The 143510-nt window shown below is 39.4% G+C and overlaps 10 protein-coding genes across 11 annotated transcripts in view; 5 read left to right on the forward strand and 5 right to left on the reverse strand.

Moving 5' to 3' along the window:
• ptprc (protein tyrosine phosphatase receptor type C) overlaps positions 1 to 2497 on the forward strand; it is an 11792-nt gene extending 9295 nt beyond the window's left edge. Inside the window, exons 25-27 of the mRNA XM_079245529.1 lie at positions 19 to 176; positions 964 to 1099; positions 1726 to 2497. Coding sequence (XP_079101655.1) covers positions 19 to 176; positions 964 to 1099; positions 1726 to 2049 — 618 coding nt within the window. The 3' untranslated portion in view covers positions 2050 to 2497. The remainder of the gene's footprint in view (positions 1 to 18; positions 177 to 963; positions 1100 to 1725) is intronic.
• A 3119-nt stretch (positions 2498 to 5616) lies between these two features.
• Positions 5617 to 9158, reverse strand: abhd8b (abhydrolase domain containing 8b; the record flags this gene model as incomplete). The annotated part of the gene is made up of 4 exons (XM_079244954.1): positions 8365 to 9158; positions 7894 to 8064; positions 7432 to 7648; positions 5617 to 5853 (listed from the first exon to the last, which is right to left on the reverse strand). Exons 1-4 carry the CDS (start codon positions 9150 to 9152, stop codon positions 5617 to 5619), a joined length of 1413 nt encoding a protein of 470 aa, XP_079101080.1. The 5' UTR covers positions 9153 to 9158.
• Positions 9159 to 15102: 5944 nt separating this feature from the next.
• Positions 15103 to 20637, forward strand: dda1 (DET1 and DDB1 associated 1). The gene is made up of 5 exons (XM_079245460.1): positions 15103 to 15422; positions 15862 to 15942; positions 16881 to 16932; positions 18494 to 18555; positions 18758 to 20637. Exons 1-5 carry the CDS (start codon positions 15414 to 15416, stop codon positions 18860 to 18862), a joined length of 309 nt encoding a protein of 102 aa, XP_079101586.1. The 5' UTR covers positions 15103 to 15413; the 3' UTR covers positions 18863 to 20637.
• A 350-nt stretch (positions 20638 to 20987) lies between these two features.
• ano8b (anoctamin 8b) lies at positions 20988 to 64252 on the reverse strand. Of its 2 annotated transcripts, XM_079244799.1 has the most exons (19): positions 63905 to 64252; positions 41489 to 41599; positions 40002 to 40134; positions 35497 to 35635; positions 35312 to 35408; positions 35062 to 35178; positions 33675 to 33802; positions 33410 to 33571; positions 33163 to 33315; positions 32256 to 32382; positions 32064 to 32119; positions 31888 to 31962; positions 29693 to 29940; positions 29216 to 29375; positions 28743 to 29138; positions 27238 to 27429; positions 26925 to 27056; positions 25339 to 25449; positions 20988 to 25003 (listed from the first exon to the last, which is right to left on the reverse strand). In XM_079244799.1, the coding sequence occupies exons 1-19, from the start codon at positions 64080 to 64082 to the stop codon at positions 24266 to 24268; spliced, it is 3453 nt and encodes a 1150-aa protein (XP_079100925.1). In that variant the 5' UTR covers positions 64083 to 64252; the 3' UTR covers positions 20988 to 24265. The 2 variants fall into 2 exon arrangements, with proteins under 2 accessions (XP_079100925.1, XP_079100926.1); XM_079244800.1 differs by lacking the exon at positions 28743 to 29138.
• Positions 64253 to 66787: 2535 nt separating this feature from the next.
• gtpbp3 (GTP binding protein 3, mitochondrial) lies at positions 66788 to 81691 on the forward strand. The gene is made up of 11 exons (XM_079244458.1): positions 66788 to 67058; positions 67427 to 67698; positions 68002 to 68088; positions 68787 to 68869; positions 69548 to 69667; positions 73461 to 73533; positions 74386 to 74529; positions 76975 to 77140; positions 79429 to 79559; positions 79891 to 80065; positions 80328 to 81691. Exons 1-11 carry the CDS (start codon positions 66994 to 66996, stop codon positions 80557 to 80559), a joined length of 1548 nt encoding a protein of 515 aa, XP_079100584.1. The 5' UTR covers positions 66788 to 66993; the 3' UTR covers positions 80560 to 81691.
• Positions 81692 to 87394: 5703 nt separating this feature from the next.
• Positions 87395 to 92355, reverse strand: plvapb (plasmalemma vesicle associated protein b). Its single transcript, XM_079244889.1, has 9 exons — positions 92002 to 92355; positions 91471 to 91647; positions 91144 to 91240; positions 90573 to 90774; positions 90246 to 90465; positions 88783 to 88932; positions 88561 to 88644; positions 88072 to 88179; positions 87395 to 87517 (listed from the first exon to the last, which is right to left on the reverse strand). The coding sequence occupies exons 1-8, from the start codon at positions 92203 to 92205 to the stop codon at positions 88126 to 88128; spliced, it is 1188 nt and encodes a 395-aa protein (XP_079101015.1). The 5' UTR covers positions 92206 to 92355; the 3' UTR covers positions 87395 to 87517; positions 88072 to 88125.
• A 2185-nt stretch (positions 92356 to 94540) lies between these two features.
• babam1 (BRISC and BRCA1 A complex member 1) lies at positions 94541 to 98589 on the reverse strand. Its single transcript, XM_079244461.1, has 9 exons — positions 98538 to 98589; positions 96937 to 97385; positions 96787 to 96845; positions 96593 to 96713; positions 96272 to 96350; positions 96154 to 96178; positions 95911 to 96040; positions 95648 to 95734; positions 94541 to 95352 (listed from the first exon to the last, which is right to left on the reverse strand). Exons 2-9 carry the CDS (start codon positions 97369 to 97371, stop codon positions 95152 to 95154), a joined length of 1137 nt encoding a protein of 378 aa, XP_079100587.1. The 5' UTR covers positions 97372 to 97385; positions 98538 to 98589; the 3' UTR covers positions 94541 to 95151.
• Positions 98590 to 100731: 2142 nt separating this feature from the next.
• On the forward strand, positions 100732 to 112176 carry ushbp1 (Usher syndrome 1C binding protein 1). The gene is made up of 14 exons (XM_079244630.1): positions 100732 to 100862; positions 101658 to 101881; positions 102050 to 102186; positions 102287 to 102450; positions 102730 to 102918; positions 103051 to 103286; positions 108255 to 108395; positions 108558 to 108646; positions 108756 to 108891; positions 109003 to 109237; positions 109671 to 109829; positions 110844 to 110935; positions 111459 to 111581; positions 111679 to 112176. The coding sequence occupies exons 1-14, from the start codon at positions 100857 to 100859 to the stop codon at positions 111842 to 111844; spliced, it is 2097 nt and encodes a 698-aa protein (XP_079100756.1). The 5' UTR covers positions 100732 to 100856; the 3' UTR covers positions 111845 to 112176.
• Positions 112177 to 129357: 17181 nt separating this feature from the next.
• nr2f6b (nuclear receptor subfamily 2, group F, member 6b) lies at positions 129358 to 140544 on the forward strand. The gene is made up of 5 exons (XM_079245124.1): positions 129358 to 131138; positions 132005 to 132099; positions 134370 to 134704; positions 136810 to 137056; positions 138755 to 140544. Exons 1-5 carry the CDS (start codon positions 130870 to 130872, stop codon positions 139027 to 139029), a joined length of 1221 nt encoding a protein of 406 aa, XP_079101250.1. The 5' UTR covers positions 129358 to 130869; the 3' UTR covers positions 139030 to 140544.
• Positions 140545 to 142467: 1923 nt separating this feature from the next.
• Positions 142468 to 143510, reverse strand: part of LOC306759049 (occludin) — a 24447-nt gene continuing 23404 nt past the window's right edge. The window contains exon 9 of the mRNA XM_079244539.1: positions 142468 to 143510. This exon is cut by the window's right edge and continues 159 nt beyond it. The gene's annotated coding sequence lies outside the window, so the exon portion shown is untranslated.

The raw sequence follows: 143510 nt of genomic DNA on the forward strand, positions 1-143510 counted from the left end.
CATTTTTCCTGTAAACAGAGGAAAGAGAATCGGACGGTGAAGCATTTTCAGTTCCTGAAGTGGGAGAACACAGACCTGCCGGAGAAACCCCAGGAGCTCACAGATATGATTAAGGACATGAAGCGCAACCATGGAGGCAAATCAGAGAGAGGCATTCCCATCGTGGTCCACTGCATGTAAGACAACCTCACAGAACACATACTCGATTCTATGATGAGATTTTACAGGGATGTTGTGCAATCAGAGAGAACAAATGCATTTAAGAAAAGAATGGCTCCCTTTCAGAGCTATTAGGGCCTGTCTTACGTGGAGGAAATACATCCTTCCCACCTTCCCCAGTCTCAGGCACAACTAAGCTGCAGTTCCTTGATGAAGATCGTGGATTATTTCCTGGTGCTTGAAGCTTTGCAGGAACTTTGCTTTGAAATATTTTCACATTTTAACGCCTGGAGTTTAACAGAACAAACCGAGGGACACATGAGGATATGAATCAGTTAATCATTTTACAATCACACTGGAAATAAACAGCAAGTATTTGAAATAGAAATGTAATGAATAAATCGGAGAAGCGCTTGGCGGGTAGAAAACACTGACTCTCCTAAGATAAAATGTTTTTCTGATTGTGAGCTGTCACATGCAATGTTTTCATCAATCTAGTTTTCTTTGAAGAGCCTTAAAGAGCATTTTTAGCTCTTAACAGACTTAATGACATTTGAGAGGAAACGTCAAATCAGTGGCTCTTATCTGTTTTAGGAAAAGTTTGTATCTTTACAACTTAGTGAAACACATGTAGTAGATGAGAAAAGAAATTCATTTATAAATTTACAATATTTGTGCAAAATTCTGAACATTTTCATGGCAATCTGGGAATCGGGAATGTCACTGGGCAGGTTGGTTTACTAAGTAATGTGACATAGATTACACATGGTGAGCTTTTTATGTCTATGTGCTTTGTTTCCTCAGTAATGGTTCGTCGCGTTCAGGGATTTTCTGTGCACTCTGGAACCTGCTGGACAGCGCTGAGACAGAAAGGCTGGTAGATGTTTTCCAAGTGGTCAAAACGCTACGCAGAGAGAGACAGGGCATGTTCTCCCGCCTGGTAATAGACTTTACTATCTAAGCTCCAAAAGTCTTTTAAGACTCATTCAAAGATTAGTTTTTTATTTTCTGTCCTTCATTTTCAGTTTACTAATGTTTGTATTATTATGTTGTACCAGAAGATGCAGATTTTACACCATTAGCACCTTATTTGAATTCATGTCGAATCACACACACAAATTTGTCTACCAGTAACTCTGACTTATATTATTGTCTCCCCGACTGTTATTGACTTCCTAATGAAGATGTAAATATGAACGCAGTTTAAAAACACCCTAAACCTGCTGTTCTAACACACACACACACACATTGTACATTGTGGAAAATCCTTTCAGATCTGTGTTAAGTGAGCCTTTACAAGAGCCAAATTATAACCTACAGAGGTCATGACTTTTGTAGTGAGAACACATCGAGGAGGAAATGAAATGACTAAATCTCTACAGCTGTCAAAGAAATGTAAAACTGAGATTGTCAGTGTTTAGCTCTATAGACATACAGTAACAGAACTGATTCAGCTAAATGTTGATTTCTGAATGAAAATGTTCAAGAATTTCTCTCATCAGAGTGCAAGTAGCATCGTAATATGTTGTATTTCCTCATAAATCTTTTTTTTTGTGTTTCTTCCAGGAGCATTACAAGTTCTTATACAGTGCTCTGGAGAGCGCTTTCCCAGTCCAGAATGGGGATGTGAAACCAGTACAGGCTGTTGCAGCTGACAACGTTCAGATTGTCAATGAAACCAAAGCAGAGGAGCAGCCAGCTGAGGTGAAGGCTGAGCAGCCAGCCAGCACTACCAGCACAAACCAGCAGGAGGCAGCAGAGAGTACTCCTCTGGTGGATGATGGAGGGGAGAAGGAGAAAAAAGAGGAGGCTAAAACAGAGTCCAGCACTCCCTCTGACACAGCACCACTGGACACCAGCAATGGTCCTGTTGTCACTGTGGAGATCTGAGACAGACATTCATTCCTGTTGTTTCATTGTATTGATATATTGACTTTAGTTTCATGAGCATCCATCTATAAATTACCTTATGAATGTACAGCCTAAACACTGCAAAACTTTCAAGTAGTGGAGGCTTTGTGGAAGATTAGTTGAAGTTTTTTCTTTCTCATATTTTATTTTGTCACAAAGTATAAGAATTAAAAAATAAGTTATAAACGTTTTACTTTGCATTGTGTAAAGGTGTTAAATGTTAGTGAAGTTTATCACGATTGCTGTTTTCAAACTCAAGGCAGTGAATTTACAGTACAGCCATTGACATCAAAGAGAAAAGTTTGGAGCATTTTTACAGTTTTTACATCTTTAACTTCATGTTTGCCTGGATTTAGTCCATGTGTTGTTTTCTTTCTACTACACACAAGCTAAAGTGTACATACCATCAAGCTGGGATTATGGAGAAGTTCGCTGTCAAGTTCAAAATATGGGATGTGACATATTGTATCTTTCCAATAAAATTAAATAACAGAGTTGTCAACATGCAGAGTAATTTGTTCTTATCATATAAATTACAGTTTGTCAAACACATAAATAAAAAAGAAAACAGAAGTGTTCAAGCCATTGGAAATATTTCACATAAAATATGAATAGATTATAGATGAAACAAGTTGGGCAAAAAACATTTTTATCATCAATGAGAAGGAACCAACATTTCATCTAGATCCCGTAATGTTTGTGTGGTTGTCATAAACATACTTTACTTCTGTGATAAAAATAAATAAAAAATAAAAAATACAAGTAATTGCATGGAAAAATACTGAAAAAATGTTTTACAACAATAACTTCAGCAGAGCTTGTTTCTTTATGAGTAACTTACAGGCATGAAATTTCTCAAGATCTATAACCAAACTTTAAAAAAAATTAGGGAAGAACGTCTGATTCTGTGCATATGTGGCAGTCCCACACCACCTGTGCAGCGCCGGCTCTGTTTTCTGGGTACTGTCAATGAGGTTGGTCATTAAAAACACAGCTGAGTGGGGGGGAAAAGGAAGGCAATTTTACTAAAAAAAAATTCACAACATAAAATCTTTTACTTTGATAAAACAACACTTTAAAGTCAGCAGTTTGTCAGTGTCAAAGGCAAACAAATACAAAATGTAAGACACACGATATAAAACGGCTTCCTTCAGTTCAGTACGAGTCACACACAGGCAGCTGGATTTCTCTTATCAGAGCTGCAGCTTCATAAAATCATCACATTTTCTGCTACAATTCATTTTAAAACTTTAAACAACCATCAAAAATTCAAAAATATAAAAAGTGTATTCTATGTAGAAAACCATCAAATACTGAGTGAAATCACAAAAACAAGGACTGCTGCACAACCACAAGGATGTAAATACATACACAATATTTAATATCCTACTACACCTGGCTACCTGTGTGGCCAAGTTGGAGCACACAGCTTCACAACATGCTCATGGAAGCTTGAGCCGATACCGAATTATAAACAGATGGATGGATGCAGTCAGATCATTGCATAAAGAGGCTTAATCTAACTTAAACTCTGCCTCTTTGGCAAATAGATCTAATTAAATATGAGGGGATAAGATGGAAATTTAATGTTTTTCTTTAGCAAATAGCACAAGACATATAGAAAGAGATGAAAGAAGAGCTCGCATGAGAGCTGTTACATTCAGTCATGTGTCACAGTAATAGCATATGAGGATTGATGAAGTCATGATTAACGCCACAGTTGATTATTTACTGTGCGTGGGAACAACTGCTTTGCAAATATTCCAAAAAAGTTTTTTTTTAAAATATGCAAAAATACTGTTGCACTTAGCGTGTACTGATACTACATGCATTCAACCCTTTAAAGTCCTTTCTAATAAAATGTGATGATGGAACAACATGCCAGCTTTTAACATTTCACGCATAAACCATGAGACAGACGTGGCTCACGCAGGCTTTTACATTCACAATTATTTCAAATAAGATACCATAAACTCAAAGAAAAATGCGATGAGTAATAAGAGCAGGACATTAAAGGGTTTGGACTAAAGTCTGAAGTGGAAATATTCACATAATTTAATAAGTAATCACTAAGTCCAATTTAAAAACATGTCATTAAAATAAATCATAAAAAAATCCCAGTTTGGTAGCTTATAGTAAGGCTTTTTTGTTTTTAAAAATAAATACAATTAAATATTCATTCATGTAAATGCTCTCCAACATTTTATAAATGTTTTTTCAAAAATAACTTAGAAATATACCAATAGCATCATATACACTGACCATTTGTTTTCTTCATTCATTCATTATCCTAACAGCTTAGTCCGATGAAGGGTTGCAGGGAAGCTGGAGCCTATCCCAGCAGTCTGTGGGTGAAAGGCAGGGTACACCCCGGACAGTCCATCGCAGGGTCACACAGGGACTAACAACCACTCACACTCACCCCTACGGGCAATTTAGAGTAACCAATTAACCTAACATACATGTCTTTGGACGGCGGGAGGAAGCTAGAGTACCTAGAGAGATGCATATACGGTGAGAACATGCAAACTCCACACAGAAAGACCACCATCCGAGCCTCCCCCCAGCCGAGGATCTATGCCACCATGCATATTCATATTGTAGCAGCTTGGGCACCATTTGAATTGTAACACATAGTAAATCCCACCTTTGTAATTCCCTGATGTATCGCAACACATGGAGTCATTTTATCGAATGAATACCTCAGTTTTTATACATATGTGACGTGTGTGTTCTTCAGATCGAGTTAGGGTTCAGTGCTGAACTTCACTGAACACTCCTTTTTATGAATTTGCAGCTTTATAAGCCACAACAGAGTCAATGCATTTCCTTTGAATACCAGGATCGACCACTTCTCCTAAAACTACAGAAGTGTTTGTGAATTCTGCAGCAAAGTGAAAAAATTATCCATTTTAAATGAAAAAAAGTCTTCAAAGTTGTTGTCAGTCTTGTCGTTTAGTTCATGGCATCTTAAACTGCTATTTTGAATCTTTAACTTTTACAAAAAGTGTAGATGGAGCAGCAGGAAACCATCTCCAGCATCTGTCCAGTTTGTTCATAATGTCATTACCAGTCTCATTTAATAGCCAGCCGGTTTCCACGGTGATAGCTTCTGCCATTGCCTGAAGTCCCATTTTATTAACCACTTGTTTTGTTTTGCTTTTTTACTTCCCCTAATGGGCAAATTCACACCAAAATTGGTCACTTTTGCCACTTTCCTGCGGTGGATTGTGAGCATTGTCCCTGTGTTTGTAAGTCGCTGCAGCTTGTTTTCTCAGAGCACCAATAGAAGCTGTGACCACATCACCACCCTGCTGTTTGGTGCTGACAGCCATGCTGAGGACTGACCCGTCCTTGTCTCTTCAAAACAGTTTGTTTTACTTCTGCTCTGCGGCCGACGCAGTAACTGAAACCAAACCTGAACTACTACCTGCAAAAGCAGCTTCCAGCCAGACGAGCTCAGTTCCTGGCCAACCACCGTCTCAGCCTCACTCTGGATCAGCTTTAATCTTCACTTATTCTCCTTATCGCTTGCCGTCTCTTCCTTTAGGTTTGCCTGGCCGTTGCAGGCCGGATCTTGGCAGACTCAGACGTGGCCTTGGTGTTGTCAGTTTGAGCTTTTGCTGTCTCTGGACGGGTTTTGGACTCTTTCTTCGGAGGTATTGGAGTGGCCGGTTCCCAAAGGAAGAACTCATGCAAGAGTGTGTTGACGGCCTCGGGACACTCCATCATGACCATGTGACTACCGTCCTCTAAGACCTTCAGGAACGCCATTAGGAGGATCTAAAAAAAGAAATAATCGATATATTTATAAAAGGCACATTTAAAAAACACACACACATACAGAGTGTGTTGTGGGGTTTAATGTTAACCTGGTCAGACAACTGCAGGACACGTTGGTTTTTTCATTGAAATGATAATTCCAAAGAGCACCAAAGTATCAAGGTGGAACACATTTCTGGATGATGTTCTTTTTTTTATTGAAAAATTACTTAGACATAATATTGAAAATACAATACAGTCATCTTTTTAAATATATAACTCCCCAGAACAAACCCACCCTGTTGCACCATAAAAAAAAATTTAAAATTCCAGAAACAACAATTTAGAGATTAAGTTACTCATGTAAGATAAGTGAGGGATCCACCTCTTTAATCTGATCCAAAATAGGTTGCCAGATATTGAAAAACTTACTGACGCAGCCTCTCAGAGAGTACCTTATTTTCTCCAGTGTTAAATGACGGAAAAGATCAATAAACCATAATTTAAAAGATGGAGGATGCTTTTCTTTCCACTTAAGCAGTACAAGCCTGCGAGCATTAAGTGTGGCAAAGGCAATTACTACTTTATATTTTTGACTGCTGAAAATTTGTGGTGCAACACCAAATATTACAGTCTTGACCTCAGCTACGATATTAATCCCAATTGCATCAGATAGAAATTTGAAAATGGATTGCCAAAATTGGGCCAGTTTTGAACAGGACCAAAACATATGAGATAGTGTTGCAGGTTCAATGTCACAATGATCACAGTTAAGATCCAAACCTGGTTTAAATTTGGATGATTTTCTTTTAATGGCTTGTTTCCACTTTACATTTTTTTGTTCTGGTCAGATACAAGTCGAGCTCCCGCAGTCCAAAGTTCCAGCAGATAACATATTTACAGCCTGAACTCCGGATTTGTGACACTACATTTCTTAAACCACTTGGGTGCAGCAGAAACACATCGTACACACTCAGTGATTATTAAAATGTTTTCTTAGTTTTGTTTTTTGGGTTTTTTTTTTTTGGCAAACCGACGCTTACTAATACATCCAGTAGATAAAGCAAAACTTTGTTTTACTCATGGTGAGAAATCATGTTTCTCTTATTTTATTACAGTCATGGTGCAGACCAACTCCTGAGGGAAACATCTGGCTCCTCGCTGTCACTTTTTGACCTCCAGCAGGTAAAAGATGCTGAAATATTCGGTGCGGATTAAGAAGAACTGTGACTGTTACTACAGTGATGTGTTCAGTAATAGATGTGGTGAATAAAATGTTGTTTCTCAGAGAAAAACTGATGTTGACTTAATTTCTTTTCTTGCTTCCAGACAGTTGCTTTCCTTCATTTCATTTCCTTAATATGTTTGAAAAACAAGATTTGGCCCAAGATCATCTCACATTACAGCAAATATATTATAATATCGGGCTATAGCTTGTTATTGTATTGATTCCTGTAAAAACTGATTGATTTTGTCATCTTGTGCACAACATGAGTCACTTGGAACGCAGTACAGCATCATTTAGGATCCTGGTAAAATGAATCTACAGTATAATGATGCTTTGGACTCTGAACACAGGCTTTTAAAAGGCCTGTTTACCTCTGCCATGCGCTGGTCCTCTTCAACAGGGACAAACTTGTCATGCATGCCATGAACTAGCAAGACGGGCACTGTGAGCTCAGCGTGGTAAACTTCATCTCCCTCAGGCCAGTACTGCCCGCTCATCATGGCACGCAACACAAATGACGACACATTGAAGGCATTGTTCTCTTTCAGCAACTGTTTCTCCTTTGCACCCTGCCGAGCGAAGCCGGCCCTGCAGAAGCAGAGCAGAGATAATGCATGCTGGAAGTTGCACAGTATTCTCATAAGCCGTATTTGTAGAAATTCAAACAACATGTGCACGTTAAATCTTTCCATCTGAACTTAAGATGTTGTAATTCTGACCTTTTGGGTTCGGACTTGTGGGTAAAATAGATTAATGTCTTTTAAAAGGCTTCAGCGAGATTCCTTTATATGAATTTTATTTGATGACAGAACAGCAGAGAACATTTCTCTTACTTGAGGAAGCTCCAGGCCAGCAGCGGGGAGAGGCAGTGAAGCACACAGGTGGGCAGGTTGAAGATGGAGCAGAGGCTGGGCTCCAGAGCTGTAGGACCACCACCGTTGATCATCACCATCTTGTGAATCTGATCTGGAAACTCATGGGCCAGGAACGTACAGAACGACACGCTGGGCAAGTTAAACAGAAGGCAGATTAGAAAGTAGACCAGATAATCATGCAGCCATGAATAACTGGCTAATAAATAGAATTTATTCATGCATGTATCTAAGGCAGGGAACTAAACAGAGATGTACACAAACCAATCTCATGTTTCTCTACAGTAAAATATGTTTCTCAGTTTAAAAATAAACTGATCTTTTTAAAATATTTAATAAATGTCTGTTTTCTAATAACTGATTCCCTGAACCCTCCTGGATTGTCTCGGAGTTGCACTGCATTCTGTGTGAATGTTGTGATCTTAAATTTACCCATAAGAATGTCCGATGAGGATATTCCTCTTCCGTGCATATCTTTTGAAGATTATTCTCATATCCTCAGCCAATGCGTAGAAAGTATACGCTGCTGCGATCTGTGGAGCTGAGCTGGCTCCATGGCCTGCCAGGTCTGGTGCGATCACTTCGTAACCAAGCCGGGAAAAGAAGTCAAGCTGACTGCCCCAGATGTCCAGAGAGCCTCCCACTCCGTGGATGAAGAACAGAGCTAAGTCTGAATGTGTCCCTTTACAGGCTGATATCTTCCTCTCACAATCAATCACCACCGTGCGCTTGGGTTTCCGCCTGCGCTTCCTGAGTTGCTGGGACTGGTCCGCCTGCCCAGCGGCAGGTGCTTCTCCTGCTGTTTCAGATGCTCCGTTGTTTCCAGCTGAGACAGAATCGGACCGGGCCTCAGGGATGCTGACAGGTGGTGAGGAGTTATGGCAGTCGGTCAGTTCAACCTCCACAGTGCTGTTTTGTTCTGTGTCTCCGTTTTGGCAGGTTTTCAGCTCTGCACTTGCCCTCTCGCCCAGGTTCTCAATAAACAGCTGTCCATTACGGTAAACGGTGATCTTTCTTTTGCAGCTAACGCTTCCACCATGATTGGGTTCCTCCGTCATCGGCCGGTCAGGGATGATGTGTCGAACACGCAGAACTCGGCCTGGTTTCACCTCCACAAACTCGTAGCCATCTGCGGGTTCTGAGGTCTCAACGGGAACCACAATGTTGGTGGACTTTGAGGTGAGGCAGCAGAGGAGACCTTCAATAAAGCTGGTCAGCATGGCTGCCAGTCTGGGGGAAATACAGAACATAAAAACACATAAATCACCATGAAACAAGAACAAAGGTCAAAACGTTTTTCATCTTGTCTTGATTCATAAAAATTCATATTATTTATCATCAATATTTCAAATTTCCCAGAAACGTGTGGCAGCAACATGTGTAAAAGACTGTTGGGACAGGTCCATGCTTAAACTGCAGCATCCAGTCCTCTTTCCAAGCTTTAACTCTGTATGTCTGAACTGTTTTGATGTCACACTGACATTCATTACGCACATTGTTGGAGTTGTTGTTGCTTTGCGGTGTCCCAAGGCAGCGAAACAGCCTGTCACAACACATTTTTCTCACTTGAGCATCATGTTACATCTTAGTTTTGCTTTCTGGCAGGAGTGGGCAACTCCAGTTCTCAAGAGCTGGAAACCTGCAATTACTGGGAGTTTCCCTGCTGCAACACACCTGACTCAAAGCAACGGTTTATTTTCAGACTCTTGCAGAGTTTATGTCAAGCTCTGCACAAGTTTGCTAATAAAGTGTGAGGTGTGTCAGATGTGTTGCAGCGGGGAAACTCCCAACACTCACAGGACTCTTGAGGACCAGAGTTGCCCACCCCTGCGGTAAGGCACTGCATCCTACACCAGCAACTGGATCGCAACACACTGGCCATTTTTTTTAAACACACCATGGCTGATTCAGCAAAGAAACACACGTGGACATTATTGGAGGGAGAAAAAAGAAATGTCAGACCAAGAAAAAAAACAAGAGGACATTGGACTGACTTTTACTGTCTGGGGAGACCTCAAAGTTGAGATAGGATGCAAAACAGATGTGGCATTGGTTTTGGTAAGGGGTGAGAAAATCTGCCAAAGTTCTGTGTTGCTGATTTAACAACAGTCTGTAAATGTCTGCAAACTGAGGAGACCAGCTGCTGGACCTTCATGTTCAGTTTTGTATTGTTTGGCTCAAATTGGTCAGGTATTGTCTAAAAAAGATGTCATTTTGATGGGAGAATATACTTTTCAACATAGATGGTGTCTTACCAGATGTACAAGCTGCCAGTTCCACAGTCAGTAATACATCCCCATGCAATCTGAGATAAAGGCTGTTTAAACTAAAAACTGCTAATCAGCCAGATGGTCTCTCTCATCTGCAGTCCATTGGACATACATACATTATTTTCAAAAGGAAATTATAGGTTTTTTTTTTTTCTGTTTTTCATTTTACATTGGTCACAAAAGCTTTGTCACAGAGAAGATCATGTTCACATCTGGCTTTTTCTTTACATGATAAAGGTTTAACCAGCATTTGTGGACACATGTATCCACAGACAATAAATCCTGGAAGTGTTCCCGAGTTCATCGAATGATTTTCATGAAGGAATCATGAATATATTTAATGTAGTGCAGCCTGAGGACCTTAAAGATCAAGAACATGAAATACTGATTCTTGGTCGTCGTTCCCCCGATGTTTTTCACATCGCTCTGAAAATTGCTCTTTAACTTGTCAACATGTTGAACCTCTAAACATCTTAACTACTGAGAAACTTCCTGCACTCATTCGTGTTACTAACCTGTTGCCAAATAAATTAATGAATGAATAATGCCTTTGTTGTCATGGCACAGAATCACGTGCTGCTCCCTGTAACGGGTTTAAAAGTTGTAAAAGCTTATAACTTGCTATTTCCAGCTATTCCTCTCTTGTGCCACTTACTTTTTTGGAGTTGGGCATCTAATATACATGTACAACTTAAAAATAAATGTAGACAAGCCTTGAAGCTGTGCAGTCTGGCAACTACTTCCAACACAAACTCTTACAATTTTCTCTACATGGTTTTCAGCAAGGCCCTCAGAGGTATTAATAGCCTTGAACAGTAATAGCTGCTGTCCACCATGTGATCTGCAGCAGCACACACTGTTACACGACCAGTCACAACAGGACAACCAAGCAATAACTAATGGTACTTTTCACCAAGTATGTCTATATAAGTATACTTATATGGATTATATGTTAAAAAAAAAAAAAAAAAATCATATTTAACTTTAACTTAACCCTTTGCTTGAAATTGCCTTATTTTGGAAAAATGACTATCTCTGCAATCACACGGTGAATTTGAATACTTTTGATGTCATATTAAGGGGAACACTTATACGATTTGACTAAATAAGTAAAATACAGTAAATATGGTGAAAATAAGTTCCAAATTTGGGGTCTTTGTGGCTCTAGAGGTTAACTACGTATTAAAGCTCAGATATTTTACTTGCCATTTTCTTTATGTAATACCTAAGTTTAAATTTATTTTATCAATACATCCAATCACTAAGTTAAACTCTAAACTGCTTCTTTAAAAAATATTTTCCACAGTTTAGTCAGAAATGTAGACATAAGTCGTCATACTGGTGTCATAGCAAACACAGATGGTCATAGCATATATTTTCAGTTGGTTACCAGCCATAGCAAAAAGACAGTAGCCAGGTATGGTCTCTCTGCTGGTGGTATTATCTTACCCTCCTCCCTCCCTACAAGAGGGGATTAAACTTTCAGTCACTCTAAGTCCACACAACAAATCTCTCTCTACTGTCTTGACAAAAGCAGCAGCACTGTGCTGCAACAGTTTTATCCACGGTGTGAGTTGGTGCATCTTTCTCTAAACTTGCAAGCCATCAGCTTCTGTTTTCATCTGGGGGATTATGAATACAATGTAATGCAGCATTCCTGCTTTGCTGGCTGTATTCATGCCCTTTTCTGCTTATACTTGCACATCCTCTCTTCACGCAGCAGCGTTGTGCTGTGTGTGCTATCAGGAGGATGCAGGATATCAGGAAGGCTGACACATTTATCTCTAACAGTAGTCTCGCTTTTAGAGGCAGACTTTTACCAGACAGATCCATGTTATGCCTGTCTGTCCTTCAAGCTCTTTTGTAAAGAGTGAATTTGTTTGTCAAACAAACACAGAGCATATATTAGGAAGTACAATATTGCCCCATTTCTTTTTATTCTCTTGTCATCGTAACATTGACTAAAAACAATACGATTCACAACACTTTTTGTATGTTTTTCATAAAAAAAAAAAACCACACACAATCATAGAAAATTTGGGGAATTCAATTTCAATTCAATTCAACTTTAATTATATAGCGTCAAATCACGGCAATGCCATCTCAAGACGCTTTACAGACAGGAAAAAAACATCATGAAAGCCAATTCATGATAGCCTATATAAGGAAACCAACAGATCCAACTCAATCCCCCATCCTGAGCAAGCACACTGGCAACAGTGGTAAGGAAAAAGAAAACACACTGGTAGCTGGCACAATGACCAAGCTAAGACTAACATAACCTGTCCCACCTGTCAACCAACACCTCAATAAAGCCGGTCAGGAAAGCATGCTATTAAGCAATTATTTGCTTTGCATATTATAGATCAACTGTTTGACCATATGAACTCATTTCTACTGCAATAATTAACTTTCCCACAAAAATCAGACCAGAGTTGATGCAGATCACTCAGGAGCTCTCTGGAGCAGTTGTCTGCCTAATGTAATGGCCTCAAACTACAATAGAAAGGTTGTATTTAACTAATCTATAGGACTTCAATCTATAAAATTTCTAAAGAAAGTCATTAAAAGAACTTTTTCTTTTTTTATCCTCAAACATCCTGATGTCATTTAAAACAGTGGAGCTTCATTTCTGCCATGATGTTCATTTAGACATAATTTAACCAATCACTGTTGTTTCCGCTGTTTGTTTCCTGTTCTAGTTTCTTCATGGTTTCTGTTGTCAGTGCCTGCATGACGCTGTTACATAACACTATCACAGTGGGGACTGGTGCCCAGAAAAGAAGCAGAAGCTGTAAGGGAGGATTAAACCAGCGACAGTAGGTTCCTTATTGATGGAGGACCTGTCTTGTTAAAGTGTCCTCCTTATATCTTTTTTTTTTTGTTTTCTTTTACTATTATATTTCCTTAAGGTGTAGCACATACTGTTGTGTGACATAATGTCATATAAATAGTGTTGTGGTGGTTAATATTCCCCAAGTGGTTAAACACGTTAATTCACATGGTATTATGATAAAAAAGTGAACTGAGTATTCTTTTAAAGTTCTTCTCATTAAACTGTGGCTATGAATATTCAAAAATGGTACTTGTTTACATTTGAACAAATATGATTCATGTAGTTGTTCTGTCATTGCTTGGACAGACCTAATAGCTAATATATGTCAATTCAGCATAAACTTTATGACCTAGCTAATCTATTTAAGTCTAAATGATTGTTAAAACAAAGGAATATGAGAGTATTTTAAGGTAATCTGGGTGTTTATTTATGTACAACAAAACCTATTCTAACCTCAGGCCCCATCTATTTACTTGTCACAACAAAAACAGACTTGAATAGACTGATGAGTGAATGGCGTCTAAAGCAGTCATGAAGCAGGTAGAAGGTTTTCCTCTTTTAGTTTACACCAAAGTTTGATCCAAATAAAAAAATAAACAAACAGACGGTAAATACCTGTACACTTATACTTTTACACTTAACATTAAATATTTCTATTTAGATGGCTGCAACTCTGCTTGATGAGCAGCGATCTCTCTCCTGTGCCAAAAAGCCTTTAAACTTTATGAATAACACTGCAAAAACAAAACAAAACATAATAGAGTAAGCGATGGTGATGCTAAATAATTACCTTTATGAAGGCTTTGTTTCCGAAAACTTGATCAGATTGATGAGGTTTCCTTTTGCTGCATCGAAGAAGAGCGAGAGAGCTATAATCTGTTCAGCCAATCCAATAATCTAATTCATCTGGATTTCGTTGTCCTGTCGGTAGCCGCCACATGGCGGCCTGCCAGCATCTCCCGGCTGCCAGCGTGTCTCTCTGCAGGTCACAGGTATGTCAGCATGCAGCTTCCACGCTGGGAGAGTGGGTACAGCGTTTGGAGAAACATCAGAGTTCTCCGGATGTCAGGATGCTTTAATCCAACAATGCTGTGATAAACTGCTGCCTCCTAATTCCGTCATGGACGTGAGGAGCTGCCCCCTGCTGCTGTTTGGCTGCACTGAGAAGGTTCATGGCAAGAAACCTGTCGACTTAGTGAAAAAGTACTATAATTTGAATCTAGAGGGGTGTTTAAAAAAAAGAGATTCATATTTAAAAAAAAAAAAAAAAAAAAAAAGTGAAATTAAAAAAATAATTATAAAATTTTCTCCATTTTCCCACTCCTTGGGTAACTCTTATTCACGAATGTTTAAAAGGTTAAAAATGACATAAATGCACTCATTTATTTTTAACCTTAATATTCAAATCATGCCACAATAACCTCACAGTCTTTTTTTTTTCTATTTTTATAAGTAATTCATCTCCTGCATCATTGTGCTGTGGCAGTTGCCATGGTTTTTGTTGCTGCGTAACTGTTCGCAAGGCTGGTGCTGTGAGGCGAAAGAGAAATCAAGTCAACAAGTGCTCAGATTCAAGTCTCTCCATTGAAACTCGAATTTTATTCAAGTTGGTAATGCGAAGCTTTCATTGATGTACTTTGGCATTAATAGTTGTGCATATTGTATGAGTATTACGCTGACGAAAAATTGAATTATTTATTTATTTATGTCGAATTTTTAACAGTGGGTGATTATTTTTTCCCCAATGTAAAATGTTTATTTACCCCAACTTCCTACAAATGTATAGTTTCCCCTTTTAGCTGTATACTGTTTTCTGGTGGGAAAAAAATAGATAAGGTGGACAGTTCCCTACTGTCTTGTATGTGAAGATCAGTAAATGGAGAATATATATATTTTGCATGCAGGTAAATTGGCATGTTTTTCAGACCGGAGCACATCATGTGGCCAAGCGGGGGGACAATAAATAAGGCACGGGCTAAATCGTGTTCTGTTTGCTGATTGGCTGCTCGATAAAGCAAACACCCACGTGGGTGCTCGCTTTATCCAATAGCAGATAAACGGGCGTGGTCTAGTCAACATCGCTACCATCTAGCCATCATGCTAGCCGAAGAAGTGTTGTGTAAATAACTTTACGAGCTAGTGGAATGACAGTTTTGATTATTTTTTGGTGTTATGATGTTATTATTTTAGCTGGAATATAATATGGACTAACAACTTGTTTGTGAAGGCTGCTGTTTTCTTTGTTGAGAGAACCTGTTAGGTTAGCTGTCTCAGTGAACTAGCTTGTAAGCTAGCGCGGCCATCACGAGCAGCGCAACAAAACACCGATTCAAGCCTACAAGTCGCTTCGACGTTGGACATCTCTGCCATATATCATGGAGAAGGTACTACTTCGGTTGCTACTCCACAACAGTTTTTACAACACAGTCGGTAAAAACGTGAAAGCTAACTGGCTACTAGCCTGTAGCCACACCTGCTCCTCTGTTCGGGCCAAGCCGGTGAAACACCGGCATCCTTTCAGTTCCTCTACTCTACCCACATAATGTGGATTTGTGACTGTATTGTTCCATGTCACACATCTAGTTGACTGGTTTTAGGAAGAGTTGCGCGGTGTTTAGCGTATCAGATAAGTACGTAAGATAAGACAACGCCTGGCATTGACATTGTAGCTATTCGGTTATTTTAGGAAACCTTTGACTCGTAAATTTCTGTTGAGCAATCATTGTGACCATTGATAAAAAGGAGTAAAGGTATTACCTACGGATGTACTTGCGTTAGTAAGAGGTTTGTGATGCCTAATATAATGATGATGTTTTCTCTCAGGCTGACTTTTTGAAAGGACTTCCAGTCTACAATAAGAGCAACTTCAGCAGGTTCCACGCAGACTCTGTTTGTAAAGCATCTGTAAGTACTTTATGAACTAGGTATACATTCTGTAAGTACTTTATTAACCTGATAAACATTAAACACATTGAATGCATAAGAACAAGAAATAACCTTATACTTATGTAAAAGTCATTTAAAAAGTATCTTTGGTAGTATTTCAGTTAAGTATGTATGTGGTGTGTGTGTGTGTGTCTGTGTATGTGTGTATATATATATATATATATATATATATATATATATATATATATATATACACATACACATATATATATATATATATATATATATATATATATATATATATATATATATATATATACACACACACACACACACACACACATACATATATATATATATATATATATATATATATATATATATATATATATATATATATATATATACACACATATATTGTTATGAAACAGAACATAAACAGCTGGATCAATCCTGCAGTTAATTCTGTAAGTCTACAAGGATGTCCTGCTTGTGCTGATAAAAGGAAATGCAGCAAACCTGGCTGCATATTTAAGCTTTTTTTTTTTTTTTTTTTTTAATCATTCCTCAAATTTTGATGCAGATATTCAAACATAAAACAAGAGACTGTACTTGAAGCTCATGTGTCATACATAACTTTGAACAACTACATACAGTTATTGCTTAACTTATTAAATACAGTAACTACTCCACTCCATACACTACATTAAATATATTGAACTTGGTTTGTTATATCCCAGGCTCCAGCTTCCCCGCAACCCTGAATTGGATTAAGCGGTTCAGAAAATGAATGATGAATGAATGAATGATTTGTTATAGTTTAGCAACCAGTTAAAAAAAAAAAAAACCACAATATTTTTTTAAATCAAATATTTGAAAGCCTTAGCATATAAACATTAGCATGCACAAGAAAAAAATATCCAACATTAATTTCTTATCTGTGATTTGTTGTACAGAATCGAAGGCCTTCTGTGTACCTGCCTACACGAGAATACCCTTCTGAACAGAGTGAGTACAGCAGGCCTGTGAGAACAGCTTACACCATAAATGAACTGTAAAGGCATATTAAAAAATTTTTTGATGCTTACAAGGTTTTTTACTACATGAGCAAAGATCACAAAATCAAGAAGGTGCACACAGTTGATATGTGTTGATGAGAAATGTTAGAAAAGCTTGCTGGACTTCAGCAGTTTTTGTCATTTCATTTATATTTTTTATATTTTTTTATATTTTGTATTTATTTTTATTTATCCATTAGGTTTTTTTTTTGTTATTTATTTGTTCATGAAAATCGTATTTGCGTAAATGGTCAGGAGTTATCTCTTCATCAGTTGTGAATACTAAAGAAAAAATTTCAGTATTTCCTTACTGAAGGAAACATAAGATGGAATAGAAATAATGCAAATAAATCTGAAGGACAGTTCTTGCAATACAAACATTCAAAGTGATGGATGAATAATTTTATAGTCATATGAGCTGGTATTTATGTGGATAGATCTGAGGACATGAGTGCATATGTGAGTAGCTTGTGACTTTAACTTTCAATTCTTATGGTCTTTTCTGTTGTCTTTTAAGATAACAAACTAGAATATGAAGTTTGGTTATATGTTTAGTTTCATTATACTTATTTATATGTTACAGCGTCAGTAAAACTACACCAGCTTCATGCATTAATCTATATTTAATGTGCTTTTTGGAAATATGTAATATAAACACTGTAAGCTCAAATTTGAACTAAAAAGTGTCTGGATTCTCACTGCAGACCAGTTGTCTGACAAATATCACCAGTATGCTCTCAGTATAAAGTAATGAGGATTATGCAGATGTTAGTGAATGTTAGCAAATAATTTCAGAGTTTCTTTGTTAATCAAGCTTTGTCATCATCCCTGAAAAGAGATCAAGTTTGTAAATGTGTAATAAACCAATCCAGTCTCACCCATCTTAAAATTCATCTGCTCCCCTTTAGGAGCCTGCAGGTGTGGAAGGACAGGAAGCCATCTGTGCTCTGATTGGACAGTTTGATTAGTTGCCTCCAGTCAGATAGAGTTATAAAGACAGAGACAAAACTCACAGCTGTGACTTCAGAGTCTTGTACACAGGTTTGAGATTCACATCTGTCGACAGGATGTTCGCAAAAGTGCTTCCGCTTTTATCCCACCAATACAATTTTTTTTTTTTTTTTTTTTACGGCCACGCAGATCATTTTCTGCACATTCACAAACAAAATATTCTGGATTTTTTTTTTTTTTAAATGATGACAAAACTAAATTTACAAATACAAACATTGAAATTATTCTAAACTATTTTAAATCTTTGCATTGATATTGAGCCCAAATACCAGCTTGTCTTTTTATCCCCTCAAGTGTGTGGACTTTAGAAGGAACTTTGTGGTTTTATCAAATGTGCAGGAAGTGTGCAGAGCAGGTAGCGTTTGACAAATGACAGGAATGAGACTATTTCAGATGTGACCTTGCACCTGACCATCATCTAAAAACTACATAGCTCCCTTTACAATTACCATTAGACATGATTTAATAACACGTTGTATTTTTCTTTTGTCTTATCATAGTTATTGTAACAGAGAAAACCAATATTCTCCTGCGTTACCTCCATCAGCAGTGGGACAAAAAGGTGAGCATGTGCTTTTCTTAAGACTTTACCTTCTAGCTCTAGTTAGGAATTTATTATACACATTTATTAGTTTATATCAGGCCTGAATGAATCATAATAATCATTCAATAATGAATAGCCACAAGTATCATCACTAGTAGTTGCATTTTGACCGAAAGAAACTGAATTCTCACTGACAGCTGCTAAATCTTCTGTCCAACAGAATGCAGCAAAGAAAAGGGAACAGGAACAGGGTGAGGGTGACAGTCCAGCACCCCCAAGGAAGATCGCCAGGACAGATAGCCAAGAGATGAATGAGGATTCATAAAAATGTGTGTTTGTGTGTGTGTGTATGAGGGATTGAATACATGTGTATTTGCATGTACAGGGTGTAGTCAATATAAGCAAACACAAAGAAAAATTTCACCTGAATGAAAACTTGTGGCTGCTCTGTGCAACGGCTGGATGCAATTTGTGAATGGAAAAGTCACACAGAGGTTTGGGGAAATTCATTTCACAAACTATTTCTGGTGAAAACATGCATTGAAGATAATTGAAGCAGCTATATGGGAACTTCATACTGGTTTTGTAGTCATGTTGACTATTCCCTGTTGGTCAACATACACATATGTGCTTGTGTGCATGCTGAGCCGTGAGTGTGTGTTGTATTGTGCTGTATGTATGTATGAGGTGAGCGAATAGTCGAAAAATGATAAGATAAAGAACGAAGCAGACTTGACACAGTCAGACGCTACTTTTTGAAGCTAACTTGTGTAGTTTTCTGTCATTTGGAGAGTCTGCTCTGATCTGTGTGAATTTTTTGTTACTGTTTTAATTTTATCATAACCTGTTTATGTATGGCAATGAGCTTCCTGCCAGCCACAGTGCCCACCCTCTCAGTTTCACTGCCCACTGCATCCACATGGGGGCATTGCAACATTTACCACTGTTTGTGTCTCAAAAAAAAACAAAACAAGAATGCACTGTGACGAAGAGCACAAAGTAAAGCAAACTCTTCCAGAGTCTCCCCAGAAATGTGTGTTTATGGTGAATATTCAGAACCGCTTTCTGTTCTCGGGCTTGTGCTCATAGAATAAATGGTGACATGGCTGATAGATAGATGTACATCTGGCACCATCTTCTGGCTGATCGAAAAGTAGGATTTTTTTTTTTTTTTTTTTTAAGAGATGTTTTTTTTTTTTAGCAATATATGCAAATGGAAAAAAGAGAAATGTTAAACATAAATAAAATGTAAGTGTACATTTCAGTTGCACAACCTGGGAGCAGGACAGACAGAAAAGAAAAATCTGTATGAGGAAAAGGGAAACAAGTTCTTTATGTGGCGTGTAAATAGTTACCAGAACTAGAATTGTTTTATCCAATTGAGTATGTTTGCGGCTGCCTTTTATTTTGAGTGAAACATGCCCATGGATACAATGGAAGATCCTTAAAATAATGACGATGATGATGATGAAGAGAAGCAGTCCTATGCCTAGTAGACATTATCTTGCCTTGCATGTTGACCTTTTCACAGCTGGATGTTTTGTTCCAGGACCAGTTAAAAAAAAATGAAAGGGGTGTCAAGCTTGTGTGAGTGTGGAAGCTGTCAGCCTAGAGGCCTTACAACTTGTTATGATTTGGACCCCAGCTCAGGGCCCTGTTAGCTGTTCACTCTGTCCTGGAGGGGTTATGTCAGAGAACTGGTTTAGATTACCACAGGGGGCTTAAAAGGTGTTACATGTTCCCGCCATAGAATACACAATAAGCATGCACAGGAAAGTGCGGTCGCCATCCTGCCTTGTTCCCCGGATCCTGTTTGTACTGGCGTCATAAACTGCAACACCGACTAAAACTTGTTTTTGTTAAATGTTCTTATCACTGCCCAGCAGTCACATTGAAGCCTCCTGCCCTTTTTTCCAGTCAATGCTGCCGTGTGGGTTGACAGTGTGGTTCCTACCTACGGTGTAAATACCCCGTTTTTTGAGCATAAAACCATGTTATGCTTCTGCTCTGATAGACTGTTCATCCGCACCCTAAGCCTTGCCCCATCTCGTGTGTTAGATCAGACATTCTTTTTAGCTTTGCTCAAATAAAACTGGACTGAATCTGGGCTTTTGTTGCGTGGTATTTGAAATGCATCTCTTTGCCAAGGCCAGATCTGACAAACTCAGTGTTGTCTTTGAAGATTTAGCCAAAATGACCACGCTGAGTTTCATTAAATATAGAGACAACGTGCTAAATTATGTTGCAGAATTGGATCATTTGACTTAAAATAGCTGAATAATTTGCTGCTTTTGGAATATGCTGAAGTTATATAACAAAACATCCTTGTCTTTTATGAGTGAATAATATTGTAACTTCTGAGGATGTGGGGGAAAGAAAAGAATTTTAAAGAACAAACTAGTCCAACCATTCATTGCATTTAAAAGAGTTTTATTAACTATTTTCCAGATTTTACAAAAATATGACAAAATAAATTAAAAGAAATAAATAATCCCATTTCCCAGTATTTTTCTTTAAAAGATATTTTTTGTACACTTGTACATTGGAAGAGCATGTGATGTTCTGTCAGTGAGGCTTCCATGAAAATGTCTTAATTTTGAGGTTAGGTTCAGATTGCGACGTTGCCGTGGTGAGAATGTCACCTGTTCACATCCAACCCAAAAACCCACAACACGATACATTTACTAAACCCTTCTGTTCCTCTTGCGCTGCTTTCACATTAGACTGATAACACAGTAAACATGAAGATCCAACTTCTTTCATTTAACTACAGTTTCATTGATGGTGAATTAGTGTGTGGATGATTTCTGATGTTTATTGGAGGGATGCCTGTGTTGTGTCCAATTAATCTCATGATGCTCAGACAGGATGAAGTTTGTTGCTTTAATTACATTTATTAAATGATCTTTAGTATTCCATGTCCTGCAGCTGCTGTTAGTAGAAGGACAAAAACAGAGTAATCCTTTTTCACTCCTAATGTGTGTAGATCATTTTACCTGCACTAGCTGGAACTTCACAAAGAAAGGCAAGATTAAACTGCAGGTCACTGTGATGCATCAGCAACATCCTCTCTTCAGATTCTCTTTATTCATCGTCTGAACACATTTACACATAACTGGACTCTATTGCACCACAATGACAATCATCCCTGAAGTCCCAAATGTTGGAAACACAGAAAATGAAATGAGACTCGGCTACAAGGTAACATTTACATCTTTATGAATGTGTTGTCTCAGTTCTGTGTGAGCCTGTGTGAAGGTTACAGACACAAGGATAGGAAATTTCTCAGCCTTGTAATTCTCATTTTACACTGAACAATGAGCTTCAAATCTAACAAAAGTAACAACTCAAGACTGACAGAAAAATGATATCACACTGAATAATGTCATGTCCCGTTTCTGTATTGCATTAGATCTTTTTGCCTGTCTGAAAGTCAGTTTTCTGCCTCTTTAGGTAGGCGTTTGTGAAATGGACTCAACATATAAAGCTTAAACATGAAATAAAAAGAGTTTCAAGCTTGTTAACTGTTCAAAGACAAATAAGCCACTGAATGACATTATTGTAATTATGGGTTATTATAGATGCTTTACATCAAAAGATGATGTAGGAACTGAAAATTGAGTGGACATTAAAAAGAAAATGCATAGAGACTGTCTGGGAGCGATGCAGGTATGGCTGTCAGTCTAGAGTTACTGTAAATCAACTACAACTCAGTTTTATTGCCAAAAAGTTCTTGCCAGAAGTAAAAGTGGAAATGCATAGTTAAATGTTTCTGTCGGCCCACAGCGCCGTGCAGCGGCCTCCTCTCAACGCGTTCCATCCAACAGCGGTGATGTCATTTCCCTTTAAAAGCTGCACCTACACTGCAGCCAGATAACCAAACGTTGCTGCGTGTGTGTTCAGATGACAAGCGACTAATGTTATGGGTAAGTAGTCAATCCTCACCTTAAACGTGGTTTACAAACCCTTTTACAGGCAGACAAACTGGTACCTTCTGGAGATCCTGCAGAAGTGAAATACTGGTTGATGGTGGATGATGGGCTTGAGGGCTTACATCTTTTTAACAAAAAGAGAGCTGACTTACCAAATATAAGGACTATACAATACACTGCTTTGCAAAAGCTTTAGGCACTTTAACATATCTGGGTTTGAAGTCACACATCTAGTCATGGAGACGATGTGGAACATGAGCAGATAAAACGCCCAGTTTGAAACCTCAAAGGAAACGTAGCAACTTCAGAAGTCTGGGTTCTGCCTGACTATCAGGCAACTTTCCCTACATTTTAGCAGCTGGCAGAGTTGAACATCCAGTGCTGCCCTCACTGCAGTTGGAATACTGACATCACTTAGTTTCTGTCATCAATACCCCCCCCCCCCTTTCTACCATCAACAGTAAATGAGCTTTTCCGATCGAGTGCCTAAATCTTTTGTATAATACTGTGCATCGTGGTTCAGCAGTGACTGTTTTGGTTAAAACCATTTGAACAAAAGGTGGTTGAATAAAAAAAGAGAATAAATCCAACTACTGTAAAAATAAAACAAATAAGCCCATCTGAACAAAGTCATATTATTAAATAACTGCAGGGATGGTTGAAAAGATACTTTTTGCTTGTAAAAAGAGGAAGAAAGAAAAAAGAAATGTAGGTTTTGCATAATGTAATGAGGCAGGCTGGTTCCAGACCTCTCCGCTGAACAGAGATACATCGTTGGGGTTTAGTGCATTTCACTGCTTTAACTTTATACTCATTTGCCAACTTTGACTGGAGTGTGTGGAATGAAGCCCCATCTGTGTTTACAAGGCGCTGTAAGGGCTTGGATGGAGAACAGCACGCAACAGGCATCCATGCTCTACTTTCTCAAAATCACCTCCATCTCCTTTTTTTTTTTTCTATCTTTTCTTTAGCTACTTTTTTTTTTTTTTTGCCTTTTCTGGTGTGTTTCCACCTCCTCTCGGGGAAAAATACTGCCTGTGACAGCTCGACTTACCGAGCACTTTACTTCCTTTTCCCAACTCCTCTGCCACGGGAAAAGCTCATACGTCACCTCTGCTTTCCAAACGAAGCTGGTGATCTATCAGGGATGATTATTAATGGAGGGTTTTGATGATGACAAGAATTATTAAAACACCGATCGATATTGCTTTTCTATTTTTCAGCTTCATTACAAAAGTGAAGGGCCCAAAATTTTCCTTGCCGTTAAAAATGAGACAAATCTAATGATCAATTGTTTAAAAAAAAAAAAAAAAACTCACTCAGTAGTTATTTGATATACAATCGGTAATTATTTCATTCCACCATGAACATTTATTAATATATTTCCTCCACAATAGGTTGTTGCTTCCTGGTGCGAGGCCACTGAGATGCTTACAACTTCTGACTAGAAGAAATCAAGAAAACAAAGCTTTCTGCTTTAAAGGCTTAAAATAGTGGAAACGCAGCTCATGCATTTCTTCATGTATTGCAGACGAGGAAGAATTTGTGTGCGGGGGTGTGTGTATGTGTGTGTTTTCGGTCATGATAGGAGGACTTACGTCTGTCATACAAAGCTTGGTTTTTGTCTCTGGGCAAAAAAAAAAAGAGCAACCCAAAGCAGCAGTCATCTCTCATCGGTTTCATCTTTTCTTTTCTGCTTCACATGCGCAGAAGGTAGGTCAGACCTTGTCTCACACCACGCACGTCAACTCTTCAGTTTAGCTGCACCCAGGACCGTTTTTCTCTCTCTTCAGCCTCTAGATTTTAGAAGCAGCTGGATCCAAGTCTGTGTTGTGTCCGTTCTCAGAGCCTTCGCCTCCGGGTGAAGGGATCTCATCCGGAACGCCGTTCAGATCCGACCGGGAGGGTTGTCTTTCTGATGCTAGTGATGATGCACCTTCTCCAGACCTGGGAAGCGGAGCCCCGTTCACACATGCTCCTCCTTCAGACTTCCCAAAGTTAAAGAGCTTCCCAGGGAAGGCTTTACTGGGTGACTGAGAACGCTCCTGAGAGCTGCTACCTGATGAGGAAGATGATGATGATGCTGCTGGCGCTGTGGCGTAAGTGGCTGCAGCTCCAGCAGAAGAAGCTGCAGCACCTTCCTTCTTATTCTCAGGTGACTTGAGGAATTTGAAGCTTAGGAAGCCAGGTAGTTTGGGCTCGCTGCCGGTGGGGGACTGAGGGGAGCGGGCACCGCTGGAGGAAAATTTATTCTGCAGCGGGATGATCTGCTTCAGCTTCATCACATTATTATTGGCCAACAGTGAGCTGGGCCTCTTCGGTTTGTCCGACGCGCTGGCCCCTCCCCCACCCGCTGAACGAGATTTGCTGCCGTGATTCTTTTCATGGTGGTGATCCCCAGCGGAGTCACTTTTGCTGTCGTCCCGCTCCCTTTCTCTGCGGGCCATATGCTCCGCCTGCCTCTGCCTCTCTTCCTCCTCCCTCTTCCTCCTCTGAAGCTGCTGGTAGTGCTGCTGCGCCTGCCGCTCATGCTTCTGCAGAGGAACAGAAATGTTCGCATGATGCGTTCACTAGAATCAGCACCAACTTAGCAAACCAATCCAATACTGCGCCGCTCCCCATCTAATAAACAGAACTCTGCAGTGGAGCTTCAGGGGCCGCTGCAAACACATTTCTTCCCCTTATCATGCAGTTTATAGCTGATTGCTGATTTCATGCTGTAACAAACAGTTTTGAAAAATCTCAGGTGGTGTGATGTAGTGAAACATTTGTGCAAGCATAAAGGTAAATTAGCAGTCTATTAAACTAAAACTTCTTTTACTTCCAACTTCTCAGGGACTAATTTGTCTCCAGTTGATTCATCCAGTACCTTAAATGCTTCCCTGCGCTGATAATCTAGTTTAGCCATCTCTTCTCTGACCCAGGTGGGTATGTCGGGAATCGCCACGTGGATGACGTACTTCAGGAGGATTGCAAAATGCTGAAGCAGAAAGGCAGGTAGAGAAAAATGCATGAGTGTAGCAAATATCAATCAAATATCAGAAACACAGGGCTTTAAAATGTTACTGGGAGTCATTTCTGAACAGAGATACTTGGGCTGTGAAATTGTCCTTCTGGTATGCCTGATGTGTTTATCAGGCCAATGCAGAGCTGCAAGCTGTTTGCTTCCTGCTGAATGCAGTCAGCCATGGATCAGACGGATATCTGAAGATACTACAGGTTGTAGGAGCAGCATAGATTTATTTAGCTATTTATTTACTGATACTTTTTCAAAAGATCTTTTAAGAAACCTTTTGTTTGGGGTGTCTTGTCATCATTTCATTCCAGCTTCAGTTTAACATTTTGGGAGATATATTGGTAGACAAGCTATTCTATTCTATTCTACAGTCATGTATCAGATGCTTTTATTCAAAGCAACTTACATATGAGTGAGAACAACACAAGCCTAAAATCAAACAGTGGAGGGCATCGTAGGAAGGTGCTGGTGGACTGTCCACTTGGACGCAGATCCTTCCATGAAGTGCTACAGGCTTTTTTTTGTTGTTGTTGTTGTTGTTGTTTACTCCCTTCCTACCCCATAATATCACATATCTTATAATACAAATAATTAATACAATAAAGTTGGTTGCAGAGAACTGGGCTAAGTTCTCCGACTTTCCAATAAATACAGCTATACTAAGTGTTGAAGTGCTCCTTGAAGAGCTGAGTCTTCAGCTTGGTCTTAAAAGCAGACAGGGACTCTGCAGAGCGGACAGAGTTTGGGAGATCATTCCACCATTGTGGCACAACAGAAGAAAAAGAGTCTGCCTAGTGATTTAGTCCAACGTATTGGTGGTAACATGAGGCGTCTTTCACTGGCGGAACGTAGCTGTGGAGAGGGAGTGTAGGTCTGAATTAGGAAGTGAAGGTTGACAGGAGCCGTTTGAGTTGTTGTTTTGTATGCAAGAAGCAAAGCTTTAAATTTGATGCCTGGTGTGACCGGAAGCCAGTGAAGAGCAATTAGCAGCGGAGTGACATGAGCTTGTTTGGGTTGGTTGAAAACCAGACGCGCTGCGGCATTCTGGATCATCTGCAGAGGTTTAATAGAGCATCCAGGCAGACCTGCCAGTAGGGAATTGCAGTAATCGATGCGTGAGATAACCAGAGCCTGAACCAACGGCTGAGTCGCGTGTTCTGTCAGGTACGGTCTGATTCTCTTGATGTTGTAGAGAGCATATTGGCAGGTACGGGCAAACGAGGCAACATGGACCTTAAAGGTCAACTGATCATCCACCATGACACCGCGATTCCAGGCAGCAGGCGTAAAGCAGCAGGTGGTATAGTAACATGTGAGAAGCACCCACAAGCCATTACCAAACTTGTCCTCTTGGCTTTTTCTCATCTCTTCACCACACATATTAGTATTAGTACTACTCTGATTACTTCAGACTGACATATAGGAGAAAGCTGTGGTACCTCAAGAATGACAATGGAGATGATGGCCATCTCAGGGCTGAGCCATGGAAAGAGGCGTTGTAGCTGACCACACTGACCAATCAGGTAACAGTTCACTATGATGGCGATCAGGCCCATGGCTTCCATCGCAGTCTGCCAGAGAGGAAAAAACATGTGTACCACAGCTGATGTTACCACAGTTTAGGAAGTTCAAAAATATATTCAGTTTTCAAACCTTGTGCTTTTACACCATATGGCAATATCACTACAATATTCTAAACATCCTTTTAATCAAGTAAATAACCTGATAAAAAGTAAAAGTAAAGCGTCTTACCTGCCACTGGCCGATGCTCTCTACGCGGGCTCCAAATGGCCTCTGTAGCCCAGTGCACAACTTGAAAGCATCACTGCGGATCTCAATGATGTTGTTTATGAGAGCACACATGGCAGCCAGAGGAAAGGCGGAGGAGAAGAGCACCACGTAGCCGAACTGGACAAACATCTCTTGATAGTCCTGGAAGGTGTCCTGAGTGGGGACATGGAGGAGCATTAAGTCAGTTTTGTTTTGTTTTTTTTAACCTTTTTATGAGCAGAGGTACATTGTTTACATTGAAAAGAACAAAGAGCACACTACAAAGTGAAAATAATGGAAAATGAAACTCTGTCGCCAATATTAACAATATGAAGTTGTTCTTGTCAAAATATCTTAATAAGAATCTGATAAAACACAAAAACGATCGTTCATATTTCTACTCCCTCGGTGTGAAACACACAGCTGTGTTTTAAACCAATCAGGTGATGTTGGATCAATTACTGTGGCACACCTGACGATCTCTCAAGTTCAAGTTCAGATTTATTTATATAGCACATTTTTACAGCAGCAGCTGCCCAAAGTGCTGAACAATAAAACAACAAACAACATCACTCCACAGTTCAAACCTGGAATTAAAAACATAAAAAGTAAAAGTAAAAATTAAAAAACACAAAGGACATACTCAGGTTTGATTAAAAGCCAGTGCTTTTTAAGAACAGATTTAAGAACAGACATAAAACTGGAGACAGATTGGGCAGCTCTGACATGGTCGGGGAGGCTATTCCATCATTTTGGAGCAGCGACAGAGAAAGCTGTGTCACCCCTGCACTTCAGTCTGGTTATTGGGACCTCAAGTAAGAGTTGTGAAGAGGACATCAAAGTCCTGGCCGGAGCATGCACAGCTCTGATAAATATGAGGGAGCCAAACCATTTAAGGCTTTAAAAACAATTAATAAAATCTTGTAGCGAGTCCTAAAGCTAACTGTTTTCGAGGCACGCGATTGGTTGAAAAACACTGCAATAAGCCACAGCTCCAAACTGTCTGAATATTAGTGTTCACTGTTGTTCAAATCAAATCGAAGGTTTTTGCTCTCTGTGGCCATCACATGGCTATTAAAGCCTTTTGGACCTCACAAAGTATTGATCATATCAGATTAGAAACATTAAAACATAAAGCTTAAAAATGCTTGATTCATATTTCAGAGTGTCATATATGAAACCAGGTATTTTTTATGAAATTCCAGTTGTAAAGGCTGTAAATGGACATCTTATGTGAGTTTTAGATTTAAATAAAGCTTGAGTTTGACTGCCAGAAGACACTAAACAGATGCTGCAAGTGGTCAGGTCCTTTACAAGCTAAAGTGTCAAGTTTTCAAGAGTTTACCAACACTTGAACCAACTAGCACTTTTTTTTATGAGTGGCAGATTATAAATTCCTGCATCAGCCTTATTAAAACCACCCAGGTTAAGTTAAGTTAAACTAGTTACTGTGCGGGTTTGGATTAGTTTAAATAAAAAGTCCTCACAGCGTATGTCTGCATGCAGCTCTCCATCTCAGCCTGAGTAAGTGTTGTAGTCTCTCTCTCTTCAGGCGGATCCATCCATGACTCCCTTTTGGTTTTAGGCTCAACCCTTTCTGCGCTCCGGCCTCGTTTCCTGTGACGCAGTGATGTGCTGCTCTCAGGTCCAGAGGGTAGCGAGGCACTGCTGCCAGCAGCAGAGGCAGGAGCAGCAGCAGCACTGCTCTCCTCATTCCCACCCCCTCCTGAGTCTTTCACATCATGGATTCCATTATCGTCGTCGTCATCGCACATTTCAAACACAGACGCCGGGTCCATTCCTTTTTCCACCATGGTGGGGCTCCCTTCTTCCAGGAAACTGCTTTCCATGGGCGGTCCACTACAGGCTGGCCTTCTGTCCACCTTGATGAGAACAACTGTTGTTACCATATTTACTGTCTGCGGCAGAAAGACACGACGGACGTCAGACATTACTGCACCTTTTCTATGAAGCTGACTTTCCTCAACTTCAAACCGCAGTCAATCAAACTCTCCTCCTCCGTCTCCCCTTCACTGAACCTCCCGCTGTCGGCTTCGTCCCTCTCACCTCCCTCCTCTTCATCAGGCACTCCACATCCACCATTCAAACACTTCTTCTCCCTGCGAGGAATTAAAGGGACAGTAAGAAGTCAGACAAGCTGTGTGTTTTAACCACTCTGCAGAGCTCTGATGATTTATTTACTCAATGTCTAACCAGCATGAATCATAATGGAGTGTGGCACACGAACACGGCAGAGGAAGATCAAGTGGTTCTCTATTTGAAGCCACCTGGTCTTGTTTGTAGGCTGATACTGAGACAGTTAATATGATCATTGCAGGTATTTTTTATTCATCTAGCCTTCTTTGTAGTTACAAGTCCTAAACCACATTATTATTTAATTTCTTCACATTCAGATCTGGATTTTAAATGCTGTGACCTTCGTTCTGCCTGTCCCAGTCCAGGCCTGGTGCCCCTCAGTCCAGGTCCCGGCATGGTCTGGTCAGCAGGAGAGGCCTGGGCTTTTCCAGCTGCCAACCGGGCATATTTTAGTAGCACTGAGAGCAGCAGGTCCCACACAGCTCTCAATGTGAGCTCCCCTAGCTTGTGGCGCTCATACAGGTAAGGCTGCAGCACCTCCTTCACGTTTTGAAGGAACTGGCGAATGATGAGTAGAGTGGCCAGCATCTGACAAGGAAAGGACAACAGTCACCAAACTGAGAGAAGTCAGCAGAAACTATGAGAACATTTATAAGGAATACCCCAGAAAAATGCAGTCAGAGCGAGAAGTTAGACAAAAAGCTGCAGGGTATAACAGAGACTTTCACAAACAGAAGGAGACACCTTGCAGGAAATGCATCAAATAAATACAAAGACAGTTAAATATGTGGATTAAATCTCAATATAATCATAAAAATCGGTCTGTGACTGATCTGTGTCCAGAAGTACAACATTTTGTTAAGATGGAAAAAAAAAAAAACTGCTGGGAACAGATTTGAGTTTTCAGCTCCACCTTTTTAAGTTTTTATGACTGTTTAAACAGCAAACAGCTTATTGGTTGCACGTAAAAACCGTGAGACCAGTGACTGATAAGACCAGAGCTCATGCAAATTTCATACAGCAGTCAAGTTCTGGATGTGTTATTTGGAATAACTCTGAAGTCAACCAGTTTTGTGCAGAGAAATATGCTCAAGTGGTGTTTATAACTGCATGGGAACATGGCAGCAAAATGATATAAATGCTGATTTTCATAAACTCTATCTGGTTTTACTGGAATAACGTTTTCTGATAATAACTACCACTAAGTAAAGTTTATGTTGAAGCTTCTAGAAATCTCAGCAAAAAGTACAAAAAAGACAAACTATGAAAGAAAACGAAGAAGTAATGTTTTCATATTTCCTGTTTAAAAACAGAAAACATTTTCAAAGAACTGCATCGTCTCACAGTTTTCAGGCTTTAACCTGAATCCAGTTGTCTCTAATTTAAACATCACTGACTTACAGTAAATGTGGTTGCTGCAAGCTGCAGAATGCAAACACAAAACCACAAGGAAGTCCGAACAAATACGAACTTTTCGTTTACCAGAAACTGAAAAAGGAAAATATTTGTTTCCCACAACCGAGTTAAACATACTGTCACAACACAGCATAAACCATAAGCTTGCACTGAAGTCAGTTGGTTAGTTAATTAGAAGCTAATTAAAGAACTAAATGGATATTTTCTCATGCTCTTACCAAATGTTACACTTCAGTGTAAAAGGTAGCTTTTGCAAATATCTGGAGAATCTGGGCCATACCAGTAAGACAAAGAAAAACGATCAAGTCTGGAAGTTAGCAGACAATCCTAGTGAGGTGCCACTCCAGCTGAGAGTGCAAAGGAAGCTGACAGACTGTGAGAAGAAGTATGAGGAAAATGATTCACACATGCAGCACAGAAGGAAAAGACCGAAAACCCACAAGGCCTTCGCATATCTAAAGAAACAAATATGCAAAATCCCAAAAACAATCTTCAGAAAATATAAACAAAATGCAGGCAAGGTGTCCCAAAGTGGAAGAGCATTTTTTAATCAATTCATCAATCAATGATAAATAAAAAAAACATGTTTCAAACAATCTCACTTTATGTTCTGTCAGCTACAAAGACAGCAGCCTCCAAAATATAGAGTGTAGGAAGAACAGCTGTACAGCCGTCACCAGACCAGCAACAGGCAAACCAGAACACACAAACAGGCTGGCCGTTCAGTATCTGATAGCGATGTGGCATGCAGAGGAGCGACAAATGAACCTTTAATCCAAACCAGAGAGGCTTAACAGGAATCATACTTTGGACCTGAGCAAAGCCCTGAAGAACCAGGGAACAGAGACCACAAACATCTGGATCTTGCAGATGAGAAAAGGCAGCAAATTGACCTGGACCTGCCGCTGCAGACTCCGTAACAGAGACAACACCAGCAGCATCTTTCACAAATGGACAAATGGATGGATGTGTGGGTAAATGGGCATGGAAACCGTTGCAAGTAAGCAAAGAGCAAAGGATTTAGGAACACAGCACTGGTACTACACATTTTATGAACCATAAAAGTTACCGAAACAAATTTATGACACAAAAATAAACATTAGAAACAGTGTTTCTCACCTCCTTCAGGCGCTCCATGTCTTTGAGGTAGAATCCAATGTAAAAAAGGCTGAGATAAGAATTTACAAACTGAAACTGCAAATGACAGAAATGCGACATGTCACTGAGAAGACAATGCATGAAAAGAACAAAAGAACATTTTAGAAAAGTATGAATGAATGAGAAACTTTACTCACAAGAACCATTTTGATGATGAGATTTTTCTCATAGGCACTCTGGAGTCTATAGTTTTCTGTGGAAACAATTACAAGTGATTACTAAAGAGGTTTTAGAAGAGCTACAAAGAATACTGAGGAATTGCAGATGATTATTTTTATTTTTCCGGCTTTGATAATCCATTTGGATCAATCCTGGAGCTCGACTCTCACCCATGTCATTGAGCCAGCAGGCGATTTTCCTGTACACCTCGTCACATGCAGTCACAGTGATAGCTAGCATGATTTTGGGGATGAAGCGAGCTAGTCGAGGCATTTCCTTGATCCCCATCACAAACTCCTGAAGAGACACAAATGCAAGATTTTACTGGTAAATCCCGTGGAAAACAACCAGTGCATTCATGCATTTGGACCAAACATGTTCAAGATAAAACAAAACTATACTTCTGAATTGTTTTTGTATTTGCAGTTACAGTTGTGCTCATATTTATTCATACCCTTTCATTAAAGAAGGAAAAAAAACAGCTGCCTGTGAAATAAGCTGAAATTGACTAAAGTAATAATAAATACAAATTTTTATGAAAATCATTACATTATTTTCTAATTCTGGTTCAATAGAAATATTTTTTAGAAAACAAATAAGATAATTAATAACTTATTACATCACTCATCAACTAATATTTAGTTGAACAATCCTTGAATGTTTCCGCTCCAGTCAGGTGTTCTCTGTTCCTCTCAGTCAGACTTCTGCACCTGTTGACAGGTATTTTGTCCCACTGTTCAACAGAAAAGTGCTCTAATTTGTCCAGGACCAATTTGTTTGTTTGTTTGTTTTTCTTTCTTCAACTCAATTAAATAAAAAAAACAGTGTCTTATATTACTAAATGATATTTTTGCAAATTTTTAGTTATTGTTCCTTTTTTAAGTCTCAAGTTATTTGAGTGACTGTTGTAAATTCAGCCTTTTCTTTAATGAAAGGGGATGATTACATATGAGCACAACTGTAAATTTCCACAAAATAAAAAAAAACTCTGAATGCTGTAAAAAGCAGATTTCTGCTGCATTCAGAAATCCTGGGAAATAAAAATAAAAAAAACCCAGAAGTAACCAGCTGGCTTACCTGCAGCTCAAAGCAGATGAGCATGACCAGGAAGACGAAGCAGAGACAGAGGACACAGATGGGGAGGCTGACCAGCCACCGGAACACACGCCTCCGCCATGGAGGATAGTAGAATTCCTCACATCCTGTGATAGGACTGTAGCGTTTGATGCCCTGCACACACAAGCATGAAGCATGAAGCATCATGAAAGAGAGGAGAGAGGAAGACAGACAGTTGGAGAAGCAGCAGAGCTTTAGCTCCTCTCACCCGGAACTGAGGCCGCGGTTCCTCCAGGGACTCCGCAGGCGTGTCCAGAGTTCCCCACTTGTATGCCAGCTCTGCGCCCCTCCTCTTCCACCGCTCCAGAAACAGAGTGGCCCACACCACATTGAACAGTGCGAATACCACGCAGCAGATGTCACGGCTTGTCTGCGACACCCCAAAAACAAACATGCAAAAGTGTCTACCCCATGATGACGTCGTGGCATTGTTTCTTTTAAATCATTTAGGCCATAAAATGCTCTCTTCTCACCTGATCTGACTCAGTGAGCATCCAAAGCACGAAGCCAATCACAGCAGGATATAACATAGAAGTAGTGTAGAAACCCAGCCATGCGAAATACATGGCAATCTTCACCCCAAAGTAGTCACAGATATCATCTAGAAATGGTACAAAATATTAACACCATGTGACACTGGCAGTAAGAGACAAAGTAAGTCAATGTTTATTTATACAGAGCTTTTCAAGACAAAAACCACAAAGCACTTCACAACAAAACACCAAAACTTTAAAACAACATAAGACATTAAGGTTAAAAACATAGAAACAAATAAAACCAAGTAAAAGCAAGATTAAAAAGAAGTGTCGTAAGCTGCTTTTTAAAGGAAATCACTGACTCAGTCGATCTCAGGCTGAGAGGAAAGGAGCTCCACACAGACTGCTGCAAAGTATGTCAGCAGACCCTGGTCAGCAGATCTCAGGGATGGGCTGGGAACATATGGCTTTAAAGGTGGAGTATGTAAGATTTTCAATATTTTAAAAAAAATAACTAAAAAAATAACTACAATCATAATTAGATTTTAATAACGCATCAAATATGGACAGACTGGAACCTACATGTTCAAAAAACTATCTAATTATGATTGTAGTTATTTTATTAGTTAATTTTTTTTTAAAAAATATTGAAAATCTTACATACTCCACCTTTAAAGCTGGGGTAGGTAATGTCGGGGAGCTAGCAAGATGTGAAAGTAGCACCGTGTCTTGGCTCCTCCCCCTCTGGTTTTGCGCCTTGTGTGATCCAAAGCTTTTTTCTTACCTCCCCCAAGGAGGTTATGATTTTACCACCGTTCATCTGTTTGTGTTCAAGATAAAACCCGTCCATAACTTATTTAAATTTTCAGGAGTTGTTTGAAATGTGAAAAGAAAAAACTGGTTTAATTTTGGTGGTGATCCGGATCACCGTTTGGATCCAGGAACATTTTAAATGCTGTGGCAGAGGTTTGCGCTCTCCAAGTGCTTTTCTAGTTCGCAGCTTTTTCTACCAATTATTTTCTTTTTCTCAGCTGTTTAGCAGTAAACTGAGGGGTCTAACTATATTTCTTATTGTCTGTGATTTAAAAATGTACAGACCACTATCAGGACGAGGAACCACTTCACAGCTTTAGAAGGTCCCTAATAAATCCAGGTGATTTGTCATGTCGGGCTCTATAAGTTCAAACCAGGATTTTCTCTGTAAGTGATGGGGAATCAGTGCAGCTGGGTCAGTAGCGGAGTGACAGGGGTGAATTTGGTGATATACTAAGTACCCTTTCAGCTGCATTCTGGACAACCTGAAGACAGCGATTTGTAAAATGTACTTCCTTTTTGTGTGTTGTGTTTGTGTAAGAATAATGCAACCAGCATGCAAGTAACTGACCTAAAGGCTGTTTCTCACAAACAGCCTGGACCCAAGACTTCATCAGCTGACTCAGGATCCTCTGCTCATGGAGAGGAAACACCTGGTGGATCACACCTCTCGCACTCAGCTCTGGGACTGCACACAAACAGTAAGAAGCATATAATTATCATCATTATAACAAAACCAGCCAAAGGATTGCTGGCACAACTGGTCAGGGATGTGGCCATGGATTAACAAAGACAAATATCTTGTAAAGGATGCTGCGTACTGATTGGCTGGTCCTCTAAGAAGCTGATATTATGAAGAGCTTCTCCATGTTTGGCACGTAGATTGTCCAGCCAGTATTTAATGATGCTTTGCCTCTCCTGCAACAACATGAGGAGCAAGTCAGAAACACCCACATGAGCGCATGCTGCATGTGTGTGTGTGTGTGTGTGTGTGTTTCACACCGACCTGTGAGGTGAAGAAGCACAGCTCACTCTCAATGTTCTCGTAGATGTAGTCCTCTTCACACGAGAAGTTTCGCGTTCCACCACCGAACTCGGGTTTCACCGCCTTCCTCAGTCCCATTTCCTCAGCTCCGCGCAGCAAACTGCATCAACATCAACCGTTTTTACAGCTTCTCGCTTAGTTCTAATTTCTAATACGTGGCGTGACTCTGCCGTATAGAAATTTGACCTCAATCTGTTCTGATTACAACTCCCTTTGTTACCCACAGCCCACACACCCCAGAACACACACATCCCGATGACCCTCAAGCTGTTGTATTCTGCAGGTTTTATAAAGCAACGTGTAGGCGGAGAGAGCAGCTCTGAGACTGTTTGCATAGTAACAGCAAAAGTTTTTTCCTTTTTTTACCCCTCTGCTGAGAAAAATAAACATTAGTTCTTGTCATTTAAACTACATTTTAGGCAAAACATGTTGAGTAAATAAAGAGTTTTTAATTGGGGGGAAATTATTATTCCTTGTTTAACCCAAAATGGTTTTCTCATTTTGAACATTTTCAATGTCCTCCAGATGATAGACAGACAGTAACTGTGTGTTTTCTGCAGATGTTTCAACCCAGAATTTCATCCCATTTATCCCATACATCTGATCACAGCTAGCTTGTCTATTTCGTGTCAATTTGTTCTGGTGTCGTGGTTGTCAAATCAGATGACTCAAGAATTTATGTCCAATGTCTCCGGAGACATTGCTGCTGGAAAGATCTTCATTCCACAGACTTACAGCACAGGGGAGAGAAAGTTTATCACCAAGACACACCTGAGTGTCTGTGTATGAATGTCTATTCTAAAGCATTAAAAACATAAATAAGCCATCAAAATTAAGTACATTAAGGAGACTTTTTTTTTTTTTTACTCTAATCAGCAACTTACCAACACTTAAGTGTCTGGGTCAAAATGACCCCCAACATCATCTTAATATACAAACACTACACAGATGTTCGACTACACATCAAAGTCTCCAAATTTCACTCAAAAGTTCATGAGCCCAGAAGAGGAAAAGTCACAAATTTTCATGAAGAAAAAGAAAAGTTAACCAGTAGTTTGTTCATCACAAAAACTGAACTGGGTCAAATTGACCCCTAACATAATATAAAGGTTAAGTTTTTTTCAGCAATACATTCCGGTTTTCTTCCTTTTTTTTTTTTCTTTTTTTTTTTTTAAATGAACTTGATTGGACTTTGCAGGAAATACAAAACCCCACTTTCTACTCTCACAAACTTTAACAAGTGATTTTCATGGTTATTTTAGTGAGCTAAAGACGAAACCGAATGTTTAACTACATGAATAAAATCTAGTAGACTGACTGTTTTCCATGTTATGAAGACATGATGGCACACACAAAAAGCTGCAGCAGTTCCACCTTTTTTACCCTCTCCTGACTTAAAGCTTATTACTCTTACTCATCATCCCTTTTCCAGCTACGCTGTTCTGTTTACTCCATATTCAGTCTTCATCCCCCTTCTTCTTCCTCCCCAACCCTCTCCATCCCATCACTCATCTCTCCCGTCCTTCCCAGTGGCCTTGTACTGATATTGCTATAATAATGCAGCGCCACACCCTCAGCTCCCTGCAGGCCAACGACTCACTCAGCTCTCACATCTACATGTACATACAGTCTACACACACGCATATGGGAGCACAGCTTAGGTGGGCTTGTAATATCCATCTATCGTGCAGCTGTAAGCACTTGGAGGTGGGGGTACAGTGAAGCGCGGACAGCAACATGATGGATTACAGCCGAATATGAAGTGTAAGCTTCTGTATCACTGGAGAGAAAACTGCTTTTGTGTGCATCGTTACGGTAAAGGTCTCTGCTGAGTTAAAAAATATAAATAATAAAACAAGGTTGTACCTATTCAAACTAGCTGTTTATTACACTTCAAGGTCTTATCAGGCTCGTGTAGCTCCTGCTACGGCCTGGAATCTAAATGAGATTTCCTTTCTCTTACTTAATGGAAAAGTTTTTGCTTTTTACACGCTCTCTTGCCAAATGCAAGCGGCCTGAGTGTAGAGATGCGGTCAAAAGTAATCTGTGGACAGAGTTAACCTTGTTAAAGAGCAGAACACTGCTGAGGGAAAGCACCGCTTCTAAGGTTTATGCTAATTTAGCAAATATCTATCAGACATAATGCATAATAATGAAACTCAGCAGCACCGAACGGCAGTCTGTAAAGTGCCCAGTCAGAGCTGAGGAGGGAGTAACGGATGGTGGGTCAGGAAAGAAAAAAGAACAAGGATATTTGGGAAAGGCTTGATAAGTTGGATTTGCCTTGAAAAGAATTCATTTCTCCCTGAAAATAAAAGAAAACAGCCTCATTTTCAAGCTGTTTAGTTCCCTTTGGCGTGCAAAGAACCATCCTCTTCCAAACAGAGATGGGAAAAACAGTATAAGTTCAGCTAATAAAACAATCCAACATGTGGTTGATGAAACATCTGTACAGAACCAGAAAACATGGACAGAAAAGGGGAAATAACGGCTAACACCTTTAGCATGCTAATGGAAAAACTGTCCAAGGTGAAGCGAAGTTGATGGAATATTTTCTGGGTTATCATTTCAATCTCATAAAATGTAGGACAAGCTACCAAACAGAAGGTGTGCAAGCGTCTGTGTGCACAGAGTGACTGGGTCACACAGCAATTAGTTACTGAGCATGTCATTTAAAGCCCACTGGCACACATTCAGAAAGCACTTTATCCATCCACTCACCATATTATCTTTCCTCACATCTCCCTTCTTCCTATTCTGCCTCAATCCTCTTCAGCAGCATGTCTCTTATTTTATTTCCTTCATCTTTCCCTTACCTCCTTTCTTTCTCCCCATCGGTCTGCTCGCAACCCTCTCATGGGCAAATGGTTTTGTTTGAGAGGCACATTGTTAAAGGTACAGTCAGCCAACAAAGCTCCACTTTAGTCAGGAGGAGAAACGGGGAACGGAGAAGCGGCCACCTTGACGGCTTGGACTGTATTTCTCAGGGTCCGTACATCAAAGTCAGGGCCAGGATTAAAATGACCCTGGCATCATCCCCAGTATTCCTTAAAGGCTTTGTCTTAAAACAAAAGTCAGCCCCAGGCAGCATACTCATAAAGTAAAAACAATCCTAACAAAGTGGCTGGACTATAAACTTTCAGCTAAACTTTAATTAGGCTGCAGCATTGCAGCTAGAAGCAGAGGAGTAACTCTGACTGGTTCATGGTGATTCACCACGTACGAGCTGACCTGCTGCGCCTACTACCGCTGCAGCTGAGTGTATAACCATGACAAACGAAGGTTTTCCTCCACACCAAATGCAGAACAGCAGAGATATTTTTGTTTGATTCTTCTTTTTAAACTCAAACCCCAGTTTAAAAATAACACCTCAACCTGGAGGAAGATATGATGTATTGTATTAATCATAAGCAGTTTTGCTTATTTCTGTCTCTATAGAGGACTGTAGCTTCTTACTGGTGATGATGTGATTAATGCAAACAGTGACAGGACTGCTGATCTCGCTCACGCAAACAGAAGGGACACAAAAAATCAAGAGCTTTTTCCTGCATGAATGAACAGAATATCAAATTATATAACAGCTTCCTCCCATAACTGGAAGGAATTCAGTCAATTAAGTTAAACACTTTATTTTTTGGCATTAACCCTTTATAGGGCACTTAATGAAATACCTTGAAATTAGAAATTTTGACCTAAAACTGTCCTGTATGTACCAAACCCTTCATTCTGTTGTTACATTAACAAAAAAATAAAAAAAATAGTTTCATGCTGAATACGAATGAAAATGAAGTGGTCAAAAATAGTCACTTGCCCCATAAAGGGTTAATATGCTTTTGTGATAAGATGAGAAGGTTTCCATAACTCTTTACTGCAACGAAGCTCTTACAAGGATTTTTTTTAAGCTTAGCTTCACCAAAAGTAATTTTTTCTACAAACAAATGTCTGAGATTGACATGAATTAATTATTACCTCTGGAAGAGCTCGGCCAGCTTGTGCTGCGTTGAGCAAAGCTCGTTTTTTCATGATTTTCTCTCATCTCCATTTTTTTCCAGCTGGCGCTCGCATATAAACGGACAACAATGAGCCCATTTCAAAACCGCCTCACCACTTCACTTCTCCAACCCAACAAACCCTCGGCATGCCAGTGAAATGCCACTTTTGATTTATTCATCACATGTTTGAACCATTTATTGAGAAAAAAAATTAATTATGATATTTTGGGCCTTTTTCAGTTTTTCATGTTACTGTCTGACATCTAATTAGCAGAACAAAGGCGGCGTTATCTGACATTTAGGGAAAACTATTATTATATCATCATTTGTAAGAAATAGATTATGATTGAACTGAAACACCAAACAGAAGTGCTAATCACTGCAGCAGCCATGTTAAAGAACGAGCAGACATAAAAGATGAAAGAGGGAAAACAAGTATAGATGATCTTTTAACAGACTGGATGGATTTCTTACTTTTCATATGTAGCGGTGATGAAGAATGCGTAGACTCTGGTGTGCTTATGATGTCGGATTTGGATGATGAGCTCTGGGATTCCCAGCCGGATGTGGTTCAGTAGCCATAGTAATGTGTGGTCATCTGTAGTGTCTATGGCGGGAAATGAAAGATAAAAATACAGTTTCGGACACCTACGCATCACTTTATGCAGGATCAGCAGGGCACTCCCACAGTCCATTACTATTTATTCCTAAGCTACAGCTAGATGTTAAAAAGAACTTTTCTTTTACTTTGCCTCCTTCTGCTGTAAATACTAAACACCACTGAGGGAAATAAACTCTTCTGCATTTCTCTTTACCTGCAGAAAGACAAAGTTAAATTACAGTTTTACACAAATTTTTAATGAAACAATGGATATAATACATTTTACATTTTGTGAGGCTGCAGCGAATAAAGGAGAATCCATGTAGAAGATGTTTTATTTGGCAAAAAAGATTTGTTATCATAATACACACATGTTTACATGGATGTATATTAAATTGTTTATGCTGCTACATTTGTGGGAAACAATATCTGAGGGTACTATTAAAGTAAATGTAAATTAGATCATTATGTGTTGTTATTGTCGCCCAACCCAACATTTTATTCTGTTTGTTGTTGAGCCCTGCACACACCCCAGTTTCTGCGGAGGATGCGAGTGTGTGTATTACTGGCTATATTATCAGATAACCTCAGTCTAAATAACAATAGTTGTACTGGTGCATCCAAAATTCATAACTGTGAGATTCATAGCTGGAAATCTCATGTTTCCCCATTTAAACTAAGAAACTGTGTCCAATTAACAAATTAAAAGCCCACTTCTGAATAAAATATTGTCCAATTTAAATATAAACAATGCCTTAGACATGCATACTGACTCTTCTGTTTCCTTTCTGACATCAGGTAACTCCCATATTCCTGTCTACAAAGAATAAATAAACAAATAAATAAAAAATAAATAAATAAGATTTTGCAGGGGCTGCACGGTGGCGCAGTGGTTAGCACAGTGGCCTCACAGCAAGAAAGTCACTGGTTCGATCCTTGGCTGGTTTGGTCAGTGGCCTTTCTGTGTGGAGTTTGCATGTTCTCCCCGTGTATGCGTGGGTTCTCTCCGGGTACTCCAGCTTCCTCCCACCATCCAAACACATGCATGATAGGTTAATTGGTTACTCTAAATTGTCCCTAGGAGTGAGTGTGAGTGTGAGCGTGGTTGTTCGTCTCTCTGTGTGGCCCTGCGATGGACTGGCGAGCTGTCCAGGGTGTACCCTGCCTGTCGCCCAAAGCCAGCTGGGATAGGCTCCAGCTTCCCCGCGACCCTGAACTGGAATAAGCGGTTTGGAAAATGAATGAATGAATGATTTTGCAGTAGAGTCAAGAGGGCAGCAGATGCTCCTGTTTATTGAGTGTTTTCAGACACATCCTGTAGAAAACAAAAACATCTGTGGGTGTCTTTTGAGTTTCTGACCTGCAAATGTCATGAGGACATCACAGTTCTCCGTGGGCACCGTTTTCATCCAGGACTTATGAGACATGATGTGTCTCCCGGCCTGCAGAAGTCGCTTTCCAAACAACTTATCTGAAAGACAAGAGACAGTAAGGGATGAGTGGGGGTGGGAGGGGGATCACCGTTTTAGTGTAAAGAGCAGTGACATTTCTAACATTTTTATCAAACCCCCTCAAAAAGCTCTTACCCCTGCTGTCTCAACACACATACACAAAGAGACACACAAACACAAACTAAATTGTCCTTCTCAACGGGACAGATTTAAATGTCACGCCTCTTTGCTTCACAACACGACACAGACAGAAATAATCCTGGCCTGCCAAGACCACAGGCTACAAATTGCACTGTTTGAATTGTGTCTCTTTCTCATACACAACGATCAAATGAAAGCTGCAGTTGTGTGTCAAAATGATACGTTCTTATGGTGAGGGATATTTAACACTTAAATGATGAAAGATTTCTCTGCAAGGTTTACAGTGTTACACGCCAACACCTCTGTGATGACGATTCAGCCTGGGTTGAGCTCAGGAGCAGAATAACTGAAGTCTGCAGCACGCAAACGCAGCTGTACTGTGGCCACGCAGTAATGCAACATTACAACAGCCACTTCAACGCAGCAGTCTGCGGGAAAGAAAGAGCTCAGCACATATTTCTGCTGCTGTGGATACTATAACGCCGTGGAAGAATACATTTTAAAACTTCATCTTTACTCTGACACGTCCTTCATCAATCCCTGACCCTGCAGAGCTCATGTTCCCCCTGATACGGCGGTGCAAATAGCTTAAACACCAACCAGTGTCAGCCCAGACCCAGCTCAGCTGTCAGAGAACAGTTTGTGGAAGCTATTTACCCGCTCCTGAATAATAATGACAGCAGCCTGGAGAGAATGCCCATCCTTCAGCAGCTCTGTGATCCCAGAGATGAGGGCTGTCAGATGAGCTGGAAACTGGGGCACTTTCCAGAAATCACACACAGCCATGTTCAGCATCACAATGTTCATCATATCATGTACTTCTTGGTTATCTTTCTGTTTAATGTATGTAAATTGAGATGAGACATAAAGTCAAATACTCCGTATTATTCCACACAGGATGTTGTCGAGTGTCTTCTCACTTCGGTTATTTCTGAAACTCTTAAAGTGAATGCACACTGACTCAGTGACAGGCCATAAATATCACCACTATCAGAATGATGCTGTAAATCACGCAGTATCCATCAGGAGCAGAGCCAACAAACACCAGGGATATAAAAACACACTTCTAAGTGTGTACTTCTACTTCCTGGAACTGTGGAGCTTGACCTTTCTAAGATGATATACCCTGATCAGTCAGAACATTACAGCCAGCCAAATACTGGGTGGGTCTTCCTCATGCCACCAGTCACAGCATGGACAAAGACAATCTGAGGGTATCCTGGAGTTTCTGACACCGGGCCATTAGCAACAGAACATTTATGTCTTGAGGGCTATCCTGGCGAAACAAGATGAGCAGTGTTGGTTACTTCGCTGTCAGTGGTTTAAATGCTGTCACTGATTGCTTTGCAGTGGGAACATGCAGAACTGAACTAACATCCAGCATAAAGCTGCTGCACAGACCAACTCCATTTAAGCCAACAAGCCAGTATTTTGCCTTTTGGCATTAAAATTAGGTCTGTAGGCTTAGCCTAGTTTCTACCTAATGGGATTAATGTTTTGGCTTTCTGTGCTTTATACCATTATCCCCAACTTTGTTTCCAGTCACAAACAGGAACTTGTGACTGGAAACGATCATCTCCTGCTGGATCCAGTTGTAAGATAAACATGGGCCCAAACTAAGCAACTAGCTGGCAAACACAGCTGATTATTCAAGCAACTTAAAGCAACATCGGAGAAGTCTGTGTACCTTTAAATAAAGTCAGAAGCAGATTTATAAAGTACACCAACATTCATAAGGTACATCTCTTGGTCTGAAACAGTCCTGGAGAGCCCAGAGGCCACCGTGAAACTGCAGTTCATAGGCTTGGTTTTCAGCCTGGCACGCAGCATTTTGCTTTGTGGCAACACCTCGTACCAATAATGACACAAGACACGAAAAACTACCTACAAACGAAGAGAGCCCACACAAAATTAGGAAAAAGAGAAACATTTTTAAAAAAAAACCATAAACATTAAATGTTTTACTAATGAAGGAAGCTTCCTGAGACAAAGAGACAAATCAGGATGCAAGATGGACGTAAAAGGATCCTTGTAACTACTCATCTGGTAAATGATAATCGATTAGCTCGCCAACAGCAGGTGCATGGTCATAATCATGAAAAAACTGATCGAGATGACCATTTCTCCCTCCGAGCTGTGTCGGCTGTGAATCAGGAGCTTGGACCTTTTTCTTTTTTTCTTTTTTTTAATTCCTATAAAATAAAAACAAAACCTTTAGACGAATTCCACAGCTAATCTCTGATTAGCTGTTAATTATGTTTTGATCAGAGCTAGAAACATAATCACAATTGGGGATTTAATAAATGTATTAATATAATCATAAGAGAGCCAGAGACCAAAACACTGCCACCCTGTAGCGGTACTTTTTGGTCCAACCATTTCTTTATCTTTACTTTTTTACTTTCAGAGGTAAAAGAGGCATCTTATCTTTTAGGGATGGAGGATTAGTGATAATCTATCCACCAAAAATAAGCCCCAAAACCCCGGCTGAATGGCTAGATGGCCGATACTGTCTGATCCCTAAAGGAAAACTGACTCTTTACTGTTGTAAAATGTAGTCGTGCCAAGATGGGTAACTGGTACTGGGCCAAACTACTTTCTCAAAAGCTTTGTGAAAACCATAAACATGACATGGGGCTGCATGGTGGCATAGTGGTTAGCACTTTGGCCTCACAGCAAGAAGGTTGCTGGTTTGATCCTCGGCCGGTGCGAGGCTTGGACAGTGGCCTCTCTGTGTGGAGTTTGCATGTTCTCCCTAGGTACTCCGGCTTCCTCCCACCATCCAAAGACATGCATGTTAGGTTGATTGGTTACTCTAAGTTGCCTATAGGAGGGAGTGTGAGTTTTTGTCTCTGTGTGACCCTGCGATGGACTGGCGAGCTGCCTTTCGCCCAAAGACTGCTGGGATAGGCTCCAGCTTCCTTAATCGGACAAAGTGTTTTGGATAATGAATGAATGATAAACGTGACATAAAAGGAAGTGTTCATCAAAAACACATCTGAAAATTAAACCTAATGTGGACATATGTCTGCTGCATTAGAAAAGAAGAGACCAGCAGTCTTTTTGGTCTAATTAGTTTTAATTTGTCATTTTTCTGTTCCTGTCATTTGAAAATTCCAGATGAAAATAAATCAGAGCCACAGAACAAAGGCTTGTCACAGCCAGCAATTACTCAGCATAGCAGTGAATCTGTGCATGTAATTGCCACAATTCTTTCACTTAAGTGACTGACAATTTAGGCATTAATTTCAACTGTTTCTAAGATAATTGTCAACTAAAATGTCCTGATGGCAAGCCTTTAAGCTTCACACACAGACTATATATCAGAATTGATCTTCGCTCTCCTTAAAATTTTGCAAAATATATATCCTGTACCAGAGGAGGGTGTTTACTGTCAACATAAATCCAAAAATTGGTGTGAAAAACTTTTATTTGCAGAGAATTTCACTTTGAGATGGCATTACTATTTAAAGAATCTCTCAAGTACTTACAAAGCGACTGGGACATCTTATTCCACGTCTCTTTTCCCCTCCGCAGAACATTTTCTAGCATCGGAACAAGTCAGACAGGAAACAGCATGGTGTTTTTCACTTTTCACTGTCTACTGGAACCACCAAGATTAAAAAGTGACTGGTCGCTTAGCTGTGGTTGAACTGAAACGCTGCAGGCGCTGCTGCAACATGACAGCAATTCTAATGAGTCCTGCATTCATCGCTGAGGGCAACACACACACACACACACACACACACACACACATAAATGCACACTCCTGGAACAGCCGACAGATTGGTTTCAACACAACTACAAAGCTTCAATTTATGCACCCAGTTGTGAGCATGTGCCCAAACACTCTGCATACATTTATGCATGTTTGTTAGTTTAACATTAACATTGTTTAAAGCAATGCTCATCAAGGTGCTGCTGCCCCGAGGAGGCCTGTCTGGCAGGTCTGAGTGTGTATGCATGTTTTTATGCTATGCAATGTGTGACTTAAGGAATAATTTAACTGAAACTGCACACCTGAGACCATGCCCAGCTAACCTGGAGTTAAATCCTTTTGGATTAAATACAATTACAACATCAGAAAAGAATGATGTCAAAGGGGAAAAGTTCAATGAGGAACAGGTGATTCAACAGAGCAAAGTTTAAAAGCTGCGCACTAAAATGACCATCTGGGGTCAACAGAAACTAAAATCAAAGTGGATATTCAGCTAAATTTACAATTAATCATCATATTTAACTTCTGTGTTTAAGTCCATTTTATCGACTCCAGTGGAACTAATTTGCTTTATCTTATGTCTGTGTGTGTGTGTGTGTGTGTGTGTGTGTGTGTGTGTGTGTGTGTGTGTGTGTGTGTGTGTGTGTACTTAATTAGTATTGGCAGCTTTCACGTAATTTTACCTCATTAAAGTTAAAATTAAAAATGATATCTACCTGTAGGGATGATAAATGTTATTCGTTTTAAAAGTGTAAACTGCTTTTTTTTTTAAAAATCCCATCAATCCTTGTAATGACAATAAATTAAATGTAAATGAAAATATGATCCCTGGAATCATTTATTTGAATAGTTTCTTAGTCTGAGGTCCCTTTTGGCTCGGTAACAGAAACCAGGTCACTGCAGAGCGGTTCACACCAGGACTGGCGGTGATGCAGATAGAGCCGGTATTCCTCGCAGCCAGATGACTGTTTCAGGGTTGACGCTTATCAGACAGCAGCCAGGCAGGAATAGGACTCAGGGAGTCTGCCTGTGATCTGAGCCGCTCTGAAGCATTTCTGTGTGATGTTAATATGTGTGAACTGTGTGTCTGTGCGTGTATTTGTCTATGTGAGTGTGTGTACACGTGTGTGTGTGTCAGCTTGTAACATGAAGTTCCAGATTAATTGAGCACAAGTCAGTTTTCTAGAGACGCACTAAAATGAAGGTCACACGCACTTTAAGAAAGCTGATGATGCGTTCACTGTCCTAACCGGTGGTGAGAGGATGGTGATAACAGGCTGGTCTTTACGCTCGACTGAAGCAGCTTTATTAGTCATCACAATGATTATCCTCGTTACTCTGCGAGCCAGAGGTTATTGCATCTGCTAGACTTTCACCATCTTTTATTAAAGTCATTTTATTCATCTTTCTTATATGAATATGTATTTTCAACTATTAATAAAGCTCAGTTTAGCTGATGTTTTTTTTTAAAGCCATTTCAGGGGAATTCATGAAGAAGCCTTAAGATTTCATCTACAGTAAAAACTCCTGTTGAAGAGGAAGAATCAGACTCAAGTAAGATGACCTTGTGACTTAACTGGTTGGGGGACAAATGTATGAGTGTACAAGTAGGTGTTTTTAGTTCAAAGCCATTTCATCATAATGTGTGTTTATAACGAAGGCCAGTGAAACCAGGCAACGGTTACAGTCCACCCAGGTCATCTAATGAAGCTGCAGTCTTTGTCTTGATATATAAGGAAGGGGAAATGATTTTATTTATTTATCTAAGTATCTAATCTCCTTTTAGCGTGTTTCTACTAGGCTGTTTTTTATTGACTACACAGACAAAAACAACTGAAACCAATTCGTGAATCGGACCATTTTACAGCTGTGTCCATTTCACACATACATGAGAAATTTGCCTCTTATCTCGCTGTGTCCTACATAGAACTTCTGTTTAATACAATGTACATGGAACTAACGCGTTTACTTTTCTATTTAAAGTCCAGTTTTAAGTGGACTAAAATAATAAATGTTTATTCTGCTCATACTGAAATCTGTTTTCCAGCAACACCTGTGAGGTTTGAGAGTTCTTGTTTAATACTAGAGTTCTGTATTGCCACACACCTGTTATAACACGTTGTAGTGATCACCTCCTCCTTCAGTATATACATATAGTATCGGGTTTCCTTTCAACAGCGACATGGCGTGGTCCCTCTGTGTTTGCTATGGCTGCATTTCAATCTGTTAGTCATTTGTTGTTTGTGTGTGTGTGTGTGTGTGTGTTTTGGGATTTTGTTGGATTTCCTACCTAGCAACAGTTTCTGTTTGTAAGTTAGTGATGAATGTTTATTTTAGTTGTTTACCTCCTGCCTCCTGCATATGAGTCTAGTTTTGGGTCTTTCTCATACAAATCGAGTTGTGTAAGTGAGTTCATGCTTCATTATCGTCTAAGCACTTTTCTCATAATAAATTAAAAATTCAAATAATGTTTGATGAAAAATGCTTGAATTAATATTGGAAGCTTATCTATTTATTTATTTTACCCATAAAGGATTAGGATTGTTGAGTCACCATCCTGCATGTTAATTTACTGTTTGATCACACTCACTCTCACTCGATAAAATACACAATATGTAAGTTTAGTTCCTTTTATTTTCAGACATAAAAGCAAAAACACTTGAAAAAATAAAATAAAAAAAAAACAAATAAATAAGAATAACAAAAGAAGAACCTAAGTAAATTATTAAGTAAAATGTATTCTTAACTTGTGTCTACCTGTGATAATAATAACTAAAGAGTTGTTACTGCTAATCAGCTAATCTTCTCAAATACCGTATGTACTCGACATCATTTCAATTTAGTTAATCTCTTTTTGAAACATAAAGTAGGTTCACTTCACTCATCCGAGACTGAAGATTTAAACTTTAGAGTGCGACACTAGATGATCTTCCTCTTGACAAAACCTATTTTTTCTGTCAACTGTCCGAAATGATTGTATGTATGATGAAAAAAAAGCTGAGATGTGTGAGACTACTACAGAAATGTCAGAATGAAGATATGTTACTGTGTCAGAATAAATTCACCCAGAATACAGTACAAAGTATAAATGGTTGTCTCCTACCTATGAAGGAAAAGTATACTACCTACTACTAAAAGCTAAAAATGTTAACCTGAGCCGCTTTACATGTATTTCAATAGAGATTCGATACAGGTGAACATCTAAGGAGCCCATCAGACATCAATGCTCAGAGTAAGGCAAATAAAAGGATGCCCCCCACAAATTCATCTTAGAAACAATATAAAGATCCAGAAATACAGAACCCTATAATATGTCATAATCGCCTTCATCTTCATTTAAACCACCAGAACCAGTCAGAGGAGAAGACAGCAGAGATGCATTTTAGCTAAAATAATAGTTTTGACAACAAAAGATCAAAATTAAGACATAATTTAAGAATCAGTGATTTTTTTTTTTTTACTACTCTTTGGCTGCTAGGTCACAGTTTGTGTCACAGTGATGAGACAGACATCTTCATCATGAGATTCTCTTCTTCCATGTGACACATTGTGTGATTTGCTCTGAACTGGACAGGGCTGTCCTCATGGACTTCTTACAGTCACATTTATTTTCTTAGGGTTTGATTAGTGTTTTATTTAGACGCAATTGTTGGTAAAGTGTCGTCGCGGAGTTTCTTCCTGTCATTTTGTTTTGTTTCATGTTAGGTTTGGTGCCTCCTGTAGTGTGCAAAGATGTTTTTGTACTGCATGTATTTCATGCCGCCTCACATACCGGGGGTCTCCTTTAGAATTCATTTTGCCAAATGTGTTTGACAAAAGGGTGCATATCTGTTGAGCTTAGGGGAATGGCGTAGAATTTTACAGCAGATGTCTATTTTCACGTTAAACTTTTCACGACAGGCACATTGATTATGTAATGGAAGCAGAAAGGCTGACCGGACTCCCAGCAGAAGCTCGGTGAGGACAGTGAAGATTAAGAGAAGCAGAAAAATGTATTCCATTGTCACATCTTCCAAGTGTGACTAAAACAAATGACCCTATTATAGTAGAATGATTACATCAGTAAGTAGGACAGAGAGCATAATCAGGTTCTAACACCTCCCAGTTTCCTTTAATGTGATTCTGTGCAGACGAGTCCGCACACGGCCCCACATTTCACCGCTTAGATCCAGACTTTCCAACCTCTTTCAGACAAACAAAACCCAGATGCAAATACATACAGACACCCAGACAGGAATGACAGAGACAACCGCGTACAGTTACTTCTAAACAGGGGCGACTTAAGAAACCTTTTCATGCAGCAGAAATATGAATAAAACATGAGTCTGTTCCACCTGTGAAGGTAATGCGAATCAAGCTGTGGATTCTGTATTTGCTGCTTGCATGACCAGAGGAAGGAAATGCAAACGATAACCTCCCTTCTTCTGCCCCCACCCCCCCTCCTTTCTGCAACTGTACGACTGACTCACTTTATTGCTCGCTACAGGTCACCTCGCTGGTCCCCCTAAATGCAAGGTTCACAGACAGCCTGAATACATTTACATATATATCAAATCCACAGACAAACCGATTCCACACTGCATTCCTCTTTTCACTCGCCGCTCTACATGCAGATGTGTCCCTCTGCTCAACAACACAACCCTCTGCCTCTCTTTGCACTTTATTTATCTTGTCACTACCATCTCTGTTTCCAAATCCTCTCACTTTGTCCCTTCCAGGCAAAATCTACCAGCCCCTCTCCGTGCTTTTTACCCCCATCTCTTTCTCCTGCCTTCACACTTAGCCAGGCTGCCTCAAGAGCTATTTGTCATCATTGTGTATGTAGAACTTTTATGGATAATGCTTTCAAACTAAAATAGAAGAAAGTAGAAAATGGAGTATGCTTGATTTCAGTACAAACTATTCTCGTTTAACACACCGGGTTGTTCCAGTGGTGAAGTGCTGCCCAGCATGCTTGTTGCAAACCGCTTTGTTTCTTCCATTAGCTGATGCATTACCCCCAATGCCTTTACATTACTGTAAACAAAGGGGATTGTGCTGTTTTTCCAAGCAGAGACAGGCAGGCAGGTTCGATATTTGCAGTGATTTTTGAGAGAGAAAAACAAACATTGTGGGCTTCAAATCTGTAAACTGTAAAAATAATCTTGTTGCATCAAATAGTCACAATGAAATAAACACATTCAAATAGCTGAAGACATGAAAATACCAGACATATCTGGCTGAAATATGATTTTTATAACTGTATGGTTATTTATATTATAATTTAAATGAGATGTCTGTATGTGTTTCTGAAGTGACCTGCATGTGCAGCATCTCAAATGCAACGCGCTGTGTTCATGAGCCTAAATATGGATGCAACACATGTTGCCGTGTGTTTATCAACTTTGATCTGTTGAGCAATCAGAGCCAATAAAACTATGGCATGAAATCATTTCCTCTGTTTTACATTTGATCTTTCCACATCCCATCTCCTTCGGTGGAGAATTGTGATGTTATCTCACAGAAATAACATAAAAGTTGGATGAAATGTGACATGACCATGTAGTTACTTTGAAAAAACATCAGATAGCCTATATATCCCATTTAGTACCGAATATTAAAAGTCAGATATATATACACACATGGGCAAAAACAGCTGGTTTTGCCTGCAGTGTGACTGTAGCCATAGCAAAACATCTGGCTCTAAAAACTCAGGCTGTCAACTAACTGAGCACAGTTTAGTCCTGCAGACACCACGGTATAGTTAGTTACCCCAAACTAAAACATGAAGCTGTTGGTGGCACAAGAAAAAAAAATTGACAATTTCCAAAGTGTTTAGTCCTGTATAAGTTAAATAACTTCAAGTCTTGAAATCATAGGTTATTGAGTGCTATTCTTTACCAAAATGGCCGAATAACAAACAAGTGAAGAGATGTTTTACTGAGGATACCTGTTCTGTCACAAAGAGCCTGTGGGTGATGTAGCGGAGATAAGAATTTCCTTTGGATGACAGAAAAGAGGGAGGTGTCGGTTACACCTTCGTGACAAATGGGATGAAGATGTCAATGTTCTTGGATGTCAGGACTCTGGTTTCCTCATTAACATCGGCAAGAAGGATAATAGCGACTCGTCCTTGGCTTCAAAATAACAATGATTGCATGGGACACTGGAGGCGCCCTTGGCTTCGAGCCAAGAGGTCAAAGCAAGAGCATGTCGGAAGAGAAGAGCTGTAACGCTCACACAGCAGAATAGTTTTAGTATCACTTTTCCTCCATCCCATTTTCTTTCTCTCCTTTTGCATCACTTATCACATCTACTCCCACTTAGCCTCACAATATCTGCCTCCTTCGCTTCTCACCGTTTCCCGTCTGCCAAGTAGGCTAATTGGTGGTTCTTTCTAGGTTGGCTGGTAAATTTGAATGAGCCACCGCAGTAAAAAAAAAAAAAAAAAAAAAAAAAGCAAAGAAGGGCAGATTGAGCTGTCATAGGTGTTATGAAGCTGGGGTTAAATGAGGAAAATAATGTCATGAGCAATTCAGTCAGGTAATAATGGCGAAAAGCCGACATTTTTCACAACCCATTAGTGCAGAGTACTTCTTCACACAACTACAGACTAGTTATCTAACTGGCTGAAATGAACATTGTCAAGGGAGGAGGGGGGTTATGAATGATGAATGAGGGAATGGTGCAGATGAATATAGAGAAATGAATAGCAGCCTTTGTGCAGCAAACAGATCTCCTTGTTTAGCAGTGGGTACCGCCAATGTCAAAAAAAGACATTCTGATGAACACAGAACAAATGGACATGAATTGCACTCTGAAACAATGCAAACACACACAAACTGGCGAGTTAAGAGTCAGTTCAGTGGCACATTTAACATGGACCTACTGGTTTGTTAGTTCTAATAAAGATGGCTAAAATATATTGAGACAAAGTAGATTTTACTATTTCACCCTCAGCTGAAAGTAAGTATGAAACAGGAGCCAGCAAGACAAATAACATTTAGCCTAGAGTTATCATGTGACACGTAGGTTACTAAAGTTTGCTTTGGAGGTGTTGAAATATGGATTTTAATGCCTCTGCTAAGAATAAAGCTGGTTGTTCTCAGCTCCATCCAGTCCCTAAACAAAGCAAAACCAACTGCTAGCTGCAGCTTCATTGGGCCCATGAGTCCAAAGACTCAGGAGCCCTGGGACTGACAGAGGCAGTACCACCTGCTTTTATGTGTGGGAAAAATGTAAAATGCTTACAAAACAGATGCAACACAACCATAAAGAGATATCAAATAACTACAAAGAGAAACAGAATGGCTACAAAGAGATTAAAAATAGACAAACTGGTCACAAAAGAAACGGAAAAACAGATTTGTGTAGATGCAATAGAGCAAAAAGATGACATCTTAGACACACAACAGCAAGAAATGTAACAACGTGGAACAAAACAAAAACTCATATGCAAAAAAACCAGAAATGGCACAAAACAAACAACTATTTTTACAGAGTAAATGAATTTAAGCAAAAACCCAGATTGAGACACAAAACAACCAAAAAATCAAATCTGGATTTTTGGAGATGTTCAGTGTTGAGTTCAGTCCGAGTATCTTAAACAACTAGGGCTGTGACGATACGCTTTTGTCCCGATTCGATGCGATTCCGATTTTTTTGGGTGGTGATTCGATTTAAATTGTGATTCTCACGATTCTTGATTTTTGTAGATTAAAAACAAGATAAATGTGTAAAACTGTTTTTTTTGCTTGTCATTTTTCTTGATTTCAATTAGGGGAAAACAACACATTAGCCAGATCATCATTCTGCTGCTATTATGCTCAAGAAGACAAGTAAAAGATCAATAAAAACAATAAAAATTACAAAAATGTTATTAAGAATTATTTTTATTTGTTTGAAAAAAAAAATCGATTTTTTTTTTTTAACAAAAAATAGATTTTAAAATTTTGAAGCAAAAAAATCCCGATTTTCGATTTTTTTGATTAGATTTTCCCACCCCTATAAACAACTGGAGGGTTTTTAGTTTTCCATGCTCAGCCGGAAGACGCTCTATAATCTCACCTTTTTTTTTTTAAACTCACAAAAGTCATGAGAAGGAAATGAAACCACCTTCTGCACAACTGCGCAAATGAAAAACATTTCTCTCAGTCAGAAGGTCACACAGACTAACTACTCAGGCGTCCACAGAAAACAGACTCATGCATCTTTTAGGAACATTAACAGAGAACATTAGCGTCCAACGCAGCTTGTTACGTCTTCCTGACCATCAGTCTCTTCAGTGAAAGGCAGTCTGTCTGGAACTTGTTGTGCAAGCAACTTTATGTGACAGTTAATTAAATAAAAACAGGGAAATACAGAATAAAACTGTCTGTCATAAATCTGAGAGGATCTGATTTGTGTTTGTTTCTGAAGGTCATTCTGTGCTGTAATAAAAGCGACAAACAGACACTCTGATGCAGAACGCAGCCCAGTGAGAACCAGGGAAAAGTAGAAACCGCAACTTAAATCAGAGATGATGCTGGTCCTGGAGCAATGCAGGGGATAACAGATGAGTGCATTTTGCAGCAGCAGTGAGTCAGTCTGATGGCTCGCTAGCTGATCTGAAAGATGTTTTCTATTCCTGGACAGGAAAGATTGGAAGGAGGCTCCGGCTCAGATCAATACCCTAAAACATCAGTGATAAGTCTGAATTACTGCATCGTTCTTCCCATTTCCTTTTCCACTTAATGATAAGCAGAAGAAGATATCATTAACGACTTAGTGGGCTTTGATTTCTTGAGGCTCAAAAAGGGAAACATGGAAGATCTATGCAACGGTTAATCCTGATTTGTTTCAGCTCTGCAGCTTCCGCAGGGGAACGTTATTAAGGTTGGTAACATCGATACGTGTAACAACGCTGAGAAGTGATTAAAAATTAATCAGGCTTTTGAGAACACGAGTAGTAGAAATGTAAGACGCGGTACTGAAATTTATTATTACTGCTCAATATGGGACCTACAATTGTGCTCATATGTATTCATCCCCTTTCATTAAAGAAAAGACTGAATTTACAACAGTCACTCAAATAACTGGAGACTTAAAAAAAGAAACAATAGCTAAAAATTTGCAAAAATATAATTTAGTAATATAAGACACTGTTTTTTCATTTAATTGAGTTGAAGAAAGTAAAAAAAACAAAAATAAAAACAAATAGGTCCCGGACAAATTAAAGCACTTTTCTGTTGAACAGTGGGACAAAATACCTGTCAACAGGTGCAGAAGTCTGACTGAGAGGAACAGAAAACACCTGACTGGAGCGGAAACATTCAAGGATTGTTCAACAAAATAGTAGTTTATGAGTGATGTAATAAATTATCTTACTTGTTTTCTTTAAAAAAAAATATTTCTATTGAACCAGAATTAGAAAATAGTGTAATAATTTTCATAAAAATTATATTTATCATTACTTTAGTCAATTTCAGTTTGTTTTTTTTACAGGCAGCTGTTTTTTTTCCTTCTTTATTGAAAGGGTATGAATAAATATGAGCACAACTGTAACTCAAATTCATGCCAAACAGAACCTTTTTTCAGAGTTTCTATATTTTAAGCTGGTAAAAAAAGGAACCGTAAGACTGTAAAGTCCTGCAGACAAACATCAGCTGGTTGAACTGATTCTTCAATAAACACTGATCAACGGAAAAGAGAAAATCTATCAGCTGAATGCAAGTATGGATGTTGCAGACGAGATAACACTTTATTTGCACTGAGAGTCAATTCTTTTCAGGCATCATCAAGCAAGACGACACGGTCACTTCCTTTATCAACCCACTCTGTCAAGTGGAAGGAGCAGGAGTTTAAAATCTACAGCAGACAGAAATCAAGATTTTCTACATGACATAGCAGCGTCGAGGCATTTTAAACAGGCATATAGAAGACAGTCACTTTTAGTTACTGATGAGCAGGGCTGAAATCTTTAAAAAAAAAACAAAAAAACCAAAAAAAAACCCCAGAAAAAGGTCAATGAAGGCCAAAACTTTTCCTTTTTTATTCCATCAACACTGACTGTGAAACACATGAGCTGGATCTGAATGTTCCTCAAGCTGCTGACAGACTTTCAGCACATTAAAATTCATACTAAAAGCAGAGCCAGGCAAGGGACTCAACAAGCAAACAAACACACACGGAAAAAAAATCACCACCAAGAAGAAAAAAAAAGAAAAAGTGTAACAGTCTTATATTTTGTTGGAATAGAATAAAATATCTTCATTGTCATTGCATTAGTTGTCATAAGAATGGAAGAGCTTCCTCCCATAGTGCCATTAAAACATAAAATATAAATACAAGTTTTAAAAGAACAAAACAACGGTGGAAGTAAACATCTTTAGCTTTGATTACAGCAGCATTCGCTGTAGCCTTGTTTCAATAAGCCTCTGTAGTCTCACAAGATTTATTTCCATCCAGCGTTGTGTTAAGATCTTATGCCATTTTATAAGGTCTAAACCTTTTGGTGATAATCCATGTGTGAAAATGATGTCCAATGCTCCCTGAACCACCTTTTCACCAGCTGAACCAAATGAGTCCTGGCATTGTCATCTTGGAACTGAGACCTAGCCAACTACAGCAACCCCAGATATTAGCTTGTCCGTCCCCACCCCTCCCTCGGCTTGTACAGTACGCCTTATGCATCATGGCTGTCTCACATCATCTGCCTCTCCTCTGATGCTCCCATCTCTCTGGAACAGAGTAAATCTGGACTCATCAAACCAAATGACCTTCTTCCATTTCCTCCATCCAGAGTCTGTTCTTGATGCTCCCTCGTAAAACAAAGCTTTTTTTTCTCCTGTTATCCCAGATTTTTGGTTTTCTTGAGGTTACACAGCCTCTCAATCCCAATCCATTAGTTTTTAATCACATTGTGTGTGTGGAAATGTTCTTACTTTCACTATGGAACAGCCTGGAGTTGTTCTCTTTGTCACCATCATTCAGGATGTTTTTACAAACACACAAAACAATGGTTCGCCACTATCCTTCCAGTCCTTCCTGTTTGTAATAATGCGTTAGACGGTTCTAAACATACTTTTAGTAGTTTCAGACATCTCCTTAGCTGTTTTCTTTGCATGATACATGGAAATGACCTGACTCTTCTTAAACAGACTGACATCTTGTCCACAGCCACGCGATGCATCTTTCAACATGGCTGTTTAGGAAATGAGAGGCAACTCAGTGCATCAGTTGGGGTTAAATAACTTGTCAGCTCAAAGATTTGTTTAATTAAATCAAGTTGTCAACTTTTTTTTTTTTTTTTGCCCAAGGAGTAAAAGTTCCTAACTACTTAGTAGTTACAGATCACGTCAAACCAACTACTAAGAGTCAAAACCCCATACTACACAGTCAAATATGAACTCCACATCTTCACTTTAAATACCAGAACCTCTCCAACTCTCCAAACAGAACAAATGTATTAAGATAAAATAAAAGAAGCTGTGGAAGAAGAGACGCTTTAAATGTGAACATCAAGTAGTTTCAGTGTCGAGCAGACACAATATGATTTCTCTCACTTAAGAGATGCAATTTCCTCAAGTCTTCCATTGCTTTTTATTTCATGCCTGTCATATGGTTCATATTTCAGAAAAACTGTCTTTTAATACCTTATATTAACATGGATTTCATTTGCTCTCATTTTATACTTTTTCATAAATTTTATGCATTTTTACATCGATTTTATGCATTCCTGATTCTTGATGCAATACCTCAAAGTGTCCTCTTAGCACTAATGATGTGGTTGATCTTTGGCTCTGTGGAGGGTTTCTGAAGGTTAACAGCTCTGACATCAGAAACAAGGACAGATCTATAAAAATAATGCAATGTCCTGGTGGCAGATGTTGCATCTTCGAAGGACAAAAATGAATTCTTTAGGGGGAAGTGATTCTGCTGCATCTATTATATATATCAACAAGACAAACTAATTTAAATTGAGGACCTGAAAAGGGACGATTCAAACTGAGTATTGACGGAGGAGGGATCTCACAGAGAAGCGCACACAGTCAAGCTTTTATCCGTCATCTACAGCTGTGGGCTTTATGCTTTTAGGAAAGCTGAAAGTGTTGGTTTTCTCCCCACAAATAAACCTTTTTCTAATTGTGACAAAGGGTGGACAATAACGAGCACTGATTTCTCTTCCTCATACGCACTAAACTACTCTGTGTTTCCATCAATAGCAAAAAAATAAAAAGCAGTAAAACATGACAGACGATCTGGGTGAAAAGCAGCTAAATTAGAAAGAGAAAAGCAACAGCGCTAAAATATGCATCAGTGTCACAGGAAGGCCAAACATGCCATCAAACAGATAATGCTGCTTTTTTACTGAGGTTTAAGTTTAAAATTGGGCCATTACAGATGAAAATGGTGAGAACGGACAAATCCAAACAAATCTAGAAGTGGCCAAGTGAAAAAGAACAAAGACCGACATTACACACTGTGCTTTCTACTGGTCGTCTGTGTTTGGAACATGGACACGGAGAAAATCTTTATTTATGAGCTATGGGAGAAAAAGTGTCACTCCTTCATATGTAACACTTTCTTGACCCTTTAGCAGTTTTTTTTTTCCTTTTTTCAGGATGGCAGAGCAGTTAATGTGGAGCAATTCCCTACGACCAAGGCTAAAAACAGCATTCTTCACCATGGTCATTGTTCTGTGCTTAGCAACTAAGACACATCAAGCCCAAGCCTCATCAGTTCAGTCACAGAGGGTAAAAGGCAAGGAGACCAAGCTCACCTCAATCCTACTTTTTCCTCCCAGTAATGCAAAATAAGTAGCAGAACAAAAGGCTGGTCGCTGCTTTGATCACAGAAAAGAGCCTAAACTCACTGATAAGGTCTGTGACATGCTATGAAAGCGAGAGATCGGCAAAACAAGTAAATCTTCTTCCTGTGTTTTGAAATACTCGAAGCTTTCTGGCTCACATTTTTATTTCTGCACAGAGTTTGATAATCTTCATGGATATTAATGTAAATGTGTAAACTTCTGGAGGGCATGAATAAGGATTTAAAAGTTTGTTGACTGGAGGCAAAGAGGCATTATGGGTGATATGATTTAAGCCACTAAAAACCTGCGAATGTAGGCCAGCTGAATCACTGCTGGCAAGACAGATGGTTTATCACAACTCAGGGAGGTTGGAACTTCCCAAAGCATATCTGCATATCTAAAAGGTTACAAAAGGATGCAACTTCTTGTCGGATAGTACAAGGAAAGTAGTCAAGGGCTAATTGTGCTTTTGTAAAAATTAACCAGCAAGACGTTGGTCACAAAAAGGCATTTTGAGCTGCTGAATGGAGAGTTGACCTGAATAATCTGATTCTTGTGTAGCTCCCATTTTCTGCACCAATTTGTTTTTAGCCATGAAATGACAGAAATCTGCACTAATAGGTGTGTCATTAGACGCTGCTTAGTAAAAACTTTAAAAGCATATCAAACACATCTACATTAACTGGCTTGAAGCAAAGCAAATAGACTTTGCTTGATTGTGCCATTAGAAGAATGTGCGTTTATGGTTTTAATCAGCAGCAAAGTTGTCGCCAAAAGGGGAAAAAATAGCTATAGAAGAGAAGCAAAAAGAAGAGAAACAAAAATCATCATGCTGGATGGAAACAAGAGAAAAATGTTTTTAACTAAATAAAAATCTGGATTTCATTGAAATTGTTTCGAGCTGAACGTTGCGTGGAACAGAAAAAAAATGGAGTTGACAGCCCGCTGTGACTAAACAGCTGCAACAGAGAGAAGAAACACTGAACTTTAACAGTGATGAAGACAACGGTCAGATCATCGTCTCTGCCTGGTAAGGTCAGGCTGGCACTAAGATCAGATCATATTTATGTTTCTGGAAACAGAAGCAGAAGTTTGATGCAGATAAGCTAGCGCTGCCATACCCACAAACAGACCACGGCTGCTCTAACGCACATCTACGTCGTCTACAGATGATCAATGAAAATTATTGTTACGATACTGCAGCACTGTTTACCATCATCTAACAGGCACCGCCTCTGCTTTAATGGCCTCATTTTAAAAGCAGCTGCTACTAATAAATATGAATCCAAGCAAAGTAAAGAGGCAGCTTTTTAATGTTACAGTAATTGTGATAATCTGTTTAATTCAAGTCTGAATCACCATGCCTCATCAAAGTCACCAAAGTAATCTGCCAATTGTGTGTTTGACCCCCTCAGATGAAACTACTGACCAGCAGGAGGGTCATCCCGCAAAGAGGCAATTTTCCTCCTCCTAATGCAGCCAAAGCACATCTCAGCTTTGACAGGAGAGAAGAGAGGAAGAAGAGGAAATGTTTCTGTTGATCATGTGATGAGACGCAGATGCAAAGAGAGGCATTGAGTTGAGAATCATTAGGCACAACATGCTGCTGGCACTATATCACACTGCATATCATTCATCAGCCCCTTCATTTATGAAGCTGTGGGAGGGGACAAACCAGTAGCACGGCCTGCCTGCTGCTGGGAAAAACAGCTCCGCTTTCACAAAATTCCGAGTGACGCTTTTCCCCTCTCAATACGAACCTCACACTGCTGTATTTACAGAAACCAGTGTGACACTGAACCCGACTAAGTCTGTCTGAGGCAAAGCTGAGACGTTTAACTTCCTTAAGACGCAGAGAAGGGCAGAGAGAGCGATGCCTGAGCTGAAAGTGCAGATCCCTGCTTAATACATTTTCCTCATGCATTTTGCAGACTGTGAAGAGCATTTTTTAACGCCGATTATGAAGGATGGAGTTACGTAAGTTTACATGGAGGGACCTAAAAAAAAAAAACACCAGTGGAAAAGAGCTGTGTGTCCAGACCACAGTAGAGCTGAGAAACAGGTTTTACTTCAGCTTTGGACTCATTCAAAACACAAAACCAGATAACTGACTTCAGTGTGTATGACCTGATCTTTACTGTAAAGCAGAACAAACAAAACCCAGATGAGGTGATATTCAGTGATGCAGTCCAGGGTATACGCAGGTATACGCAGGTATACGCGGGTATGCGCAGGTATGCGCGGGTATGCGCGGGTATGCGCGGGTATGCGCGGGTATGCAGAGTATACCCACTTCTTTTTCAGTCAGCATTGAGTATACCCACTTCTAAACCCCCTGTGACGCTGCTTTTACAATTACAAACGTCCCTATATGTACCTATGTCAACCAGCAGCTCAGCTGAGCTTACTAATGCTACACTGGTGCAGTTAGCCATCAGCTGCATTAACTTTAGCCTGAACATAGACATAATAAAGATATATGTCTATGAGTCTGTTTCTCACCAGTCTATGTGTCAGTATTGATTTAGTCATTTCATAACTATTCTTCCATGAAACCAAAGAGCAGAAATGATGTGACAATGAGCAAATATACTGATGGATTTTCTGGGGTGAACTAAATAGAGTAGTCTTAGATGTCGCTTTTTCTAGGGTACTTTTTTTTCTATTTCTTACAAATAGGAGGAAGAATTGAGAGTATACCCACTTCTTAAGGGACTACTACACCACTGGTGATAATATAGATTCCAAAATGCAAAGTGATGATTAAAGGATGATTATAAAGAAGAGGTTTTCCTGATAAAGGAAGCTGAGCTGAGCAGAAGAATCATTGAATCATTAAAGATAAAATGTAAGATATAAGTAGACAATAAAATTTATTTCACTCGAAACTAGATCAGATTTTTGGAAATTTTACGAAGAGACTCGTCACTTCTGGCTGCAACCCATTAACAACGCATCCTTTTCCAGAGCAAGGCTGAATCTCACCGTATGTCCTGCACAACTGTGCAGGCGGATTGGGCAACCAGAAAATACATGACCTAATTTCTGCAACACAGAATCTTATCAATGCCGGCCTCCGAGGGAACACAATCTAATTGGTGCGACTTTTACGTTGCATTTTCTAAGGACGAGCGCTTAATTAATCCTTGAAATGCAGGCTTGTGTGTGTTGGAGCTACAAAGGAAGACGGCTGAGAGGATCAAAGTCATTGCGGTCTACTGTGGAGGGATTAGGAAAATATGGAGGAGGTATGGAGACAATGAGCATCCAAGCCTCTGGAGGAGAAAATCCTTCCAGACTGCCACCAAAGTCTCGGCTGCATGGAGAAGTCCCCCTGCCTGCCCCGCCACTGTGCTGGCTAGTGACACTGACATGTGTGAGGGCAGTTATGTGATATTATAATCCCACCGGAGTACCAAAACTGTTCGCTAATAATCCAAGATGACAGGAGCAGGAGGTTGCAGTGAAACCAGACAGTCAGTCTTTTAAACATTTGATTGTATACTTTTTAAGTTTTTGATGGTCTGGGATGGATATAGTCCGTGTCAATCGGTCATTTACCATCCCTGCTGTATTGGTTAGATTATATTTTTCCCCGCTCTAAAAGAAAAAAACGAGGAGAAAAACCTTCAGATTTAATATCAACATACAACTAAGCAGATAGTCCTCCTTAGTGTCTGGCTGCTAAACTATAAAGAGGAATCCCTGAAACACACAGCGGCTATTAGCTTTCTCTGATTTATATTTCATTATAATCCTTTTTTATGACTGGTCTTTTAATTTTATATCTTCAAGAAAACTCCTGCAAGCAAATCTGTCTCCATAAAACTAGGAATAAATATGTGTAAAATGGGAATAAACAAAGGAAAAAAATATTTATGAATTGTTTAAACTCTACATTCATCAGGGAAGGGAAAACATGTTAAATCATGACAATAACTGTCTTTAAAAAATATCTAAATTTGTGTTTATAAAAAAGTAAATCATAAACACCGTGCCCTGAAGCAGAGAAAGGATGGATGCAGTTTGTTATCTGTTATATCTAAACCGACTCTGAACACAAAATCATGATCAGATCTTTAGTATTCCTTCCAGATCATGCCTCCCTGATCTGCTGTATTCGTCTGACCTGTATGACTTCATGTTCTCTGGTTTCCTTGGGTTTTGTCCTTGGAAAACAATTCTGAGAATGATAACTGGATTATACATATTAATTAATTAAAGCTGTTCTAATTTTTTATTTAGAAACACAAAACCCCACTGAAAACTCTTCCTTCCTTTAAGGAAAACAAAGCAAACTCCTTATTTTTACATTTGTATATATGCACGAGGCCGAAACCTCTGAGTTCACATTTTGACCATATCTCATCAAAAAGGAGACATTATGAAGATATAGACGGTATTTCACTGAATACATGATACCATTTTATCTACAACAGAAAAAAGATTGAAATTTGCCAGATAGAGACTCTAAATTTCTGTCTATTAAGGTATTATCCTATGAATAAATTTAGTTTTGCCTCTATCATGACATATTCAGACTCCCAGGATTCCAGTCCTGCCTTTTGCCCCACGACTGCCTCTAGCTAATGAAGTCACAGCAAATTTGAACTAATCTTCGCTCCACTGACTCCCCAGCATGTCTGTGACCCATTCACGCACCCTCTCAGAAGGATGACATCAGTCAGCTCTTCCAGTCAGCCACTGCCTGCTCAGGTTACCTCCACCAAGTGTGGAAAAAATCGCTTGTGCTGACAGCCCACAGCTCCACTGCATCACTCTGCAGCAGTCCTTGCAGGCAGCACAGGGGCTGCCTCTGCAACCTGCATGCAGGAAAACAATCCTCCTTGGCAGCTGAGGCTCCCTACAGGAGCTAGTATTGTGTTCTGATCCAAAAATAGCCTCCTTTAAAAATCTTGCAAAGAAACAACAGTGATGTGGCCTAATTAAACCTACTGTCCATGTCATATAGACTGTAAACACAAAGCATGTTCAGTCTGCTTTCTGTACAGACCAGCTAAATATAATTTAACTGTCTCAAACATAGGAATAGCATACCACACACACTCACTCCAACAGGAATTTATGGCCTAATACTCATTAAAATAACAATACATGCACCTGCTCTGCAGACTATCCAGTAGCCTGAAATCTAGCTTTACATTGTAGTGTAGTCCACCACAGCAGAGAATCAGAGATTTAATATTCTGGGTGTTTGAAACGTTTGTTTACAAGGAAAAAATGACTGACAGACTGGAAACTCATTCAGTAAAATAAAGAAACTAGAAGCCAATGATAATTTAATGACACCCCCTTAGAATTCACAGGCCCTACAGCAGAACAAACAGCACATAAGATACCATGAGACAGTGATAATAAGCTTCAGGCTGGAGATTGGCCAAGTGGTCACACTGAAGCAATAAGGTCAAAACAAACCTCTGGGATGGTGATAATAAAGCCATTTTCATGAGCACACCATATAATATCAATGATTTGGCAAAGCGGCTACCACGTGAACATGCAGCACTACAGTCATCATCTACAGGTGTGTAAATGGATTTTTTTTTTTTTTTTTTTTTTTGGAGCCCTCGCGGAGACAAAAGAGCTGCGTGGACAGTGATGGTGCGCAATACATGACGTCCACCTGTCCGCTCCTCTGACGCCAAACCGCAAACAAAGCAGCCAGTCTGGACTCACCCAGTACTCCCGAGGAGCTTTGTTGGGGGGCTGCGTTTGGGTCTGGCCTCTCCGCGTCTCCCTGCTGTGGTCGGTGTCGATGCCGGGAGCTCTCGGAGCCGTCGCCGGAGGTGGTCGCACCACCGGCGGCCGCCGCCGTGGCGACAGCGCCGGCCGCTGCCGTCCCGGTGTCGGGCATGCTCTCTATTAGCGAGGAGCTACGCAAGAAGAAGATATTCTCCAGGAAATTGTGCTGTGATATCGCATCTCAGGAGGAGGGCAAAGCATGGGTGTAGCAGGGCGGCCGGTGGGTGTCTGAAAGAAGAAGGGTTAGATGAGAATGAAAGTGAAGTGAAGGTTGTCGGCGTAGCGGCGGATCATCCTGGTGGTACTCTGGAGCAGGATGCGCGGTGGATGGAGAGCGCCCCTCCGACGACAAGAGGAGGGACAAAGAGCGGGGGGAGGGGGGGTGACAGACATATGCACACACACACACACACACACACACACCACACACAATCAGTCACCCTACAACGTTTAACCATAGTATGGTGATAATTAAGTAGTGTCTATAGTAGCAAATTGCAAGGCTCTCTGAAGAACTCCCTCATGCACAATCCAGGTGTGAAGTCTTGTATGGTAGCTGTTACTACAAACCCACTGAATTCCCTAGCAGCATTTTATGGTCTTAATGGTAATTTTAAACATGCATGACCTTGATATCCATGTCTCAGTGACCTCTGCAGGCAGCCAGGCTTCAACGAGATGCCAGGAATAGATGTTACTTAGCTACATTAAGGCAAAAGTGGGGAGGGGGGGGGGATCTAATATGGGTTACAATGTGAAAGCATTACTTAATCTGCAAAATTACCCTTGAAATTATCATGAAACTGGTTTCCATTCTTTTACTTTTTGTGTTAACACTCCAAATTTGGATAATGACAATCCACAGACAGAAATCTGCAGTCTAGCAGGGATTTATTCTTCTGGGAACATGACTGCACCATCCTGTCCTTGAAGATTAAATAGGCCATAACTTATTTATTCATTCAAAAATATCCCTGTAGATTAAATTTTCATTGATGTACAGGTATAGGTACATGCGATGTCACTCTTCAGTCAAGCCATTGCATGTTCAGCATCTTTACAGTGTTTGCATGAGATGCAACTTAATCTGCTGTCATTCAACATGAACAAACTGTAAGCATAAAGGGTATTTACACGGCAAATTGTGTCATCCTCTTTGTTCCCAGTATGCCTGTGTTAAGGGCAGCCTCCACCTTAAACAAACACTTTCTTCAAAACAAACATGCACGGTTTACATTGAGATGATGATCTGCCAGAACATTAGTGCACTTTCACAGCCAGGCTGTGTGTGAGATGTGCATGTCTGAGCGAATACGTAAATGTCCTTTGATAAAGAGAATTTCATGTGTAATCAGATCCATGGCCTGATTAACAATGGTCTTGCTCAGTGTATTGTTGGTACTCAACAGCTGTGAGGTGGCAGCTGTCACGCTATGTGAACAAGCAGAGCAGCCTCTAAATTATTGAGGTCCCAGGTTAAAGATTGCCCCCAAGCCTCAGGCCATGTTTATTCTGCAATCTCTCTTCTTGGTTGTCCCTCCTAGATGCTGTATCTCTCTGTGCAGCTACACAAGCAGGTTGCCAGCCCTTCCCCTCATATGGCTAACAGTTCAGGAGCACCTCATGTGTGAGCAGAAATTGTGCTTACTCACCACCCTCTGGGTTGACAGCTGCAAGGTGCTGCTGTGGGGAAGACACACATCAGTGCACATGTAGTCTATACTCTGAGTTCTGCTAAATGCATGCTTGTGCAGTATGTGGGTCATGATGATTACAGCACTGTTCATTTTAGAACAAGAGGCTAAAGACAAATCTAAACCAAAGAGAGCTAATTTGTTTACAGCAGTTTAGAATTGGTAGCAATAACAAAAAGTGTGCTAACATTCATCGCCTTCCAACATTCAAACCCTGTGATGAAAGTGATTGTAATTCTGCTAAATTTGTTTGCTTTATTCTGGAGAATGTTTGTCACGCCATATTGTAATTTACAAAAAGCTTTACTATTATGCTTGTTTCTCCATAGTATGCACATGTTCTTTGATATGCCTAAGTACTGTGTTTAAGGAGTAAAAGATGGTAAAAAAGTAAAAATCTTTCCTGAAATGTATGTTAGAATAAATATATAATTAAAGATGCAATGTGTAAAGAAATATTTTATTTTCTCAGAATGAGCTTTTTTTCGTATATCTATCTATGAAAACTGCAGTACCAGCATTGTTTGGTTAGATGTAGAGGACCATTTGGGATATGTAATGCCCGAAATGGCACATAGAAGACAAGGATTATTCACAATTATTTATAATTAAACAAACATATATTAAGCAAAAACAGTTCTATTTGAATACAATTTGATTCCCCAATAAAAAAAAAAAGCTTGAAATAATCAACTGAAATTAAACCATTAATAGAGTTAAATGTATAATTGTACAGTCTTAATTAACCATTGCACTTACTGTAATTAGGTGTTATATACAATATATATATATATATATATATATATATATATATATATATATATATATATATATATATACATACATATATATACACACACATACAAGACTTCCTTTTTAGGGGAATTGACTCTTGACCTATTATGTTGGTTAGCACTTCGATCATATTTATGGACAACGGAACCGTTACATTGCGAGTTTAGTGTTACGGAGCAGATTTTATGACGCACAGTAGGCGGGACTTATCTTTGATTAGCAGGTCCTGAACAAATGAAACTTCAGAAATTTCTTGCTTTGTGCCCATGATAACCAATCCAACACAGCGAAGGCGTGGCAACAACATACAGCTACAAGCGGCGTGAGTTTGTGAATGAAGGTCCAACTGAATATGTTTATAGTTTTAAACAACCGAAGACTAAAAATCCCGTCAAGATTACTCTCGGCTATCGAGGGAGTAGGTCTGAAGGGAAATAGTACCAAAATAACCCAGTTGGAAACAGGTGAAACGTAACATCAGTCTGAACGACAGGCAGCCAATGAATATTTAGCTTTAGTTTAGTTTTTGTAATTATGCTCCCACGTCCATCTGTTTATCGTGGGATATGGAGAGCTACTGTCCAGACACTTCGGACAAGGTTCGTCCTGACATTTTATATTCACGTCCTTTTTATTCTTCTTCTGAAATAAATAGAAACATAAAGCTAGTTCACTAAACATTTAATGTAGTTGTTGTTTTTCTCCATTATTTATCCAGATGATTTCGTATATTGCTGTATAGCTGGACTGTTTAATCATTTTATGGCAGTTCATTTGTCTTTAATACTACTAGTTTCTGTTTTATTTTAGCCTCCACAGTTAGAAATTCATATAGTACATTGTAAAATCCAGATACATCAAAGAAAGACCACACCAAAAGTATTGATATGTAAATATGATCATTACTAGTAAGTCTAGTAAGTCTAATCAGTAATCTGAGGTTGGGATTCTTTTTTTTCATCTCCAGGGACACAACCTCCCATCCTCGACTCTTGTCCACCTGTGATGGAGTCCCAACTGGACTTGCAGATGCTGACACCATCTTTGCATTATCATCAGGTCATGGCAGATGCGGTGTGGCTGTGGTACGTGTCAGCGGCTCCAGTTCATCTACAGTCCTGAGGCGAATGACCGGCCTCATGCACCACCTGCCTCCTCCGCGAACAGCCCTGTTGCGCAGCATCACAGACCCGTGTTCCAAAGAGGTTTTAGACCGTGGACTTGTCCTGTGGTTTCCAGGTAGACTACCCTGGAACACGATTAGAATAACATTTTGTGCAGATTTATATTATTGTCAAAATAGTAGAGATAGAATCCTGATGAAGAGAATATTTGTGAAATTTCCCTTTCTTTTAACATTTTTATGTGCTTTAAGGAAGGTGTAGGTTAAACATTACCTACCTGTCTGCCGCGTGCTTGTACTTAGATTAGATTTGGTGCATTTGATTTTAGCCATAAGTGTTGCTTCGAGGGAAATATTCAGCATATGCAACTGGTGAAGAATATCCTATCATATTGTTATTTTTGTCCCTTTGTTATCAGCTCCTCATAGTTTTACAGGAGAAGACTGTGTGGAGTTACACATCCATGGTGGTCCTGCTGTCATTACTGCTGTCTTACAAGCTTTAGGTAACACACAGATATTGTTTTCCAACTTCATATAACGTGACAGAGCCAAAAATGTACACTGTCTTTGGCACATGTGTCTTTATAGCTTCAACTTTTCAAGCTGTAAACTCTATCCATTTAAGTCATGAGGTAGACCATCACACTGACTTTAAACAGAAAACTGAGACATGTATCTCTGTTTCTAAAATGCACAATAGCCCTTTAATAAGGAAACAGTTCCCCTTTTGATGTCCTAGAGGGCAGTGTTGCACAGCACATAGCAGAGCGCTTGCTACCAGTTAATGTACTGGATGATTTTATGTTTTTAAGAACAGGTAAATGTTCTGGCATCACATTAATTATGTTAACATCTTGAATAATTCTAATATCTTTAATCTAAACAGAAATAATTAAATCTTGGAAACACGATAAGCAGCCACTGGGAATTTATATTTATTGTTAGCACACGACCCCCATTTCCCAAATGAGTTTATGCTCACCATTGTGTCCTAACGAGATTTGATAAATGGTTGAGAAAACAATTCATGTGTTACTCTCTATGACCTGCAGCTGAGCCTGCATTTATTTGTGGGGAACCATATGCAGCATACTGATCCGGTGTTTGATCCCTGACTGTTTGTGTGTAGGTGTTGAGCGCATGATCCATGCACAAGTTTGGCCATTTTTTCGTGTTTTTTGTTTGCATGCATGTTTTGCAGGAAGCGTGCCTGGCATGAGGCCTGCCGAAGCTGGAGAGTTCACGCGGAGGGCTTTTCATGCAGGGAAGCTGGGTTTAACTGAGGCAAGTCCAAAGGAGCATGTGTCGTGACCTGCTCAGAATAAGAACAGTCTATAAGCGAATGTGGAATAAACGGGGTCAAAGCAGATCAGGATTTTCAGATGTGGGAAATATAAACAGTGAAAATTTGCCCTTTGACATATCTTGCCCTGTGGCAATTAAATGATTGGATTGTCAAAGATTCATGCATAAATGTAACTACCAATTCTCTGGAGATGAGGGTTTTTTTTTTATCTGCCTTGAATCATGCATTTATGAAGGTCTGAATGAAGTGTATAGAGAATATATAGTATTAATTTATGAATAGGCTTAAAAATGTGTCTGAAAATATTAAATATAATGCAGAGATGTTCCTTAAGTGAGCAAAAAAATTTTAACAAAGTAATCAATATAATTATGAGTACTATAAAATTTATTTTACATGCAGTTTATACAGCTTTGAGGCAGGAAAATACACCAGGTGAGGCTATTGAGACATCATCATATTTGTCCAAAGCATTAGGTCTTTAAAAACATAACCTTTTCTTTTAATAACAGATCCTGCATACTATAAAAGAAATTGATTTCTCAAATGCTCTTCCTGTGAATTAAAACATTATTCCAATAACTATGCAGCGTATTTAAATGCCAATAATAAAAAATGAAAGCACATGGCTTTGATATCCGTTGTACTTGTTTAAGGTGGAAGGACTTGGAGATCTGATCCATGCAGAAACAGAAGCCCAGCGGAGACAAGCTCTCAGACAGATGTCAGGCGAACTGGGACGTCTCTATCAAGACTGGAGCCACAAACTGAAACGGGTGGGTTTGCTGATAACACTGGCTTCTGTGGTGTAGACAGAAATTTTCATCCTGATGGTTGTATATATATTTTTTTTTTTGGAGATGCATTAAACCTATTTGTAGTTTAATGATGAAAGCTCTGTGTAAAAGCAGAGGGAGAACCATACATCTGCACTCCTTTTATTAAAATTTTACACCGTACGTATTGTGAAATTATGCCTACCTACCCTCCAGTTTTTAGATGAATTAGTCACCTGGATGTTATCCAAGTTAATAGACAATAAGAGCAACAGTCAAGAAGAGTTTACCGAATATAAACGGAAACAATCAGCAGTACAGAAAAATTTGAATTCTTTTATTTGGTCATCTTAAAATCAGGAATCACAAACAGAACAAAGCGAATGAAGAAAAGTAACAAAATTGAACCAACAGTTGTTTATGTTCAGGACATGGAAGCCTAAATAATTATAGAAGACCAAGTTTGTCTGGTCAGGACACAGGACAGATGAACCTGCAAGCAGAAATCTGCAAGGATGAACACATTGGACCTAAAATATGGTTTCTTTGCCAGGCTTTTCATTTGCAGAAACTCTCACAGGCATTATGCAAAACTGTTCACCCCCATCTGCTGTTGTTTATATTACCTACAAGTGGAAAGGAATAAAGAAGACCAAAGCTGATGAGAAAAAAAGGTTGCATTTGTTTACATTTTGTCTACATCACTGAGGTGTTAAATTGCCCCAAAAATTTGTCACACGATCCCAGAACAAATTCTGTTTTGAAGATTCATGTATGTGTGTGTGTGTAGGAAAATGCATAGGCATGGCATGCATCATTCATGCACATGGTCTATGGTCTTTGAGATACATAGATAAAGTAAATAACCATAAAAAATGAGAACCTAAGATATGCAGGCTTATTAAAGATATCAGGGGTAAAACTCATTAAAATAACTATTTAAGTGTGCATTACTATGTTATTACAGAAAAATGCATGTTATACTAAAATCAAATCAAATGAAAAGAGCGACATTATCAATTCTATATTGAAGGATGCAGCTAAATAGATTCAGTGTGAAACTTAATCACATTATGCCCTGCAGCCCTTCATGGGAGGAGTCCTCCTGACACCTGCACAAAAGGACAATATTTAAGGTTATTGCAGTGGACAGGAAGATCTTTTGCACCTGTCCTTGTTGCTGCTGAGCTGAAGAAGCCTCTAAAAGAAAACACTTCATTGTTTGATCTTTATGTTGCATAGAACATTCATAATCCTCATTATGTCAAATGAAAAGTCTCCGTTGTTTTGTGTAACTGTGAGCTGGAAAGCAGAAAGAAGCTGTGCTGTCCTGCACTTTTCCCTGAAGAGACTTTGGAAAGAACCTGTTTGTACTGAGCTACAGGTCAGACCTCAGCAGTTTCGCTCCCACACAATGCAGTTGTTCCTTTTTGGTATCTCTGCAGCTGCTTTGAAAGTAATTGGAGACTTCCTGTTTTCCTGTTGCTGTCGTACGTGTAGCACGTGTATTTCTATTCACCACTCCATTCATCCATCTATCCATTGTCTATACTAATTCAAATCCAACCCCAGCTGCTGTTAGAAGAGAAGCTGGTTCTAGTCTAATACAGACACTACACTACAGCGCTTAGTCCAGTTTAGGGTTGCAGGGCCTGCAGCCCTGGACAAGTTGGCAGTCCATCGCAGCGCTGACACACTTGCATTCACTCCTATGAAGAATTTAGAGTGGCCAGTTATCCCAACATGCACGTGTTTGTACGGTGAGAGGAAGCTTCAGAGAGAACCAAACTCCAAACAGAAAGGCCACTGTTCAAACCCCTCCAGCTGCAGGTAGAACCAGCAACCTTCTTGCTCAGAGGCTGTGGCGCTAACCACCACATCACCGTGCAGCCCTGCACAGAGGGACAACCGCTCACATTTAAAAAACTCACTTCAGTACTGAGGATCAAAATGCAAATTTGTGCATGCATATTACTGCCACCACTAACTGTTGTTTAAATATGTAAATATATGTATTACTGCAGATATCTCCATGCATATTTATAATGCTTGATTTTAAGCGAATAGGAACATTTTGCTTTATTTTGTAACACATGAATACTGTTGGATGGAATCATTTTTATTACATTGTCACTGTTAAACTTTAACTTAAAGGGCTTAAGAGTTCAGGTCACAAAACACGACAATTAAATGAAATTCTTTTCTGTGCCGGTATCAGCAGTGAGTCGCTGCCGTTTTGTGGAGCTGATTATTTCCTGGAGAGAGTTTTTGATTGGGAATCAAAACAGATGTCTTGTCTGTAGTTAAGTTCTTCACGTCCACCTTCACTCAGACCCGTGGCTTTATATCCCCATTTCTTATCATCTGGCTCCATTTAGGTTGTTTTTGGATGGATACAAAATAAATGTATGAGCTTTACTTCCAGTTTAATTGTTTTTCTTATCGCTCATCTGCGTCCTGCAGACTGTGGATGTAGCTGGTCAGTGTTCAGGTTGTTTTTAAGGGAAAGAAAAATAAGGAAGTCCTAACGGTAATTGCAGCTTTAATAATTGACTGCCAGTAGATCCCTCTATGGTGGCCACATGTACTCCAAAAACCTCCACAGAAAGTTAAAGAGCGGAATGATTGATTTACCAAGGTTGAGAGATGTATGTTCATCATTAAAGCCCTCTGTCTGCATGTTTTAGGATTTTCTGCACACATGTTGCTGCTGTGTGTTTTGTGGTCTCGTATTTGTATTATTTATCCTCATATATTTTGAGTTTCTCTTAATTTTCTCACAGCTCGCTCACCGACCACAGGTGAACTCAATGACATCTAACTATTTTGGCATTAAACACAGAAGCCGGTCCAAGAGCTCTTCCTTGAGAAACATTATTAAGCTGTTTGCAAGCAGCTTCCTAGAAGCAACGCAGATTATTTTAAACGCAGATTTCTGAGAACGTCAGCTAATCAGAAGTATGTAATCTGTACGGTGCCGGGGGTCAAATGTCCACGTGACACCCAAACAATGCTGCGTTTTAACCGCTGGCTTCCCACATTTGTGAATGTTGCAAAGTATGGGGGTCCAATGCTTCCTGTTTTTCTGCAGCTATACTACTATTGTGTTTATATTCTGCAGAGTTCGTCAAGATACTGATCAGTGTTGTGGTGGAAATATTTCAGCATTTCTTCCGCTGTAGTCTAGATTAGGATAAATTGCAAGACGTGACATTTATGTAATTATAAAAAAGATGTTTTACCGTTTATTTTTGTGTTTTTTTTATTTGTTCTAAGCATGGATAACTTTACAGTGTTGACTTCAGCAGTGCAGAATCACCATTTGTATTGTTAATTAACATTTTCCTCATTAGTTGCATAAAATAATTATGATTCATTATGTAATCAACTTAAAAGATGAAGAAGTTGTCAATGCAACTGTATTAAAACATCTCATGTGTTAGTGAGAAAAACATTTTCATCATTTTTTTAAATAAAATTCGAGAAGCAGCTGTTTTCAGTGATTTTTAGCAATGTATTGATGATTTTTCTCTTTTAAGCTACAGTAAAACCTTATTACTTCCATGATGATGTGTGTGCACTGAGCAGTTTATGCTGAGCAGCCATCCTGCTACATCCGGGTTTTATTTATGTGTTGTTGCTTCATAACACACCAACACAGAAATAAACATCACAGTATCAGTTAAAAAAATATAGATCTCAGTTACAGAGACTGGCATCTAAACCAGGTCATTTATGTGTATAAAGTCGACTTTATGCTCAGCCAATTCTCCCTTCTGTGTTTGTGTCTCAGTGTCTGGCTCATGTGGAGGCTTTCATTGACTTCAGCGAGGATGAGCTCATCGAGGATGGAGTCTTAGACCAAGGTGTGTATGCACTCTGACATCTGTGCTGAACAACAACAGGCCAGTCATCCCTCGGGCTTTACAGGGAGGTGAGGGGTCTACAGGCTTCGTTTCTCTCCAAGGGGAGAGGAGTATGGCTACTTTTCCTGTTTGGATCATCAACCGGCCAACTGGCCGCTTTGCTGCACTTCAGGGAGAAACTATAGACATGAAACTGCTCTGAAAACTATTTCCTGAGGAAGTGCGGGGAGAATGCCAGAGGGACAGTATTCATATAGGCTTCAAAGACAACCTGTGCTAGAACAGTGCTGTCAGAAGCACCATACTGGCCCACCATGTGCAGGTTTCCCATCCTTGCCCAAAGTGTGTGTCTGTGCCTGAGTATGCGAGGGATTTTCCCCCTCGAGCCTGTCGCCCGCTGTCTGGCACTGTGAGAGCTCTTCAGAAGGGTGAAGCATTGTGAAGTTTCAACACAATAAAGGCTGAGAAAGGATTGTTTGTTTTGGTGGCACAGAATGTTGGCTCGTACCTCAGAGCAGCAAGTAATAATATACTTGTTTCCGAAATTAGCAAAACTGGCGTAAACATTGTCGTTTCCACCTGCAGACACACAGCTATTTATATCATGTCTTCTTGGTTCTTGCAACAGGATTAAATTGCACATTCTCTATTTCTAAGAATTAACGAAGAATTTCCCTGCAGAAAAATTTCTACGAGGCATTAAATGCTTTGTAGTCACATGCAGAAGCAAAGAAGGTTTCACTACAAGACAAACAACGCTATGAAATCATATCATATCCCGTTTCCTCCAATGCCCCCCCCCCCCCCCCCCCCCCCCCCCCCCTCCTCCCCCCTCTCTTTCTATTTCAATAGTGGACAGTTCAGTGTGTGCTCTGCAAACACAGATTAAGCTTCACTTAAAGGATAAGAGAAGAGGTGAGCGGCTTCGCAGTGGAGTCCAGGTGGTCATCGCAGGAGCCACAAATGCAGGGAAAAGTAGCCTCCTCAACAAACTCTGTAAGGGCCACAGAAAGCAGCACTAATAAAATCACACACATGCACACACCACCATCAAGTGCAAACTTTGGGAAAAAGGTTTCTTTTTTCACATCACATAATATAATAATAATATTATATATATATATATATATATATATATATATATATATATATATATTACAGTTTTTCATTTGTTTTATTTCTTGCAGTTTTGGGTCATATATGGTGGTTTTCTCGCATTTGAGCTCTCTGTCAGCAAATCTGGATTTTTTTATTGACATATCCTGAATATTTTGAGAATATGATAATTAATGCTTGAATAATTATTCACTTTTGTCTTCAAATAAAACATAACAGTTTAACAAGTAGAAATGCAACACAGGACTTTGTTGAAAGTCATTTAACATTCATTTGTTTTGATTAATCTGTCAAGTATTCGGGATGTGCTTTGCTCCATGACAACGCTTGCTGCACTGACTATAATTCATGGCCAGTTAATCCATCTATATTTTGGTGGATCTCATCACAATATCTTGCGCGTCAGTTGGAATTTGGTTAGTTTTAGTTGTAGCTTGATGCGTTGTAATCGACTACTTGCTTTACTACAAGTGAACTTTGTCCTGTGATGTCGTAGCTGCTGCTCTGATCTTTACATTTTTGCATCTGCTATGTGTTTTCTGTCATGGGACTACAGATGGAAATGAGCATTTTGCTGAATCCCATATTTATACAGCAAATTTAGCCTGCTTATCAATAACTGACTAAAGCTAAAGCTATTTTTTCATTATTCCTGGGCTCCAAATGACTGTATAGCCATGATGTGCAAAAAAAAAATCTCCAATTGAGAATAAAGAATTAAATCTTTTATGAGAAAATATGTTGATAAATTGAAGTAAATGCACAAAATTTATTACAGATATTCTGTAATGTTTAGCATTTTACTTTTAGACCTCCACTAATGCAAGTTTAACATGTGTATTATACACAAGTGGTGTCAGTTTAACAAGACTTGTGCGATGTTGTAACATTGTGCTTGTTTAGGACATTGTTTCCTTGAGTAATTTAGAATCGGTTCATAGAAACTCTCCACACTCAAAGCTTGGCAGGGCTTCACCAGAACTTCCTATCAGAAGAACAAGCACATATTTCAGTTTTTTAATGGGATCCTGTTGTCCTGCAGCATTGGGAAAAAGGACACATTGTCTTTATAGATGTTATTTAATGTTCACAGAAGAATGTCATACTTTAAACAGAGCTGGTAAATTCCCACATAGGAGATTATCAGCACAAAATGACAGAATTTTACATTAAATAATACAATATGCATTTATATTTATCTAAAGAGCAAACATTTCTGAGTCACAACTTAAAGCATATTTATGTGTGTGTGTGTGTGTGTGTGTGTGTGTGTGTGTGTGTGTGTGTGTGTTTGACTCAGTTCAGTATTTTACTCATTTATTTACATTAAACTTTGCTGAAGGCTGCTTTCATAACCTGTTTGGACTCTCAGAGGATTAATTTTGATCCAGACAAACAGACAGGATCGAAACGTGCTTTAGACTGCATTCTGGATGGAGTTTCGGGCTGACAAAACGAAGTGGTTTCTGTTCAAATCAAAATGACTGTATATATGTTAAATATGAGTTAGAGAAATTTACAGTGTTTAGTTGGCAGGAAGAGGACAAACACAGATCTATGTCTGTCTACAAAACAAACTATGTCAAGTTTAGGAAGTCGTAGATCATGGAGGTAATAAAAAAAAATACCTTCATATAAGAAGAGAGGCTGCTTCACTCATCATCTAAGTCAGTGATGTCAAACTCCAGTCCTGGAGGGCTGGTATCCAACAGGTGTTTGTTGTTTCTCTCCACCAACACAGCAGATTCAAATCAAATGGATCCAGCAGCTTCTTGTCAAACTATTTATGAATTTCAGTCAGGTGTGTTGGAGCATGGAGACAAAAAACCTGCAGGATACCGGCCCTCTAGGACTGGAGTTTGACATCTGTGATTGAAGTGGTGCATGAAGCTAAACCTAACAGGATAAGAAAACTATAAAAAACTGAACTTTTTTATTTGAAACATACAAACCTGTGAAGGTGTTCTGTGGTATCAGGTTGCAAGATGTCCCCAGAAGATTTGTGAAGTCTGAAGTCTTGTAAGATGCAAGAAGTTCCTCCTAAAGATCCCACTAAAGCTCTAAAGCAACGTTAATCCAACTCTGTCCCCACAGTCCTGCAGGTTTTCAATGTTTGAGTCAGGTGTGTTGGAGCAGGAAAGCACTGAAAAACTGCAGCACTTCGCCTCTTGTTGGACAGAGTTGGATAAGTCCTGATCTACAGAGTTAGACAGAGATCAGGGACATTCTTTGTTTGTTTTATTGTTATTTTTATGTTTCTTTTTCAAAGTGTTTGGATTTAAAAGACCTCCATGGCGTTGATGCTTGAACTGTTTATACATTCAGGCCAGAGACCTGCAGCCATTGTGTCTCCCATTGCTGGGACCACCAGAGATGTAGTGGAGACAGCGCTGGACATTGGCGGCTTCCCCGTCGTCCTGAGTGACACAGCTGGCCTGAGAGACAGCCAAGACCTGGTGGAGCAAGAAGGAGTACGCCGGGCTCGGGAAAGGTAGCAGGAGGAAGAAACACAAGACTTTTCTTTTTAAAAAAAATGTTTAGTTTTCCAAATTTCATTTGATATTTCATATGATTTAAAAACACCAACATGCAGAAGGATTCAGGACTGGCTGTTTGACTTCAAAGCAGGGCAAGTTTATTAGTAATGCACATTTCAGCCACAAGACTATTAAAAGTACTTTCCAAAAAAAAACATTAAAAGCCTTACTGCTTTGTGCAGGAAGCATTAAAAACAAACTTAAATTAATTAAATAAAAAGGGAAAAATCTAAACTATGATTCTGTTCTGCAGTCATTTAGCAGACGCTTTTCTCCAAAGCAAAGCAGTGCGGGACAACGTAGATAAGTGCTGTTCAGACTGCTGCGAGTCCAGTTGGACGCTGGGGTTGCCATGTAGTGTGGTGTAGTCCCCCCCTGCTGCAGTCCCTTTGTTAAAATGACTGATCCCACTGTATCGTCTCGGGTGGAGTGAAATCTGCATAAGCTGCAATCTTTCAAACAGAAGAGTTCAGTAGTCTTGAGTTTAAAGCAGATTTGGATAAAATGCACAAAATTCAAGTTCCAGTTTGAGGAATTAACAATTGTTTAAAAACTTTGCTGCCTCAGCTGCTGTTCACACATGTGCAATTTACTAATTAGTCCGGGGACCAATAGAGCGATTTCTTGAAGACAAAGAGCGGAAGAAATAAGTCATTTCTGTGATGTCTAGGTAACTGGCGGAGTTTATATTATTACTGAGACAGTTATAAATACACGGGACAAACACACTCAGGAGGTTGCGCAATGAAGAATCACCTTTCCAGAGAGTTTTTACAATCAAGAGATTTTTCATGTGTGGTTGACAGACTGGACATGTATGGGATCGCTCGCCGAGTCCACTGTTTACGTCAGGGAGGAACAGCTGTACTTGCAGCATTCGTCATCGCTGCTTTGACAGGCAAATACAGAGGCAACAGCGTGGACGCTCTGGCTCGTGCACTCTATTGGAATAAACATTCCCATGTACCGGGATGTGTTTTATTACATAATGACTCTGGGGTTTCAGCAGAGGAAAGAAGTTATTTATTGATCCACAGATTTAAAAAAAAAAAAAAAATCAAGCTTTCTGCATTTTATTTTGTAATTATGGGATATAAAGACAAAAATGGCAAAACTTTATGCAAAAATGTACTTTTAACCATTAAGATCTCTTAATTTAAGCATAGCAGCCAACACTCAGATGAAAATATGACCATTTTATTGCCAAAACCATAAATGTCAAGTATTTCCCAAAGTACTTGTGCTCTTGGCAGGGACAGAAAATCAGCCACAACCGTTAAATGTTATATGACTAAAGAAGTGCTGACAGTGGAACTCAGAGGATTTATACAGATACAATCACTTATCTCTGTCTTACGTTTGCTAAAGACTTCATTCAGCTCTTTATCAAAAGATAAATACAAATCCAGGCTTGATTACACAAACACAGATTTTGGTGTAAATAATCTGACTCCTGTTTGTTTGAGTTATTTGGGTGACTTGGTGGCTCTATAGGAAGGGTGGGCACTTTGTGTTCTATAGGAACTTTGTGTGCAGGGAGCAGGGCAGAGGCTCTTGACCTGGGTCACTACAGGAAGGACGTGGTGAGTACAAGCATCCACTGCCTTCCTGCTGCTGCTCTACACTTGGATGGAGGCAAAACGGTAGTATTTCAAGTGAATTCCTGTAGAGTAATAGATTAAAGTTATCTCCAAGTAAATTCTTTAGTAATACTACATTGTTTCTGTTTGAAACAAATGAAGAGCCTCGTTGGCGCTCTGACTAATCTTACTGCTGTGAGTTGCATCTTTAATAAAACGGTTTTTCTCAGCTCTAACTGTGAAATAGGTTGTGGAGTAGAAAATTTAACCAAGATATTATTAAATTAAAATAGGATTATATGAAAATGTCAGCAGTTGTCTGTGGGTTAACCCATGAGAACCCAGCGTGACATGTATGATACTTAGAGTTTCTGAGACATTTTGCATCACTTTATAGTAAAAACTGCTCAAACACCTGTGGAACACGATCAGATTTTTGTCTTCTGCACCATTAATGGACATCAGAAAGAAGAAAGTTAAACAAAAAATTCCTACATATCACATGCTAATGAAAGGTGAATATCCTTTTGGTACTTTTTTATTTTGCATTTTCTTATATGGATAAATAAAGACCTCATATCCCAAAAAATTGGACTTATCTGATAATTTTTCATGGTTTGGACCTTTATGGTTTAAAGTTCAGTCTTCTCTCATTACTTCAGGATGCAGGAGGCGGATCTGACACTGGTGGTTGTGGATGCAGCTTATGTCCCCTCTGACGTACAGCAAGCGGCTGCTTTCCTTCAGGAACACCTGAGGAGTGTGCTTGCCTCCCAGGAGCAACCTGAGACAGGTATTATATCATGCTTCAGGAGGTTATACCTGTTGGCGGTCTCTCATTCTGCACTCTGGTAAAGGACCAGTAAACATTTCCCACACAGTTGCAACAAAAGATACTGAAACTTGTGATTTTACAGTTGTTTATGAATAAAGTCAGCTGTGTTTAATCATAATGCAAGACAACCCTGATGTAATAAACTAACAACACACACACAGTCGTGCTTTTCATATCTTTGTTGAAGATGTTAAATCATGACTTATGCAAATTTCTCAGAGACTGAAAGTTTCCGTGTCATCCAAATCATTTGTGCCTGAGTGCTTATTTATCACAGCTATTCTTGCAGACAGGTGCCTCCTCGTACTGAATAAGACTGATCTGCTGCCCGAGACTCAAAGACAGAAGCTGGACAGGGAGCTGAGACGGGTTTGTGTGCTTCCTCCCGTGTCTCTGATCTCTTGTCAGACTAATGAAGGATTGAAGGACTTCCTTACGGTGCTGCACAGTATCGTCAAAACTCTGTAAGTTATCATCAGTTGTGCCAAAAAGAAGACAGTCTTCTAAACAGAACAGGTTTTATGTCCAGACCAGGTTTAATGCGGACGGGGTTTTTACCTGTGCAGCTGTAAATTTTGGTAGAACTCTTATTCTGCCGATAGATTTATAAAATATTTTTCAGGCCAATGTTTGCTTTTCTTGGACTGGTTTTCATCTACAAAAGCACAAAATTTAATGAGTTTTCTGTTGCTCCGCTTCATTTAGTTCTCTGAACTTCCTCTCTAGGTGTGGCGATCCTCTTTCTGGCGCTCCCACCCTGACCCAGGCTCGCCACAGGGCCCATCTTCAGCAGTGTGTGGCGTCCCTGGCTCAGTATCAGCGATACCGTGACTCTGACCTCGCTCTGGCAGCCGAGGGTGTCCGATTGGCTCTCACCAGCCTGGGGAGGATCACCGGACGGGTCGGAGCAGAGGAGATCCTGGATATCATTTTCAGAGACTTCTGTATTGGAAAATAGAGGAATAAAAGTGATAATATGAGATAGAGGTTATCGTGTGCCACTCGGAGAGGAAGGCTGCGCTCTCACAGCCAAACAGTATCAGTTCAGAAAGTGGAACAAAAAGGTCAAAGCCTCGGCTCTGCGCCAGCTGAAGAGGAACCAACGCCGTACGAATGCTGCAACCCGTGTTAATGGCTGCAGAATACCTCCACTCCCAAGACGGACATGTTTGTTTTCTGTTGCTCCTTTTTAATAGGCTGAAATAGTTTTGATGGCCTCAGAGGCCCAGTATACTGAACAAGTGCTCGGCATGTGTTGAGATGTCACTGAAAATAGATTTCTAAAGCTTTTGATGTGTGAATATTGCCCTCTGGGGTCACAGCAACTTTTAAAATAAAACCAGCTGCGGACTTCCAAGGTCAAGGACTGAAAGTCTGGATGTAAACTGGTAGAAAAATATTTTTGTTTGTACGTCTGCTGGCAGGTGGTGGCAGAGTGAGCTGGGTATGTCCAGTATAACGTCACACACAATGTTTATGACTTACTGAAAGTGACTGAGAGGGACTCGCGTGATGGATATATGAACCAAGGCACATGCAGCATGGAATATGTGGAATTATTTACATTTCTGAAACAGATGCAAACGTTTCCTAAAAACCAAGGTTTTCTGAACATTTAAATTATACTGAAATGTGCTGGTTTCCAAAATAATTCTAATTAAAGATTAATATTTGTGTTTCCAAACATTTAAAGTGGAAAGGTTGTGAGAGCGTTTGGAGAAGGAAGAGTGCAGAATTTCATAACATGACAAGTCTCCTTCTGTTAAGAACCAGGATGCATGAGCTCTTGTTGCAGACAGTTTTACAAACAACACTGACATGGGATAAAAATTCATTTAATTATTATTGAATTAAGCATCCCACCATCTGTGAAATTGCTTAAGTTAAAAAAAAAAAAAGAAAAAAGACTCCACAGCAGGATCGTGATCCAAAACATGCCTCTAAATCCACAATGGATTTCCTCGGGAAGTGCAAGCTGAAAGGTTTTCCATGAGCCTCACAGTGTTTTCACTTGAATGGCATAAAAAAATGTGTCATTAGGTCTCGAATGATGGATGCTGAAAAAATACTGAAAAAAAAAACAGACGAAAAGCCTCTGACAGGAAGTGAGGGACATGCAAAGGAAAATGTTTGCAAGCAAACTTCTGATCATAAATTATGACCAATCTTTGAGATTATTTTCATTGTTATTATTATGAAAACTTCTGCACATTGTACGTGTATCTTTTTAAATGGGTCATTTTTAACTATGTGCCTTTTTGAGTGTTGGCTCCTCCTTAGGTTTTCCTGAAACATGTTTCAAACCGGTGCCTGAACCTCTTCATGCAAGTCATGCTGCTGCTATAGATGAGGTTATTGCATGTTTTTAATTAGAAAGAATTCTAAAAATGTTTTATTAAATGATGTAATAATAGGATTAAATAGGCAAAAGCTGGTTCCTGTAGTCACAGATTGGATCTTTAATGAGACCTCTGTAAGTGAATAGATGCACAGTAATTCTAACACATACTTTCTGCATTTTATGTCATTCTGATGTGAAATCCAACTTTTGTTCATTGCAGCATTAAGCGTGTATGTAAACGTGTCTTTTAGAGAATCCAGAGCACATGCAGGTATGTTTTTCTCCATTGTATCATTTCCAGTCCCAATCCTACTATAAAATAATATTCAGACAAGTATTGGTCGGTGACCCTGCTCCTATGTGTGGGAAAGGGACGTTGGGGGCGATGCTGTCCGTGCCCTTTGTTTGCTTGTCAATCTGGCCTTGATCAAATATTTATGTTTCCTTGTTGAACTCCTCACCCTTCTTCCCCAGTTCGTTTCTTTTCTCCCAGTCTCTGACGACATTTGCCTTGCTGCGGTCCAGCGTCACTGCTGTCATTGCTTCTGTATGACTCTCCTCTCTCAGGCTGGACTACGACTTTTCCTCTTTCCGCTTTGTTCTGTCAGCCCTCTCGTCCTCTTTGATGTTCTGCATGATTAACAACACCAGGGTGGAAGTTTAGGCTAACAGGACGACTTGCTGTCATGCAGATTTGTGGTGGTGAAATTTGGAGTTTTCTCTTTGAAGTAGCAAAACCAGTTACTGCAGCTGTGGAAATGAATCTGCTTTTACAGGACCCAGGTTTTGTATATTAGTGTCCAAATTAACCTTTTCTTTAAGAAATGTAAATGTTTTCATCCATGCTGAACTTCACTGAATGGCATGGTTTGTTACGAGCTGCTTATTCGTCATATACAGTATTTATGCACTTTTGGTTGCAGCCACATCTGAGGAATCGTGCAGATTTTTTAATCACAACATTTGATTTATTCCACCATTGGATATCTGATGGATTTGCTGTCTGTGATACATTCACTTTATTCCACCTTATACCCTCATACCATTGGGAACCACTACTAAACCCAAAACTGAATTGTTCCTGTTTATTACACAGTTTTTGTGCAAGCATCATTATTAGTTTAATTCCTGTTCTGCTGACTACTAAACGTAGCTGGTCGTTAAACTGAAATGGCTGCAGGATAAACCACTTTAGTGGTAAACAGCAAACTGTCAATGTGAGTACGTTTTGTCCACAAATTAATATTTAACACATTTGCAAAGTGTTTTTATTGGAACCACTAGCACTAGTGTAAACAAACCCATGTTCTGTTTCAAAACTGTAGAAATGGTGAAAATTGTTGGATAAACCTGGTGTGACTTGTTCATTTAATTGCTGCTGTGGCATTTACTCGGCTTTTTGCTCTTTTCGGGGCCAGAGAAGCTGGAATGACGAGTTATTTAGAAAGCAGAGTAGATAAATATGCTTTTGACTTTATTAACATTAAATTAAAAGGTTTTCCCTCTCGCTCTCCCTCCTGAAAGACTCCCACTGATTCAGTATTTTGTGAGAGAACTTTTAGAAAATGTTGAACCAGCTATGTTGTGGAGCGCTTTAAAACCATTTGCAATATCTCATCTTAAAATACTTTAATTACCTTCACATCTGATAGCTGCTGAGTCTGTTTCTTGTGTGTGGTCTGGAGGAAAGCAGTGGATTGTTTGACTTTCCAACATCACTGGCTGGACTAATGATTCAACTGATAGAACATTTCCATTTAATTATTTACAAATCACATTTATTTATCTATTTATTTATTTGTTTTTTTAAATTATTTTTTTATGTTTGGTAAATTGAACATGAATCATCTCAATCTCCCACAAAGCTTATCCTTCACTTCACTCTTTATGTAATTTAGACAAACGTTTAGATCACAGTTTAGCTTTACTCATGACTGAACTGGGATCTGTCATCTTCCAGTGGTTTTGATTAGTGGCTGTCCTGGGATATGTGATTTACATCGCTGCGTCCAAGCCGGTCCACCCTTTATTCATGTGACTTTGTGAGTGTGAGAGTGTCTGGGACTATACGTAGAATCGAAAACACTTCACATTAAACAAAGGATTTCCTGCTGACAGCGGACAGACAGACCCACCCGTCACACTCACATCAATCAGCATAATGAGCCGTGAGGTTATTCTTGGGTGCTTTATTATAAATGAAGGAAAAGACTTGGTCTCTCTCATGGCAAGAGGCATGATGTGTGTTGGGATCTCCACCAGTTCCACCAGTTCACATGAGCTCAGTGTTTTAGGAAGTCCTTTAAGGGGATTTGGTGAAAGGTATCATGCTGAATAAAAGGTAACTGACAGCTTTTTGCCCAAAAGTCAGGAATTCATCCTGTAATTATAAAACAAGAACCGATATCTAACCAAATTAAATAAAAAGGATGAATTTTTATATCTGCAAGGTCACATGTCAGCTTCAGGGTGACCTCAAGATGTTCAGAGGAACAGATTTAAGCTCTGATTCATTCATTCATTTAACCACACACAAAAAAGGGAGATTGTGGCCACATTGCACATTTGTTTAGATATAAATTGGAGTTTTTTTGCGGTAAGCATTAATAAGCATTAATAGTAAAAGTAAAGCATAGTAAAGCTGTTGACATGTTATCACTTCATGGTTATATTAACATTTCTTACATTGTCAACTTGCAGCAGGAAAGTTCTGGTTGGAACCTCAGCTGAGGCCTCCATGTGTCGAGTCTGCATGTTCTCCCTGTGTATGCATGGATTCTCTCTATGGGGTTAGAACCCTGCCATAATCTGAAACCAAAAGAAAAAGTCAGTGTTTGATAATTATAAACCTTAAAGGAAGCTTTGCATATCTGAAAATGACATATTGCGTATTGCATTCACTTGGAGAGAAAACAAAAAAAGCTCTGTTTTTCTGAATGAACGTAGACTATACATTTTGTATGCATCAATTTATATCCGTGGAGCAAAGTATTTAACTGATCTTGAAGAAATGTGGCCACGTCCAGAATATCAGATGCGGTTTTACGTCTGAACAATCGCAAAGTCCGAAGGTGTCTTTGTAAAATGACAAACGAGCAACGATATCATCAACGTAACTTAGACACTGAAGTGTTTCCCAATGTCGCAATCCCAAAGCAAAGTAAAAAGGGAATTAAACTAAACAAGAGACAAGTTAGACCTTCTTTGGATCAAGTCTGTTAATAATGCTGACGGACTTAAAAAATACAAATATGGAAAATACAATGGCGTTTATAATTTTTTAAATTATCTGTCATTATTTCAGAAAAACAGAGCTTTTTTTTTTTTTTTGTGAACGCAATACGCTTCCGTAGAAAATAAGTTTTGTCTGAATAAAAGTTTGAATCTCTGCAAGCATACTTTTGTTCTTGAATTTTTATTTTGTGCAACATGCATAGAGTTTCAGCCTCACATTTTCAGAGATTCACACCTCGTGTTGCACCCTTGCTGTTTCTGACATTTTCAGAGTTAGGGTAACGTTGTTGTCCCACCACATTAGTTTGCAAAAACCTTTTGAAACCTTTTAAAATGAGATCTGAGTAATATGAGATCTGAAAACTGCTGTGCATGTTTGCAAAATAGTTTTTAAACCTTGAATGATGAGTTTTAAAAAAAAAATTTTGTTGTTTTTGCAAAATGTCAAACTTCCCATTGACTACAAGTTGAGCTGTTTTCACCCTCATGTTTTCAGAGTTTTTAGTTTTTAAACTCTGACTTCCAAGTTTTCTAAACATTTTCTTTTGTTTTCACATGGCAGGATTCTAATCCCATATCTCTCCAGCTTCCTCCAACAGACCAAAAACATGCATGTTAGGTTGCCTGGTCTTTCCAAACTCTCCCTAGACATGAATGAGAGCACGAGGGATTGTTTATGTGGTGTCCTGTCCAGGCTCCAGACACTGGCTCCTGTTCTCCTGCAGTGGAATGAGCAGAAATGAAGAGTGAATAGATGGATCTGTCTTTCTTAAAGGTAGGGAAGGAAATCTTGGAAAGCAGTTTGAGCAAGCTGCACAGCTCGGTTAAAATGACTAGATGGTGCTTTTTTTCTCAGTCCTGTCCTTTCCACAGGTGAATAAATATGTTTATTTCTGTGTCAGAACATTTTATTAACTTGCTGCCTGCCTCTCGCCCAATAATTACTGGGATGGGCTCCAGTTTCCCACAACCCTAAAGTGGTCAAGAAAATGGATGTTTGGCTGCAGCCCTTCAGGGTGGGAAGGGGATTTTAAACAATATAGTAAAAAATACTTCTGGAAAACATCTCTTGCCCTTCCTTTAAAGAATCAAACTATCTTTTAGTTCAAAACAAACAGACAAACAAACAAAAAAAAGTCTAAAAATGTCCACAAAAAATGTAAAGATACAATTATATTTCCACTGCTCATGCCGTACTTATTTTCAGAAACCAAACAGAAAATTCTCTTTGTGCTGAAACTAGAAATGATAAATTGTGTGTACAGACAATTCATCTTCATAAAGAAAAAAGAAAGAAAAATGTTTTATTTAAAGAAGAAAAATTTCATAAGAATCCATATCACAGATAAATTCAGCAGTTAAAACTGTATAATATCAATATCTTACAACAATGTGGTATGTATGGATATTACATTCTCTTATTAAGTTTACATCATTTACACAAGCAGTAATAATGAGGAAATCTTTTGGTTAAAACCATTTCAGATGAAAGAAGCGACACATCTGGAACATGCTGCGTAACGTTTCCTCTCGTATATGAAGTGTTTTAACTCTTCTGTTTCTTCTGTACCAAACTGGGCCCATAATAACCATAAAAGAAGACAGCAGCTGTTTCCAGCTACATAACTATATGTGCTTTTTGCCTCTGCTTCTAAAAGGAAAAGGAAGTAGTAAAGCCTGAGAACACTTCATATAATAGCTAGTATAGTTGTAAAATATGCCATTAAAAAGGCAGTTAACAGTCCCACAGTAAAAGCTGCAGTTTTTAGTCTAAATCCTTTTTTCCTTCGTGTTTCTGACCTGACATTTCTAGACTCAGCCGATGACTGCAGATGTGTTTATGTGCATCCCGGATGTGTGTATTGTTGAACAGTCTGTATTAAAAATCCATGTGAATCACCAGGAAACTTACTAAGAGTAATTTATAGCGGACAAGTGAGCAGCTGCAGCCTGAATCCCTGTCTGAGTCTTTGTTCAGTTTTTACTGCCAGCAAGACAAAAGGGACTAAGGATGATATTTTTAGAAAGCGAATCCATTTTTAGTTTGTTCTATTATTTATTTTTTTTAAAAACACACAGTAAGTGATACAAGAGAGAAAATATTTACATCAGTGTCTCTTATATTTTTACAAATGCAACACAAATGAATTATTAGTAACAAGTTTAACAACAAGCAGCTCACATCAATAATGTGGCAGGAAAGTATGTACAGATCAGTGTGTCATATGATTATATACATGCTTGGGGGGGGGGGGAAAGGCTGTTCACATTGTTGCTGGTGCTGGTTCCCGTCCAGTTTGACACTTGCAGACATGTCGGTGGATGGTTCATTTTGACTCACCTGGAAGACAAAACATTAACTATTATTACATAACTGTTCTGCAAAAGTTACTGGAATGAATGCTTTGATAGTTTTGAGTTTATTACAGAAAAGACTGTTTGGTTTGTGCTATTTTTAGCGATGTAAGGAAGGAACAAAACCCACACCGCTTCAGGAATAAATATTTCTACAAGTGTTGGGTGATCTAATCGGTATTTGTTATGGAGAAACATTGTGCATGTATTCAGGTTTCCATCCAGATTTATTGTCTTAATGTTTGCACTAATCATAATCACAACGAAATTTAAAATTTGCTTTTCCAATCTGGACAAAACAGTTGAGATGAGCGACTCCAAAGCAGCGTCATCAGCATTTAGTAATAGTGACATTAGTCTTCATTCACCGTGCTCTGAGTCTCACAGGACCCCAAACACACACCTAAAGGACGGTGTAAGTGGACAGTGGACTGGCTAAATTTAGGTCTTGATCTGAACATTAAATACAAACTATAACCATGACAGTGGAAATGCTGATGATAAACAGTAGTCAGATGAGTTTGTGATGAGGTAGCTTACCGTTGAGGCCTTGCTGACTGCAGGTGTTTCACTGTTAGGCCAGTTAGCTGCAGTCTATCTGCCCTGCTGAGAAGCTGCCCGCTGGGTGCTGGTTTTAGAAGCATCAGCCTGCAAAACAAGCAAAATGACTTTACTCTCATCAGCCATTTACACTGGACTTTTTCTAACTGCGCATGGGTGCACGGGAACCTTCACTGTGGAGAGTGAAAAGTTGTTTTGTGAACTTATGACTCCCTGAAAATTATTTTCCTCTGTTATCTTGCTTTTCCATCCTTCCTGGGGCTGCAGCCCTCACTTTCCTGCCAAATCCACACACAGCTCCTGAACTACAGCACTACTGGGAAGATTCTGTTATTTGTTTTAGGGGGCGTTGCTAAATTGATTCCTCTCAATCACTCAACAATCTTCCCTAATCCTTGTGCACAGAGGTTAATAGCTGTTTTATAGATCTGTACAGAGTCTAGGAAAGTGTTTCTGAACTTGTTTTACCTCCTTCTCTCTCAGGGCAATTCTCTCCTCCAAGAGTCTCTTCTGCTCTCTCAGTCGGTTCTGCTCGATCAGCAAATTCTCCACCTGAAAAAAACGTACATTATTTTTAAAGCAAAACTATTCATAAAATATTTTCACAGCTTTGTACCTACACCCTGAGGACGACAGCTTGTTTCATAAACCTTCCTGCCACATGTATCCCTGCGCTGAAACATTGCCTACCTGGTCATCATGAGCCTTTTGCTTGAGCTGTAAGTCCTTGGCAGTCTTGGAGATCAGCTCTTTGTTATCATCTTTGCACTGCTGCAGATCGGTGGTCAAATGCCTGTTCAGCACCTCCAGCTGACTTGACAAGGCTTGAATCTCAGACACCTGGAAGATGGAAATTATTATTGTTTTCAGAAATGGTGAACATGATGCCATGACTTGTAATGACCTTGTAAAGTACATTTTTAGTTCTTTAAATATCATGGGCTTGATCACCTGCATCTCTCCCTCTCTCTAAAGAGAATAACATGAGTGTGCTACCAATCCCTATGGTATGGTCTACACTGGTTAATTTTAGGTTAGCTTCATAGCGGGGACTTGTGGCTTTATGTTATGCCATGTGATACCAGGCATCAGGTATCACTGGGATTATGTTTAAAAACCAACATCACTTTATTTTTCTGAAATGACCAAGTCTTAAAGTTTCATGGAAAACTAAAAGTGGACTCATAATCCACCTTCACTACTGGTCATGTAAACACGATGACACTATTTGAGTAATGTGTTGCAAAGCTCAGATTTTCTTATTTGTTGTGATAGAGGCTGTTTCCAGATACCGCACTGGTCAACAGTTTGCACACACCAACCCATTAAATCTGAGCCTTAATGAGAAAGAGTAAAACAGTTTGGTTGGACTGGAGGGAAAAACGTAACTCCATCCTGAATGTTCACGACTCAAACCGTCTGGTAGGTGAAGGACCAGTGGCTTCTGCTCCAATAAGACCAACTGTGCAGAGAAAGTCCAGCCATAAAAAAAATGATTGTTTTTGACCTCTTAGTGAGCTTTACTCCTGAATGAAATATTGTTTTTAAGAGCAAAATTAGGTACTTGCCGGGGACATTTGTCTTGCTGTTCTGCATTGTGCTGCTGTTTCAGCAAAGCCACACAAATCATGTCTGCTTTGACCCTCAGTTCGCCTCAAAGGGCATCTGTCTCTTTAGCTAGTTTTATCAGAAACGAGGTTGTGAGTAAACTTCCTCCCTGGAGAAACTGGCTTCCCATTGAGCTTGTTCTATGGAATATTCCAGTTCCTTCAAGCTAAATGTTACGGAGGATAGAAGGAGGGTTAACTCTGAACTGAAAAACCTCACAGAAACCATGATGGTTAATAAACAGACACATAAAGCTTCAACATTTTCCCTTTATGCTGATTTCTACTTCAACCATTCTGAAAACTGATTGATTTTAAGTTTTATTTCATTCTGACACAATGTGCCTTTTGGATAAAGATTGTAAATTTACAAAAACATGATAAAATGCTTCGTCAGTCAGAAGCATGCAAGTTTTTCCTGTGGCTACATTAAGGAGTAGTTTTGTTTTAGCTCTGGAGGATAAAAACCAGTATGCAACTTCGTTAAAGGTTTGTTGACTCCAGGAAGGAGATTTCATGTTGCTCTGACATGTTGCATGCACACACCTTCCCGCCCACGTTGTCCAGATACAGCTGGAACTTGTTCTCCACATCTCTGGACAGATTCGTGCAGCTGGTTCTTATCTTCTCCATTCGCTCCATCTGGCTGCCACAGGTAAGGTGGAAGGTCATCTGGTGGGGAAACAGGTTGTTGATCCGGTCCAGGAAATCCTTGGTCACCGTCTGGATCCCGTCCAAAGAATGTGCAAAGTCCTCTTTGCACTTCCTGGTTTGAAAATTTATTTTTTTTTAAGAAAACAAACCAAAAATTTTCAACACAGTTTTTTTTTTAAATATTCCGTAACAAACACACTTTGAAAATCAAGTCAGCACCTGGTGTAAGAGATAAGTTGCTCGTTCAAAAGGGTGTTATCTCTGCGCAGCTTAATGGCATCCCCAAGGTGTAGGTCTCGATCTTTGAGGGCGTTGTCTCTCTCCTGGCTCAGATACTGAACCATCTGACTGAAGTTTGAATTAATCAGCTCTAACAGCGCTTTCTGCTGAGAGTTGGCCAACTGCAGATTCTTTACTTCACCTGGACAATCCAAAAAGCCGCTCAGTGTCACAGAGAAACCAAAAGCAGCATTTCTACAATTAACTCCAGTAGCATTCTCTGCTAAATGCAACTTTCTTAAAGCAAGTTGTGTACTGGGCTACTCATTGTGATAGTTCCTGATTAATATGTCAGGTAATAATTTTATTACCAGACAAAGCACAAGATTTATTGGTCTTGAATAAAGCTAAAGCAGAACTAATTCTCTGTACTTGGGCCTCAAAGATTGCATGTTGTGACACAACATAATACATTTTTAAAACATACATCAGATATTGTCAAGGTTAAGAGTCTGGTGCAAACAATAGTTCAGTGATCAGCTCATCTGTGGCATGTGTCTGTAGTACTTACTGCTAGAAGTAAGTACAGGGGGGGGCTGAGCTGGAGGGGAGGTACGTCGTGCCATCATGCTCGCCGTTAGAGTAGCTTTTGTTTTTTCACAGATATCCTATAAATCACACACACACACAAACAAAACAAGTAATTTATGGATTTTTATCTTGTTGCCAATTTATTTAATAGAGAAACTAGAAAAATGCCCGTGGAATCAAATGCATGTCACTTCTCTGGAGTTTAAATATAGTTTTTCCACATCTTTGTTTTAGAATTACACTTTTTACCAATTCTAAAGCAAAAAGAGGCTTTTTTTTTTTTTCCTTACACATCATTAATACTCACAATTTTTTTCTTCAGGTCCTGTTCTGCGTTGCTGCTGTCGTTCTTGAGCTTTGCCATTTGTTTCTCTAGAGCTGCTTTCTCAGCTGTGCGAGCCGCCAGCTGAGCCCCCTGCTCGCTTTTCTCCTTCCTCAGCTTGATGTTGTTGTCACTCAGCCTGTTGAAGCCCACCTCCAGGTCCTTCAGAGCAACAATACAATAAAGCATCATCAGCATCACTGTGTGTCACACCTCTAAAATAAAGAGTTTTCATGATAACATGACAGTAACAAATAAAAGCTCTCCACATCAGTAAGTTTAAAAAAAAAAGTCTCAATTATAAAATATTGGCAGATAAAAAGATGAATGAGCTCCAGTTCTTCTTGAAAATATGTCCTGTTGAAAAAGGTGTTTTTAACGTACTTTTAATGGTCGTAGAAATCCATTTTTAAAGTAATGACACCTCCTCAGATCAGACATCTTTTAAAAAATCCATTCATGAGCTTCATTAATGTGTGACTAAATAAAAAGGCTCCTGAAGAAGCCATCACTTACCTTGACCCTCTTCTCCTCTGCAGACTTTTCTGGCTGTCCATAGATGAGGAAAAGAACCAGGCTGATAATGATGAGCGACTGGATGAGAGAAGAAAAGAAGAAGATGATCCTCATGTAGTACCCGCAGCTCTTTCCTTTGGGTTTATGCAGCGGCTCCCTTGCTTCCAGGCCGAACTTAGCCCGGGAGTAGCTGGAGCTGTACATTGCTGTTGGAGGCGAAATTGTTGCAGCTGGTTTCAGATCTTATCAGGAACAATTTGGCCACAAAACTGCTCAAGGACTCCACTTGGATATGATCTTCTCTGTGCAGGAGATGCTCTCCGGTGATGACAGCTGAGGTAAGACTGAAGATGCTGAAGTTCTAGTGAGATGTTTATTTCTTACTTTTTACGTCTCTGCACTGCTGTCAGGTTACAGAAATATTCAGGCAGAAATAGCACAAATATATCACGTAAACAACAACCCTAAGGTGTGTGAAGGGGTCTTGTTTATAAAGGCTGCTGTAGGCAGACTTCCAGTCCATCCTGGCCCTCCCCTCTCCTCCCCTCTCCTCCCCTCTCTTCTCTGACTGACCTCTGTCACAGCACAGCCTTTAACTGCACTTCTGCTCTCAAATCTTTAACATTTTGTACCAAAAAGAGAAGGTTGTTATATATATATACATATATATATATATATATATATATATATATATATATATATATATATATATATATATATATATATATATATATATATATATATATATATATATTTAGTATATTATGTATATTTAGTATATATGACTGCAGTTTTGTTGTATATGATGCATTAAGCTCTAACAGCTGTAGTGAGTAATGGTAACTTTTGATGAATCTTGAGCAGGGTGTCATTTTAAAATCCTTTCTCAGAATCAAAGCCAGGTGGTTGTCTACCGTAAAAGCAGCTGTTGGTCAGCAGGTCATGATGGAGAAAAACATTTTAATCCATCTGTGCTTTTATGTAACTTTGTCTTTAATAACGCAACATACTTCCTTTGATTATTGTAAATAAAACATTAACAGGAATAATTAAAACACAGTTTGTGGGTAAATGCATTTGGTGACTTTCCACTATGTGGATGAGCTACATTAAAGGTGGAGTATGTAAGAGTTTCAATATTTTCAAAATAAATTAACTAAAAAAATAACTGCAATCATAATTAGTTTTTCTTAAGCATGTAGATTCCAGTCTGTCCATATTTGATGTGTTATTAAATTACAAGTTTAATTAATGACAAAGACCCTTCTTAAATGTTTGCCTACCAGTAAAAAAAAAAAAAAAGTGCTTTTTGTCATTTGTCATTAATTAAAATTGTAATTTAATAACGCATCAAATATGAACAGACTGGAACCTACATGTTCAAAAAACTATCTAATTATGATTGTAGCTATTTTATTTGTTAATTTATTTTGAAAATATTGAAAATCTTACATACGCCACCTTTAAACAGGAAACATTAGCATCAGCACCATCTTTAAATATAGCAACTACATAATTCTTGGTGCCAATTCCCAGGTGGTGGATAAACAATGTTTAACACATTAAGGAGTAAAGCAAAAAATACCAAACCAAATACAGAAAAATTTCCAGCATATCCTGTTCTAAGCAAAGACGGAAAGGAGTCATGGCAGTGGAGGACAGAGAGAAGGAAAACAATAGGGACCTGTCATTCTTTAGGGATGAGGGAATAACAAATCCTCCCTGCAGTGCAGGAGCTCCAGGTCCCCCCCTCCACTGTTATCAACCCTGATGACGTACGGAATGGTTGGGTCTGCTGGGGAAGGGTGTGAAAGGGTAAAGGTCCACTGGGCCTGAGGTTTTCCTGCTCCCCATTGTCTCCCTGACAATCTGCCTTTATTGGAAAAGTACAAATTCATAAGGATGCATCAGAGTGGCAGAAATGAGGAGTCGGGACGGAGAAGTTAGATTCTGGACAAAAGCAGGAAACTAGACGACTGAAGACTGACACCTCTAACGATAAGCACCCAGACAGGAAGATATATCCTTATCACTCAAGTCATATCATGCAGTAGCTGGATAAGAAATGTCATTTACAATATTTAATGTGACAACTGCTTAATCATGTTTAACATGCCAGCAGACTGACAGGACAATTCAAGCAGAAAGTAGGTCATTTAACAGTTTAACTACATAAGTAAATAACTACTTCATATCAGAACTAAAGCTGATAAATTTGGTAAAATCTTAACTTTTTTTATTTAGTATTGTTAAAAACCACTGCGTACGTAACAGCAGCTTCTGTACGAAGCCTTTGGATCCAGTTTTATTTCCCTAAAGAGGGAATTTGCTGCCATCTCCTGACAGAAGTGGTTAAAATACAGAATTGTCACATCAGAATAAGAACATGACAAATATGATTAAACATGTCTTTTTATTTCCCAGAAACAACTTTAAAAAAAGCTCGTCTGTACAATGAGTTGAAGTGCAGTTAGACTGGCAGCACAAACAATCAATCCACTAGTGATCGCTGACAAGGAAAAAAACCTTCATTCCCGCTCCATCCACACGGCTGTGCATACTTTCATCATCTGCGACTTGAAGTGGAAGTAACAAATTAATAAAGACAACCTTTTATAAAAGAAAATAAACAAAAAAAACACAACGAGGCAACAAAGGTGGAAGATCCCAACAGGAATGAAAAGCATTTTTACAAATGTGATCAAAGTTATTTTAAAAGCCTGATATAGAAAAATGTTACATGGATCATTGGTTTGATTTCCTTTTTAGAAAGATGATCAATGAAAAGGTAAAGAAAGCAAACATGGGGGTCAGTTTGGCAACGCTTCGTGTTTAACAACTACATCCTTTTTTTTTTTTTTTTTTTAAATTCTCTGTCATTTTCATTCTTCTCAGCTCTAAAAAAAATCCAGTCCATCATTACAAAGACAGATCCAGTCGTTTTACGGTTAACAGCGGAACCATTTCACATCTTCCGCTCAGAACAAGCAGTGACTCGTGTGAACTTACCAAAAGCTTCCATATACTTTTAGAATCCAAATATTCTCATGAATTATATCAGAGAATCCAAAACGGTAATAATGTGTGCTTTAAAAAAAAAAAAAGAGAAGAAAACTAAAGAAAACCAGAACTGTTTAGATGTGACTCTGTTTAGACTGTAGCTTCGGCGTCCTGCGGGTCGTCTCCTTCCAGCAGGCTGTAAGATGCATGACTCTGGAAAGGTCTCTGTAAAGGGTGAGCCAGCAGTTTGGCCATGCAGTTGTGCAGTTCAATGGCAGGCCCGCTTAGGGAGACCTCATAACGATAGCACATACCCTTTGAGTCCAGGTTACAGAAAGAAGTGTAGTTGTCCTGGAGGAAAATGATCAGATAATCAGGTCATTGAACATTTAGACGGGGATGCAGTTCTAAGATTTTTACCACTGTTCACCATCACAGTGATTTAGAAGTGCAGAAGTGAGACTGAGATTGTGTAACTGCATTAATTCAAGGGATTTTGCAAAATACAGCATTAACTATCGAAGCTGAATTTGTTTTATATGAATAAACAACTCTTATTTATAATAATAAATGCTAAACTTATAGTAACGTATTGAACTACTGCTCACAATAAACAACGATCATCATCAACAGCTTCTGTACTCACCCTCCAGCTGGTTTCATCCCCCTGCTCATCGACCCCGTTGTGCAAATAAACCACGTCAAAGAAAAAATAAGGAGATTGCAGCATTTTCTGCAACAAGACACAAGATAAAGGAAGACTGTGACTTAAATGTACTACATGAAGCAAATACAAACCCCCTGGAAAAGAAGTGCCTTCATCCAGGTAAGTTAAAATCTAACACAGAGCACGGAAGGTACGACCTAAAATACAAACAATGTGGGGCATCGCTCAGTGTTTGGACTTACGCTGACAGCCTCAGACGGGTTAAACTGTAGCGGTCCTGCATGACGGCTGTAGATCAGCACAGTCCGCACCACATATGGAGGGGGGATGATCTGAACATTATCCATCAACGGCAGCTCGATCTTCTGACGACTACAAAAACACAGAAAGAAGGAAGAGCTTGAAACATCTGAAATAATCATTTCCTTACGTTTCACACGAGGCGGCAAGTTTTTCCAAACGCTTCATAGTTAAACTGTACTTACATGACATTAAGAAGATCTTCCAGATCTTATAACAGCAGTTAAGGCTAAATGGAAACATCTAGAAGTGAACACTTATGTGAAAACGTCATTTTAGGTTGGTTTTAAGAAAAAGGGATACTGAAGGACTCGCACATGTTGGTTTCCAAATCATACAAACAGCTGCACAGCTCCCTGGGATCAGATGTGAAGCCTGACAGCTGAGACAAAGACATGCACGGTAAATGGGTTTACATCAGTCTGAAGCGAACAAGAAGTAATTAAAACTAAAATAAAGTGGAAAAAACATGAAAACAACATAAAAAAATGCAACCAAGAAAATAATTAGGTTGGAATTGTTTTTGTACTGGATAAAAAAAGAAAATGAATTAGAGAAAAATATCTAAGCACAACAAATAGAGTGTTACTAAAGATGTCACTGACTAGAGGTATACATACTCACCCACAGGGCGTCGTCATTGACGACAACCAGAGCAAACTCATGCCGTTTGTCAATCTTGTGTTTTGTTCTCACAAACATTTCAATCATCTTCTGGGATATGTTCAGAGCATTTGTTTTAGATCTACACAGAAAGACAATCAGGTCAGGCTAATGTTAGGAATTTGAACCAGTGTCACTGGCAAGCTTCTACCCACCCATTGAAAGACTCCAACTTTGGCAAGGACATTTCTTCAGAAAGGTCCAAGCAGATAATCTGTGATGAGGAAGACAACACCAGACAGTGCACACAGTAATGAAGTGAATGAATATGATACTGTCTATGTCTGAAGTATAAGTGTACCGACCACTTTCTCAGGGCAGTTGACCCGTGGTACTCTGAGCTGGCATTCTGCTGGTGGCGGGACGGCCGTTGTGAGTGTTGGCTGTTGCTGTGTGGTCTTTGGCCTCTCTTTGGTAGACACAGCAGCAGCAGACAGTTGTACTGTGGCACTGGCTGCAGCCGCCACACCTGCAGCAGCAGCAGGAGCTCCAGTCTGAGCTGCAGCAGCTGAGACAGTACTGGTGGTGGAGCTGGGGAGACTCTCACTGGTTGAAGCTTCACCCTCTCCCTCCACACGACTTCCCACGGCAGGCTGAGATATGCTTTGGTTTCCGTTGCCTCCGAGGCTGCCTGTGCTGCTGCGACGGTCTTCAGCACCTTCAGGGTTGGAGCGAGTTCGTGGCCGCAGCTCCACTGGACGTTCCTCTCCATCTGCTGGGCCTTGCTCTGGTGTCTCCATGGATACTGAAGATGCTAATAATGAAAATGGTAATTCTGGTGTTTCTTCAATGTATTTTGGGAGGATTTATTCCACTGGCTTTCTAAATTTCTGCCTGTTCTTGACCTTCAGAAAAATAATGTTTTATATGGTTTTACTTTAAGAAACAATGCTCACAATATACTGGTCAACTCCATTGTAATACTTGGAAAGTTTTTCATACATAAAAACAGATTTATGAAGTCCATTCCCAGAATATTTGCTTTTCACAAAGAATTGTACCAGTATTTTTCTTCTCCAAGTTAAATGAAAGGTAAGAATGCTGTGAAAATCTATACACTGACAGAAGACTCACATACGAAATAAAAACCCCTTGCTTTTTTTTTTTTGTTATCTGCTGTTACTTATTCTTTATTCTTATTTTCTGTTAATTTCTTACTACCCTTTGTACATCTCTCGCATCCCTTATGTGTCTGTATTTGAATTTGTATGTATGATATTTGGAATTGAAATAAAAAAAAATCTGATGTTTCTGAGAGCTGACTATCAAAAAAGGGCCTGTTGATACATCTTTTCAGGTTCTGTTGTTTTAATAACGCTTTTATTTTTACAATACTTAGATTTATTATTCTGTCTCACTGCACGTGGTTTGTTGTATTCATTACTTTGAGCTCAGCTGCTGCCTATCTTGGTCAAGACAGGCTTGAAAAGACATTTTTAATCTTATTATTTCCTGGTTTAATTTAATTTAAATAAATAATACAGCTATGTTCATAAACTACCTGGTATCTTTGCTTTTAGATTTATACAAAACTTAAAACTTTGTTGCACAATACAATGAACTTAATTAGTGTCGTGTGAATAAAAAGGATGGAAGGATAAAACAAAACAGTCTGTGGTGATTTTTCTTTGAAAAATACGACATCTAATGTCTCCCAAAACCCTCAGAGATTCCGAGAGGATAACAAACATAAGGGACTGAAAAAGCTGAGGAGGTTGAGGGTTTAGGGGGTTTGGGGTTAAAGCCTGATGCTGGATTTAGCAAAGTGGCAGTTTTAGCTGTTAGCATTAACACAAAATCAACGATACAAGATGACAAATCTAAAGCTGTTATGGTCTTTAAAAAGATAACACTTACATATCAATAGCGTCACCACGTTTGATATTTATAAACTGGATATACTCACTGAAATATACTAAATATCCAAACGTCGAGCTAACATTTGTTTTGAACCGGTAACTTCCTGACAGGAACTGATACAACCAGAACCATGTGCATTATGGGTAATGAAGTTATATGGTTAAAATATTAACCATACGATCATCCACCTCACAGACATATTTTATTTTATTTTATTTTTCGGACTCAAAATTCACAATAAACGGCAGTGGCAGGTCAAGAGTCAAGTTCTTAATGAACGGCGATTCTTGTAAGCACAGTCATTTCTATATTCTTGAAGACAATTTATTTCAGAGAGAGACGTCCAGTAGTGTTGTCCATCAATTTAGTCAAATTAGCAAACAATCCCTTCTTCTTTATTTTTAAAAGCTTTTCCAAATTTACTTGAAAACTACAGCATATCAAAATGTCTGATAGCAATAAATACAACCAAATAAAATCACACTGTATATACAGAGAAAAAAAAATCGGAATCAGGAATGTTGTTTCGTGGCCGGAAGTAGTCATGTTTCTTACATGTTGTAAACTTGTCAGACATTGTTGTTGTAGTTACCTGCTATGATCACAAGATGGCAATAAGAAACCCCAGAACTATAAGTGCAACTGTGTTCTGCACTGTAAGTGTTTTAGGTCCATTTAAAAGATTATACAAATTTACCTATTTAGTTTGCTAGTCCAGGGATTGCCATTGAAAAAATGCTGTATCTAAAAGATAGACGTATCCCAATCTAATAAAAATCTAAGTAGAGCGAGAGAGAGAGAGAGAGAGAGAGAGAGAGAGAGAGGACTTTACTGTCCAACTAAATATAACTTTAGATGGCCTCAATTCCTCACAGACAGCCGAAATTGTCTCTTTAAAAAAATAAATAAAATAAATAAAGAAGTTTAATTAAGACGTAAGTCGGTTATTCACAAAAAATTCTAGGTTTTGCTTTGTTCTGCAAAGAAAAACCACTCTGTTATGTGTGAAGAACAATTTTTCAGGTTCTGAATCAACTATTCTTACGGTCTGAATGCATTGACAGGGGAAAAATAACGTTCAGTATCCTGCACCATCCAATGCCTGGACAAAAGGATGCTGTGAATTCATTTAAATAAAGCAACATCAATTAAGTACAAGTTGTAGATAACAGAAAGCTTCGAAGCCTCCTTTCATTTCAAGATTTCAAGATTGTTTATTTGGCATGTACATGTTCAGCCCAAGGTCAACATTGCAAAATGCTTTGCATGAGAAGAACCATTCGACTTTCTAAAATAATCGACTTTCTAAAATAAGAAGTACTATTAGCGTGCACTAACAGTACATGGTAGGGAAAAAGGTTTAAAAAACAAACAAGTAAATAGTATAATTAAGTAAACAATTAAGTAAACAATATAAGAAAATAAAATATAATGAGGATAAAAGGTGCAAGTAGGATTAAATAATGCGTGGAGTATATCACAGGTGAAAAAATTCTCCCAATGAGTTTTGCACATAATAAAATATTTCCCCATTGGGTTGTGGGGCAGGTCATTGCACAGGTAGTAGATACCACACAGGTAGTAGATAGCAGCTTTAGTGCAGTACTATTAAGAGTTCCCAGTGGTAGAGGTCATTGTTCAGACTTCAGTAATCATTATATCTTGATTTCATTTGAAAAACTTAACAGTAATTTGCCAAAGCCTTTGCATATTCTTATATTATAACTGATAGAAAGGATATATTAGGTATATTTTGGGATGGTTTTACTTCTAAGTGTTTATTGCAGAGAATCAAACAAACCAGAGCAAGAAAGAAGCTACAGAAGGAGTTTTCCGCCCTCTAGCGATCCAAGCTTGTAACTACAACACCAATCTCGTATAAAAATGGCAATCCTAATTGTTTCTTAGTTCATTTTTCTCTTCATATATGTGTTTATATTTATACGTTTGATTGATAATGCAATACTATAATTATGATGTACAGTACATATTTCCATATAGCAAGTCGTATTTATTGTCACATATACATTGTTTTGCAATTGCATTTTAGAAGATGCACACAGGACTAGCACTCACCCTGCTGGTCATGGTGTGTGTGAGTATGGAAACTAACTGTGGACAAAACAGGAAAGGACACAGAGTGAAGGGGAATGGGTGGAGATCACTCTGAGTGTTTTCCACTTACTTCATTCATCACACTAAACACAGTGAGACAGACATGTAGAAAGCAGACCGCTGCAGCGAATAACAGGACTGGAAAATGTAACAACACAAATAACAGGACTGAAGAAAACATCTTTATATTTTGAGACATTTAAAAACACATCAAACAGAGCCACCGCTGTAGCCATAACAACCAAGAAGCATGGAGGTAAGTTAAGATTAAATATCTGAAAGATTGTTTTTTGTTTCTTTCCAAACTAATCTGTGAAACCACAAGTCGAGTAACATTTAGACATGTGATAATTTTCATGCTTAGAGAAAGTGCCACATCTAACTTTAAACATTGTATTTTCCATTAAAGCTTTACATTTTCTGAGCTGTAATCAATTAGCAAGATTTCTGATACTTGATTGTTAGATTTTATATGGAATGTGGCCTTCCTATCCTCCACGGGTCCAAACACTCAACTAAATATGAGACATCTAAATGGCATAAATTTAAACAATGTGTGCTGATTTGTTGAAGTATCCACGGCATGCTGTGGTAGCCTCCGACAATGATTAGGAATTCTCCTGTTTCAAGGATGAAGAATTTCAAGCATGTTGTCAGCTCTGCTTTGCAGAAATTCTGTTCAAATTCACACCATCATTTTCTGCACCTGTTTAACAAACTCAGTTGTTTGTAAAACAACATTTGTTAAACACAAAGTTTTTTTGTTTAAACAAGAGCTGGTCCACAAGTATTTGGTGGGCAGGAAGTTGGATCTCAGGATGTTTTTAGTTTCCTCCTTTTCCGTTGCCTAAAACAATAGCTGCTAAACAGTCCGATGTCTGGATTGGGGCAGATTTTTTATACAGTTCTCATACAGACAGTATGTGCGTACACTATTAGAGTTCAACTTGTTTGTTAGTTCAACAGATTAGGGGAAATCAGATTTAGAAAATTTCGCTGAATCACATGAAGTCATTTCTGTACAATCCAACACACCTCCATGTTTCTGTAGCACTCCAGGCGGGGCAGATGTGACAGCCTGGATGCCATCTCAGGGTTTGACAAAGGGGAGCTGAACCTTGGCGACCCCATAACCCTTGACCCTGAGGGCCCTGACCCAGTTATCAACCTGGAGCCCACACCAGCAGAGGTGGCTCAGTGTGAGGCTGAAGTGGGCACCCTGCTCAGCATCATCGCTGAACTCAACAAGAAGATGGGAAGTCTGAAAGCTCCAAGGTGAGTTAAGTTCAAGCAGAGATGTATGAATTTCCTGCAACGCTACATTTAATCTGAACGCTGTTGGACTGGATTAGAGGCACTCACATTACACACAACCATGTATATTCTCACATTAGGACACAATACACAGTTCAGATACTGTCAGTATAATCGCTACTCTCGCAGTGAACCAGGTGACATGAGACCAACAGAACCATCCAGGCCCCTGGTTCCGGATCTACTGTCTCATCGACTGGTCAGGAGCATCCCAGAGAGGAACACAGCCTCCACTGTGGCATCTAAACCTCCCCAGGCTGGACGAGGTTGGAATAAAAACAGTGTCTGGTGCAAAGTTGTGGCACTTGGGGCAAGTAGAGGAAACCCTTAACAGTCTCTACTGCACCTCTACTTTACTTCCTCTAGGGGGAGGTGGCGTTGTGTGGACAAAACTGCAGGAGGTTTTGTCATCAGTGGAGGACTCCATCAGCTGCAGAAGGACCTGGGCTGCTCCCATCAGAGCCTGTGATCAGGAGAAGCATGAAGAGCACCTGAGAGCAGCTCAGGAGAACTGGAGTAAAGCCACCCAGGTTTGAAACAGCAAAGAAAAGTTAAAAAACACATTTGTAAGACAAAGATTAAATGTTTGAATATTTGGTATTATAACTGCAAAGTCTAACAAACGCTAATGTATGGTCAAACTGAGAGTTTTCTGTTCTTTTATAAACTATGATTTGTGTAGAATTCACAAATAGATGAAACATTGTTGGAGCTATTTGAGTTTTAATGGATCAGATCAATAGGAAAATTTGGATCTTAGTAATGCACTTCTATCAGCACCTTTTGTAAATCTGTCTCACTGGTTGCAGATACTGGATGAGATGGAAAGAGATTTTGGGATTTCCTGCCCATCAAGCCTGCCAAAGGACAAGAACTTAGAAGATGTGCTGGATGTGGACAGACGGGAGTCAGGTCTCAGACTCGCCACCCAGAGTCACCAGGAGGAGCTGCAGAGGGCACACAGCACCACCAGCCTGCTGGAGGAAGAGAAAAACAAGGTGGGAAAAGTTGATGAAGACAAGACCAGTGAGGAGGGAAAATGAGCTTTCAGAGCACAAAGTTCTTAGTAATTCTATAAAATGTACAATGGAAGACAAAAATGAATGCATCCGTCTATCTCTATGCTTTAGCTGGCTGGTCTCCACAAGGCCTGGAGGTCTGGAAGTCCTTCCTACCGACCCACTGCTGGCGCGCTCAGTCCAGACTGGACCTGTCCTCCTTACCCTGGTTCACCTTTACTCCACAGAAGAGCAAACAGAGCCGTCCCGCCTTTGTCTCTGGATGGGTCACCACTGGGCTCGGTGAACTCAGGCAGTCCATGTCCCAGCCCTATCGGTCTGGAGTCTGAGACTGAGCGACTGAACAGGTGAAGCAAAAAGGCAAAACAAGATAGTCTCTGCTCTGCATACATGTGTGGGTTAATGTGAAATGGATTGTTGATTAGGCGGATACTGGTTTTCTGGGCAACATATTGTAAGCATGAAAAAAATCCAATTCAATTCAATTCAACTTTATTTATATAGCGTCAAATCACGGCAATGCCATCTCAAGACGCTTTACAGACAGAGGGGAAAACATAATGAAGGCCAATTCATAACAGCCTATATCAGGAAACCAACAGATTGAGTTGAGTCCAACTCAATCTCCCATCCTGAGCAAGCACACTGGCAACAGTGGGAAGGAAAAAACTCCCTTTTAACAGGAAGGAAACCTCCGGCAGAACCCGGCTCAGGACAGGCAGCCATCTGCCTCTGCTGTGTGGGGGGAAGAGGACAGAAAGACAACAGACAACAGGAACTGCTACTCCCGACCAGGGAGACCTGCTGAGACAGGAGACATACATGTTAATGATGCAACACTGTTATGGGGGGGGGGGGGGGGTAAAAGAAAGAGATAAAGAGAAAAAGAAAGAAGCTCAGTGTATCAGGAAATGTCCCTCAGCAGTCTAAACCTATAGCAGCATAACTAAGGGATGCTAACCATCCCTAGCTATAGGACTTATCAAAAAGATAAGTCTTCAGCCTAGTCTTAAAGGTGGGGAGGGTGTCTGCTTCCCTAACACTAACTGGGAGCTTATTCCATAAGAGAGGGGCCTGATAACCAAAGGCTCTGCCTCCTGCTCGGCTCTTCGAGACTCTAGGAACTACAAGTAAGCCTGCAGTCTGCGAACGAAGTACTCTACTTGGTATATAAGGAACAATGAGGTCTTTGATATATAGTGGTGCCTGGTTGTGGAGGGCTTTATATGTAAGGAGAAGGATTTTAAATTCTATTCTAGATTCAACAGGCAGCCAATGAAGAGAGGCTAAAACTGGAGAAATATGATCTCTCATGCTGGTTCTGGTCAGGACTCTGGCTGCAGAATTCTGGATCAGCTGAAGGCTTTTCAGGGCATATTTAGGACAGCCCAGTAATAGAGAGTTACAGTAATCTAGTCTCGAAGTAACAAAAGCGTGAACCAGTTTTTCTGCATCACTCCGAGACAGAATGTCCCTAGTTTTGGCTATATTACGTAAATGAAAGAAGGCTGTTTTAGTAACCTGCTTAATATGTGGGCCAAAGGACAGGTCAGGGTCAAATATTACTCCAAGGTTTCTCACTGTAGCACTGGAAGCTAAAGTAATGCCATCCAGGTTCATTACAAAACCGGAAAATTTAGCTCTGAGTTTTTCAGATACAACGAGAATTACTTCAGTCTTATGAGTTTAAGAGGAGAAAATTTCTAGACATCCAAGTCTTTATGTCTATGAGACAATTTTGTAGCCTATTGGGCTGATTTGTTTCATCTGGTTTAAAGGATAAGTATAGTTGAGTATCATCTGCATAACAATGAAAGTTTATTCCATGCTGTCTAATAATTTTGCCTAAAGGGAGCATATATAGTGTGAAGAGTATTGGTCCAAGTACAGAACCTTGAGGAACTCCATGACTTACTGTAGTTTGTGAGGAGGACTTGTCATTTACATGAACAAACTGAAGTCTATCAGATAAATATGATTTAAACCAGCTTAACGCTGTACCTGTAATTCCAATCACCTGTTCTAGTCTTTGTAACAGAATGTTATGATCGACTGTATCAAATGCAGCACTAAGATCAAGCAAGATAAGTACGGACACAAGTCCTTTGTCTGAGGCCATAAGAAGGTCATTAGTAACTTTCACCAATGCTGTCCAAGTACTTCGATTTAGTAGTGATGTATTAATTAAAGGGAAAATGTCCTTAAAGAGGCTCGTTGGGAGAGGGTCTAAGATTTAGTTAATTCAGAGGGTTGGACAGGACAGAAACTATTTAGACACAAGTCAGATCCTGGTTCTAAGGATGCTTCGGAGACCACAACAGGCTCAACATTATAGGTAGAAGGAAGAGTATTGTCAATTTGATCTCTAATAGTGTCAATTTTATTCCTGAAAAAATACATGAAATCATCACAGCTAAGTGAGAAAGGAATACATGGCTCCACAGCGCTCCGGCTCCTAGTAAGCCTAGCTACAGTGCTGAAAAGAAACCGAGGGTTGTTTTTGTTTTCCTCTATCAATGATGAATAATAAGCTGTTCTTGCCATACGTAAGGCTTTTTTGTATACGCTTAAACTTTCTTTCCAGGTTAAGTGAGACTCCTCTAGTCCTGATGAACGCCATCTGTTTTCCAAACGCCTTGATGCCTGTTTTAGAGCTCGAAGCTGGGAATTAAACCAGGGAGCCTTCATAATCTTACCTAATTTCTTCTTCTTTAGGGGAGCAACATTATCCAAGGTTGTACGCATTGAAGCTGTTATAGTATCAGCATGTTGATCAATCTGAGCAGGAGTAAGGCTTAAAGGGGGACTCTCGGTCATGCTAACACATGGTAGATGTGAAAAAATTGATTCAATTGATTGTTTAAATTTTGTAATATTATTGTCTGATAAACATCTACTATAGTAGAATTTATTTTTGGTCAGTGAGTAATCAAATAAAGTGAATTCAAAGGTTAATAAGAAGTGATCGGACAAGACAGGGTTTTGAGGAAATACTTTGAGCTTATCAGTCTCAATACCATATGTTAGAACAAGATCAAGAGTGTGACCATGAGAGTGAGTGGCTCCATTGACATTTTGTGAAAACCCAATTGAGTTTAGAATAGAGCTAAAGGAAATGTTTAAACTATCATTTTCAACGTCAACATGAATATTAAAATCACCTAGTACAATGACCTTATCAGTAGTCAGCACTCACTCAGACAAGAGATCAGAGAATTCGGTCAGAAACTCGGAGTAAGGTCCAGGTGGGCGATACACTAATGCTAAAAGGAGCGGTTTCTCTGAATTCCATTTTGGATGAGATAAATTTAATGTCAGGAATTCAAAGGATTTATAGTTAGTTTTGTGCTTAGGATTAATTAAAAATTCTGACTTAAAAATAGCTGCAACACCTCCTCCTCTGCCTGTAGTTCTAGGAATGTGAAAGTTTAAATAGTTAGCTGGCGTAGCTTCATTAATACTAACATAATCCTCTTGCTGTAACCAGGTTTCCGTAAGACAGAATAAATCAATGTGGTGATCACCTATCAAGTCATTGACTAATAAAGACTTATTTGGGAGGGATCTAATATTCAGTAGGCCACACTTTATTGTCTTATTTTCAGATTTTATTAGATCCATTGTTTTTATTTTTATGAGGTTTTCACGATTAACCCCAGAAGTGTTTTTGTGTTGTTTAATTCTTACTGCTGGGAAGTTGTATAAGGTCGGAATGGGGTTTTGGGTGGGCGGCGGCAGGTGGGAAGCTGCAGAAAAGTGTGTAGGACTACAATTCTGCCTCCTGGTCCCAACCCTGAGTTGTCAATTTAGCTGACTAATAAAAGAGTCCATATTGCTAGATAAGAGAGCGGCTCCATCCAACGTGGGATGGATGCCATCTCTCCTAATAAGACCAGGCTTTCCCCAAAAAGCGCTCCAATTATCTATAAAACCCACGTTGTTATCGGGACACCACCTAGACAACCAGCGGTTGAAGGATGACATGCGGCTAAACATGTCATCGCTGATTAAATCCAGAAACACTTTAATGTTTCATGTCATGCATAAATGCATGACATGGTTTATTTTGTTTTGTTGCTTCTACAAATCTAATCAGGGATCTATTTAAGATTTCCAGGTACCTAAGGGGCAGAACTAATCATTTTCTTCCAAAACAATTTATTACATCTCAAACATGGAATAATTTACAGAGGGTGCTCAAACCAGATGCACTTATATCCATTAAAAAATTGGCATCATAAAGAATGTGGTGAAGGAGGCATTTAGTTGTTTTTCTCAAGAGACCACCATGTTCTGATTTGGTCCGCTTGCATATATAAAGGCACTTTTATGACTTGTAAGTAATATTTTATGACACTGTGGGATTTGAGATTGAAATCTAAATGGGTTTACTGTTTAAATTAGGCTTTTAAATGAGAAAGAAAGAAATAGAAAACACACATACAAAGACCACTTAGAAATAAAACAAAAACCAATATGATGAATTATCATTGAGTTGCAGTTGAGTTGCAGCACTGTGCAGCCGTAGCAATGGGCAGAAATGACTCCCCATCGAGTCATGTGTGTGTTTCATCTGGAGAAACCTCATGCTGACACACTTCCTGCTGAGCAGCATGCTATGGATCTGTTAGGCAGACTCCTCCTCTCTACGAAAACAGTCAGACTGTTCACACTGGAGCTGAACACAAGACGGAGCCCTCCGAGGAGACCGTTGGGCTGCTTAGCACCACTCAGCTTCATCCTCCGGCCCCTGCATGCCAATAAAGAAAGAAATACTGCAGATGCTAATGTGAGGCGCTGACTCACAGCACTTTCTGTGGTTTTTATACTATAGGCGGCCAAAGCAGACAAACAAACAAGGTTTCTGATGCTTTTTCCATTTATAGCATTTTCATATTAAAAGGTTTTGGTTGCCAAGTAACTAGAATAGATAAACTAGGATAGACACATTAGATATTGATTGACAGAAATTAATGTTTGAATAAAGCTTAAGATAGCAAAAAGTCTGTATTTATAGTGGATCTCTGTCTGTTTTCTGGCTGGCTGGAAGAGACAACAGAGGAACAAAGATCATGTACAGAATATATAACTTCCAATGTTTTGAATATTTTTCCATCAAAGACATTTTCTATAAGTGGTCTTTGCTACGTATTTATTATCTTGTTAAAGATAATAAGCCAAAAAACGATTTGTTCGACAGCTTTTTATTATGCCTTCAGACTTGCTGATGTTGCGCCTCAACCGCTGCAGTAAACCCGTTTCTTCTCCCATAATAATCAAAACTCTTTTGCCTTGAATCCGTCTCATTATCCCAGATGTATCGAGAGGCTGAAAGCCAAAAATGAACGTCTGACTGCAGCTTTGGAGCGAAAGAAGACAGAGTCAGAGCAGATCAGTGTTACATTAACCAAACTGGAATCCGACTGCTCGGCCATGCAGACGGCTCTCAGATACTGGTACGGATTAAACACACAGACCTGTCTGCAAACATAAACTAGTTTGTCAGTGTTACATATTTCTTTAACATGCTTCAAAATATTGATGTGTACAGGTCAGCAGTTTAATAAGCAGGTCCTTCTCATCTAACAAGGTCATGTTCTGTCTTCTGTGACTGACAGTGAGGAGTGTGAGGAGGCCTACAGCGAGCTACTGTCACTTTATGATGCCAAAAGGCAGCAGAGCAGTCCTCTGCAGTCAGGCTCAGCAGGTGTTTGAACACAGAGTTTCCTTCCAGACTAAACCCTCACACACAACAGGTATAATGGTCATTCACACTCATATGAATCAGGTGGAGATATACATTTTTTTCTCATCAGAGACAGCTGGCGAAGGGCAGCAGGAAGACAGTCCATCAGCTCAGCTCAGGAAAATGGGAACTGAAGAGCTTTCCACCTCCTTCTCCTCAGCAGGAGTCACAGAGGAGATGCCAACGCAGAGCCCCACAGGGAGGAGGTGACATCCCACACTATAAAAATCTATTCAAAATTATACAAAATGTCAAACTTTATTTAGGATTACTAAGGAATAACTTTTCCAAGATAACTGTTTTCCATAACCTCACAGAACGCCCGAATTAGCGGATCGGGAAGCAGTTCTCCGAGAACAAATTGAACGCCTGAGGAGAGACCGGGCAGCTATCTCTCTGCCTAAACCGGGTCCAGGAGTAGAAGGCAAATTGAGCTCAGAATCTGGCCAACAAGGTGGAACAAGATGGGGACCCATAACTAAGGATAACAACAAACCTCCTGACACCAAAAAGGAGAAAGCTTCCCTGTTTTATGAACTCGTCTCAGTCAGGGTACGAGCTGCGTGTTTGTGGTTGTCTGAGTTTGTTTGTCGGCAGGCAAAGAGAAGAAGAGAAAAAATGTGACTTTTGACTCAGAATCATAATTGTTTACTATCAGCTTTAGTGCAGTGTGCCCTCAGCTTCCAGTACCAAAACACACTGTTTGGAGTATATATACAGTTTGTGTACACACTACACAGTGCTGACATGTCCCAAATGTCAATGCATGCTAGAACAATATAATGTGATTGGTCTTTATCATCATATATGACAATTGACAGTTTTTACTGTTCTTTAACCACATTACTGTTAAGATTAGACAACATTAGATTGAAATCTAGGATAGAAGCCTTTATTTTGTCTTAGAAGGGAAATATAATGTCATTAAATATGTTAAACATTTTTACTTTGTATATGGTTTGTGATTAAACCATTTTTTGTTTAGGAGGAGATGTCAGATCTGCGAGCTTTGATACGCCTCAAGGAAAAAGAGCTGAGGTGTCTGGAGTGGAGTTTAATGGGCCAGAAGGCTCAGGAAGCAGCTGGCGTCTTCATCCCAGAAAGTGTTCGAGAGGGGGTGGAAGATCGGACGAGTGAACAACAGGTGGCACAGACTCCTGCAGCAGCAGACGCTTTTTTATTAATTGTGCAAATAATACAAAGTCAAGGTGAAATGAGCAAGAAGGAGCAGGGGGCTGGTCTTCTGCGACAGGCCCGATTCAAATCTGGCTGTCCCACATGGGAAATCACACATCTACCAAAGCAGAATCCCTCCAGGCCAAGAGGGATATTTTGGTTCCACAAGGTCTTCCTCTGGGCTGTCCTGTCACTGCAGCACTAATTCATACCACACCACTCACCTCTGTCATTGTCAAATGACAAAGAACCGAACAGCTCCTTTAGGTCAACACTGTGACTTTCACTTTTAATCCATTTTTTAAACCTTTTACCTGAAGGCTTAACATTTCCCTGGTTACACCAACTCTCTCACACACTCAGACTTTTATGGTCTGTTAAAAGTTTAGCTATTAGTCAAATTACACTAAGCGGAAATGCAGCTCTGCTCACATGCAGCATAACAACCGCATTATAAATATAAATCACATTGTCATATGTGCAATAATGTAATATTAATTTTATATTTGCACTATAATGCAAAAATACTCTAAATACTCTGAAATGCAAAAAATAGTCTGTTGCTGTGCTTTCAGTGATTTTGATTAAAAAAAAAAAAAACAGTTTTGGACAGTTGTAATGAGAAAAAATGTGCTTTATTCTGATTATTAAAGGCTTTTACATCTTATTTGGAATATTAGTCAGTGGCAAAACAATGTATAAGGAAAAACTAAACAGAGTCTACAGTTTAATTCTTGAATCGTCATCTGTTAGCTAGCAGCTAGCAGCTAACAACAAAACAACATCCTATCACTGCAAAATATGGCTTAGAAATGAGAAATGTAGGTTTAAACAAAGTACATGGATAACATGTTCTGCTTCTGAATAATAATAATAATAACATTAATAATAATTTTAATAATAATAAAGAACAACAAGAAGAGGAGAACTGATTGTGAAGAGCTTTTTCTTCTTATTAATCTCCACAAATATTATTTTTCAGAGGCTGTGTGAGAATGCAGCTAAAGTTGGCTGCGATATCGCTGGTCCACTGTCCAGACCCATTCTGAAAGAGCTGCAAGCAGTCCTACAGAGGTGAGAGCCTTATCTACATGATTTTAGTTTAAAATGAGTCCCTATCAGTAAAAAATAGCCTGATTCAGTTTGTTACACACATGAAGATTTGTAACTACAACATAGTGTGAATGTTGAGGCTATCAGGTGATTATTGCATTATATATTTAGCCTTTGGCAACTGACAAATGAAAATAAACTGTAGAAAAAAGGTTGAACATGTAATCATGGTGGAGGATGCATCAGACAAATCTCACATGAATTTAATCTGTTGCTTAGTAACACAGTATCACGATGTGCGGACTGAACATAAAGAACTTCTAGCTGTTTCTCTACATGTGGTGCTTTAGAGACCATGCCTTGTCTCTTCTAACCTTGAGTCATGAATTTTTTTTTTTTTTTTAAAGAAAGTGCTCCTATTGTCACAGCTCATCACGTTCTATAAAAGATTCCTCATAAACAGGATTCTATTCATACACTTCGTATGATGTCTGTGAGTAAACAGCTTTGAATAACTTCTGCTTGTTTTTTGTTTTTTTTCCAGAGAACAAGCCCTGAAGAAGAGACTGGCCTTGGTCCAAGACTCTCTGAGCACAGCTCTTTCAGACAGCGTCTCCCACAGGAAGGACAATGGAGAGCAGATTGCTCGCCTCACACAAGCTCACAGGTGACTGCTGCATAAAAAGCATTTAATCCAATCCTCTGACTGTTGCTAGCACCTTTCTGTGTGTTCCAAACTTAATGTTATGTGTCTTTCATTCCAGTAAAGCCTTGAGTTCGTACCGGCAGATTCGCAGAAAATATCGGGAGCAGGTGTGGAGGTTGGAGCAGAAGGTCGCGGCCATGATGGAGAGTCAGCACACCCAGAGTGGAGCAACAAAAGCTGCAGGGGAAGCCTTGGAGTGGAGGAGGGAAGAGACTGTTTTATGAGACACTGATTGTTTAGGAAAACAATAAGCTGTCCTTATAGGCATTCATTATTCATATCAGCAACACATGCAAAATCTGATGAATATAATCATATAATTGTTAGATATCTTTTTTTTTTTTTTTTTTTTTTTTGTCTTGTCCAGCATTTAAGCAAGCAGACTGATGTTCTGGATGCTGTGTTCTGCTGAGCAAATTTATTTTGCCAAGGGGAACTTTTGTAGATGTAATGATCCCCTTGTATTTCTTGATTCTTATTTTATTTTTCAATTTGTTTTGGATAATAGCTTGCATTACAGAATTTATGCTGCTGGACCTGACCGGAAAGGACAGGAAAGGGGCAGAAAGAGAACAGAAAAGAGAACATAAAAAAACAAAAAAAAAACAAAAGAAAGAGATCAATGCATACATGTATATGCACATACATACCCACCTACATATATATGTATATACACTCGCACATACATTATATATATACATATATACATACATACATACATATACACATACATACACATGCATACACACACATGTACACATACATGCATACATAAAGATAGATATACATACATACATATACACATACATACACACACATATATATATATATATATATATATATATATATATATATATATATATATATACATACATATATACACATACACTCACACATATGCATACATATATACATATCCATACACATACATACATACACATACACATACACATAAGTACACACACATACCCACCCACACACATAAATATATACACCCACACAAGCCAACTCTAGATTCGTGGAGAACAAAACCGTTGACAATCATGAGGACCAGAAACTAGCAAGTTAAGTCAAAAAGACAGAAAGAGAGCTACCTGCTGTTAGTGAATAAACTTGCTGGATGACTCAGTGACTGTGACACATGCAGAATTGTTAGATATCTGCTGTAGTCTGTTTTTTTATATATATATCAGCGACAGCCACGAGTCATGAATAATGCAGTTTGGTACAACATAGTAAACACCAAGCAGTTCCAAAGATTTTTTTTTGTCCAACAGGTTGCAAATATCACAGGACTCATTTGTAATACGAGAGAAACAGCTGTTACTTGTGATTTATTAAATAAAATAATTCAGAAAGACAGGACCTCCAGACTGACCCGGTGAAAAGCACACATGTTCATTTTCCCGCAAAGCGACTTTTGCGTTGACTGCGCTGTCATGACAAAGCTCGATGAAAAGGAAGGGGTGGAGGTGGTGGAGTAGGAACTGGAACAATGGCTGATGTGCACACAAAATGTACGGCAAGCCCATTTGTCTTCTTTGCATCTTCACCGTCTCACGTTCTCTGGCTTTTGCGTTTGGGAGTTCAACTAAAAGGTCAACTTGCCCCAAATTACAGAGAAAAACCAAGATTTTCTCTTTTACCTCCAGTGGTATTTAAATATGCAGAGAGTAGGTGATAAAATATACATTTACATGAGTACTAGGAAGTACAATTCCCTATAGGTTTGATTAATTATATTGAATCATAAGACTTTAGATTTGCGACCTGTTTTCAAGGATCATGGGAAATGATTAGAGCGGAGCTCTTAATGGGTAAAGTAAGTCAGAGAATAGAATATATATAGTAGGTGGTGGAAAATCTGTATATGATCTGTAATATTGAGAAGATGTCATTCCAAGCATGAAGCTGATTGTGGATTTTAGAAAATGAATAAATAAAGCCAAATTTCAGCCAATTATATTGCTTTTATGGTTACTGGGACTCAGTTATAAACTATAATAGATGTAAGCTTAGCTATAAGCCTTATTCATATCTTTATATGCTGTAAGTCATGAAAAAAATCTTAGCAATCAAAACTAAAATTGTCCATTAACCAGTAGGGTAATTATGTTTAAAACTCATTTGAATCACTTTCAATCCCTCCATCCTTTACTTTTCACCTCTCATTTGTCCATTTTTCTGCCTTTACTTTCCATTTCATCCCCCCTCTATCTTCTGCACACTCATCTCTCAGCCATCATTCCTCACGCCAGCCGACCCTGCGTCCTGACCTTGCTGAGCCGGTCAGCTGCAGCTGTGACCAGCGGTCAGGAGGTTAAGGCAAAGGTTGAGTGTCACACCCACAGGGTCACAGCAATGCTTGGCTGTTGTGTTATCGTGTGAATGGAGGGTTCAGAGTGCCAGACGAGGTGGCGAGCCCCTGACGCCCTGACTGTTGCCTGAGCTTGCCCTTTCCCCAGTACAGGTCAGCACAGAGGGCCTGTCCTCTCGCTCCCCCCACACCTCTAGGTCACCATCGCTATTGTGGTAATGACTGCCATTAGAGCACATGATACAATTATCAATCCATTTTCTGTTGCTGCTCTTGAAAATCCATGTTAAGCTCCTGAGTTCATCAAAGGTTTGTAGATGACATGTCTGTCGTAACCTCTGGGCAACTTTTCTATCAAAGGCAAAATAATAATGACAAAGTGGTCCACTGACTGAAAAAGGTACTTTCATCTTCCCCAGCTTAAGGACTTCTGTCATGAGTGGCTCAGGAGAGTGAACATTTCCACTGGTAGAAAATGCGACCAGACACGTTAAGTGCTTAACATGAATAATACAACTATTTCATTTTAACACAAAGACTCTCAGAAAACTTTTTTAAGTATTTTAGTCTGCAAAAATGTCATGTATTGATAGTTTATCATCTGATTGCTTCAGTTCAATTTTGACTAACATGTAATTTATTGATACAGACAAACAAATCTTTGATAGGAAAGAAAGACGGACGCATAGAACTGGTTCAAACTTTGTAAATCACATGAAGCTGTCAGCTGTGCAGCAACAATCCTTCAGTACATGTGTGAGTTTGGCATTAATATATGACAATAACAACCAGCATGTGTAGAATGTAACCCATAAAGCCATTGATTTTATCCGTGTGATCTCTGTTAATTCAGCAGTTTTGCATCACTGTTGATTTACTTGCAGTAGTCATGACAACCACCATTACCTGCGATTCCACACTCCCACAATACTTTCAAGCTGCACATCACTTCCACGAGCTCTGCTAAATGGAAAATGCAGGAAGATCAAGCAAAACATGGGAGTAACAGTACTAAAGTAACAAACTCACTGAACTGGAGGCAAAAGACCCGTAAATACGTATCCTTCAAACATTCTTCAAACTATCACACTGATTTTAACTCTTGTTGAACATCAAAATGTGAATCTCGCTAATTTTGTTCCTGATGTAGTTGTCGTAGAAAAGTGCAGATGGAAACAGGTGTTAATGTATTTTTAAAAAACACACCTGATAGAATTAGATATATAAAAGTCAAACATTGTATAAGCATTTAAAGAGTCCCCTAACAATCTTGTCTCGTATCAGTGAGGGTCCTTACTTCTGGACTTCTACCCCACATGTGACGGACTCTGCAGGAGTCTTTGAATACTGGAGTTTTAAAGTGCCTGGGAAAAATACCCACACCATTATTAGACAACGGCAGCTGCTGTCAATCACTGTGGGGGTGGACATAAGCACACATGCACATACTGAGAGGAGGAGGGGGGGGGCGACCTATGGGCTTAGGTCAACTCATTTACTCTCTGCATCCATCCCCTTATTTTAATAAGTTGTCCCTCTGTAAGCTGCATCTAGAGATCACAGGCTGCCTGCTTACTCTCTCAACGTCATTGGCTCACCTGTCACAGTCACTTTTTATCCCTTCTCATCCCCTCCTCCTGTATTCATTCCTCTATTCTCTGCTCTGTGCTGTGGGACGCTGCCTCCATGACCCGACACCTCTCTCCAGAGCTTTCAGACACCAGTCAACCCAAGGAGAGGTCAGGAGGCTGGAGGAGGTGCCAGCGGCATGGAGAAGCACGAAAGAGCTTTGACCTCAATCAAATGGCCAACCACATCCGCTTTGTGCTCGCGCCCACTCAGATAATGAGAGCAAACATCTCAGGCCAACAGGCCACCTCGCCGCAGACTGCGGCGGATAAAAAGTCAAACCATGTTGGATGTAAATCCACGTAAGGTGATTTTCGTGCTTGTCACACGATTGCATGCATGCGTGTCAGAAGATGGAGAAAAGTTGTGTGATGCCCAAATTTCACAAGCTTGGTGAAAATCAAAAAGGTCTCCGTTTTTTACTACTTTAGACAAGCATTCAGTCATTTATTTATTTTTTAAGCTGGAGAAGCTGGAGCCCATGCCAGCAATTAGCAGGCGAGAGGCGGGGTACATCCTGGAGAGGTTGCACAGTTCATCACAATAAAGCAGCTCTGCAACAAACCACAATGAATGTTTAAAAGAAAAATAATTTGCTTACAAATGTAATGATTGATTTTATTCTTTCATTTTTAATGTTAATGACTGTAATTCCAGTGTGATATCAAACAGAGACCCACACTGAGTGTAGCTCGCATGTAGAGCAGGATCAATCAGGCAGTCCTTCAGACCCTGAGACCACCTGATAGATAAAGCAAATATGATAAATAATGGACTCCAGATTAGACAGATGATCATTGATTGTTTGTATTCTTGGCAAAAATACATGGGAAAATGTAATTGTGTGTGTAATCTGTGCAAAACACATTGAGTGTGTACCTTACAAGCTGGCTTTTTATCCTGTCATGAGATGCTATCTGTATTCAATGGTATAGTTTGCTTTATGTTTTAAAGAACAAAACACTCAGATGGAGGTTATTACATACCTCTGCGGTCCCTGAAACATGAGTCATTTTCACACACAAACACAGCAAAGCTTCGGGAGAATATGTGTACAGTTTGATTAAGTTTTTCCTCACAGCTCTTATTCACACACATTACACGGCCTCTGGATCAAACAATGATAGAAAAAATACATTTCTGTTTAAGCAGCGACAATTTAAAGCAAAAAATGACTGAGATTCATGTGATTTAAGTCAAAATACCAAAAATACAAAAGCATATATACTGTAGACTAGACCACTTTCACTTTTACTTCTTTTAACTTTTCACCAACAGTGAGTACCACTAACCTACTGTCAACAGATGAACCAAGTGACAACAAGTATCAAATTAAAAAAGAAAAAAGCTCGGGTCTATTCCAGCTGACGCTGGGTGAGAAGTAGTTTACACTCTGGACAGCCCATCGGTCAGAGAGACAGAACCATGCACACTCACACTGACAGTATAATTAATTTAAAACCACCTCTAACATGCGTTTCTCTTGCTGTTCAAAGCGTCATTATGTAACTGAGCTCTTCCTGATCATGGTTATTTTATTATTTCCATCCAGTGTTACAATGATTTTTCTCCAAGATCTTGATGATTGAAGACTTTGACAACTTCGCAAAGCCTTCTCCAGCACATCCCAAAGATTCTCAGTGCGGTTCAGGTCTGGATTCTGTGGTGGGCATGTGGATATGATGTCGCTCATTCCTGAATGACTCTTTCACAATCAATGAATCCAATTAATCCTGGCATTGTCATCTTGGAATAGGCTTGTATCATCAGGGAAGAAATAATCCATTCGTACAACGACCTGTTCATTTATTATCCTAACCGCTTGATCCGATGAAGAGTCGCAGGGAAGCTGGAGCCTATCCCAGCGGTCTTTTGGCGAAAGGCAGTGTACACCCTGGACAGCTCGCCAGTCCATCGCAGGGTGCAATAACCTGTTCTTTCAGTAGAAACTAAAATAAAATGTAGTTTCGACTGTAGTTTCTAATGTAGTTTCTAAAAACATTTCTTTTCTCATACACCTGTGCATGACATCTGCACAGTAACTTTTACTTAACTCCATCCATCCATCCATCCATCTTCTGCCGCTTATCCGGGGTCGGGTCGCAGGGGCAGCAGCCTAAGCAGGGAAGCCCAGACTTCCCTCTCCCCAGCCACATTTGCCAACTCTGCGGGGGGGATCCCGAGGCGTTCCCAGGCCAGCCGAGAGATATAATCCCTCCAGCGTGTCCTGGGTCTTCCCCGGGGTCTCCTCCCAGAGGTACGTGCCTGGAACACCTCACCAGGGAGGTCCAGGAGGCATCCTGACCAGATGCCCGAGCCAGCTCAACTGGTTCCTCTCAATGCGGAGGAGCAGCGGCTCTACTCTGAGCCCCTCCCGGATGACTGAGCTCCTCACCCTATCTCTAAGGGAGAGCCCGGCCACCCTGCGGAGGAAACTCATTTCAGCCGCCTGTATATGAGATCTCGTTCTTTCGGTCACGACCCACAGCTCATGACCATAGGGGAGGGTAGGAACGTAGATCGACTGGTAAATCAAGAGCTTCGCCTTCTGGCTCAGCTCCTTCTTCACCACGACAGACTGGCGCAGAGTCCGCATTACTGCAGACGCCGCACCGATCCGTCTGTCGATCTCGCGCTCCATCCTTCCCTCATTCGTGAACAAGACCCCGAGATATTTAAACTTCTCCACTTGAGGCAGGACCTCACTCCCGACCCGGAGAGGGCAATCCACCCTATTCCGGCTGAGGACCATGGTCTCAGATTTGGAGGTGCTGATTCTCATCCCAGCCGCTTCACACTCGGCCGCGAACCGCTCAAGCGAGAGCTGGAGATCACGACCAGATGCCTCCCAATCACGCCCCTCCAGGTCTCACTGTCATTGCCCACATGAGCATTGAAGTCCCCCAGCAGAACAATGGAGTCCCCAGAAGGAGCACCCTCCAGCACTCCCTCCAAGGACTCCAGAAAGGGTGGGTACTCTGAACTGCTGTTCGGTGCATAAGCACAGACAACAGTCAGGACAAGTCCCCCGACCCGGAGGTGGAGGGAAACTACCCTTTCATCCACCGGGGTAAACCCCAACGTGCAGGCACCAAGCTGGGGGCTGATGAGAATGCCCACACCTGCTCGGCACCTCCCACCATGAGCAACTCCAGAGTGGAAGAAAGTCCAGCCCCTCTCGAGGGTACTGGTTCCAGAACCCAAGCCATGCGTCGAGGTGAGTCCAACTACTGCTTGTAATTATTTTAATATAATTTATTATTTTATTATGCTTTTGTTATTTGTATTTTCTTTATGCTTTTTTTCTGTAATGCTTTTAATATTTCATGTGAAGCACATGTGAAGCACAATTGTCTTGTACATGAAAGGTGCTATACAAGTAAGCTTTCCTTGCCTTCAGTATAGTCAGGAAGTCAGCTGACCTCATTCTTTGGGCACATAATGTTGCTGAACCAAGACCTGACCGACAACTGCAACTCCAGATCATAGACTTCCTCGCAGGATGGCTGCATCACTTCATCTCCCTCTCCTCTCACCCTGATGTTCCCATCACTCTGGAACAGGGTAAACCTGGGCTCATTAGACCACATGGCCTTCTTCCATTGCTCCAGACTCAATTCTTTATCCTCCCTTACAAACTGAAGCCTTTTTCTCCTGTCAGGCTGATTTGTTAGCGGTTTTCTCATGGCTACATAGGCGTTCATTCCCATTCTCTTGAGTTCTCTTTGCATTGTGTCTGGGGATGTTCTTACTTTTACGATTAATGATGACCCTGAGTTCTACTGTTGTTTTTCTTCAATTTGATTTCACCAAACGTTTAACTGACCACCATCGCTCCAGATTTTTTCTAAGCACATTTCTCTTCCTGAAGACGATGGTTCCCCACTGTCCTACCCAGTTCTTGACCCAGTTTGACATAGTAGTGATATGGTGGTGGTGTTTTTTTTTTTTTATTATTTGTTTGAGTTGTCTCAGTTCTGATTTCCTCTTTTATTTCGTAGTTTTGCTTGTTTTGCCTTGTTCTATGTTCATTAGTTCACATGGGTTCGTTCAGTTCATCCTTTTCACCTGTGTTTTGTTGTGTTCTGTGTATTTATACCCTCAGTTGTAGTTTTCATTTGCTGGTTCATCGTGTGTATTTGTGGCCTGCGATGGACTGGCGAGCTGTCCAAGGTGTACCCTGCCTTTTGCCCAAAGACTGCTGGGATAGGCTTCAGCTTCCCCATGACCCTTCAGCAGACTAAGCGGTCAGGATAATGAATGAATGAATAAATTGTGTGTATTTGTAGTCAACCCTGTTATTCCTGTCGAAGTTTGGAATTCAAACGTCTCAGTTCTGCCTCCCATCTCTGCTTTTGGGGCCACACCTCTGCTACCCTTGACAAGTAGTTTCTGCAATCTCCTTAGGCGTTTTTTCTACTTGATACACACATTTTTTCCATGACCACACAATATGTCTTTCCACATTTCCACATGGCTGTTTAAAAAATGAAAAGTAACTCATTGCATCAGTTGGGGTTAAATAACTTATCATTAGTTGATAGATAATTGCTTACGCAGTAATTATCCAAGCGGAGACTTTTACCTGTTTGCTGTTACTTATTTGGCGGCTTTATATTTTGACCAGGGAGTATATAAACTACAAGGTACAACAACTTTTTCCATCCTCCAGGTAGCAACTGGGGCCTATGCAGTAAATAAGATCAACTTAGACTTAAACTTAGATCTTGTCTGTGTTTTCATCTTGCGGTTCCATTATGAAGACAGGAACATGTGTATGACTATTATAAAATATGGCACTTACAATATTGGCATCAAGTTAGATCAAACCAATTAAATACTGTATGTTTCAAATCTCTGTATGTAGAAAATAAAATGACAAATAATGTGAACCGAGTAGGTTTTGTTCACACCATTTAATCTGCATTCACACTTCAGTGAAGCTCAATACTACCCTGCAATGGATTTGGCAAACGCAACTACTCTGGTGTTTAGAGGTCAGTAAGATAAACATGCATCACAACAACCAGTAAAGCAGAAGACCTAATGAGGTCACTCACCTTAGCAGATTACTGCAATGAGGTGTTCAGAGGGTAAAGATGACTGAGGGAGTGGCCTTAACCTAATTCTGTTAAAGTATTTCAGTAGTCTTCACTGAGCTGATTAGGCTACTTTTCTGTCATCCTAAAGACCTTAAGTGACCCAAAGGCAATGTCTGGAAGGCACAAACAAGGAGAAACAGATTGTACAGAGATTTACAGAAGACTAAATGATCCGATATAACAAAACTATTGTGACAGTAGAGCTGCATTGAAGGTATTTCAGATGCTAAGACCACATGTTCACCTTTCATATGGGCAATCACACTGACAACCTGTCAATGGTAGTCATTTCACACACAGGGCGAAACATTTAGCTGGATCAATTTAAGTACTGCTAGTGGGAATATACCAGCCTCCACAACCTTACAAGCTGGCCTTATGTTTACACAGCTGGAGTCCAAACCATTACTTTAATTTCAAGATGAAGTTAGATTAAAAAATTCACAGATTCCCTTCTGTCACACTGAGTGATGGAAAGCTGTAAAGGTCACTGGGGCAATTATTTTGATGTATTGTTCATGGCATTCCATTATGATACGATAACAAAGCCTAAAAGCAATGCTGACCCGTGTGGCCTCACACATACGCATGATACAATGAAGATCTCATCTGTTTTGATGGATGTTACGGTGCTGCCATAAATCATATCCAGACCTCAATATTCAAAGATTATCCTGGCAGTTAGGAAGGTAGATATTGTTGAACTTTGATGATGATAAACAATGATAGATTAAATGCTCACATTCACCGCAAAGATCACGCGTGTCCAATAATTTTAAGAAAAAGAGTTAAAGTGACGGTCCTACATCTGCACCAGCTCTTTCTAGTTGGTATCACAAGCAACAAATATAGTTTTATGAGAATCCACGTTTTATGAGAATTAATAACTTGTGCTTACTGTGTAAAATACCAATAATACATTATACAACAACAATATGAAATGGATGGTAATTGTAGGATAACATTATAGCAATTATCAATATTCTGTTTGTGCTGCCATTGCTCTCATCTTTAGTTGATGTATTACGTTACGTTATAAGGTCATGTATACCATCCTGCTGTCTTTCCTTGTATAGTTATTGCAGTAATTTCAATAAAAGTAACTACTGTGTAAAACTAGGTAGCCCCAATTTTGGCTATGCACACACTGAGCAAAGCATAGTTTTTCCTTTTTTTATTTTCACAAAGGCTCTGTCATGGTTTGGATGTCTTGTGTCTTTTTAGTTCCTGTTTCCTGTTTTATTTTGTTGTTTTTGTGTTTAGTTCCCTTATTTATAGTTTCCTGTTAATTAGCTCACCTGGTTTGATTTTCTGATTCATTTCACCTGTTTCTAGAGACTCCCTCCATGTATTTATACCCCTTGGTTTATGTTCTACGTTCCTGGTTCATTGTGATTTTGTTGGCTTCATGTGTTTGCTTTTAAATTTTTTTGGGCATTAAATATCTCTTAATTCTGCATTCCTGCCTCCCGTCCCACATTTGGGTCCACACCACCACCTCCCTGTGACAAGTTCAGTTCAGAGGAAAATTCTTATTATATTTAATATATCAGTACAATGCCAGCCCCAAAGTATTTTTATGGTTCATTTATTGCATTACAGCATCATTCAAGCTAATACATTTCCTTTTAGTAAGACTAGTTTGGCCTATAAATCTTATTTTAATTCTGATTTTTTTTTTTTCTTTTTGTTCAGAATATTTATCATTTCTGTTCTAAAAATTTTACTTCAATGATTACTCAATATCTTTTTATTTAATTGGATTTTCTTCATTTTATGTTGACCACAGAAGACAGCGCTGGGCTATGTTATATTAGCTAGATTAGCTTTATTTTTTTGTCAGCTCAGGGAATGGTTTGTGAGAAGTCTCTGTCTGTGTTGGGCTGATTAGATTTTATTCAAAGACAAGTTTAGACCCCAGCTGCTTCAATTCATTAGACTAAATCCTCTTGATCTGACACAGAAACTTATTGCAGCTGTAAATCCAGTTGGAAAAGGCACATTTAAAACTATCCCTTTTAAAGACTGTTTTAAAACACATCTATGATCTTTGGCTTTTGAACACAGCCTCGCTTTTTGCTCCATTTCCAGTGTATTCTATGTCCATCATCTCTGGTATGTATTGATGGGTGAATGATGAAGACATTGTGGAGCCTAGCTGGGGTTACGCTACTTTTTAAGTGTCATATCAGAGACCATGTGGTTTCATCAGGGCAAAGCCAAGGCTTATATCCTTGCTCAGGTTAAAATCAGTATTCAGTCTCAATCCTACAGACATGGAGGGAAAGCCACACTGCTGTTCCTGTGAACAGCTCGACTAACTGTTAATCAAATAGTAAACACAAGATATATGATTTGAATTCCAACTAAACCCACCAAATGGGAAGTTTCCCACCATTTCCAGCAGGTCCTGGGAGGAGAGAAGAGCAAATATTGATTGGATACTATGTGTTGCTGTGGAGTCACCCTGGCAGATGTTTTTCTTGACCAGTTCCACTGCCTTGTTTATTTTAGATTGCTTCATCATTCACTGGAGGTCAAAGGCCCAAGGAGAGTAGAGTGTTGTGAGGGGGTGGGGGGGAAGAGAGATGATTTTTCCTCTGGCCTTTGGGCCAAAGGGCGGCAGGGCTAATGAGGAAGGAGCATAAAGTCATGTGCCTTTGCTTGTTCTTACAGAGTAACTCCTCAGAGTTAAAGTTTAACCCCAATTTTCACATTCCTCTGCTCTTTAACGTTAGTTAAAACATTGCCAAGCTGATACTGAGCTCGACTGTGAGGTTCATCTCAAACTACAGCTGCATAGCCAATCATATGGGATTGTTTATGTAAAATAACTGTTTCCATAGACTTTAAACCATTAAAACTTATTTTTAAACTAAAATGGCCCGAAAATATAATATACTAAGTCATATTAGTGTTTCACCAGCTCTTCACTGAACCCCGAATTTCACGTTTTATTTAATTGTATCAAAAACAGGTCACAGTTAAATCATTGGACCAACATTAAAGCGTCACTATGAATACCTGTACGGTGCATGAATGATGGGTATAGTTAACTCACAACTGGTGTTTTTTTACGGCTATTTTAAAGGCTAGAGTTCAGCATTTTGCCATTTAATTTTATTAAGCAACAGGTGCAACTGGATACTATGCATCCACTGTCACAGCTAGGTTTCAGACTGCAATCCAGAAGGAAAGTGGTAAAAGAGATAAAAAATTATTATAAAAATCAATTGGTTATGAAAGTATGTTTATTTCTTCTGTGAAACCGTGTATTTTCTATCCAGTCTGAAGTGTCCATTGATGGATCTGAAGGTTTTAGTGCTAGTAGTGATCTTGTGCTTTTCCCTCAGAGGTTGCATGTCTTTTGAACACAGACTTAAACACGTGCAACATGTCGGGACTGGGTTGGTATGGGAGTGTTTTATGTGTTTTATGTGTGCAGTTGTGAGTTATTTATATGTTTTGTTATATGTTGTAAACAGTCGTTACATGTAAAGGCTTGTTCATGATTGCGTTATTTTTTTATTTTTGTAATGTCAAGCACTTTTTGCTGCTCTTTACATGAAAAGTACTGAATAACTCACATTTTGATTGATTGATTGAACATGGTGTTGTATGCAATTTATCCAATGATTTTATTAAATGTACTTTTCTGAAAGTTACACAGGTCTTTGCAACCAGTTTCTGAAGCATTTCCTTCAGTTTGTTGGTGTAATGACACAGTCAAACTGATATTTTTACAAGGGTCAGGAAGAGATAAAGTAGAAACGTAACATTGCCAACCTCAGTACTTTTAAAGATTGGTCAGCTGTCCTTACTCCTGTAATGTGGCATCCAGGTGAGTGTAGTGAAGGTTTGTTGCTTTCAGTCTGACGTCTCCGGACTCCTGACTGCGTAGAGAATGCACAGACTCCACCGCAGTCAACTTCATGCTGAGAGCAGCTGCATTCCTGACCTGCAGTTCAAAGAGCAAACACACACACACAAACTTACAGATATGTAAGGCGCATATGTTCTGCACTTACTCAAAGGGGCACTGACACTGATTCTCCTGCTCTGACCTCAGACCCGAACCTGCATACAAGCCAGGTAACAAAAATACAAGCTGAAGGACGGTCATTTAACATCTACTACACCCAGCCATTCTGTGATTTGTGTTTAACCTGCAAGCCTGTTGTATTTCACTGTTTTAAAGGATAAAACAGTGTTTTCTGAAAATTAGAGGCTTTTTTTAAATAAAATTTTGAATGAACTGTGAGGACAAATCCATCCACAAGGCGCAAAAATCTGAGCTTGTTTATGATCATTTAGTCTTAATTTAATCATAAGTACTGAAAATGTAATTCAGTGAGCTCTTAAGACAACTGTGACGTCATCTTGTTTTGATGTTATTGGTCAGCAGATGTAATTTTTATCCATTAGTTACTTTCAGTGTTTATCAAATTGAATCCAACAATCAGTCAGAGCAGCAAACATGTAGCAGATCTAATTATCCAATTTGGCCCTTTTTACAGTTTCTATTTTGGTCACAAGAAGGTTTTTACTACTGAGATGTTAAAATGTTAGAAAGTACATTTCACATTTAACTAAAGTTTAACTTGAAATAATGCCACAGTCACCAGTCCCGTCCGGAGTGTAATTCTCCTCCGTTGGCACTAAGCAGATTTTGTTTTTACAGTCCGTGCAGAGATTGCAGAAAGTAGATATTTCCTTGGCGAATTTCTCTGAAAAGCAGTGAAAGACAATTTTATCATTCTTACCATTTTATAGTCCTGGTGCTAAAATAGACTTCTTTCCTTGCATCAACAAATACTGAGAGTGGTTTTTATTAAAAGCACTAAAGGATATAAAGCATTTAACCAATGCAGCAATTCTCCCTTTCAATCCATAAAATAAATATTTCAAGACAATATATATATATATATATATATATATATATATATATAAAAAACTTTATTTGTTTCTCAAATGGTTTCTTAGTCATGTTTTCTAGTTTGCCCTGAGGCCAAGAGATGCTTTTGTTAAATTCAGCAACTCAGTCAGGTCTTTCCAGAAGATCCTCTGGTTTTAGGAGGCCATGGGTTTTAGTCTTTTAAACAGGCTACCTCAAGTCATAATGGGCTATGATCTTATCTGGAGGACGACACAAATACTCAGCGATTATTTTAATAATACAAAATGATGAACTGAACAAAAGATTAAAGTTCTAATTAAATTAAATGCAACTTTGAAAACGGTTGCTATATTTGTCCACTTCAAGATAATTGCCTGAGATGGACATGCGAGTGGGGATGAACCCTCAATAAGTGGTGAATATTTCAGCATAAAGCAAAGCAGACTATGAAGCATTAACTGTAATTGTTTTAATTGTTTTTCTATCCTTCTATTGTCGTTCATATATATATATATATATATATATATATATATATATATATATATATATATATATATATATATATATATATATATATATATATTTTACTTTTATTGTATGATCTTTGGACTCAAAAGCCCACACTGCCCACTTTAAGTGTGATCCACAGCTACATCTCTATAAGAATGGCACCAAGGTCAGACCTCTGGCAATACACAGACGCAGCTTAAAGAAAAGCACTAATTCAACTTACAGCAGCTTAGCACAGTCCCCGATAACCTCTTAACCAAACAAAAGACTTACCCATGCACAAAGAGTCCTGCTGTGACGGATGTGGGTTAAAGTTACCAAAAGCTCACATTACAAAGCTAAGAAAACCTTACTGACAAAAAGCTGAGATCCTCTCCTTTCCTGACAGCCTTTTAATCAGCTTCTAATGCTTGCCCCTTTGGCTTTTGTGCTTCCTCTGAGAGAAAACAAGTTCCTTTGAAGACCACAGGGACCACATGTTTTGTCATTTGGGGGGAATTCCTGTAAAACCATGTGATGAGCAAACACTTTTTGCTGCATAGAAGCTCTCTAAACCAGGCATGCTTGGAAGCTGCAGTGAATACCAAACTGTGTTTGAAATAATTGTGTGTGTGTGTGTGTGTGTGTGTGTCTTGTGTGTTTGGAAGCTGCCATTGGAAACCTTGGTTGGAGGCTCTGATTGTTTATTTTGTCCTGCTCTTTTCATGGAGACCTTCACATGACAAAGCCGTTTGTTTTGCAGAGAAAGCCGGCCAGGAATTCCTCAGGAACGCTGCTGACTGCCAAGACGATGGATAATGTTGTGGAGAAAATTACAGCTAGATTCAATATGAGCATGTTACAATGCATCGGCCCTTTAATTATATTTCTGTTGCTGCTACCAGGTCTATTAAAAAAAAAAATCCATTCAGCTTTCCGCAGCAGTTTGAAACATTTACACTCAGTTCACCAGAAGAAATGTTCATAAGGGACTTATTTTCATACATTATCACATTGTGGTTGCAAAGCATTGCACTTGCTTTAGGCGACACATAAGTGAAATTAGCAAATGGTTGTTGTAGACTTGATTTATGTCTAAAAAAAAATCTTTAAAATGACATTTAAAGTTGTAAACTGTCCAGGAAAAATAACACTTTTCACTTATATTTGTTACTATTTTCCATTTGTTTGTGGAAATGACTGCATGCATTAACTCAGTAGGAGTTTGCCAGTCACAAAGTAGCTCTTCTCCAAAGTATATATGGTTTTATGTCTTTATTGAAGAACACACTGCATTAGAGGTGATGTGTAAATGAGTGACTGAGGATGTGAACGCACTGAAAACATGTTTACTGAAGTCATCAGTGAGGTGAGAAGTAAGCGGTTTTATAATGGACTGAATCTCGCTTTGTTTTGCTACTGAAGTCCTTGTCAGACACGTGATGCAGAATATTTTGCATCATCAATCTGCTAAAGCAACAGAACTCAGTTATCTAAGGATGCATCAACAGCACAGAGTTGAAAAAACTCACATATGGAGACGTGCACATTTCTTTACGAAAACAAAACTGCAGAGATTGGTTGGATCTGGATATAAACAGGCTTTGTTCAGGCTTGCTCTTGTTTATAAAACAAAAGCTTCTGCAGCATTTTTGGAAAATTTTAAACAGCTTTTTTTTTGTTTCCTTGGTGATGCTGAGACGAAAAGACCGATGATGCTGAAGCTGATTATTATTATCATCGTGGAAAAAAGTTTGGACACCGCAGTTTTTTCTGATGTCCTCAGAGAGCTGATCGTTTGCCAATTTAACCATTGGGACTGTGTGTGTGTGTGTGTGTGTGTGCGTTTGCTACTGCGACTGCTGCTGTTTAGATTTGTGACATTCACAAAACCATTTGTAGACATTGCTGGGTAAATTTGATCACATTCCTGGTGCAATATATCATGAATAAAAGCACCAACGATGCCAGTTATTTACACATGACACTAAAACGTTCATTTGCTGCTGAACTGATAAAACTGATTTCCTATGGAGAGAAAATTGACTCAATGCGTTTGTGTGTGTTTGTGTGTGTGTGTGTAAAATACATGGTTTGTAACTATTTAAAGTTTGTGTGAGACTTTGGGTACTTGTATGTGTAACAGATGGTTTGTCAACCATGCGAACCATTTTGTGTGTGACTTAGGGGTACTTGTAAATATATGTTGAAATGCACATTCAAATAAGTCATAAGTCCGTGTCTGAAAGGAGCTTTACATGTCAGATTAAATACTCTGGCAACAGGCAGATGGCCTATCTAGCTCTGTGAAAGCATGTGCTTCATCATCTAACCAACAAGTCTGCATGTGGAGGTTAGAGGGGTGTGAATGGATTCACTTTCTTTTTAAAGAACCTATTTGGTCTCCTGGTGGTGGGTATTATGTTGACTGTTTTTTCTTTGTATTTTTTTTTATTCTTTTGCTCACTGTTTAAAGGTTATGGTCTAATATAAAATGAAGCCTTTTAAAACCATGCATCGACCTCACAAAGTGTAACATTGCAACAAGATGGGGGTGTCTTGGGGTGAAAATGTTTTAAATAGGGCTATGGGTCACTACAAGTATGAAGTAACAACATTTTTCTATTCCGACCAGGAAAGCACGCCTGTCTAGAGAAGTGCTAAATGCTTTGCATCTCACTATGTACGAGTGACACGTCTGCAAAAAGTACACCAACACCAGCACATAGCATACATCATGGAGTATTTAACCAGCTTCATGAACAAAGCTTAACTAAATTCACTTTCTCAGGATGTGTGTATAAAAACACAGAGCCATTTGATCTGTGGCATGCTTCACACGGACCGGAGAGTGTGTGCGGCAGGTGTGAAAAAGAGCCAGCAGTGTATCATATAACCTTTTGACAAGTTGCTCAACAACAACAGGCGCTCTGTGTTATTATTGGGTCAACAGAGTCGGAGGAGGTCTTTGGGATTAGAGCGGAGTGGAGAACATGAGTGCTGTGTGCTCGCCCCTCCGCCTCTTCTTCTTTGTCTTATGGCAGCGTTGAGGTTAACTCCCCCGTGCTCCCAGGCTGGCCCGGGGTCAGGGGGGAAACAGGCAGCCAGTCAGGCAGTCCTGCATTTTTTTTTCTGTCTGCATATGTGTGTGTGTGTGTGTGTGAGAGAGAGAGACAGCAGCCCACTCTGTGCTCTTTGACTCTATTGGCCTTATAAGGCATCCAGTGCCATGGCAACAGCAGGGCTTGAATAGCAGTGTCAAATCCCTCAGCACACAGACACACGCTCACTCTCCCTAAAGGAAGGAACGAAGCAGAGAAAGAGGAGGCTATCTCTGGGCTGCTCTCTGCTGCAGCGTCTGGCTTTCACTAAAGCCTCTGTGACTGTGTTTTTCCTCTGCTTGTTTGCCTAATTTATTCCTGCCTGGGCCAGCAGAAAGAAAGGCGGAAAAAAAAAAGAAAAAGGGAACAAGCTGAATAGTAAAGAGTGCAACAGTACACTCTGACTCACTGACAGGGATTGCAGAAAGGTTCTGGCCTCTGGTTGTAACAGCGGGATGGACAAGCACTGACAAATCAAGCAATGGAAAAGAAAGACACAACTTTGTGAAGCGTTCGGAGAGGAGAAGCAACTGTGACTAAGGAGATTTCTCCGCTCTGCTTTTGTTTTGGCTTGTTTTTCTGTGACATTTGATCCTCTGACCCCACAGGCTTTGAAGGAGTTGACGGGACCACAAGGAAACTGACTTTGATCCCAGAAAGGAAAGCAGGACGACTTCTTTGGGAAACTTTGCTGAGGCAGAAATTCTCGAGGAGAGAAAGAAGAGCATTACTTTGATTATTTTTTATGAGGTCCAAAAGGGTTTCGGAGCAAGAATAGGTATGTAAATACTGAGGTAGTCATTTTTTTTCTAACTTCACCACTTAGATAAGAAACGATCCTTTCCTAAATCACCTCTATGTTTTAGCAACGAGAAGCAGCTTTCAAGGGCAAAATATCTTCATTTTGCTCTTCATGGCCATCCACTCTGCTTTTTATAAAAGCCTTGACAAGTCGAGAGTGAGCCTGGACTAGAACTGCCTCAGATCAGCAGATAGTATATCAGCACGACAAGAACTGGTTGGACTAGTTTATAAGTTGGAGAGAGGGCAGGGCAGTTTAACCCTGCCTGAAGGAGAGTTGTGTTTTATTTTCCTCTTGCATGCCTGTCCTCCTAGTGCTGAAAGAAAGGCGAAGAGTGTGTTTTTCATCTCAAGGCGCAACTCTTTTTTGTTCTCTTCGGCATGCTGAGGGATAGGTGAGGCTTTCTTTTTCCTTTATCGGGGAAAACGGAGAAAGAAAGTGAGCGGGAGGGAGAAAGAGAGAGGGAGTCAAAGTGTAATTTATAGTTTCCTGTGAAAAGAGCAGGGCTGCACCCTTTTTCTCCTGCCTGAACTCTGAACCGCTCAATGTGTGTCTGAAGTTTTCTCAGAGCTCAGGAGCCATTGATCAGAGGTCAGGGGCAGAAAACAGAGGGGGGAAAACAAGAACAGAGAGCGCAGTGAGATTAAAGAAGAGAGGGAAAACAGCAGTAGAACGACCTCCGGGTCAGCCAAGCCAGACGGCAAAGGGGACAAAGGTCAACACAGGCGAGTCCGGAACAAATTTTTCATCTACTTCTAAATCTTTTTGGATAACTCCGGCCTTGAATCCAAACCCACCGCCCCACTCTTTGAGTTTGGAATAAGTTCCTCGGACTTTGAGGGCAGTGTGAATCCAGAGGGACAGGGCGGGTCTGTGTATGATCCACTCACAGGGCCGTGTTTCTCAGAGAATATGGCCATGGTGAGCGGGGGATGGGGCAACCCCAATGGGGACACTAATGGACTCGGGGAGAAGGCTTACCTGAGGAGAGAGGAGGAGGAAGGGTCGCCCCAGGCTGGGAGCAGCGATGTGGACGTTGGGGACGAGGACAAGGCCTGCGTGGTTGACTGTGTGGTGTGTGGAGACAAGTCCAGCGGGAAACACTATGGTGTGTTCACCTGTGAGGGCTGCAAGAGCTTCTTCAAGAGGAGCATCAGGAGGAACCTCAGCTACTCCTGCAGGTAGAGATTACTGTGAAAACTGTAGTTTGTTTTGATTCCAAATGTACAGTTATGTCAAATATATATTACATTATCTATTACATGACATTGCTGAGAAACTACAAAGTTTATTTCACAAGATTTGACAATAAATCCTCAGTTTAGTGCGTTTTTAATGTTATATATGACCTAAAACTGTTTTTGGTTTGACACAATTTTGGCATTTTTGATCATTTATTGATATTTTGCTAATAAATGCCACATAAGAAAGGTTAAAGTAAGCTTTTCTGATCAGGTTGTTTGTAGAAATTCACATTCAAACTGGACACAGCCAATAGGTCAGTTTCCAGCCATCTTCCAGCCTTCAACAAACAATCCTCCAACTAAAAGAAAAAAAAGAAGAAGAAGAGAAAAAAAACCCAGAAACGAAGCCCTGAAGGTTTGTCATGTGAGGATGGATTGCCTCAGAAGGTCAACATTCCCATTATTCTTTACTGCAGGAACATTATGTTGCAGCTCAGCTCTCTGCTGTCGCTAACTCCTCTTTTAGCCACTGAATTTAGTTGTTTCTTTCTACATAATAATGCATTAACTCTGCATTGAGGATGGTGGGCTCTCTGTGAAATGTTGGCAGAGCTCAGCCTGCTGTAAAAAGCAACACAAGGGTGTGTAACACAGATGATTTACAAAGGTCACAGTCTCGATAGCTTTTCAGCCACACCAGCTCATGCAGTTCGCTCATCACAGGGGAGAGAAAGAGCAGAGTCAGACGTTCAAATGCAAATTTCACTATCAAAGCTGTTCAAAACACCATCATATATCAAATAATACGAGTGTGAGCTTTATTTTTTTCCTCACTGCCTTAATTATTTGTTTCTTTTCTGCAGATCAAACCGAGAATGCCAAATCGACCAGCATCACCGCAACCAGTGCCAATACTGCCGTTTAAAGAAGTGTTTCCGAGTTGGGATGCGCAAAGAAGGTATCAGACCTTCATACACTGCAGGTTAAAAGTGTTTCTGTCAGTAGAATAACGACATGGTCTCTACCTATAGGTGAAAAGCTAACAGGTACTTTTAAAGGTCAGGTTAGTGTAAAGCAACCTCTTTGCATTTAGTTAATAATTTACTTTGTCATTTTAAACACCTTTAATTATTTGATTTGAAATGTAGGTATTTGCTTATCTTTATATGGTTTCAACACACTGGCTTTAATAAAACCACCAGGTAATCATCAAATATCTTATTTGCTGGGATTCATGTTTATATTTGCATTATTTAATAAGTTATATTTCTTTATATAATTAGAAGCTTAATTTAAATCAATGACTTTATGATGGGTACAAGTACAAAATCATGTAAATGAGAAGTGTACGTTAAGGACAATGCTTAAATTAAGAGTTTCTGTTGCTTTCCAGTATCAACATTAAAAAACCTCCATGAATTAACAAAACGAATAATGCAAAAGAAACACACTTGCAAGTACATAATAATTATTAGAAATAGATAAGCCAAAGATAATGCTCCGACAGCAGGAGAAACAACACCTGACATTTACCAGTGATCCAAGCACAGTATTTATACTGTCAACAGGAGCATGTTTTCCCTCTGCTGCTTGGCGCCCCTGCAGCTAAAGAGCTGCGGGGCAACTGAAGGCAACATGGTCAATAATCATAACAGGAAGAACAAGCAAGTTAATGATCCCACATGAATTCACTAAACACCATCACAGCATCTTTTCATTCGAGTGACGAATACACAGTTGTTGACTACAGTCGTGGTTTTAGTCTGGGCTGGCTAGTTGTTACCGAAGGGATCTCCTAATTGGATTTTTTAACTAAAGTATCAGTACTTTAAGCGGGTTTTACATTTAAGTCACTGTTCTAGTGTAATCTAACCCCAAATGTATTTCAGTTTGAGTCACTTGAACATCAGGCGCTCTGCCATAGATAGTGTGCATTTGAAGGGCAGCATGCCAGGGGCTACGGTGGGTCTGGTTATTAATGAAACATGCTGACTGAGGCCATGACGCAGGTTGCACTGTTTCCACATAACCTGGAAATGTCTGTTTCACCTTTAACCCAGTCAGGGAAGCAGCCGCTCTGACTGGTTTGAGTATGATTCTGGCAGCAGAGCTGTAATTCAAAATAGAAGATTGGTACATGAAGGACATCTTAACCTGAGGAAGGCATTGAGCATGTGTTGCTGGCATTAGATTTTTAATTTGATTAAGCCTCGTCGTTGGTTATAGGGTAATAAGATTTGCTCGAAGCAGGGCAGTCTTACATTTCATGGTGGAAAGAACATTACCTTCCTTTTTTCTCTCAGCATTATGTTATTCAATGGCAGTAATGACCTTCTTTGCAGCTCATTGTTAAAAATAATAATATAAAAATTATAATAATAACTTGATACAGACTAGCAGAACCATTTTTTTTTAATCTAAATATTCTGTAAATGTCTAAACTTTTATCTTGATGAATAAAATTTGGACGCTGTATCTTCTAATATGAAACTAAGTACAGAAAACAGTATTTTAGTATAACCAGGGATTAAAGTTTGACATGTTAACTGTAAAATGACAATACAATATATATATTATATGTTATATATAATATATAACAGATGCGTTAAGACAAAAGGGATAACAAAATTGTAGAAGACCTGAGTGTATCTACTCATCTACAGAAGTGATCACATAATAGTCTTTTGGGGAAGTAACCTCTATAAAAATTGGGAAGTGGAACTGCGAGTTGAGTAAATTAAGTTAATGGTAAAACACTGGGACGGGTGTTGAACAAGTGCAACTGATCGAAATTAACAGGATCTTATCAGATGACAGTTAACTTAGTTTCTGTGTAGCTTTATGTAAATTAGGACTTCCTCCTCCGCCATCATTATGCAAATGTATTATTTGGTAACGCTCAGTGTCCAGTTTTGGCTTCATGGTGTTTGTTTGATTGTACACATTCTGTCGAATCACTAATATGTCAGAACAACTGAAACAATCTAGTTAATCAAATAAATCTTCACCTATGTGAATAAATTTTTATCAAAGTATGAATAATTCTTAGAAGGTGGTTGAGGTAGGGTCATGGGAGTAATACAGCAGCTCCTTCTACATTAGCCAGAAAGAAATGTTTTACTTTAATGACACCAACGTTTCTATGGATTTCTCTTCAGACTATAACTTGAGTGCAGAGGGGGTTTCAGTCTCTCCATTGGACTCATTCTGTTGTGTGTTTCTCCACAGCTGTCCAGCGAGGTCGCATCCCACCATCTCACTCAGGTATCAGTCCAAACTCCCTGACTGGAGGGGTTCCGGGTGCAGGTCCAGGTCACATTGGAGCAGACTTTTTTAATGGGCAGCCAGTGTCAGAGCTCATCTCCCAGCTGCTTCGGGCAGAGCCGTACCCCAGCAACCGATATGGAGCGCCATACAGCCAGGCACAGATGCAGGCATCTGCCAGCGGAGCTTCTGTTATGGGCATCGACAGCATCTGTGAGCTGGCAGCTCGCCTCCTTTTCAGCACCATTGAGTGGGCCAGAAACATCCCATACTTCCCAGAACTCCCAGTCTCAGAGCAGGTTGGTGTAAATCAGAGGTATTTAATTCAGTGTCATGAGGGCTGCAATCCAGCAGTTTTTCCATGTATTCCTGCTTCAACAGACCTGAATAAAATAACAGCCAATCAGGTTCTGCACACAGACTGAGCACCTCTGGGGAAATATGTTTCTCATGAATAAATACCATAAACAGCACATCTTAAAACTGCAAAATAATTATGTGATTTGATTTCTCACCCACTCACTGACACCCTTATTTCAGGGATCTCCAACTCAGCTACCATCCTGCAGGTTTTAGTTGTTCCCCGCTGCAACACACCTGACTCAAATGATTTGGAGGTTTGGTGCAGAAGATCACAACAAGGTGTTGGAGAACCTTTTCATTTAAATCCAGGGTGTTTTAACCTGGATAACACTAAAACTTGCAGGATAGTAGCTCTAGAGCAGTGTTTTTCAACATTTTTTGAGCCAAGGCACACTTTTTTTTTTTTTTTTCAGTGAAAAATTGCAAGGCACAAAACAAACCAGAATGTTTTGGTTTTTTTTAAAAAAAAGAAATAGTCCATATTAATTATATAAAGTCCATTTTGACAAAGCCTCTTGAATAGAAATCGGATAAACACTAGAGGAAGGAATTTTATTATCTTTCACTGTTTGGATGAACACAGAGCTGCTTTTTAGAACAATTAGGTGAAATTGAATAATTTCTCAGGGCACACTTGATGATCTCTCACGACACTAGTGTGCCACAGCACAGTGGTTGAAAAACACTGCTCTAGAGCAGTGGTTCCCAAACTTTCTGTGCTCAAGGCACACCAGGTGACATGTAAAAATCTCATGGCACACTTTTTGTGTCAAAAAGCCCCTTAAGAACAAGTATAATCACTTACATCATGTAAAATATCTGTAATCATTATTTATTAATGCCAAATAAAATGTTGTCCACCGTCTCTGAGTTGGCACGGATGGTTGATGGTTTGCTCCGTACACGTAAGCGCTCCATTTTCCCTCTCGTTTTGCTTTCAGGATGAATGTGTCAGTCATATAATTCCCACCAGTGCATATACGTGATCAGCCAAATTGGTAGATCTCTTTAAGATTTAGTTTTCTTTTGCATTGTTTTGTAGTTTGCCCCTGTATCATTAATTAAATGCTAGCTAGGCAGTGATATGGTAGATTAAAAAAACATAGTTTTTTATTATTATAAAAATAATTGCAATGAATTGTTGTTACAATGTCACAGGGCACACCTGCACTTGACTTACGGCACACCATTAGGGAACCACTGCTTTAGAGAGGACTGGAGTTGTTGACCCCTGCCCTCAGATACACTCAAAGCAAAACTAGTTATGAGATGTTTGCTGAATGTAAAACCTTCTTATCCTTTTAAATATACTTTCAAATAAATATTATTTTTACGAACTGAATCTAATCCAAACAACCAAAGGTTAAGTCATGTGAAGAAATGAGGCGCTCAGTTACTTGCATGGCAGCCGTTCTCAGTCAGTAGTGGCGGCAGTTAGAGAGCAGTTAAGCACATTAGCCCTGAGGCACGAAGATTATTGCTAGTAATTAACTTATTGGCTGCTAAAGACGTCTTTTGACGTCTTTTCGAATCAGAACATTCACTGTCAAAGCTGTCTTGTACAGTTTCTGTAGTCCCAGATCTATATATATATATATATATATATATATATATATATATATACATACATACAAAATTTTTTGGCAAGTCATTTTTCTTCAATTTAATTAAGAAAAAACAACGCAGTAGATCATTCTGCTGCTACAACGCCCAACAAGACAAGTAAAAAGATCAATAAAAATAAAAATGACAAAAATTTTATAATGGATTAATATTATTTATTTGGGCAGAGAAAAATCTATTCTAAACAAAAATATCAATAAAAAAATGACTCTTGAAGTGATTTGTGAAGCAAAAAGTCTTGATTTTTTTTTTTTTTCCACACCCTTACAAAATACTCCAAACTGCTAGCTGTATGGGTCTCTACTACAACAACAATGACTGGCAGCCAATGATGTTAATCCAACTGGCAATAATCATACCTGTAGGTAGCCAATCACTGCTCCAAGACATTTCGTCTAATTTCTGTCTCATTCCACAGGTGGCGCTGCTGAGGCTGAGCTGGAGCGAGCTGTTCATCTTGAACGCAGCCCAGTCATCTCTGCCTCTGCACATGGCTCCTCTACTGGCAGCAGCTGGCTTTCATTCATCACCCATGTCTGCTGAGCGTGTGGTGTCCTTCATGGATCAGGTCAGGGTTTTCCAGGACCAGGTAGACAAGCTGAACCGGCTGCAGGTGGATTCAGCTGAGTACAGCTGCCTTAAAGCTATTGCACTCTTTTCCCCAGGTAAGTTTGGGAGGCGACAAATAACTTATTGCATTTAGCCGATACTGTGACCTGACCCCAGATTCCTTTAAATCAAAAAGATTTTAGAAAGTGTTTTAAGTTTCACAGAAACAAAAACCTGCCAGTACCTTTACAGTGGTCAAACCTCTGACCTCGCTGAAGGGGGACAAATGAAAGGAGTCTCCACCTTTATTTGAATAGTTACTCACATCTCTGGACAAAATGAATCATCCATCCATCCATTTTCATTGAAGTAAGAGTCACAGGAAAGCGGATGTCCATCCCAGCAGTCATTGGGCGAGAGGCAGGTACACCCTGGACAGGTGATGAGTCTATCGCCGAGAAGATCATTAACAATTAGTGCCAATTTTATACAAAACCACAATTCAACTATATTTATATAGTGCCACTTCACAACACTGTCATCTCAGGACACTTTACAGACACATCAATTTGAGCTAATTACCAATAAACAGCCTCATTAAGGAAAACAAACAAATTGCATCAAATCCTGACTTGGATCCAGTCTCCCATCCTGAGCTGCACAAGGCGACAGTGGGAAGGGAAAAACAAGGAGAAAAAACCTGCAGCAGAACTGGTTTAGGAAGTCTGTCTCAACTGGTTAGGGTGGAGAGGACGGGAGAGAGAGAGAGAGCAACAGACGCTGTAACTTATCAGCCAGGAAGACCTGCAGAGAGAGGAGAAATACGTTAATGACCCTAATACTGTAATATGTCTGTACTTGGATGATAAGAAGCATAACATAACAAGGGAGTGGTTAGCTTAGCATTAAGAGCCAAAACATTTTGAAACAGCTAAACTGGTTCTTTCTAAAGCTAACAAAACAAAGGCAGTTTACACATTTCTAGACCTTCTAAAGCTCTATAAAACATGATAAAAAAAAAATTAAAAAAAAAAAAAAAAAAAAAAAAAAATATATATATATATATATATATATATATATATATATATTATTATTATTATTATTATTATTATTATTATTATTATTATTATTATTATTAATAATAATAATAATAATAATAATAATAATAATAATAATAATAATAATAACGATGATGATGCATGAATTACAGTTTACAAAATATGTGGGTGTGGGCAAGGCTGGATTATCCAATGGGCACAGGCCCAGAGGCCCGTGTCCACTTGGGGCCCACATAGGGCATATACCAGCATTTTGGACATGAAACAAAATGTACATAAAAGCCAGATAGTTACAGCACAGTGTCTAGTGTATTGCTATTGGTACCATTGGCTGAGAGATGTTAGAAATGCCGTTTCACAGTGTTTCATTCAAAATTTTACAACGTTGCGGCGGAGAAGGGGGCCCCTGGAACACTCTGGGCCCAGGGGCCTGTGCACTTTTAATCCGGCCCTGGGTGTGGGTCCAACAAATTTTCCTCATTGCTGGATTTGGTTTTTGTTCCTTGGGTGGTTAGAGGATCCCTGTTTCCCTGTTATCTGTGAAGTCATGCTAATCCGTTATTGGCTATCTAATGTTTTTACTGACAAACATAGAAGTAGCATCATTCTTTGTAAAAAAAAAAAAAACAAATAAACATTTTAAAAAACTTTAAAATTATGTGACTTTATATGTTTAAAACCAGTTAATGAAAGGCACAAGTGTCAACCACTGAACAATGAGAACATGAAACAACCTTTTTTTTTTTTACCTTCCAGATGCGTGTGGTCTGACAGACCCAGCCCATGTTGAGTCGCTGCAGGAGAAGGCCCAAGTCGCCCTTACTGAGTACGAGAGGCTGCAGTATCCCAACCAGCCTCAGCGTTTTGGCCGCTTACTGCTACGCCTCCCTGCTCTGCGCGCCGTGCCAGCAAATCTCATCTCCCAGCTCTTCTTTATGAGGCTGGTGGGCAAGACGCCCATTGAGACGCTGATCCGAGACATGCAGCTATCAGGGAGCTCCATCAGCTGGCCCTATGCTCCAGGACAGTGAACCCCCCACTTGGATTCAGAGACAGACTGAGATCAGAGAGGAATCAGAGCTAACAAAGATTTTATAAAAAGAGCAAAGTGAATGTTGTGAATACAGACTGTGGTTGCAAGAGGTTAAGATCCTGTTTGGGGTCACATTTCCCCACACTATCTCTGTGAAGTTTGGTTGAAATGACACCAAAGCTGCTGTCAGGGGAGCACAGTGTATGATTGTCTTTATAAATATGTTTGCAGCACTTGGCAGTTTTACTCTCACCTCTGTCTGATCTCTTTTTCTCACTTGGAGAACAAGGCTCTCATTAAAATGCAGACTCAGAGGCCACGTCTCTCTTCTACCTCCTCCCATATGACCCCTAATGTGACTCAGTTTGAGCCCAGGCTCTGCGTGTTCACCCTGCTTGTTGATTAGCCAACACGAACATAACAAAGACCATTTCACATGCAGACCTTTACATGTTCATAGCTGGTTTATGTGCACATCATACACAATTTGTGTCATGTTTTTTTGTTTTTTGTTTATCAGGAACTTAATTGTGGGCTGAATGAACAGATTTTGTTACCAAACGTATTTGTGAAAACTGCAATGCGATGCTTATTACAGCATGGGTGATAAATAGTGTGTTTTACTCTGTGATGTATAAAGATGACGTACCCATATTTTATATGTTCTTCACAAGATGGAACATTTGGGGAACTGAATCAAATATTAAGCTATCTGGTTTTTGGTTTTATAACAATGCAGCAGTGACGCAAATGTTATCAGAAAACCTGGTTGTTCAGACAGTCACATCCCCGTCTAACATTATTACCTCATGCTCTACATCGGAGGGAGAGATTGTACGGCAAACTACTCAAGATAAAACAAAAAAAAAGGGATCAAGCGAGCTATCATTACCAGAAACCAAACAGAACTTTCTGCTGAAGGTTCATCTGTGCACCAGACTTTTATCAAGACATGTTTAAAATCTTTTAAAATGTAAAGTTTCATGTAAAAATGCACCGTTAAAGTCAAGCGGATCTCGCTTTTCTGATAAATCTCTGCTGCCTGGAGTTTATTCCCAGTGCTTTTACAAGTGTAGAGAGTTTTATTCTAATGTTTTGTTTCGATTTCTTTTACAGGTTTAAGCCCATCTAAAAGCCTGATAAGTCATTTTCAGATTATTACAATGTGATAATGAGAAGGTACTTTGTTGAGATGTGAAGTTCACGGTGTTTCCTGTCATAAGATTAAACATACGTAAAGGTTTCTGAGTGTTAGTGCCATGACCAGCATCGTTAAACAAATGCTTGATTTGCCAAATTAACTGACTGCAAAACGACAAAATGGCGATGAAGATGTGTTTATGGTATGGTATGGTTTAAGGTATGGATTTATGTACGATCTTTCATTGCTGTTTCACAAAAAGAGACGAGGACAAACATGGATCCCAGTGCTGTCAAATAACTTCTCCACCTTGTGCTTGTTTGTTGGAATTTAGACTTTAGTGATTTGTCTGTGTAGCTCCTGTGTTTGTATGACCATGCCACAACTAAAGAAAAAATAACAAAACAAAGGAATGTCGTTTTATTGACTGATTTCTTTCGCTTTTCTTTAAATAAACATAAACCTTTCTGTGGGTGAGCTGAACATCGACCATTACAATCTGAAACTTTACAAATCTTTATCTACATTCAAATATTTTGGATATTGTGTTGCTAACTGTGACAAACGAGACATATAAGCTCTTAGAAACTGTGAAAACAGTTTTTTAATAATAATATCTTGTCTTAATGGTTTAATTTAATTGCAAATTAAAATGGTTCTTTTATATTTGCATGAACCACAGAGTGCAGAAGCATCACATTCCTCTTCATGTAGATCACAAAAAAGCATTGCTGATTTCAATACAGTCTCATAAAAATAATGCCAATAAAATAAATTAATGCTACATCAGCATCTATGAGTGTGTGTGAGATTAGTGATAGTTTAGTCCTCTAACATTCAATGAAAAAAGCTCAGCCGCATGTCATTTGTAATCTCCTAAACAGGTTGTATGACCCAATAAATCATGCTCAAAGCATTTGACATGCGTAACAAAATACCTGATGATAACCGTCAGGATGATAAACATGCCTGCCTCATGCATTGTGTTCACAACTATGTGGGAACGTTTAAAAGGTATTTTATAGTATATGGAAGGATAAGGAAGGTGATGTTGTAAATTAGGGTGAGATAGTGGTTAGCACTGTGGCCTCACAGCAAGAAGGTCGCTGGTTCGATTCTTGGGTGGGGCGAGGTTTGGACAGTGGCCTTTCTGAGTTTGCATGTCCAAACATACATGGTTTCTCTCTGGGTGCTCCAGCTTCCTCCCACCGTCCAAAGACATGAATGGTAGGTTAAGCGGTTACTCTAAATTGCCAATAGGAGTGAGCGTGAGTGGTTGTTTGTCTCTGTGTGGCCCTGCGATGGACTGGCGAGCTGTCCGGGGTGTACCCTGCCTTTCGCCCAAAAGACTGCTGGGATAGGCTCCAGCTTCCCCGTGACCCTTCACTGGATTAAACGGTTTGGAGAATGAATGAACAGGTCGTTGTACGAATGGATTATTTCTTCCCTGATGATACAAGCCTAATTCCAAGATGACAATGCCAGGATTAATTGGATTAATGTTGTAAATTAGCTACATTAGTGAGTCATCCAACACACTCAATGCCACTCTGTAAAATAAATAAATCTGTCTTTTGTACACAAACATTGTGATTACAAAGTTTGCCTCAGTGATCAACAGGAAAATGACACAGCTATATTTTCATAGAATATTTATATTACAGAAATATGAAAAGATCAAACAAGGTCTAAAAAAAAAAAAAAAAAAAGTATCAGTGTACATGCCTGTACAAGTAAAATACTGTGTGTGCTGCAGTTTTTAAGAATTCATGCATTAAATGGTTCAAATCAGAGTACAAACTGTGAAGGTTTTGTGTCAAACTCTGCACCAGAAGTAGCTTGTTGTGTCTCTTTTATGCATCTATTCTCACATTTGGTTAAATCACAAACACAGGCAGTAGTTAGTTAAGAAACGACTGATAACACAAATAACAGCACCAAATGGCTGAGGTAACGCAAAGTTACATGATACAATTATCTGTGCATATTACCACTATGTACTGCAGTATGAGGCTGTTTTTAAGGAATTGCCACCAGAGGGTAGCAGCAGTTTGCTCTGGTTTTACTGGGACTGTTTGCAGGCTTAAGTCTTCCAGCTCCCTCTGCTGTGGAGTCTCTATAGACAGGAGAGCGGCACATTTCTAAAAATAATGACATTCGTATGAGAATTAGAGATGTTTATTATGTACTAAATTCATCATTTTAGACAACACAATTTATGGAAGTGTACAAGTTACAAAAACGGTCTTTATAATAGCTTAAAGAAAATAAATTCTTACAAAAATAAATGGCTCGCAAATGGTTTGTAAAATGACAACAATGTTCTTCATAAAAATACAAATGCGTGACGAATCAGAAGCGTGGACAATTTTTGCGATGTACAGTGGATCATTTGAAACATGAAATGGATTAGCACAAAATGAAAACAGATTTCTCTGGAAATAAGATCAAATTAATGTTCGTTGCGGAGCATGCATCATACAAAATGTAAAAAAAAAATTGTTAATTGTACTTTTTTGTAAAGTTTAAGTAAATTTTGAATGAATGCTAAAATAAAAAACAGAGTCTTTAGTATGCAGAAATACTGATGAATCTAAAGAACTGCTTTAGCAAGCATGTGAGTCTGATCTTTCTGTGCAGAATAAGATGAAATCAATAAGTATGTACATTACAATAGTGCCACACATCTTATTGGCCAGTTTGTCCCCTTTTTTTGGTCTGATCACGTCTCTGACAACATAAAACTCTCAGTATAAAACTCAAAATCAGTGGTCACACCAGTAAGCCGCTCACTGATGGTTAAGGTAGTTATAAATACTGATGCTGATATGAAACAAAGTTCAACTGAAGGTAATTTGCAACGATTATACCAAGTTGAGGTTTAACAAAAAATGAATATTTGCCCCCAAGTAATCCCCACAACCTCACCCATTACTACATTCTCTACAATACTGTTCCACCTCGTATCTGTGGAGATAAAGAAACGCTGCAAACCTGCAGAAAAAAAAATAACGTGGTGTCATCACAGCTGATTAAAAAAAAAAATCTCCCCCATCACATTCTCTGGTCCTCACACGCAGCCGCGCACTGCTTGATCTTCAGACAAAAAGGACTGTTTACACCTGCAGAAGCTACAGCTGAGGATCCTGCTTTTATTTTCCTCCTCAGAAGTGATTATATGACTAATCACACAACTATTATCATCTATTATATTATTTTTAATTACACAAAGTGTTCCCTGTTATTGATATGTGTACAATAATGCTCCTGTATGTGCCTGTGTGTTGTAACTTTGGTCTCAGTATAGCAGTCTGGAGTTTGGAGTGTATATTTTGGGT

Source organism: Telmatherina bonti, assembly GCF_933228915.1.
Source record: "Telmatherina bonti genome assembly, chromosome: 8".
Taxonomy (NCBI): domain Eukaryota; kingdom Metazoa; phylum Chordata; class Actinopteri; order Atheriniformes; family Telmatherinidae; genus Telmatherina; species Telmatherina bonti.

Coding starts and splice junctions, on each gene's coding strand:
- dda1 (XM_079245460.1), top strand. Junction 15,943..16,880: donor ACTCTGTTTGTAAAGCATCT/GTAAGTACTTTA, acceptor TTTGTTGTACAG/AATCGAAGGCCTTCTGTGTA. Junction 18,556..18,757: donor ATCAGCAGTGGGACAAAAAG/GTGAGCATGTGC, acceptor TCTGTCCAACAG/AATGCAGCAAAGAAAAGGGA.
- ano8b (XM_079244799.1), bottom strand. CDS start 64,082: ATGCCCGACACCGGGACGGCAGCGGCCGGCGCTGTCGCCACGGCGGCG. Junction 33,316..33,409: donor AACCGCGGCCTCAGTTCCGG/GTGAGAGGAGCT, acceptor TTGTGTGTGCAG/GGCATCAAACGCTACAGTCC. Junction 29,376..29,692: donor CTGGGACAGGCAGAACGAAG/GTCACAGCATTT, acceptor AATTCCTCGCAG/GGAGAAGAAGTGTTTGAATG.
- gtpbp3 (XM_079244458.1), top strand. CDS start 66,994: ATGCTCCCACGTCCATCTGTTTATCGTGGGATATGGAGAGCTACTGTC. Junction 67,059..67,426: donor GTCCAGACACTTCGGACAAG/GTTCGTCCTGAC, acceptor TTTCATCTCCAG/GGACACAACCTCCCATCCTC. Junction 73,534..74,385: donor GGATGGAGTCTTAGACCAAG/GTGTGTATGCAC, acceptor CTATTTCAATAG/TGGACAGTTCAGTGTGTGCT.
- plvapb (XM_079244889.1), bottom strand. CDS start 92,205: ATGTACAGCTCCAGCTACTCCCGGGCTAAGTTCGGCCTGGAAGCAAGG. Junction 91,241..91,470: donor AGGACCTGAAGAAAAAAATT/GTGAGTATTAAT, acceptor TGTGATTTATAG/GATATCTGTGAAAAAACAAA. Junction 88,180..88,560: donor TTGCCCTGAGAGAGAAGGAG/GTAAAACAAGTT, acceptor CTTGTTTTGCAG/GCTGATGCTTCTAAAACCAG.
- babam1 (XM_079244461.1), bottom strand. CDS start 97,371: ATGGAGACACCAGAGCAAGGCCCAGCAGATGGAGAGGAACGTCCAGTG. Junction 96,714..96,786: donor AAGTTGGAGTCTTTCAATGG/GTGGGTAGAAGC, acceptor CTTTCTGTGTAG/ATCTAAAACAAATGCTCTGA. Junction 95,353..95,647: donor GGGATGAAACCAGCTGGAGG/GTGAGTACAGAA, acceptor ATTTTCCTCCAG/GACAACTACACTTCTTTCTG.
- ushbp1 (XM_079244630.1), top strand. Junction 103,287..108,254: donor GAGACTGAGCGACTGAACAG/GTGAAGCAAAAA, acceptor TCATTATCCCAG/ATGTATCGAGAGGCTGAAAG. Junction 109,830..110,843: donor ATCGGACGAGTGAACAACAG/GTGGCACAGACT, acceptor ATTATTTTTCAG/AGGCTGTGTGAGAATGCAGC.
- nr2f6b (XM_079245124.1), top strand. CDS start 130,870: ATGGCCATGGTGAGCGGGGGATGGGGCAACCCCAATGGGGACACTAAT. Junction 132,100..134,369: donor AGTTGGGATGCGCAAAGAAG/GTATCAGACCTT, acceptor GTTTCTCCACAG/CTGTCCAGCGAGGTCGCATC. Junction 134,705..136,809: donor AACTCCCAGTCTCAGAGCAG/GTTGGTGTAAAT, acceptor CTCATTCCACAG/GTGGCGCTGCTGAGGCTGAG.